The 144,179-nt window shown below is 39.1% G+C and overlaps 3 protein-coding genes and 1 long non-coding RNA gene across 19 annotated transcripts in view; 1 reads left to right on the top strand and 3 right to left on the bottom strand.

Annotated features, from left to right (window-relative positions):
* The window catches only part of ABI3BP (ABI family member 3 binding protein), a 126,883-nt gene extending 109,163 nt beyond the window's left edge, over window positions 1–17,720 (bottom strand). The window contains exons 1-2 of the mRNA XM_032094251.1: window positions 17,381–17,720; window positions 15,044–15,158 (exon numbers count right to left, since the gene is read on the bottom strand). Of these exons, the coding sequence (XP_031950142.1) occupies window positions 15,044–15,158; window positions 17,381–17,720 (455 nt within the window). The remainder of the gene's footprint in view (window positions 1–15,043; window positions 15,159–17,380) is intronic.
* A 5,764-nt stretch (window positions 17,721–23,484) lies between these two features.
* Window positions 23,485–37,242, top strand: LOC116439192. The gene is made up of 5 exons (XR_004238095.1): window positions 23,485–23,554; window positions 32,748–32,829; window positions 34,988–35,060; window positions 35,913–35,958; window positions 37,227–37,242. It is a non-coding gene; the product is annotated as an uncharacterized LOC116439192 (long non-coding RNA).
* Window positions 37,243–38,317: 1,075 nt separating this feature from the next.
* On the bottom strand, window positions 38,318–92,319 carry IMPG2 (interphotoreceptor matrix proteoglycan 2). Of its 7 annotated transcripts, XM_032098392.1 has the most exons (22): window positions 91,961–92,317; window positions 90,347–90,607; window positions 80,012–80,178; window positions 70,435–70,466; window positions 70,322–70,345; window positions 65,491–65,520; window positions 60,542–60,588; window positions 59,992–60,083; window positions 57,306–57,467; window positions 56,204–56,262; window positions 54,857–54,874; window positions 52,629–52,873; window positions 51,906–51,988; window positions 47,935–48,247; window positions 47,292–47,456; window positions 45,802–46,886; window positions 44,690–44,909; window positions 43,280–43,490; window positions 40,949–41,137; window positions 40,565–40,763; window positions 39,589–39,668; window positions 38,318–38,701 (listed from the first exon to the last, which is right to left on the bottom strand). In XM_032098392.1, exons 1-22 carry the CDS (start codon window positions 92,031–92,033, stop codon window positions 38,689–38,691), a joined length of 3,768 nt encoding a protein of 1,255 aa, XP_031954283.1. In that variant the 5' UTR covers window positions 92,034–92,317; the 3' UTR covers window positions 38,318–38,688. The 7 variants fall into 7 exon arrangements, 6 of the variants coding, with proteins under 6 accessions (XP_031954283.1, XP_031954279.1, XP_031954280.1 ...); XM_032098388.1 differs by having other exon boundaries at window positions 45,802–47,456; window positions 91,961–92,318; XM_032098389.1 differs by having other exon boundaries at window positions 45,802–47,456; window positions 90,347–90,604; window positions 91,961–92,318.
* A 3,960-nt stretch (window positions 92,320–96,279) lies between these two features.
* SENP7 (SUMO specific peptidase 7) lies at window positions 96,280–141,243 on the bottom strand. 10 transcript variants are annotated; one of them, XM_032098397.1, is made up of 25 exons: window positions 141,168–141,205; window positions 139,718–139,764; window positions 139,134–139,196; window positions 136,652–136,759; window positions 134,330–134,424; window positions 125,822–126,019; window positions 123,993–124,190; window positions 120,624–120,739; window positions 119,713–119,882; window positions 118,392–118,743; window positions 117,672–117,829; window positions 116,585–116,731; window positions 115,163–115,196; window positions 114,204–114,371; window positions 111,644–111,906; window positions 110,507–110,640; window positions 109,693–109,809; window positions 108,058–108,177; window positions 105,446–105,538; window positions 104,435–104,631; window positions 103,963–104,015; window positions 103,610–103,647; window positions 103,318–103,386; window positions 100,588–100,738; window positions 96,280–98,466 (listed from the first exon to the last, which is right to left on the bottom strand). In XM_032098397.1, exons 3-25 carry the CDS (start codon window positions 139,161–139,163, stop codon window positions 98,329–98,331), a joined length of 3,147 nt encoding a protein of 1,048 aa, XP_031954288.1. In that variant the 5' UTR covers window positions 139,164–139,196; window positions 139,718–139,764; window positions 141,168–141,205; the 3' UTR covers window positions 96,280–98,328. The 10 variants fall into 10 exon arrangements, with proteins under 10 accessions (XP_031954288.1, XP_031954286.1, XP_031954289.1 ...); XM_032098395.1 differs by lacking the exon at window positions 139,134–139,196 and having other exon boundaries at window positions 141,168–141,243; XM_032098398.1 differs by lacking the exon at window positions 139,134–139,196 and having other exon boundaries at window positions 118,422–118,743; window positions 141,168–141,243.
* Between the last annotated feature and the right edge of the window lie 2,936 nt (window positions 141,244–144,179).

The raw sequence follows: 144,179 nt of genomic DNA, 5'->3' as shown, positions 1-144,179 counted from the left end.
GGACTTAATTACACAGAAGCTGAATTAATTAGTATTAGCTTGCAAACTTACAGCAAAAGTCCTCTGCACTCTTATTTTATCTAGCCTGTATCATAGTCGTGATAGCATACTACTGTTCCCTCAAGAGTCCTGCCTCAGTCACTCTACTGGATGGCTTGCTCTCTGAAGGGAGCAAATAGAGATGGAACAGCAGGAAAACAGAACGTATGCCAATGAACACTGAAAACCCCGAGACACAGGAACTTCAAAAAGCAATAGGAAAACTAAGAAAAGTACTCAAAAAGAGCTCAGAAAATAATTATTTTTGATATGGTGGTGTAAACATTAGCAGATCTTAATGTTAATTTCGAAGAAATATTTGAGTAATATGGTGGGTTTGAAAAATGCAGGGAAGCTTTGACACATTCATACACTGAAATCTGCTCCCTGAAACAGTTGCCTTCACTTGCAGACAGAAACAAGCTGTGAATCCAGAGAAAGAAATCTCTCAGCTACATATCCTTTAGTTCTTTTCCTGCTTAGTCTAAGGAAGTACTCATGGTGAGGCTGTTAGAACAAGTTCATTCATCATCTTAAAAATATTATTTTATTAATACAAAATACAGTGGGTATGATTTTGAGACTGAAGAATACTTACCATATTTTTGGCTAAAGAACAAGAGATGAGTCAAAAGGAACTTCTTGGCAGTATCCTGCCCTAAGCAAACAATCTGCATGTTTTACAAACAAGCTCAAGAGGAAGATACTGCTTGCTCATAACTCCCTAGATAGTGTAGGACACCTGCAGAGTTTCCCCACTACTTCTATCAGAGCCTCTGGTGAACAATCAGAAGTTGATTCTCCCAGTTGCCAGTGGGAGAACCCATCTGGTTCAAACACTGTGCTAGGCACATTATGGCATGATGCCATTTCCCTGAGCCATGGTATTAAAGGTTATTAATGGTTAAGAATTAATTAAGGGTTAAGAATTCTCTGACTGATTTTTGGATACATTTTGCATTAGAAACTGTCATCAGTCCAGTAACAACACTCCCACTCTGTCTCTCTGGTGGGCTGAATGCCAAAAAGAAGAAAACAGATTAGATGGCTCTTACCATTTTAAGCCTTCCCCCACAGCCAGTCAAACAATCAAAAAACTCTATTTAAAATCTACCTTTTCTGTGAACTACACAATTGTCCTTTCCAGCTTGATCACTTCCTTCTCCTCTCATATACATTAAATATATGTATTTCCAATGAGACATCCATATTCTAATCAGCTTTAAATATGCTGCATTCAGAGAAATGAAGCTATGTTTTCCTAGGTTGGAACTACAGAAAGATCCTCTCCTCTTCTCACAGGATACAAGGATAGCAATCAGTCCTTCTGAATAAAAACAGCTTCAGTAAGCAGCATCACCAACACAAACTTCCTGTTATGCAATCACAAAGTAAAGTGATACCTGTCCAAGATGGTGAACATTTATTCAGTGTTATGTTATATTAACTGTATTTAAAAATAAAATTTATGTTTTCCTAAATTTATGGTGCAGGCTCAATTACCACAAGAGAATTATTTTGTCAGCCTACAAGGAAATACAAGTTGTCTTAGTTATGATCATTGACGATTAAGCCACAAGGATTTTTTTAGATGGCCACATGTGGTCTTTTTTCTTATCTTAGGCTAAATCAATTTGGCATTGCAACAGTAGAAGTCAGGAAATTTTAGCTTACTGGAAATTATTCTAGTAATTCTATTTTTTGTGGACATACTGAGGGCTAAACACCAGACATTTATCTGCTTGCACAATCCTGTAACCCATGGCTTACTCATGCACAGTGCCTATAGTATTTAGAATCACCATCATTAAGTGGCAAGAATTGTCAAAAGTAAGGGAATTTATTTGTGTATCTTGACTCAGGAATGACTAACAACTCCACTGCCTAAAAGTTGAGAATTGGAAAAAACCCTGTATATTGTGCTCAAATAGATTTTTTTTCCTAGCAGATGCATCTGACACTCCCTCCTTGTGCAAGTAAACCAAGCCAGAAGAAAAGCAAGGGAAGGACACTGTGTAACATTGTTCCTAATGAACCCTAAATAATCAACAGAAGTATCAGCATAGTTGGAAAGTCTGGCCATGCTGATTAGACTGAAAGCAGCAGGTGCTTCACTGATGCACTTTTCAAGTTCAAACACCAAAATTATCTTCATTAAACAGATTAAATAATACTGCTGAAGCTTGACTGCAAAGCAGAAGATGAAAAAAACAAAATTCACTTCGTTTTGCTGACATTGCTGAATGCTTATCTGGCTGCTCTGTCACCATATCTTGTTCAGTCTAACATGAAACTACTCTTCTTGCCAGTGAATAAAAACTCCTACTCAAGCATTTGACTCTGATACAATCTAAAAACAGTATTCACTATCAGATATAGAACTCAGAGAGAAAAGGTATATTTAATGTAGAAGAAATTAATGTCACAAAAGTTCACATCTGAGTAGCATTCAAATAGCTTCCCACAGATTAAAGGAAATTTTGGCTTGGTCAAGTCTACAAAAAGATGCAATCCTTAAAAAAAAATGTTCAAAATGAGCTGGTCTTTGACAAGGCCCCATATTCTCACTGCATTTGTGGACTGCAATTCTGATGAGCAACAAGACCTTAGCCTGTGCAAAGATTTGCACAGAGAATAACTAAAACCAATGGCAAAATATGTAAGATGAAGACCTTAAATAAAAGTTCAAACTGAGGCTAATGTTTCTGCCTTGGAAGCTTGGCCTCCTTTTGAGTAAGATATGAAAGAGATTTGCTTCTTTTGAAGTTTACTTTCAGGCTTGCTAACTACAAACGCTTACAAAATGCTTACAGAACCAAAGCCTTCAAATAATATAGAAAAAATGTTCATTTACTTTGTTTTAATAACCCTTCATGGCAAATTTGGGAAACCTGTGTTCCAACAGAATAATTTTAAAGTGAGTAAATTTATTTGATCTCTGACTAAAGCAGATTCATAGAAGATATTTTTTGTCTTCTTTTGTCCACCCAGTTTAGGGATATGTTGGTTTGTCTTTTACAATGATTGTTAAACTGCAAACCCCAGCAGTTCCTCATCTTTCATATTTTTAAAATCATACATATGACAGAAGCAAAACAGCTTATAATATTTTCACAATTATTCTCATCTATTTACATACTTTTTGTGTGAGAGAAAAAATACTTTGCTTTGGGGAAATTGTTAGTGTTGCTCCTGTGACAGAGAGGGCATGATATGATATTAGAAATACTGCATTAAAACTCCACAGCAGGTGAACTATATGCATCATTAATTCAAAACACTACAACTTCTGTTCTGCTTGTTGTAGACATAGTAGCAGTTCTGTAAATCAGTGCCATTCACATCCTAGAGAGTTCTGGATTCAGACAGTTTGGGGACGGGAGCTACATATCCAAACTGACCTAGAGAAAGTTTTCACACAAACATGTCTGAAAGAACACCCTAAACAACTAAAATTTATTGGGAAGCTCTTTGGTCCCAGTAATCTGTCAAAGTCAAAATGTTCAGGCAGAAGTTAAACCACAAAGCAGTCACATCTGCCAAAAAAATTTGGCCACTGCTTTAATATGTGTAGTTTACATGCTTATTCAGATAATTGCATTATTCTGGAAAGATACTATGTGCAAGAATAATGATCCATATTTAAAAATCCTAAATAAATATAACTATTTATCCAAGCATAATTATATGCGTAAAAAATAGGTAATATCCACTTTCCTAGGGAAAACATTTCCCTCCAGCTGTAAGCTTGCATCAATATGGCTTCCCTCCTTTTAGCTTGCCCCAGCTTTCAACAGTTTTGTCTTCAGTAGCCATGTGAGACAAACCACATATATATATAACAACCATTTGATAACAAGGGTATTGTTTGATTTCTTTCGCTTATTTAATTTGAATTATTAATGCTAATTGTATCTAGTTGCACATGATCATTCTCTCTTTAAATACAGGTAGCAGGATTCCAGTTCACTTTCCTTATCACCACTGCAGCTGCTAGCATGTCCTGCAAACCACAGTGGAGTGTGGAGAAAGTTTTTCACACCAGTGCTGTTAGCAGAAAGCTACAAATCTCCACCCACTAATATTTCCTGATAGTACCCACAGCTTCAGTCCTAAACTAAGAAGGGTCAATTGCTGGAATAATCCCTCAGTTCAGAGATTAAAACCCTGACAACGTAATTCCATTGCTATAGAACTTCCACATGGGGAAGGAGAGAACTTTTTGGCAGAGACAAAGCACTTTCCAGAGTAAAAATGTCATTGTTTACTTCTTCCCTTTCAACTCCAGGCAGAGTTACCAAGCCTGCTATGCTTGGACAATTGCCTGGTGGTTTGATCAGCCTGAGGCAAGCAGGAGGTGCTTGAAAGCTCATCCAGATCCATTTGTGGTACCACAGTTTATTTTCTACATAAAGAACAATTGACAGTTTCTTCAGTTGATTTTTTGAGGTTTTTGTATTTAGATAATCTTTAGCACTGTTTTCCTCCAGCAGTGCAACTAGAGGAGAAAATATGAAAGTTGTTCTTTCTGCTGTGGCAAAGGCTCAGATGCACAATATTTGGCCTAGCTATAGTTCCAAAATATCCTAATGTGGACATAGCTTTTACTGGCAGAAGAATTATAGTTAATGTCACAGTTTGCTGAATTAGGCTGAGCAGTTTTTCAATTATTTATACTTTTTCCATTTCTACAATGTTTCAGCAGTCCAACAATTTTCCTAACTCTAGTGTCCTCTAAACAAGTATGCTCCCCAGCAACAAGAAACAAATCTGAAGTCAGGCCCAGATCCAGGGTAAAATTTACACCATTTAAAGTCACTTCCTAAAGAGATGGCAGGACAGAGTGAGTACTTATTTAATAGAGTTCTCCCGTATCTCCACTTCTGCTTTCAAGCTTTATGTTAGAATCATTTTATTTGGGCAGGCATACAGTAATGATTTTCTCTTGTACAATAAGTATTTCCACATTAGAAGCATTCTACTTGTCACTCCTGAAATCTTTGTATTTCACTCCTGAATATTTTACGTGGATTTGTGTTGCCAAACTGCAAAACAAACAAGATGTTTCCCCAACTTTTCCAATTATGTTTTTCAAGACAAAACACAGGTGCAAGGATGATGATAGTCTTTTGACTTTAGATAAAATGTTAGTGAGTGCTGACAACATCCTGAATTCATATAAGCAGTTTGCATTTTTGTCTGGATTGGCACTGCCTAGAACTTGGACAGGTATGCTACAAGAATAAAACTTGTAACCTACCAAGTAAAAGGAATTTCATTTAAGGGTGTCTCTTTCTTGACGGGGGAAAAGAAAGGGGGGATGATCAGGATTTGTGTTGGTTTCTGTAATATAGAAAGGACTCTTTAGCCTTCCACTTACAGCTTCTAGGTATTCACTACATTTATTTACTTCTAAGTTGATAAGATGTTTGAGTGGTTTACAAGAAGGAAAAGCAACTGTCAGCTGTGCAAGTGGTTAATTTTTGGTAGAAAACAGTATCTTTAAGTTTTTTTAACTAGAGTGAAATCTTCCAGCCACGGAGCAGTGAAGTAGAACTGGCGCAATCTTGAGACAATGAAACAATCATAAACAATATAATTTCTCAGTTATGAATATTGATATGAATTAATTAATCTCTTCATTAGGTTAAGAGGATTATACAGGCAAAATATGAAATAGGCATCCTTCAGCATCTAGAACATTCAGGCTATTGCAAGAAGAAATTGCAATTCTAGGAACCAAAGGAGTAAACTGAAATTGTACCACAATTTACTGGTAGTGGAAGAATAGGCTTGGGAATGAAAAGCTCTGCCATTCATGGAGCAACTGAAGCTGTCTTGAAGTGAATCCATTTGAAATTATCGGACCAGACAACACCACATCTGTGGCAGAAATGGCTGGTTACTGAAAGTGTAGTAGAAGGCCTATTAATGACAACATAGAACTTACATTTAACTAAACACATTGTCCTCCTCAAGAGTGCTTTTGAATACCCTCTTCCTGTTCTTCTGTTGTGAAAAATAGTGTGGTGGTGATGAGGAATACAGATAGCAAATGATTTACTTATTCAAGCCATAACATTGTTTCCTTACTATTATGCCCTGACAATATGAATTACTAAATTTTTTATCGACCTGCAAACATGCGCTGCAAAGTTTATTTCATAAAAGAATCAGAAAGACGATCTAAATGATACCTCTCTAGGAGGGCAAGGAGATGGCATATCACCTAACACAACACTGAGCTGGACACACAGTATCAAAATCTTGGTACTAACTTGGGCTTCTTTGAATCTCCAGACCTCAACACAGTCATCCAGCCCTTCTAAAATAAATTTGAATGTATTTTGGAAAATGCCATTCACAATTTTTCCTTAAATCAGGTCACACAAACCAAGCTGAGAATAAGATCCCAATCATCTCTGCTGGTCAAGCCCTGCACTAGCTCTCCAGGCATTACTCATCAGCCAGCACCCCCTTGGTTCACAGCTGGTAGAAGGTGCAATTTAACAAAGAGCTATTACTACAAGTGGAAAACCCACAAATTCCCAGAGGCACGTGCAATGTGTGTCTCACAAACCACACCCCTACTGACAGAGTACACTGCGTTCAAAGGCTCACAACTTCCTCAAACACCATTTCCCCTCAGAGCATGCCAAAATAATAATCCCAGAAAAGCCAACACCCACATGAACTTTTAAACTGTCTTTTTAAAAAGAGCACATTCATTATGACATTTTTTTTGTCTTGCCTGTTTTTAATGACTGAAAAAATATTGAATTAAACCAGAATGAAAGAAACATGACAAACAGGAATTTCATGATTCAATTTAAGTACAAGAAGTAAAACTGAACACCATTGACACCAAATGCAAAGATTTAATACCTTGATATCTACTTTTATCTGCTTAGAGAGTATTATCTGTGAAAGTGTCCTTCAACTTGTGTTCCTCAAGATACATGTATAAGTTTAGAGAAAAAGAGACAAAATGTAATGCGACAAAATGTGCTGATGCCCTAGCTGCACAAATAGGCAAAAAAAGAGGGTCAAATGAACAAAAATCATTAGGAAAGAGACAACAAAGAATATCACTGTGCCTAAGCACTGTATAAAGCACAGAAGGTACAACAGATGCAGCTATCTCTGCCCCATGCCCCAAACTCAATAAAAAGGAGATGGGTGAACCGAAAAGATAAAGAAAAAAACAACAGCGGGCAAAATTTAGAAGTAGATTCCACATGAAGAAAAAATAAATTTCAAAATTAAAGAGTAAATAAACCAGCCAAAAGAAACCCACCCAAAGCTTCTTAACAAATGAAACAGCAGCTGAAGGGTCCTACACTAAAGATATGTAAATCAGTAGTGGAATAGTAAAGGTGAATGGGAAGCAATTGTTTCCTTTTTCCCTAAACGTGAGGCCAGAAAGCATTGAACTAAACTCAAGGGCAGAAATGAAATGTACCACTTGTTTCTTTTTTTCTCCTAAAACACTTATTTAAAAAAATAGTATGAGATTCAAAACGTAAGATGTATATAGCAATTTCTCTCTGTTACTTTCTCCCAGGATGTTTGCAGAATGTTAGTATTGCTGCAACATAAAGAACATTTAAGGACAACAATGTAAGCAAAATATATGCTCATAATAGCTTCATTTTCTTAGAAAATCACACCAAAAGAGGTAAATTGGTCCTCAGACAGATCCGGTAAACTGAGTGCTTCAAAATGGTTTTATTCCATGTGCTGTTCTTCCATGTTTCATCTGGTTTGAATTCAAGTGTACTGTGGGTGGTCATGGTCTTAAATGCACTAATATATTCTCATTATATATTCGTGTACTAAATAAAAAGATCCATATTGTAGGGAGGAAGATGAGTAGATTGAAGGAAATCTATTTTTACACAAATCTTGTAGCTGTTCTATGTTCACACTTTTAATGGCTTCTAAATAATTTCCCAGAGTAAGAAAGGGTCAGATAAAAAAATGCAGATAACATACAGAAAAAAGATACAATTATGAGACACAAAGCTGTGAGATTAGGGAATATGAACAAAGCCAGGAGGATTGTTTTCATACCCTGAAAAACTACACAAAATGGGTTTCTACTTTCTTCTTTTGGGGATGGGTAGTGGGATTCAATACAAAAAAAGCTATAAAAAAAGTCTTAGAGTGTATCATATACCTAAACTAGAAAAAAACCAAAACTGACCATTTGAAGCAACAGTAATACTGGTAATTTCAGCATAATTTTGCATTGTAAAACTAAAAAAAATTCACAGCTATTTTTGGAATATACATATTCATGGGTGTGACTTATTTCTTATTTTTTAAAAGTTAATTAATTAATATATATAATCCTTTTCCAAAAGTTTTAACAAATGCACATTCTTAAAAGAAAAAGAAATTTTCAAATATTCCTGAGAAAGTCTGGATTAAAGATAAGAGCACTTCATATCAAAGAAGGGATAGCAGAAAGTAGCTTTAATAAATGCAGTACTTTCCATGAGAGATTCACAGAAAAGCGGTGACAGAAGCTTAGATAGAATGCAGACCCTACACGTGAAATTTTTCAGGGAAGGGAAACACCAATGGAGGCAATTCTTTGATACCAAAATGGAAAAGCATAACCAGGGGAACAACTTGTACCAGCAATGAAAGATCACACTATACCCACTGCTGCTTATGAATACAACATGCTTGCTGTAAATGGCAGAGAATTTTTGGAAGACACCACAATTTGTTATTTATACAGAAAATGTTACTTGGGGCTAGTGACAAGAACACGTGCCAAAAGTGGATCCCAAATGGAAGTAATTTTGAATTAGACTGAGATTATGAGATGATCAAAAATATCTCACTTCATAATTGTACTTTAACTCATTCATGAATAATGAAGTTAGCATTTCAAAACTACTAATCTATGAAGCGATCAGATAAATAGAAGTGGAATAAAAACTCAAAGATGCCCACCACCATTTTACACACTAACTCCTGAACATAATTCTATATAAAAATCCTCTTAATTGTATAAAGGAAATTTGATTCTGTGGAATACAGAGCCAACCACTACAGACTTACTAACTGGATTTCACATACATAGTGCTAGTTGATCAAACAAGTCAATTCTGTATGCAAATTACTGCTAAATATCATATAGCATTTATACTTTACATTTTCTATTGACAATCTATTTCATGACAGCTACTCATTCTTGAAGCATATACTCACAGTTGCACCGTTGTAAATTGCATCCTCAAATTTTGAATTTTCTTATGTCTTGTGAACCTTCTGTCTCATTGAGCATCATAAATGTCAAGATGACTGATACTTCTAATTTCCTGCTACATTTATTCAGTTGAAACGTTTGCATTTTTACATCCCCCTAAGACTAAATTAGCCCTGTGAAGGGCCATGGCAGCGGTGTCTGGTATTGTTTACTGTGGAACCCTGGCTTTACAGAGTATCTGGAAGAAGCTACACAAGAAGAAACATTACAGCTTTCAGATTACTGGCAAAGTTCTCCACTCTGTACTGAAGAAGTTCTAGCTGTAAATTTCTCAGAAGCAATATGTTACATCATGACAAAGGGAATAGTAAAGATCTGCTCCTGGGAGACTGTGACAAAAGGAAGGAGATACATCCAGAACAGTAGTGATCCACCAAGGGGGATGTTTTTTGTATGCTCTGTCTGCCAAGTAAGTCATCCTAATTACCTCAAGGCCATATTGCTTCTAGTGTAAAAGGCAGCTGATACCCACAACAAAACGTAACCTGTGTCTCCTGATTCTTTAACAACTGGAAAAGAGATGCTAAACTCGGAGGTGATTGTGGACAAGAAACCATGCAAGTTATTTAACTCCGAGAGACATCTGTTTTATTGAAACGCCCTTTACTGAAGAGTCTGGAGACTGTTTCAGTCTGACACCAGGGACAAAGAGACGAAAGGAAAATTCTTGGGGGACACCAAAATTGTAAGATACAGTAAGATATGTCACAAAGAGTGAAAATAGCTGTGGTTTACATCCACAACATTTTTAAAGGATATGAATTATTGAAGACCTAGGCAATAAAATGAAAGAAAAATAAAAATATGTAACACTCAAATTGCAAAGCATATCTACTAGTACTACAAATAGCCATTGCATTTTTTTATACCTACAGGTGTACCAAAATATAATCAATCTGAGCAGATGAATCAATACCAGGTTTTATTTCAGAACACTTAATACAAAAAATAGCTTTGTCATTAACAAATAGTGTTTATAGTCATAATATATGGCCTTAGTAAAGTGGACAGCACTGTCCAAAAAAACCAGAAGTTAGAACTAACACATGAAATAACAGAAAAACAGAACAAAGAAGCAGCCTCACCCCAAAGAAAAATTATGCTTAAGAAAAAACATATTAATCTCAACAAAACCAGATACTGATAAAAATGAGAATCACAGAAGTTTCAGGCTGATAAGCAATGCAGACGTGAAACTCGACATCATATCAACATAATTATTGTTGTTTGAACCAATTAAAGACATCATATACTTCCATCTCTCTTTTATGAATTAAGATAAGAACTTTGCTTAGTCAAACAGCAAACCAACTCAGCAGAAATTCCCTGGGAAAAATTTAATTAGACTTTTCTTTTGCATTAGTGTCTGTTGTGCATCAATACAATGTCTGGTAAAACTAGGCACAAACAACAATCAGCTTAACCCAGTTTGGAATTGCAAACATATTATTGTTCTCATTATTATGTGGGTTTTGAACAACATGATCTGTAAGAAAGACTAAAACTAAGCAACCTAAATACATTATTTTAGATAATATTTTACAAAACTTTTATCTTTATAGGCCATGGTTATCAACTGACATTATAAGTGCATACAGAAATGACTCGCTGTTCTGGTCTAAGTACTAAAAACAATTGCTCCACATTATCCACATCTGTAACAGCTTGCTGGCACCCTCCTCAAAATCTGGGGTGGTGCAAGGGGAAAACAATACACAGTCTACTCAACTCGTGACTGAGGTTCATTTGTTCAGCAGCACTGTGACTACATAAGCCATCCTGATCAGTACAAAAATAAACAAAATATTTAGCAAAGAGGAGAAAAAAAGGCAGTCTGTGTCACCTGTCACTACAATCTCTCAATGCTAATAATTCAGTTCACTTCTAAATTTTAACTTATTTATTACACAAACTGATTATTTCACTTCCTACAGAGGAACTTACAAATGCTAGCTATATTTTTTTACTGAATGTAATTAACTAAGTCTGTAGGAAAAGTCAATATACTTTGTAGTATTATATTAAAGATTTCACTTACCATAGAATGAGAGATACCTCTCTTGGCTCATATCACCGTGAAGGAAAATAAGCAGAAATAAAGCATTTAAACATTCTATTTTTGGTCAGCAGTCCAGACTTAGTTAACCAAGCAAAACAAACTAAAAAAATCCCAAACACCAGAAAAACAACAAACCAAAATCAAAAAATGTCACTTTGCCAAACCAAAGACTTTCCAAATAATTTTTTTTTTTTTCACAATTTCCCGAAAAAAGAATCACAATTTCTACAATTTCCCTGAGCCAGGATTAAAATAATTCTCATAATACAAAAAATGTGGTGTTTGATCCACTTGGTGGCAGATATAAAACAGTATACAATACACTTTAAAAGCTAAACTACAGCTAGATCATGCACAGCCATGTTTCAGTGCTTGGCCACATGCTACGTTTAAAAGGTCTGTTGAAGTTTCATGATGCAGTATTCTCAGATTACTGGTGGAATCTGTCAGAGTACATGGATTAGCTTCTTTTTCCATTATATGTTTTGCTGAATATGATATTTGCAAGAAGATACATGTGTGTGAAGCTGCACATGACACGTGAGAAGGTACAGCAGAGAAGCTGATACAGGAAGAACACAGTGTTCTCTTACAGAGGATAAACTCTTCCAGAATGTCTAGTGACAGTACTACCTGTTTAATGCTAAGTTTAATGCCCAGCCAATTCAGCTATTGATTATCTAGCAAAAGCTGCCAACAAAGATATCAACACCACAAACAATAGTTACTTGGCAGTTTGGAGAGCTGCCCACTGGGAGTGGGACTGGTGCAAACAAGACACAACACAGACTATGAAACAAGCATTGGAAGGCAGTTTTATACAAATTTGTATTTGCATGAGGTTTCATGGATGTTAGTGCTATTACAAGGCTGAATGGGATTTCAACACTCCAAGGTGCAGTAAAGCAAAAGTTATAAGATTATGAAAGTTTACCAGATATAAGTCGCTAACTGAGGATATTGAATTAGTCCAGTCTTTAACTTACAGATGTTAATTCTATGCACACTTCCATATTCTCCAATTAATGTACTTTCCATATCTATTAATAACATCTCATTTGCTCTCATTAAAATAGATGTAGTTAGCAATGCAGGAACTAGTTGTTGATTAAGTGATTTTAACATTTTCTCAAAACACAGTCCACACAAACACAATACGCAATCCAACTTCTACATGCCAAAGGAAAACCAAAAAGGATTACTGCATAGCTTAGCCTGCAGAAAACTGCAAGTCTCTCAAAGGTTGAAAAGTCCTCGAGGTCTTAAAGATCCAAGAAGTTTTGACCACGGCTGGCGCCATATTAGACTGAGTCAGAGGAATTAACCAGGACAGTCCTATCTGGGAAGTAAAATACAGACAGCTTAGAAAGGAGCAACACATGAGAGAAGCAGAGGAAAAGTTTGCCATTAAATGGTGAGCCAGCAAGTCAGTGCTCAGACATTCCACTTTGGGCTGATCCCTTGTCTTTCTTATGGCCACAACTTATTCCTTAGGGACTTTTATCTATCAGTTCAGCATGTCAAGAGAACAAAGTTTAGAGCAGTAAGAACCAGCCATCAAGCCTTGGAACCTTGAGTCCTTCCCAAAAGAAACAAGACCTCTATGTTATTTTAGGATTGCTTTTACAAACAAATGGTTTTGCAATTTTAAACAAATCTCAAAGAGCATACCTTAAAATTTAAAGAGAAAGAAACATAGAAGGAATAACATCTTCATTAGTTCAATCAGTTCTCAAAGTTCTCAAAGGAAGTGACTATGGTAACAAAAATAGAAAAATATTATCTATGAGCATAAATCCCTCTGTCACCAATTCTTTCTCCTGTCACAGTATTTCCAAATCACTGTACATCACCACACCATAATTTCCCTGAAAATTGAGCTATTACCTAAAAGATAAAGGTTTTGAAATTATTTGAAAGCAAGTTGGGAAATAGAAAAATATGTCACCCCTTACTCCTTTTGGAGCAGCACATTAAGAACTGCAACCTACAAAGCATGACAAATGTTATCATTCGCATGTAGGGTTTTTTTTGGTATCAACATCCATAATTTTCTTTGCCATAGTATGGTCCCAATTCTATTATTCATATATTACAGCCAAAAATATTAAAGGACAGCCATGGTTCAATGCTAAAGGCTTCTTGAGGTGAAGTAAAGCATTCCAAAATTCACCCTTGAACAGACTGAAATAAGATACAGACTGTATAAAAGAACAGCTTTTCTATTAGGTCAACTTTACCACTTGCATCCAGCCAAAGGCACCAATTCTTAACAGAGCAAAAGCTATTTCTGCTCCTGCCACATTTTCCCCTTCATTTATTTTGTACTTCTAAACCCTGGACAGAAGTAATTAAAAAATGAACTTTCTTTAATTGCAGCTTTGTCAGCATCTTACTCGGGTGACACCAATATACTGCTTTTGAGAGTTTTTGGTTCAGTGAAAAGGGAATCCAAATGTAGGCATAGCTTACATTTGGGGTAAATTTAAGTAATGATTATTACATAAGGAAAAAACAGAGAACATTGAAGTCCTTTCTCACCACATTATATTTTACCACAAACATCATATACTATTTCTAGGTGAGAGTGTCATAAGTATTAATGCTTTGAAGTTTTTGATGTTCAAATCTCTTTTTGCAGAAGATAGAAGCTGGCAAATTCAGCTCACATGGATTAAAAACATGAAGATGCCAATATGCAGGTTATTCTCAGAAGCAACACAAAGATGAGCAGAAGCATCAAGGAGAATCTTAACATGACTTGGCTCTTCTACTATCTTCCCTATCAAACAGCTGGGACATACAAAAAATATGATATTAATTAATGTTACATTATTTGCCAACAGATAAACTGAAGTTTTTAGAAGCAAGCATAGAAGCAAGCATAGAAGCAAGCCCTTGGGTGTTCCCAACCTCTCCTGTTTAATAGCAGCTTAATGAAAAACCCCAACCAACAAGTTAGCTGGGCAAGACATTTGTTTTCTCAGCAACTCACAAGGATACTTCTACCATTTCGACAGAGGTTACAAAGTAAAATGTAAGTCTCAAGTCTAAATAATCGCTAGAACAACATGGTCTGATCCTCCCATCATCATGCACATATCCACATCAAAAACTCATCATGTCATAGGTATGCCACTATGTTGGATTTCTGTTGAAGTGATTCTTGCAGGCACCACTTATAATTTAAAGATTCTGGAAACATGCTGCAAACATAGAAAATGCATTCAAGATAGTCAGAGAGCCCTTGCTGTGCTCTGCCACTGTACCGTACTGTTGAAGCAAACATGTTACATCATCTTAATTGTAGCAACAGATGTATTTGCACAATTGTTTCTGTGTTGCTTCTGTTAATAAAGCAAGATGACAGAAGTAGAATCATGATCATCTTTTCAAAGATTTCCTTTAGTTGAATCACTACTGTTGGCTCTGACTCCCAGCAGAGAGCTGAATGTGGGAAGTGTCCTAGACCGCACTGAAAATATTTAATGCTGCCCCTACAAAAACTCCCTGCAAGCCGTGCTGGATCAATTCTTCCGTTTTGGAGCCATTTTGGAATGATTATAAACCACCTTCCGCTCTTTAAATGAATGCATTGTAGTGTTGTCTGAAGTATTATTTAAAGACGGCATTCTGGCAGTTGTGTTGTCACCGAAAATGACCGAAAGTCGGGTAAATCGAGCTCCTTAGCCCCAGCGCAGCATCGAGAAGCAGGCATCATTAACTGCGGGCCCGGATGCACGGGGGACAGCTCCGCCCAGCGTGCATTCCGATCCTCTGCAAGCACGTTGCTTACATACATTCATCACAGGCATGTGCACCACAATTCCCAGAAATTCATACATATTATAATTGATCTTTACCATAAACCCCTTCCCTGATTCTGCCCCTTTCATGGTCTTGTTTTGGCTGGGGCTGCCTTCCTGAGCCAGATATACTCCCCTCCAAGGTTCCATAATCTCCCTTCTGTCCTTGCTCAGTAAGCAGACCCTGCACACCCTGTTTCTCTGCTAAAAGTACACATACGCAGTAAAACTCCTTGTTCTTAGATTAACCCTTTGGTTTCAATTCCCCCCTTTGAAACTTCTCAAATTCCTTAAGGTCATTTGATATGTTCAACTCGAGTTTTATCTACAGTCACATATATTTCTGCAAGGTTAGGGTCAATCATTTTGCAAACATGACCAATAGCAATGCTGATAATTATTACGATTATGATCACAATTATAATGGTTTCCAGTACCCCAGCCAGCCGTCCTTTCAGGGACCACCCTCCAATTCCTTGAAGAATTTTGCTGAGCCAATTAGTTTCAGAGGCTGTTTGGATAATGTTGCTGTCAGCAACTTGTTCTATTTTGTTGTCTTTGGAGATCTTCTGTTACATTTGGGATGTACACAACAATGTTCTCTATCCAATTTTAAATACCCACAAACCCCTTGTTCTTTGGCAGTAATAGAGCCAAGGCCATTCTGTTCTCTAATGCCATTTTAGTATCTGTTTATAATTTGGAATCCCCTTTCTGTGGCTTTGGATAATCTCTTTACTTATCAAGTTCCTTTGTTATTACATTATTCATTATCATATTGATTATTATATTGAATCTCCATTGACAGATTTATAGGGATAATTCCCCAAGGAATAGGCTCCCTTGCTGAATTGGGGATAGGGAACCAGGCTGCAATGCTGGACAGATTACACATTTTACCAAACCCTTGGATTAAAGTCAATATTAAATTTTCTTCACCACTTTCACCTAAAGATAAAATGATTCCCATAGCTATAGTCTGTATATTTTGCTGTTCATTTACAAATGTCTTTGAAATTTTCAGCTGCAGGGGTCCAGTGATTTCCACTGTCCACTCTGAGTTGGGAGCCCTCTTAGTTTGGGTGCAATGTATCCAGGAGTTAATTCCTTTCACTTTCACAGCCATTCTTGTAGTCAACAGAACCAGACAAGGTCCTTCCCAGCACTCCTGACACGGCTCAGATTTCCAGGTCTTGATGGTACATGATCTCTGGGCTGAAATGAATGAACTCAGGTGTCTAGGGTAGGAGGCAAATATTTTCAGTTAATTCAGTAATTTCCCTAATGAAATTTTGTTCCTTTTCCTCATTCCCAATTTGTTCCTTGGACAGAACACACCCCAATTGCCTCAAAACCCTAAAAGACACTCAGCCATGCATCGACACTCTCTCAGCAAACCAGCCTTCCATCATGGGCATGCCCATGTCAATCCTACGTGCTGGCAAACTCAAATCAACACACAACTCACTCCCATACACACGCACTCTCAGAGCCCAAAAAGAACTCAGAGCATCTGAGCAAACTCCACCACAAACCACCCAACAGCAACAACCATGAGGAAGCTGTATTTGCTTTTACTTTCATACATAGCAGCCAAATACACCCCAGTGATAGTAGAGATGGGTGCTACAAACAATCCGATGGGTGAGGGTCTTTAAGGGAAATCGGTGTTAATGTCTTTGGAATGGATCCTAATATCTCTACCAACCTCAAGCCCCACAAGTTTGTTGCAGACAGTCTGACTACACTTTGAACTCCTGAATTTTAGGGTAATAGGACAAATGGGTCCCCTGCTAAGTCTATTGCAGAACCCAGACAGCCTGAACTTCTGAACTTTGGAGGAAAATGACGCGTTTGAGGGGGGAATATGTGCTAGGCCGTTTGGGAAGGCTGTACCTTTCTAGTACCTGAGCCAATGGGGCAAGGAAGAAGGCAACATGCAGCTGGGAGTTTAGGATAAAAGGAGGCTGTGTCCTCCGAAACCTTGAGAGAGAAGCTCCACGGGGTTATGCCCCAGTCGACTCACTCCCTTTATTCGAACAAAGGTGCAGGACTCTTTGGTCTCTTTTGCGAACAATGACTTTTCATAGCATGATTTTCTGCACCACAGTTCCATACGATTATGTGCAAAAGGCATTGCTAAAAGGCATTTTAGTATGCAGTTAGTGTGCAATTATTGCCAGTATTACCTACCTATGTAGGCACATAAGTGTAATGCTGTAGATGCAGTGCTTTTTGTGGTGCCCAGCGCTGCCCCTGTGCCTGAGCCTCTTCCTCCCTGTGGCAGCTGGAGCACCAGAGCCTGTGGGATGCGCTTGGATGAAGGATGTCGAGGCTGCTTGGCTCTGACTGCCAGCCCTCCATGGGGACTGTCCCTGACCCAGCGTGGCAGTGGGCTGAGACGGCTCAGACACCACGGTTTAGGTTCAGTGTTGGGCATTTCCAGGCACACTTGTGTGCAGGTCTCCAATTCGGAGGACACCACGCTGATGCCTCGGCTCTGTGTGCATAATGATTCTGTTCGAAACTTCATCGAACCAGCAGCAATGGGGTATGGACTTAAGCATCTCCAGCACGCAGTCCAGATTGAATGTTAGGAAAAGATTCGTCTGGGAGATGGAGGTCAGTCACTGGAATTGGGTCCCCAGGGAAGTGATCACAGCACCAAGCCTGTCAGAGTTCAACCAGTGTCTAGCCAACACTCTTAGTTACATGGTTTACTTTTAGGTAGTTCTGTGAGGAGGAGTGAGTTGGACCCAATCCTGATGCGTTCCTTCTAACTTAAGATATTCCATGATTCTACCGCTAGCTCAAATCAAAGGTGTTATTCCCCTCTTACAGAAGCAGAGAAAAAACACGATCACAACTCTTCCAGTTCCAGTGCTGGATGTGACTGGTGTCACCATAAATTAGTAGAGAGGACCAGATAAACTAGAGGGTAAATGTTTTTTTGCATGGCTGCCAGGTGTGCATTTGGTCTAGCAAACAAGTTTTTACGTGATAGTCTGTGTGCTGCTGCTCCATGGAGAACACGATGAGAAGGTGAGCAGTAATTGCAAAAGAAATGGTGCCAGAAGCAAACCTGTAGGCAGTGATACAATAGCAGGGCAACAATACATACATATAGTAATATCAAAATCCCCAGCTGCTTGTCACTCCAGGCCTTCTTGTTCTAATCTTAACTTAGGAGAGAAAATCCAAGTTTAAAAGACCTTGTCTTAAGTTCTCAGGCTAGAAAGAGATGCAGGGATTTCCTGCTCTAGATTTTCTAATGACGTCACTCACAGAAATGTCATGGCTGGGTGAGGGACTACTCCTGAGTAGTCAAAGTTCATTTAGGACTTTAGTAGGTCAAAAATGCTCAGCATGTTGCACTAGCACTACTCTGTCTGATGATACTGTGGTAAAGCAAGACTGTCCATCCTTTGACTTACATGAATGTTAGTGGCTGGCACCCCTGTGCTGCCTGAATCTCGTTTTTGAAATACATGGGATGCACAGCTGGCATTCATAAAGCAACATGAAAAATGTTTCTTGGTTCTGTGCTTGCAAGTTATCAAACACCCCTAAGTAGCTTGCAATTGAGATTTACTCACTGAGAATCTTCATTGAAATTAAAGCAGGGATTCCCTGAAGCTCCATTTGTTGGATTTAGATCTGTTGCGGGGTGTTGGGTGTGGAGTTTTTTTGGTAGTGGTGGCATTTGTTCTGGTTTGTGGTTTTTTGTTTGCTTCTATTTTTTTAATAGAGGAAAAGAAAGGTGATACCTGCAGTGTCTGTACCAACACACAGAGAATATTAACTTGAGTGTGGGCAAAGTGGGAGAATGTTAGGTGAGGCAGCTAATTTTAAGGGATAAAAACAGGAGATGGGAAATGCAAATGCTTTCTTTTATGGGGAGAACAGGTTTTTTTAACATGTCTGTTGGGCTAAGTACACTTCAAGAAGCTGTAGAAAGAAAAAATAATGCTTGATGAAGTATGTCTGAATATTTTTATTATTTTATTATTATTATTATTTTTGTTTTTTGACTACTATTGCAAAATTAAGATCAGTGAGAATGAAGGAAATGTTCTTCATTTATTCTGGGAGGTGTTAGAAATCTGAGCTTGCAGAAGACAGAAGTCGGATCAATAGAAACATGGAAAAGAATTTGAAGCAACTACTTTTACTTTTAAACTACTTAGTAGTCCTGGAAACAGAGAGAAGGTAGTGAGAGCAGTAGTGGTTTTGAGATTTACAACAGCATCCCTGCACAGAAGGGAGGGGAGTTAGCTGAAGAATGGAACTGCAGGGAGGAAAAAAGAGTCTTTGAGAGGTAGCACCTATGGGACTTCATCCCGTTCTTATGTGTGCTGTGAGACACGTATTTCTGAAGTCTTGGGCCCTGTGTGGAACTGGATACTGCCTGAAGAAATTTCCCAGTACTCCACCATCTTCAGGTGGAAAGAACCCAGTATTGGTTTGTCTATTCTTCACATGAGGTTTTAACTCACCAAAACAGATTGTTTGCTTTTGCTCTGGAAGCCTGTGGTTTTAATCCCTAATCCTGGGATTAAATTTAAACCTGAAATGTGAGGCTTCTGTTCTTTCCAGTGCTTTTTTCCCCACAAGCTTTTAGCTGTGGCTACAACAGATAATTAGGATTTATTGCTCTTTTAAGTGGGTTGTGACAGCAAGATTTCTTGGATGCTTGAATTTTTATGTTGGGGGTGTTTTTTGTGTGTTGTGTTGTGGGATTTTGGTTGTTATCATTATCTTTATCATTATCATTATCATTATCTTTATCATTATCATTATTATTTGTGTGTGTGGTGTGTGCCAGTGACATGAAAAGTTTGTCTTCCAGAATTTTCAAGGAAAACATCCTGACTGTTACCAGAATGAGGATGTGGAGCAGTGATTGCACTGCTATGCAGCGATGTAGGAACTAAATGCTACTTTGGTCGTTGTGTTGGCCCAGCATGGCCAACAGTCATGTACAACTTTTTAGAAAGTAAAGTAAACCTTCCAGCTGTCATGGGAAGCAGATCTATGGGTCAGCAGGGCCTTAGCTCAAGTAGTGCTTGCTTTGAGCACATCCTTTTGAAATAAGAGCAAGTTTACCAGTGGATGTATTTTTTTAAACTGAATTTAATTTGATCAGGGGTTTATACACTGCCGTACTGAACATGGTTACTGAATTTCAGTATCTTGCATGAAAATCTATAGCACTTCACAAAATGACCCTGGCTGACTGCAGGAAGAATTTCTTGCAATACAGCTTTTTGTCCAGCCATTGCTGGTCACTCTAACTGAGAGGAAAAAGGTTAGGGGCCAGTCAGGACTAGAAGCTCAGCTTTGCTTGAATAGGATAAAACTGTCTGGGTGGTTATTTCTTGTGTACACATTTTCCTCTGTGCTTTCAGCTGCCTCCCAAAGCATACTGATAAAAGCTTTCATAGCTGATAGAAAGTGCACACCCCAAAAAATAGGTACTGGAAAGCACACATCCCAAAACCAGGTGCTCAAAGAAAAAGAGAAAAATCGGCAATAGGATGTGCTCTGTTTGCTCATGCTGCTGGAAGCTGGGAACACGTTACAGTCAGCAGCTCACATTTCCTATTTTTTGCTCTAGGAGACAGGTATGACTCAAATTGCCATGCCAGGATTTGCATTGCAGTAAACCCTTGTCATTTACACCTGTGCAGGTTTGCTCACATCTCTTGTTCAGGTCCAGCATGCCAACTCTCATCTCTCCTCTCACACACTCACCCCCTACTATAATTAGCTAAGCAGCTACAGGGTTTTCTGATCCTAAATGTTCATTTGATCCCTGTCAGCACAAATGCAATAATTTAGACTGACTGCATGCAGCTCCACAACTGAAATGAATAGTCCTTCCTGCACTTATAAGGAAAAACAACACAGGGGGGAGCAGGAGGCCCCCAGCTAATGAAAAGTACATAATAATCCTAAACTGACCTTCCTTCTAACAGATTAGAGTATCATTTGGAGAAATGAGGAGCTCATGTTCTTGCTGCGATCTAGGCATCTTTTCTTTTTTAATTTATACATTTGTTCTTTACAAGCTTTCCAATTCTAAGTAGCAAAATTTGGGGGATTCCTTTTTTGATATCCAAATTTTACAAAGTTGAGACCAAGAACTAATCACCATATTTAAAAGGAAGTAAGTTTGAACTTTGCCTGTCTGCTCTGGGACCTAAGGACATATCTTCTGCAAGATCTGAAACATGTGCCATCCAGTAAAATTACATGGGGAGCAGGCGAAACAGGGAGACTTTATATTTAATGTTTGTATCAAACCAGTTGCTACCATTTCTTTGCAAAAAGATGTTATTTTTAGTTTTTAAAAAGAAGTCAAGCAAACAAAATTCCTGCATGGTGGCAAATGGATTGTGACCAGTTGCAAAGTAGTGGACAGCTTTCTTTGCCTTCTAATGGTATTCAAAGGATCAGTCAGTGATGGGCAATTTCCAGGCAGAATTTTTCTGCAGTGAAGTTTAGTAGAAAGGGTAATATTTTCCTAAACTGATTGGAGTTATGTCTTGGAGATGTGTTTCTCTCCTCAAAGACTTCGGTAGAGGACTGAGACACATATATTTTCCTCTATTATCAGCATTTTTCTGTGAAACTGTAAATACATGGTTGTTTTCTGGAGATGTGTTGAATTAATTACTCACCTAGTCTTGTAGAGCACCACGGAATGTCTTTAAGACAATAATAATAATAAAATCATGGGTGGGCAATAGCAACAATTAAGAACTTTCTTCTTTCCAATCTTCCCTTCAGTGTGGATAATTGTGATAAAAATGAATGAAATGAATAGTGGATCCTGCACTTTGTCTTAGAAACTGGCTTTTCCTCTCATATTTGACACAGCATTTATTTAAACTTTTCTTGAAAGTTATCACTGAAGTCTTCCATAGTAATTTGGGATAGCAGTAATTTGGGGTAAAAGTCTATTCTGTGCCCTGTCCTTAAGACAGTAGGTATTGACAGTTGATAAATTCCCCAACATTTCCTTCCCTCTTATCCCATACTGGTGCTTTCTCCTAATTAAAATAGTATGCTTATTCCTTGAAGTGCAGGTACCCTGCCTAATGCATTTCTAGGGAACAATGTTAATAATATTATAAGACTTTTAATTATAATTATCATTTGTATAGGTATAAAAGTAAATTGGAAAAGCATGAGTGAAAAAATTCTCAGTTAAGTACCAGCCTAGAAATTCCAGTAGAGTGTGCTGTAGGTTATCTGCTTAAAGACATTCGACAGTGAGGGAGTGGAAGCAGTGTTGGAAAGGCAGGTGAGTGCTTCCCTGTGGTCCAAAATGTGAAGTTCAGATAGTGAGGCAGAGCCTGCATACACGCCTCAAAAATTTCTCAGAGATTATTTTTAATTGCTAAATTTGGTGGTGCTAGAATCACGTTATTTATTTGAAGTTGTAACATTTTATTATTCAGTCTGAAGTAATAAAATAGATTGATGCCAGCAAGTCATTTACACTTAACTTCTTTATCCAAGGTTACCCTGTTCAGAAAACTAAATTGCTGAAATAGATACTGAGAGGAAGGAAGAGCCTCTTTCACTTCAGTTACTTTATTGAGTCTTTCTGGCTTGTGTTAGTGATTGATTTGAATGGAGTGAATTTAATTTATTTTAGATGGAAAAATTTTCTGTCATTAACATCAAAATACTCTTAATACAGTCAGAGTACCATGAAATACTTCACTTTCACAAAGATTGATCCATATTTGTCCACTGCCTTCCTAATAGCCAACAGTGGTCATTCTTGCATGCACTACATCAAACAGTCTTTATGCAGAAGTCTTTCAGGTCTTCTGAACTTTGTTTGGTTTTGGGTCTGTTATCTTTCCCTTTTGTCCCAAAGCACAAAAGGTGAAAAGAAAATAGCATGAGACTTTCTAGAGAGAACTCATGGGGAAGGCTCAAGTTAACAAACTTCCTTTAAAATCAGGAAGCTGTAGTACAACCCCAAAATACACACACACATCCTCACACCAAAGAAGAAAGCAAATGCCCACTTTATATATGTTCTTTTAAGTGCACTATTGAAAGAAGTCTCCTATGCTTTATGAGCAGCCAGAAGGTGCTGCTGAAAAGGCATCAGCTGATTAACTAGCATTCAGGTTGGTTGCATTCCAGCATGTCCTACAGTCTCTCAGTTGCTTAGTCAGATGGCAGTCTATTTTTACAGACTTGCTGATGGGTTGCCAAATGGGATAAAGGGACTCATCTGACTGACAGGAAAGCTTAAATTTTTCCAAGCCTGTCAGGAAAGCAGTCTTGTAATAAGGGGAAAGCTTGCAATATGCCATTTGCCAAAGACAGGACTGACAGGAGGTAAGACTATTAAATAAATGGATCAGCTTTCTTTACTCAGAAGCTGTGCAGGAATGATAGACCATCTGCTCTCTTGACTGTCCTTAAAGGTTAAATGAAAACTGAAGAGAAGTTTGGCCAGGTTTTCTCCTTTATTCTTGCTAATGAGGCCTTGTGCTGCTAGATCAGCATGCAGTTTTAATATAAGACAATGGTTACTACTTATGCCACTTGAGAGACCCTGACACTGTGGTTAGTGAGACATGAGGTGAACAGTGTAAATGCAGAGAATTTTCTGCATGTCATTTGGAGGAGAGGTAATATATGTTTAATAGATGGTATGATCTTTCGTGAATCTTTATTTGTCCTGCACTATTACTGCAAACCTAGGGTATATCACCGTGTCCCGCAGCTGTAGGGAGGAGGAGAGAAGATCCAGCAGGCAGGAGTTGTGCAGCAAGATTGATTGATTTAATTATTTTACAAACTCTTTTATAGACTTTTTTCTTCATAGTCTAATTGGACAAAGGATCAGCCACCCCTTGGGGGTGATTGGCTAAAATCCTAAAACATCCATTGTCAAAATATTTTTCTACTATACCATAAACAAGACTTTTCAGGGCTGCAGGTGTTTGGTTGTTTACATAACTCTGCTACCTCTTCTGTGAGAGAGAAAAGTCTTTCATGGGCTTAGAAAACAGCAAGAAAATCCTTGCTAGCAGCATTTTTGTATCCACACTGCACCATTAGGGTTTGAGGTGTCTCTCTGCTTTGCTCTTCTTTTTGCTGTTGGCCAGATTTAATGGCTTTTGCTGGGGTTTAGTTTTGCTCTTTTACTATGATTCATTTGTACAGCTTATGTGTGAACCTTCCTCAAGTGCTTGAGGACCTCTTCAGCACCCAAATGGGGCACTAACATTATCCTTGTCTAATTATTGGAAGAGAACAATTAATAGATTGGGGAAAGGTATACAGATCAGTATTGTTTGGCCTACCATTAATCTGAGCAAGTAGAGTGCTTCTCTTGGTTCTATTGAAGAGGAAGCAGGTGCTTCAGACTTCCAGATATTTAGCAACTTAGTAGCTTGCCTAGATTAACATAGATAGCCTGTGACAGCTATGAGTATGTCCCAGAGCAGAGAAAATTGACCATGATTCTGTAAACTAAATGTACAAGGCCGGACGTAATTTCAGAATATGAGTATGGTGAGTTTAGAGCTACATAAAAAATTAGAAATGGGATACTCTTCTCTGTGTTATCAAAAAGAAGTTAAATTTCCTTTCCTTAGTTTTCTAAGTTTGGATTAGAGGGATTTTTTAAATTAGCAGCACAAATTGGATACATCTGTTGGGTAGGTTTCCTGCTGGGAAAGCATGTCTGGGGGGTTGGGGTGGGAAATCACCCCAATCACCCCCAGTCATTAAAAGTGTTTCAAAAAGGAAGACAAGGAAATCTCCACAGACAGTTGTGGACAAGAATTTTCTATTGGAGATCGTACAGACAGTGGGACAACAAAGGGTAGTGGCACAAAATGGGATGGGATGGCAGTACAGTGAAGCAGTAAAGTGGAAGAGGAGGTGAGTATGTTTCTGGAGACAGAGGATGAGTCCTGGTAGAGCTCCCAAGGTTAGCAGGATGTCTGATCAGTGAAGGAAGTGTAACTGAAGCTACTAGTTAGGGTAACTGTCTAAATAGTACTACACTGAATAGCTCTGAGGAAATATAGTGAATATAGAAAGGCCAGTGGTGATGGGGCTGAGAGAAAAGAATACCAGACTGATGAGAGAGATCAGATTCTGTAGGAATTGCAAAGAAAGAAATAGCAGGTACGGGCTGGAGATGAGACACACAAAAAAATGCTGTGGTCAGTGTCACAAGTGTGATATCCCTACAGAAGAAGAATCCAAGATTATTTTTGACCTTGTTGTATTTAAAACCATTACAGAATGTCTGGGAAAAAAAGAATGTGAAAGTCAGGTCAGAATCCAGGAGCTGATAAAAGATGAATCAAAACCTATTTCCTTTGTGAAATTCACATTGGAGTTGTGTAAGTAGGCAGAGTTTTTGAGGGAAAAAGCCCCCTTAGGATCTAACAGAATTAGGAATGTGAGTCCTTGAGAAAATCTCCAGCAGAATGTCTGTGTGAGTGCATTAACTTTCAAGAGCTTTGTTCCCTTTGGTGCTGGTTTCCACCTTTGTTTCAGAGAACAGGACAGTGCTGCCTGGGATAGCTCTGTGTGTGTACAAAGTTATGCTTTTTTATGTGTATTACACAGATATCCTGATCTTTATGCTAAGTAAACCCAGTCTCACGTAAGTGTTTCTGTACCCTGAGACTCATCTATATCATGGTAGTCATGTATAGAATGTAAAGCAGGATTGCCAAAAGAGGATGAGGTGATGGCTGAAGCAGTATGTTAGTTTTGTGTGGTCAGCTCAATCGGGGGTGCAGATGAGGACAAGGATGAAGTCCACATACACACTCATGCCAAAAGGTATTGCTGTCAGATGCCTTCAAGAGTGGCCATCACATTTCTCTCTTGGAAGTTAAGCTAAGGTGTCCCATTTTAGAAAGCTGGGGGGAAGAGTATTTGGGTTTGAGAACTCCAAGTGGAAGTGAGTCCGGAATATGAGCAACCCCTCCAGAACCACTGTGTGCTTAAATGCCTGAGTACTTCTCATTTGTTGTCCAGTTCTTCTAAGCTCATTGTCAGGTCACAGGATCTTGTTAAATGTCTTTGTATGCAAGATGAAGATGCCTCCAGTTTCAGACAGCTTCTCTTACTATCTCTTCCAGGTCAATAGACACATAGACACAAGGCAGATACATTTTAGTCCTTCTTTTCAATTACTAGCTCATGATTTTGAATTTAGGGCATGGCAATATGATCAAGGAAAGGCAACTGGATATAAGGGGACACAATATATTGTTTAAAGTTGAGACACCTGAAATAGAACGTGAGAAAATCAGCTGCCATTCAGTGTACAATGCTCATTCAAGTACCACTTTATGACAGGAGAAAATGAAAGATTATACTCATACTATAAGAAATTCAGCTAAGAAGTGGGAGAAGTTGAGAAAATTAAAGGAGCAAAAAATCAGAAATTAAAAAAGATAGTGGGGTGGGGAAAATGACAAGAAATAGATAATATAGTCTCAGCACATACCCCTTTTTTCTCTGAGTGTATTCTGGTACATCTAATAGCATTGAAGTCTGCTGCAGTAGCTGTGTGTCATTTAATAAAAAATCTGCATTTGATATTTTATTTTACTTATTTATTTATTCCCCCTTCCCACTTGGAGACTGAGCTAAAAGAGTTAACAAGACATAGTAGGGTAGTTCCACAGGCTGAGTCTCGCTCTGACAGTGAGGAAGCTTGCTGATTACAAAGTTAGAGGTAGTTTTCCTTGTGTATTACTGCAAATGTAAATCCAGTGACTAGCACGTAGGCCTGAACTCTGGGTTTAAGTTTGTCCAAAAGAATGTTACTGCATCCAAGGTTATGATGATGTATGCTCCAGCATGGACCACACGGCTTCTTAAGAGTTTACAACGTTGCCTTTGCAACGTGCAGATGCACCAATGATGAATTCTCAGTGGATTTTCAGAGCATTTCTCTGGCTTTTGGAAGGCATGGTGCCAGAGGAGCTGGACATTGTGGGAAGACACAATTTGTAGCTTAGACTGCCTGTTTTGTGAATTGGACAGCTTACCAAACCTCTTGGGATCTTTGCCCTGGTTTTACTCAGCATGCAATAAGACACCTGACTTGCCTTGCAAGTGCCACAGCACGCTGGTTTGAGCTGCTTTTGTGGGGATGACAGCGAATCCCCGGTACATCCTGTCCTTCTGGTTTACCTCTTGTGCACAAGCTTGTGCTGATGTTCTGTGGTCCATTTCAAAGCAGACTTTGTCCCTTTATCTCTTTTCTAGGACTCCATCTAGTTTCAGCCAGCTTGTGATTGTATTTAAACATGTGTCAAATGGTTGCTTTTGTGGTTCTGGTTTTGTGGTTGTCTTGTTTTTCTCCTAGAAAACTTGCTAGAGCAGTGCACCAGCTGACAGAGAGCCTTAAAGAAGCTTTTTGTTTTGATGAGAGACAGGAAACTTCTCAGGACTATCTGAAAGCAAGGCTCAAATTAAGCACTCTTGCCTTCTGTCTGCACCACACATACACAGAAGAAGGACAAAGGCTGTTGATTGAAATCTTAAATGCATAAGTGCCAAGAAAATCCTAAACTGGGTTCTTTCTAGCAGGCCATGCAGATATGGCAGGCATCTGGGCCTGTGCCTTGAAATTCTTGAGTAACTCTTCATGCACTGCATTTCATTTTTAGAAGAAGCTTTGCACATTCATTTGCCCAGGAATTCCACTGTGGTTCAGCAGCTGTATAATTAATAGCATGCAAGAGCTGGAAGGGAGAAGTCATTACAAAGACCAAGGTGCACACTGTATTTGAACTATGGCCTGGAGCTTGGTCACTTTGAGGTAATGCAGAGTGTTCTCTGTTTTACAGGGCTACTTTTGGCTCCAAATATTTGGTGACATAGTAGTCACTGATGCTTTATTTTAATATGTGTGTATTTGGCAGAGTAAGGATAAAAGCTCAAAGATATCTGGAAAAGTTTAGCAGATGCATGGGGAGCCCTGCCAGACACTGTATCCGGACACAGGTGGTCAGGCCAGGGGGCTGCTGTGTAGGATGGTGTTTCTGGCAGATCTTAATCCCTCTTAGCTATTTCTAGCTTTGTCTTACTTGGCATGTGTTATTCATACTGATAAAGCAGGCAAAGGAGAAAGAATTGAAAGTCTCTAGTTTGCATTGTCATGACTTTGATCAATAGTGTTTAAAGTGTACATGGGGTAAAGAAACAAGAATATTTATTGGGTTGTTTTTTTTATTAAGAGGCTACAAAACAACAGGTGCAGATTTGCCAAGGAAACTTAAGAGATTTCTCTGATGCGATTTGTGTTCCTGGTCATTACATGATGTGAAAGTAGCTGCATTCAGCCTTAGCCAAAAAACCACTAATTGCTCCGGGATAAAAATAGAACTTTAAAGAGGGCAAGGAAATTATCTTCTGACTATCCCAGTTTCAAGCTATTCAGGGAAGCTCCAGTGTGCCACTAAAAAAGATTAAATATATTAAACAGCTAGTAACTTCTGTTCTATATAAAGTGATTTCCACATTTCCAAGTGATAAATTAAGAGGAAACTCCAAGGACATTTATGTACCTGTTGCTATTAATTTTAAAATTGATAGTAATTGCTTGCATGTTTCCTACAAAAATAATGATAATATTTTTTTAGAAAAAAATCTTTCTGACTCATGGGGAGAAATTGGAACACAGGAGGGCAAATTTATAAACAAACCAGGTAATTCAAACTTGGATGGTACTCTTGAATAAAAAAGCATAATGTTCAAAAGAACTCACTGAGGCATGGAAGCTGATTACTTCAGGCTTCCTTGTTATGGGTGATATGAGAGCTGCTAAATGTGAATTATTGTAAAGTAGCACTGTTATAGCAGCAATGATTTAAGAAGCTAGATAAAGCTTTTAGAAATATTGTTACACCTACTGCTTTGGGGGGTTGTGGGGTAGGAAAGCAGTAGATGGGATTTTGGTTTGAAAGCCATAAATCATCCTGTTCCCTAGTAAAAACTGGAAACATGGTGGATCATATTTTAATTTCTGGTATGGGGTGGTAGTAGTATTTGGCATTCAGCTGTCCTCACTTCTCAGGTAAATAGACTGGTTATACTGGGGGAGGGGAAGAGTGTTCTCCCCCTCTTTGATCTGTCTACTGAGAAAGCTAACAAGACTTCCAGTCATGGTGGTGTATTTTTTGTGTGTGAGATGTAAACATCTATTAATTTTCCATAAAGTAATAAGTCACCAGATGGTAAAGGTTTTTATCCATGCTGCTCTAGCTGGATTTGTACCAGTAAATTAGAGGTGAAAGGTACCATATGCTACTGTTAATCCCCAAAGCATTCATTACTCCTAAAATAACTTTCAACACTTTTTAGTGTTGACATCTCCCTTTCATTAATGTCCATACTTATTTATATGGGTAATGTTCAGATGAAATGTAATTTAAAGTATATGGAGTTTTATTTGAATGTTCCTGAGATTCAGTGCCAACTAGAAAACCAATTGTCCTCGAAAAATGATTTGGTGGCTTATGTGAAATTATTTGGTCATATCATTGCAGTCTCCAGTGGATATGGACTGTCACCACCAGCCTCAGCAGAGAGGCAAACTGCAGATAAGTGTGATAGCTTGGGAAGTTATATGTATTCTGGTGGAGAGTATCTAATTATTACTACCAAAAAATGTTTTACTGTGAGCAATGGCCAGTGCTTAGTGTCCCTGCTGGTAAGGATCTACCAGACTGGGACGAGACTGTTTTGAGATTCTGAGTGCAGAGCTTATTGAAGATACAGGGAGGACATTAAAGATTGGACCTTGGTGACTGTGTGGGTAGGTGGCAGTTTTGGAGGGAGGTGTGAAGGAAAGGATTAGTGTTGGAATTTATCCAGATCACAATTTTTCAAGACTGGGTCATGATCAGTTCTGGGACACACTTAGGGGTTCATTCAATGGCTGGATGCTCTTCAGGCTAGTAAGTGTCCAGGGTGATGTTCAGCCAGCTTTCTGCAAAAAGCACTCTGACTACAACAACACTGCCTCTAGAAACACCTTGCAGCAGATTTTTCATTAATGTGTTGATACCTGAGTTAACAGGTTCCTTTTTAAAAGTGATAGGCATAAGATTTCCAGCATGATTTAAAGAAATAATTTCAAAGCAAGTAAAATGTCAAAGCTTATGTTGACAGTTGGAATAGGACTGCATTTATTCAGTCTTCCTTTGAGAAGCAGACTGTACCTGTAGTTGATGTCTTCTGCAGAGCAGCCACTTTCCATAATAAGCTATGAGGAGAACTGTCCTCAGACCCTGAAACCAGAGAACACTTTTGTGTTTGTGGTTCTGTCTGCTCAGAAGGCACTGGAAGAGGGCTGTTTGGCAGCTGCAGTTTCAGCCATGCCACCCTTGGCAGTGAGCAGTGCCCAGCACCCTTCCAGCCTGCACCATTTGGAGAACCAGAGCAGCACTGCGTGCGCCAGAAGTGAGTACCCACCAAAGCCAGGGCACCCCTTCTTGGCCAAACTGAACAGCCCTGTCATCACTGGGGAGCAAGCTTGGCCTCCCTACCCACAGGAAGGTATGGATAGGGGTATCACTGAGAGGACACCTGCTGCCAGTGCAGGTGAAATGACCAGGGTGATGTGGGCTGCCCCATGGGATGATCCTTTCCAGGCCAGCAATTGCCTGCTGCAGCCAACCTGCTTTTCCAGAGCTCAGTTGTGGATCAAGGCAGCAGATCAGTACTGATCAAACCACCACTCGTGTGTTCTGTGAGGTCCCCTAGTCTGGAAGCAACCTGAGTGACCTCAGAGTCCATGTAGAATAGCTTACCCGAGAGGGCAAGCTAGCCTTCACTGAACTTCAGTCTGTGCTGCGCTGCACAGGATCTTTACCCCTAGATCATTGCCCTGACCCCAACCTAAGCTGGTAGTCTTCCCTCTTAGTACAATATCGACTGTTTGTGGTCTGCATATTACATGGCAACATTACTGAGCTGGCGCTTGGCAGGCTGTGGCTGCTTTGGTCTTTCTTGCTGATGCTTGGAAGAACCCTGTTTGTCCATATGGTATTTTGAAGGCAGCTGCAAATCAGATTTATTCAGTTGGAATCAACCAAAACCCTTGTAACTAGAGTAGGCTGATATCAGTTCTTTGTCCTGCCCTTGGTAAGACCCTAAAAAACTAGGTGGATGGGACTTCCTTCAGTTTCTGCGGTTTCACACAGACTTGTATCTGAGCTGTTGTTGCTGATTCACACTGTAGCCAAGCTTTGTCTTTCATCTGTTTTTCTCCCCATCTTTTGCTTCCTCCTCCTAGCCTCAAAAGCACTCAGAAGTGGGATCCAATCGACAGGGATGTAGAGCAGTTGGTATTACTATTGCTAGTGGGCTGGGCTGCTTCTTTAATTTGAGCCAAGTTTTGATTAGGGCTTTCCAAACTGAAGGTCTACGATACTAACTAGAGGAAAGAAAGCTCAGAGTGGCAGGATTTTGAGGCAAGCACACTGGAGATCAGCAGAAGTCCTGAAATGATCAAATAAGCAGATGTGTGAGACAGCTGGTCAGCTGGTAGTCTTAGAAAATCCAGCCAAAGACAGCGTAAGTAATTGTATTTTGCTATACCAGTTTGGTTTTTCAGCATTAATTGTATGTGGGATTTTGCATGATCTTTCATTTAAAGCTGGATAAATACTTTTGATTTTCAAATTTGGTCCCTGAATGTGTCCTCTGCTTGAGGACTAATCTTTGCTAGATTTGGGGTTTCCCATTTCCCAGAGCAGAATGAGGACAGGACACAACCACTGTATGTCACAAGGCTTAGTTAACTAGAGCTGGCTTAAAAACTGTTCATGAGAGGTTCACACGAGTGTTGGAGAATTTGCATCTTTGGTTTTCTATATTACAGGGCTGAACAGCTCTCCTGTTTTTTGTTGGGTTGTCTTGTGGGGTTTTTCCCCCCATGATCAAGTTTTTCATGTTATAAAATCACCTGCTTTTTACACACAAGTAATTAAACAGTGGGAAGTTTTGTTAAGTGTTTATGGAACCTACTAGTCATCACAGATAATCAGGTTTTAAATCATGACAAGGGGTGCTGCAGTGTTCCACCTGGAGAGGAGCAGTAAATGTTTTACAAGTTTGTTCACAGGCAGCTGAGAGTACTTGATACAAGACAGCTCTCAAATAGGTGCTGAGCAGTGAAGCTGCAGAACCTCTGCTCTACTGGGTCATGCACATCCCTCACTAGTATTTCAGAAGTAAAATTTTCCATTTAACCTCTACTGATAGATGCGCTCAGTGTACTTAATCCTTCCTCTCTGCTTATCTCTGGGTGTGGCAGCAGCAAGATGCAGAGGGCCAGACTGGGCAAAATGGTCAGAGTGCTGCCCTCCCTTTAGCAAAGCAATATTAAGGATAATTAGATAAAAGTATTGACTTGAAGGTTTATCAAATCAAAGTGGTTATGGGGTGTTTCTCCTCTTCCTTATATAGGAAAAACCCTTTAAAATATAACCTCTTTACTTTGTTTTTCCTGACATCACTTATTCCGTCTTTCCAGGCTAAATGATCCTTTTTAGAGACTGGTTTTGGCTGCCTACAAACTGTGGACAGGTTCTCTGCTTTGAACACCTTACCAGCAGGTGCTATTTCCTTTCTTTTCTTGGCAGATAAGTGAAAAGCTCTCATGTGCTTTGCTCTTTGAAAAATGTCCGTGGTGTCATTGATGTTCTTAGAGATAACCGCAAAGCACTTACCATCATTCTTACTCTTAAGTCACAAACCCACTGCTTCTGCTTTTGTTAGCTTGGTGTATTCGGTGTTGCATTAGACATGACGTGTCCCATCAGAAGCTATATGCATAATGCTAAAGGTTTAAGTCTCCTGAAAGGTCAGTTTCTGTGTTTATGAGGCTCCCAGTCACATTCCCTGCAAGCCATGGGAGGACATTCCAGTGTGGGATCGTTTTTGAAACCTGATGGTTTTTTTAACAGATATTCATGTGCTGACATTATAAATGCTGCTGTGGTGGAAAGAAGAGCAAAGTGAGAACTCCATATGGAAGACCTGTGTAGACCACACTGCCTTCCCAAAACGGCTGTGGGTTTGCATCCATGCCTAAGGGGAGCAGATAAAAAGCAAACACTAAAAATAAGCGTGGAAAGGCTTTGCTGATTTTTTTGTTGTTATTGTTTGTGGTTGTTTTGATTTAATTTTTTAATCAAAACTTTAAATAATAAAGGACAAAAAAAGGGGGAAAAAAGCTGTGCAGCAGTCTCTGGTTTACTGGAGAACTGTACAAAGCATTTTTTTGGATCAAAACATTCTGATCTTTCCACCTGAAAGTAGGGATGGGAAGAAGAGGCACTTCCTTACTGAGCAGATGACAGGAACTACAAACAGGTAACTACAGCCGGTTACCTGTAGGTTATGGTAGGAGACAAGCCCTGTGCTGCTGCTGGAAGTGTTTTGCATCCCCCTCCCTTTCCGAGACAAGAGATCATATAATCACTGTGTAATCCTCTTTAGGTGGAGCTGAGTGAATTTCCTCTTAGCTGTCTCCCATGAGTACGTAGAAATCTTTCACACTTGGAATTGCTTGTAAGCTCACCTTTGAAAATCTCCCTCTTCACTGGCTCTCTTTTATCCAGCCACATGCCCATGTTACTACATAAAGTTTCGATGTATAGGCATATCCTTTATTGTTTCCATTTTCATTTCTGTTCAAGCTATATCACCCTTTCCAGACAAGCATGGTTTCCCCATCTGGTAATCAGGTGTGGGGATGCAACTGCAAGTCTGATTAACACCAACTCTAACTTGTGTTTAATAGATTTTTGAACAAGACTTAAACCTCCAAAGATTCAAGACAGATAATCATATTTGGTTGGTTTAGTAGCATAAATGAGAGCTGGGGTAGTGTCCCCTTATAAAAGGTCAGGCTTTAAGTGCGGTTTACCACAAATTATATATTCAGTATAGAAACATAGTCCTTAGATGTGCTGATGGTATAACTGATTTTTAAAAAATATAAATTGGCATATGTCTCATAAAATTCTAGTATTGAGAGTATTTCTCATCCTGAAACAAGGAAGAGATTAAATCAGATTTTGTGTTTAATTGGAGACAAAGTAAAACTAAAAGCACAGGCTCCGAATAGCTGTAGCACCTTAGGCAAGATGACATTTTAGTCCTGGAACCTGCTGCCATCCCCCAAGCAGAGCTGCCTGTTGCGAGTGCTCAGTGTGCTGGGTGACTCAACAAGCAGGGTGAGGAGCAGCACAAACAAGAGTCCAAGAGGATGGGAACTCAACTAAAATTCCTGGGGGTCATGAATAATCTGGAATAGGAGAGCCAGTTAGTGGTAAATATGGCAAACCCAAAACTTTCCCACTTGATCTGACAAAAGAAAAACATTCCTGGCCCAGAAAGAGCTTTGGTATTTTTTTCCAGTTGAGAAACAAAAGCAAATGGATCAATATTATGTAAAACATGATATATCTGTTCCCAAACTGGATCAAGTAGTGAAGGATAAAACAGAAGTGTTGCTGGTGTTGTAGTACTCTTCAAATAAACCAAGTGCCACAAAAGTCCTGTGTGTTTTCAACTACTATTTAAAACAGTAACAACAACAAAGCCCTGACCCATTTCCTATCCTGTACAGAGTTGGTCTGTGTCTGTCCTATCATGCTTACAGATAGATAAATTTGTATTGGTGAATATTTTTGCTTTGAGTTTTATAGAATGAGATGACTGCTCCTATGCTGGAGCTCTAGCCCCTTTCTGTGCCTCTCTTCACAGAATCCACAGAGTCCTCTCACACTGCTGTAGCCCTTTGGAACAAGGACTGACTCCAGCAGGTCTGATGAGAAATGTGAGTGAAAGTCTTGATTATTAAAGGCTTTTTTCATTCTAACATTTAAGCTGTAACTTCTTAAAATCTAAAGTTTATTCATGCATGTCCTTGGTTTGGAGGAGGAGATAGGAGGAATTCATAGTTTCAGCTGTCTCTGAGAACATGAAAAAGTCTGTTTTCTGGAACTAAACTGGTACCCAGCAGTACATGAAGCTCACAGTCTGGAGCCTAGTGGAATACTCAGTTACTTGGTATCTTTCAGCAATTTGCTGGGCAAGGCTCTGTGCTTTGCAAAAAAGCAAATACAAGACAAGCACACAATTCCTGAAATGCTGGTAGTCTTGCAGCTCTGAACACTTGTTTTCTGTTTGCATTTCTGACCCTGATAGAATTCTAGCACTGTGGATTAGTGCCTTGAGGTTTAAAAGTCAGGCCTTGAGAGATCCAGCCTGGGCTGCTGGGTGTTTGACATCCTCTGTTAAAGGGGCAGCTGGTAGGGGCCTGCAGGACCTCATTTTCTTCTATCTTTCCAGCCTTGAGGGGAGACACAGCTGCTGATAGACCTGTCAGCATTTTGTAAACAATAAGTGCTTTTTTTCCATGCTCTTAAATGAAACCAAGTCATTCAAACCTGCACTTTTTACTTTTAATAAGTGAAAAAGTGCATGCTAACTGATAATAGACTGATAGATTTGTACACAGAGCTGGTTGGGGGGTGGTTTGCTTTTTTTTTTTTTTGTTGGTTTGGGGGTTTGGGGTTTTTTTTTTTGTTTATTTCATTTTTTAATTTAGAGTTCTTTATCTTCACCTTGGATTGGGAAAGTATCAAAGAAAATTAATCATTCATTAAATTCTTGTCTTTTTGATTAGGGATGAAACAACTTCAAAAGAGTTTAACTGAAAGCAAAGCACTCAGGTATGTGCTTTCCAGCATGAAATTTCAGACTATAACCTTGCAAGTGTTAATGAACTACATTTGGCACTTTTGTTAGCAAAGGAGTTTACCAGCTTAGCCAACTCTGTTAAGACAAAACAAAACAACACAACACAGCTTTCTGATCCTACACACACAAATGCTCATGGCTAAGACGTCTTCTCCATGTCAAACTCAGTCTCTACATGAATGTTATAGAAAAAATATTTTGGAAATAATTTTTTATTGTCGTGGAAAGATACCATCATGTTCATATGTATACACAAACACAAAGAAAATATTGCTGTATATTCACTGAAATACCTCACACTCAGTATAACCAAACCTCTTCTCAGCTTGTGCACAGCAGAATACCTTGAAAACATCTATGATCCCAGGTGCCATCCACTGCTGCACTCTGCAGGAGCGGCACCAGGTCTCCCAGGGCTGGCAGCTGAGCTGCACAGAAACCAGTCCCAGGCTGTTGCCCACCCTGAGCCCAGTAATTCTCTGCTATGATCACGGGCCCTGGTGTTATAGAGTGGCTCAGCTGTGCTGCTGTAGGGCCATGAAGAGTGGGCTGTGCCTCAGAAACTCTGGACCAGTTGCTCTGACAGCTCTCGGGCCAGCTAGTAGAGTGGGGCCTCTGTCTCATAACATCTGGTCACAATGTTCAGCAGCACCATATTATTTCCTGCTGTGTGGCATTATTTGGTTTTCAGTGGTTTATATAAGCATTTCTTTGACAGATGTGTGGCTCTGATACCCATCCCCTGCCACTCAAGGCAAGAAGGTTCTATACAAACGATCCAGTGAGGTTATCCAGGACATGTAGAAAAATTGCATTGAAATATTCTGTTGTTTAGCTAAGCTCCCTAAAGACAATCAAGTAATTCTCACTATCACTTAACTCTAGAAAGTATCAGGTGGCTGTTGGCACATGTGGGCCGAGAACTACATAAGCTGTAGAAATAAATCACTTGGCCTTTTTTGCTAGCACAAGCTAATGTGATTGTAATTGGTGCCCTAAACCTGACAGCTGTGTTAATGACTTAAACAAGAGACCCTGGGTGATTGAGCAGAGCCCCAACACAGCTTAAAGTATTCAGAACTCTCTTCATAACTTGAAGATAAAATTCTGTTTCTTTACTTGAAGTCCCCATCTCAATTCAGCTATTTAAAAATGCTTTAGACTGACTTCTTCTGCTTAAGTAATTCTATGCTGATTTCCACTAAACTAAGAATAATTTCACTTTTTCCTTTCCCTGCAGGAAAATGCTGACATCTGTTGCAGTGGGGATACTGCAACACGCATATATCAAACCAGGAGTCCCGTGGAAAGGAAATATATATGGACAGACAGATTCTTGCTAGCTGTTTCAGAGATGTTTATTTCTCCAGCCGCATGGCCGGGGCTCAGCGGAGGAACTGTTCCAGTCACGGGACCAAGGGTCCTTCTGCCCGCGCAGGGAACACAAACCAACCCATGGGAACGAGGCTGAGCAGGGACAGGGAAGCCCCGTGTCTGTGCCCTCAGGGCCCCTCTCCCAGGGCTACACGGCGGGGGAGGGACCCCAACAGACATCCACCAAATATGCATGGACTTAAGTACATGATTTTGAAAGGGAGCTCATGGCAGACTATTGCCCAGTTCAGTAATTTGAAATATTAGTTGGCTGAATTCAACACTGAGTAAACACTAAATATATTATAGATATAAAAGAATGGGCACAAATGCCAGTGTGGTATTTCATTATTAAAACTAGTCATCTTTCTATTCCAACTACTAAATGCATTATGAAAACAAGCTGGGAAGGAAACACACAACAAATAAATAATGCATATTAACTTACAAAATATGAAACAAAATGTCTACATACAAAAAAAAAAATCAATGTTAGTCACTTAAGCTTCACAAACATTTGTATGATAGAAGCCCTTCTGTGCCCCAGCTTGTGTGTCTGCCAGAATAAGCTGGAGAACCAACCATCCTGGCTTTAGAGACACTGCACTGTGCTGCAGAAGCACTGCCCTGCCTTTCCAAGGCTCCCTGTGGGTCACTGACAGGCGGCAGTGATGCTGATTTTCGGGGAGAGCCTTCAGGAGGCTGCAGGCTCGGTGCTGTCCTCTGCTTTGCTAATGCCAGGTGGCAAAATGTACATCAGGCTTCTGTACTGATGAAGAAGAAAAGCTTTTCCTGTGAGGTTTTGTTTGTGTCGATAACAGGAACGCTTTTAAATAATGCTAACAAAATTCTAGCACAATTGTTCTCCCCTACAACTCATTCCCTTGCAAATCAAATATTTCCTTCCACTGGTGTTTTATACCAATGAAATCACCACTGGAGCCTCCATTGAGGGGATAAAATGCCAAGCAGGGATTTTCAATGTGCATTTTATTTTGGTTGTGCATGTATCTTGTCTTATCCGAGGAGATTTTTTTTGCCTTTGTATACAAAATCTTTCAATGTCCATTTTGAAGTTAAAGAAAAATGAACTTTCATAACCTCTGCCCCTTCTGATCACCTCTTAAAAACGTCACTTTACATGGAAAAGCCAGAAGAAATTGAGATAAACAGGCATCTGTACATTTTAGCCATTCATTGAGAAAACATCTGTATCCATCCATGCAATGTTAAGACTATAAGTAACTTTGCAGTTACATCTGAGCCCATTGCTGTGGCAGCATGGTAGTGTTTATCGCCCACGTGTATTCTATCAATTTCTTTTTTTCTTAAAGCAGCTTCCTGAAACGAAAACCAGAAAAGCAGTGATTAATTTAATCTCTTTCAAACATTGGATTCAAGGCTTATACAAGGCAGCCCTTACTACTTTCCAGCTGTGGAAAATCTAGACACCAAGCCTTTTCAAGATGAAAAAATGAATGACTGACATGGAAAAATGTGAACTGCTGTTCTTTTCAATTAAAAAAAAATTATTGCTGAAGATCTGGGAACACAAGTTTTTTCTGCTACTGTAGATATTTTTAATAGGATGCCAAGGAATTGTACTACAGTACCTTTCAAAGTAACTCAGCAAGCTGTGGTTTGCTGCTTCCTACAGCAGGAGTACAGTTCATGTGAGTGTGTATGCTAACAATAAATTCCTTGAGGACCTTCTTTGTGCTTAGCTTCCATCAAAGCACACAGCTCAGATTGCTTAATTGCTTGGAATTGTAAAATTTCTGTTATAGTTGGTGCCCACCATACCAGACAGGACTGTGCCAGAGATCTGTCAGGTGTTGATCAGTTGCCAAGTCTTGAGAACTAAAGCTAAACTAGCATGCTTTTAAAATTTCTATTTTTAAACAAAGCACTGGGCAATGGGAACTACACTAGAAGAATGAAGAAGATTCTGTGCTTTCAAGAACCTAAATTGATATCAGAGCTCTGATACCCATTAACTCAGGGATTCCTCTTCACTGCTGCTTTTTTTTTTTTCTGGGACTATCTACCTTTATCACTGATTATTAAGTATTGTAAAAGGGTTGAACCTCTTCAAAAATAATGTGGAAATCTTAGCCTCTAGTGTCCTAGCATTTCTAGAACCTTTAAAAAATAATACATTAATGTACTAAAGGCCACAGGAGAAAACATCAAAAGAGTTAGTTATCCAGACAAGACATTTCACTCACATTTGATGCTGCCTAACAAACTCTGCAAACTGGCGGTCTTTAGCGTAGAGCTCTATAATTCGAATTCTGTCCTGAATTTCCTAGAATACAATAAACAGAATTGTAAGTACATAATAGGAATCAGAATGCTACTGAAATAACTGATTTCTGGGTTTTGGGAAATAAGCCTCCTATGCATTGCTATTTCAAAGAGTGGGGCTTGAAACTGGGCACTCCAATACTAAAATTCTTCTTTATTTTATTAGGATTCTTCTAATTTATTTTTTTTTAAGTGAAGCATTTCATTTGAATTCAGTAATGTTTCACTTTTAACTCAAAACCAGGGTTTGGACAGAGTGTAGCATTTCAACAGGCTTTAACAAAAGCATTTATCTCAGAGATACTTTGCCTACCAGTCCAACTACATACTGGATTCACACCTCTCACAGTTGCTTAAGGATCTGTGGTTAGTTCTGGGATGTAAATCCCTTCTCTTTAGCCTTCTAGAGTAAACCTTGGATACTGTGTATACAGGAAGAAAAAAGATATGATCTAACTTGCAGCTAATAGAAGGACTTTAACTTTAAAAACAGTCAGAAAATACCCAAAAACAAAAGGAGCCTGTGAAAAGGCCTGGATGTACCAGTTTTTCACTGTGTAACTACCCTTACATAAGATAGTTGGCTTTAAAAGGTAAATGTTGTGTCAAGTAATACATCAAACCTCCCCAACCCCTGTGAAGTTACTTACGGGGTCAGCTCCTCCATTATGTGAAATTCATTACAGCTCAGAACAAAACCATAACTTTCTCTAAAAGCAAGCAAGGAAAGCAAGCTTTTCTGTATTCTTTTAAATATTTGCAGCAGCTGCTGCAACCTGTTTATCTAGAGCATAGACACTGGGGAAAGATTGGGCCCACCTCTGAGGTTAGAAGTGTGGAATAAGCTTACTCTTTACATGATCTTTCCCATGCCACTATGAAAACAAGGTCATTTACCTCCTTAGTAAGCTCACTGTTTTCATAAATGTGCCTGATCTCTTCACTGCTGTAGTCTGTGGATGTCTCTGCACTGGTGGAACTGTAGGACGTTAGCTGCGGATATCTCCGGTAATAATGGCTGTAGCCAGTCGTATCACTTTCATACATGGGATTGTATTTAACTGCGTTCTCAATGGACGAGAGGCTGTCACCCTGCCTGGGGGAGCAATAAACAAACTGTGAGCTTCTCTGCAGCCTGGAGGGGCAGCAGATAGACTAAGGAAGCCTGGCATTTGGAGGTGCCTGTACATCCTGTTGCTTGTAAACTGTCTGATGTAAGACTTACGACAGAATTATCCTTATTGTAGCCGATGCTTTAAAATATTAGATGGTGTCACCTACCCCTGTGAGTCCCCAGTATCACTCTTTGTGTACTGGTCTCGAAGGGTCCTGGCCAAGAAGAAGATGACAGCAGATGCCACAAGAAGGAATCCTGCCACAGAAGCAATCGCAATACCCACAACCAGTGGCTCAGACACATATTCCTCACAGTGCTCCCCTCTGTACCACCAGTTCTCTCCCACACGGCACCTGCCACAAAGAAACACAGGGAAATTACACACCAGCAAAAGCTTTGGCTAATGTATTGAAGTTCCTGTTATGATGTGACCTCAGTTAAGTCACCCCAATAAATATCTTTTCATTGTCTGATCATCAATTTTCTTTATTATTTTTATTATTATTATGGATATACTTCCTGGTAGATAATCATGTACCAGTTTGGGTTGAAAGGGACCTTTAAAGGTCATCTAGTCCCCTGCAATGAGCAGGGACATCTTCAACTAGATCAGGTTGCTCAGAGCCCCATCCAGTTCAGGGGTGGGGCATCCACCATCTCTCTGGGTGACATGTTCCAGTGTCTCACCACCCCCACTGTAAAAATTTCTTCCTTATATCTAGTCTGAATCTACCTTCTTTTAGTTTAAAACCATTACGCCTTGTCCTATCACAACAGACCCTGCTAAAGAGTTCGTCCTCACCTTTCTTATAAGACGCCTTTAAGTATTGAAAGGCCACAAGAAATGTCTCCCAGAAACCTTCTCTTCTCCAGGATGAACTACCCCAACCACAAAATTGAATGAAGGTAGGTAAAATAGCAAAATGTTAATGCATTTATGGTGGGAAACACCTGTGCTTTATGCAATTTACAGCTTCCTATGATGTGTTAAAGTACCCTGTGATGTGTCAAAACTGGAAGGTGTTTAGACTGAGGAAAAACTCCTGCCTTGACTGAGCCTTGCACGTGGCATATCAATACTGCAAAGGTAGAAAGCAGTTGTCTTTATCATCCTGTAATGCAAATGCTAATGGAGATGCGTTAGCTGAGTAGAATGTTCCTAGTGTTGTGAGCTTCACAATGGCTAAACAGATACATAAAATAAATGACTTGATGGACGTGCATGTCTAAGAGTATATTTGTGGAATGGTTGCCGAAAACAGTACTCAGCATTTCTGCCTAAATGTTGTTTTGAACATGGGAACTATAATGTTCTTATTATTGACTTTAAGTATACCAGTAAAAATATATATTTGCATTATGGGTGTTTGGGAGTTTTTTCTATAAAAACCCAAGGTATTGTAATGTATTATGACCATGCACAGCAATGAACCTTACTAATAAGAAACGTCAGTAAATTAAGTCTTCTAACATAATGATCTGACACAGTTTCTGAAAGTAGTAAGCAATACTTCAAATTTTCAGAAAGTTTTTAATAAATACTGGCTGGAACAGGCTTGAGTTCAGATACTTACCTGCTTCTAATTAACACTATCACACAAATATGATTAAATTTTTAATGCATCTATGATAGTTCCCATTTTTAAAGTTGTAAAACCATTTTAATTCCTTCTGTTAACTGTTAGCACTCGAAGATTGACTTTAGAGATGTGCTAGGTAAACTTTAAAAAAAAAAATCACATGAAGTAACAAATAACTACTAGTAATAATACTCTTCTTTGCAATAGTTTTCTTAATTTTTGTTGATATATACATTTTATTTTTAAAAATAGACTATTACATCTCTTGGAAAGTAAAAAATAAAGTGCCGTGTCAGGGGCATCAACAATTTGCCTGTATTTTGCACAAAATCTTTTTGGTTACCTGCAAAATACAGCAATCCTGTTCAGATGCATCTGTATCTTTTTTTTAAGCAAAAATCTGGGGTCTGTTCCTTTGTCCATTTATGAACCCACATGATTTTTCCCACATGTACAATGATTTACTTTTATGCTTTTTCCAAACCAAAAGCATTATATTTAATTTATTGGTGCACTATCAATATGCCTTTGAGGTATGAATTTCTCTTTCAGAATTAACTCTCATAGGTGATATGACACTATCAGAAACTTTGCTACTTGAGAAAACCTCTGGAGATAAATTCTGTCCCCAAAGGTCAATAAAAGTGATTTGAACAACTGGCTGTGTTTCATTACAACCATTATTCCTAATTAGTTTTATTTTCTGATGTTTCTATTCTACTAATTTGTTACAGTCTCATTGATGATATACTGGGACTTGCACTGAGCAGCAGAACATGAATGATAATCACAGTCTACTCACTTGTTACACAATATTATACAGAAGTTTAGACAAATCTTATAGAATGCTACAACAGAGGAGGCAATAGGAGTTTTCATCCAGGAAGCACAACTTCCAACAGCAGGGTGACCTACCTACAGATGGCCCCTTGCCCAGGGCTTATGTCACACTTGCCATCGTTCAGGCAGAAGTTTGGTTGCAGATCACAAATGCTGTTGCATGGCAGCCCATCAATGCTGAGGTAGCCAGGGTTGCAGACACACTCAGCTTCCCCACTCCAGCGATTTACTAAGCACTCAGAGAACTCATTGCAGGCCTGGAACTTGCACGGATCTGCTTGCTCACCTGACAATACACAGAGCAAAAACTATTAATGAAAGAGGAGAGCCTTAACTGAGACAAGGTGCTGGCTGCCATCTTCTCTAATGTCTCTTGTTAATCCACAAAAATCCATTGTGCATCTTTCCTGAGAAACAAAAGGTTCTGCTAAGGTGAACAAGCACTAGCAAGTATTCCTCTGTCTGCACATGCCAGTGGCATGGCTAAGAACACCCAACAGGCAAAAAAGCAAGTATAAAGTGGTCTTTTTCATACTGGAACAGGCAGTACCTCATTTCCTCTGTCTGCTGAAACTCTATTTTACAAATGAGTAAACCACAGGTGATCTCCAGCATTTCTTACAGAAAATCTAGGCAGCATATGGGGATGGGCAGAGGATCATTGAGCACTCACCATCTGCTGTGAGGGGATTTGCCTTTTTGTCTGCAAGGAACACAAGCTTGTAGCATTCAAGACACCTCACTTGTATCAGGCTTAAGAGGCTGGCGTACAGCTAAACAACCAATTTCAGAACATTTTCCATGCTAATTAGACCATCTTTATAAGAGACCTATCCAAGAAGAACAGCTACCATATGCCAACAGGTCAGCACTCTTTATTTTTCTCTAACCTTAAAACAGAAAACTATGTCTGGGTTGCTTATATAGTTGCTTAAACTACTGGCTAACTTGGGCAGGGGAAAAAACTAAAACAACTTTCTCCCTGTATCAGAGGAATGAAGCAAGAAGGCCTGTCACTTTTTAGTGCAACCAAGACCTTACCCCAAGAATGAGGCAGCAACTGCTACCTATGCAGATGCCCACCAGGCAGGTAAACTGGCCACCACCTGTGGGGAAAAACCATGTGGAATAAGTTCAAACCATTAAAGTAAGTGCAGGAGAGATGGGCACCACTGTTCTCCCTGAGCCATCTGCTTCCTCACTTCCCAGGCCAAGTACAGGGGCATTATACACAGTATTCCATGAGTTAATTTGTCTCCATAAATCTATAAGGACCCCATACAGCTTTCTCTGTCTGGGTCGCACTTTGATTTTCATCTGTTTTGTCCCAGGGCAGATTTTCATTTGTTTTCACTCTATGAAATGCTGTCTAAAGCCCAGCCTGTGAAAAGCAGTAGGCAGCCTCTGAGCTGTTGGGATCCTTAGTACCTAATACAGAAATTTTGCTAGATCTCGTTTTAAGCTGCAATTCCCTGCTGTCCTTACCTGATTCCACATCCAGGGAGTATTTATCAATGGCCAGGTTCATGGTGTGATATGCAGTGTTGCAGAAATCTTCCAGGATCATGTACACAGCGTTGGTGACATTCCGAGGCACAGGTTTGGCAAATTTCATTCGACTGTTCACCACAATGCTGCCATTTCTGAAGTTCAGGATTTCCAGATTCTGGAATCCCGTCAGATTTGACTGAAGGTAGGGCACCAGCTGGAACACAGGGGATGTGACAGAAAAGCTGAATCTTTGAGTGTCTCTCTACTCGAGCCAGTTGCACTGCTACTACACCAGACAATGAGAGTCTGAATGATTTTATCCAAATCCTGCATCAAGGGCATTAATCCTTACCCAGCTGAGGTCTGTGCTGGCAGCCTGCCAGGAGCCTGAATACTTAAGAGTATATCAATTTGCAAGGACTTCTAAAAATCTACAATTCAGAAATACAGTTCTCAGGACATACGTCATGCTCGCCCTTGATCTAAGTACCATGAATACTTGGCATTTCACAGGATTTTTCTTTCAAGCATGTCCCCCTTCCCTCTCTCTGCTTTGCTCCCTTCATCTCTCACAACAGAATGTTTGTTTCAGTCAGAAGAGGGGAATTTCCCAGTTAAAATTTGGCAGTCGGTGCTGTGTAATTGTTGTGAGGCTTTCCTAGTCATCAGCCAGGTTAGGAGCAGCTTAATTCCCTGAGCTACCTCTTACTTAGGACAGGTGGAATGTGTTGTAGAAAAGCTACCTGCTCACAGCCCCAGATTTTTTTTGCATCTTTCTCCCTATAAACTAAATACAGAGCACTCTGGAAGCAAGTAGGGGGAGTGTGGTAGTGACTTCAGCTACACTGCTATATTTATTGGCACCAGCAGGGCAGCTGGTCCATGGTGCTAAGGAGTTCTGCCTTAGAGAGACTATTGACTGAATAAAAGATGAACAGCATGCCACCACCCATTTCCAGACAGAATTTTCCCCACAGAGGGACACAAATCTGATGTGTAAACACTAGTTTTGAATTGCCCTCTGTGAAAGAGAGATGACTAAATATAATTTACCAACAGTTTTTGTCTATCTGGTAGCAGACATTTAGCATAGAAGTGACTCTTACCAGTTCCAAGAATCGCTGCTCCAAGGCTTTGTATTCAGGGGAGTTTTTATTAAACAGGTCCTCTGAAAACATCATGTTGGTAACGCGAAGACTGAAGAACACAACTAGAGCTCGGGACGGGACTGTGCTACTATAGTGAGTTTCATGTGTGGCCCAAGCCACGCTGACCATCTCTGTGGACTGGACACGAGTTGTTAGCTCCATGTGACTTTCCGTCATTCTCCTTCCCTCCTCAGTCCTCCCAGGAGAAAAGTGGACAGTGCTAACACCATCCAGGTCTACTGAAACATCCAGGACTCTTGTTGTTTCATCTCCCAGCTTTGTTGAGGTAGCCACAGACAATGATGGCGAGGATGCCACAGGAGGGAGATGGGATGGAAGCTCAACGGTGCTTGTTGTTACACTCACTGTTTGATAATCCATAACAGTGCTGAAGCTCATGGAAACGTGCGTGTCATGGTCTGTACCATCCTGCACAGCAAAGCCCTCTAGGACAGTGGTGTGACCTGTTACAGAAGGAACTTCAGCTGAACCTTGAGTAACAGCTGGCATTGCTGGTTGCACTGTCTGATCTAAGGAGGTCTCAAGTGCCCTGTCAGTAGGCCAAAAATCAGCTGGTTCCTTCACTGCTGATCCAGGAGTGTCTTGGTCTGCCAGCGATGAATCTAGGGCTTGCTGCTCTTCTGTGGAAGCATCAGGCTTTACCATGGAAGGAACTGCAGTCAGAATAGTTCCTGAAGAGGTTGTGTCCAAGTGTCCTATCGTAGCAGCTTCCATTACATCTGGTTGCTTCACTGTGAATTGTTCTTCTGCCATTGCCCTGTCTTCACTTTGGTGTTCAACTACATCAGAGATTATGTTCTGACCTACACTAAACTCCTCAGGTTGCTCCATACTGACAGTCCCTGTGGATATAACGAGACTATCTTCCACAGACAGATCTGTATATGGTGGTGAGACAGGGGCCTCTCCAGCTGGCATGACAAAAGAAGAGTCATACATGCCCAGGGTTTCTGTCTGTGTAGATGGTTCCACAGACGATGGCTCTTCTGTCTGTAACAGAGGTACTTGCAGAGTTGTAGTCTCTGGAAAGACAAATATTTCAGATTCATCAAGGAAATCTTTTATATCGACTATCCCTTCATTCTCATCTTTGGAAAGATCATAATCTAATTTATTCCCAGAGTTAAGAATATAGTCTAAAATCATGCCTTCAGGAATATCCTCAGTTTTGATTAACAAAGAGTCATTGTCATCTTCAAGCCAGCTATCAGGACCAGGGTAGAAAACTGGTTCCAAGGTTGCTTCTTCCCAAGGCCAGATACTTGATTCCATTTCTTTTCCTGAACCATCAAAAGCTGAACCAGACCCATCATCATATATAACTCTATCTCCAAGAAATATATCAGTTTCGTCTTCCATAGGGGGCACTTCTAAGGGAAAAGGAATTTCTTCCACAGAGTCTGCACTGTCACTGCCCTCAGGACTACCTTGGATTACTTCTTCCTTCTCTTTAATATCAGTCTCTACAACTGATGAAGAGGCCACTGTTGGTGCAGAAAGCAGAGGAACTACATAGTCATCGGTAGATGGAGATTCTTCAGGCACAAGGTGAGAAGGACTTAAAGGCAAAAGTTCTTCAGATAATCCAGTATCTTCAAACATTAAAAATAAAAATAAATTTACAATTAGATCTTGGTGATGATAAAAAGGGTCAAATTTCATTAATTTTATTTTTTGTAGATCTGTATTCCACATTTTCCATAATATATCCTGGCCTTTGTATGCCAAAGGATTCCTTTGTATCATAAGGATCCCTGTTAACCTCTCCTACTTTCCATTCAGATATTTTATGGGCCAAGTCAAGACACACAAAATTACTTCTCTGCTATTTAACAAGTGCCACGTATGTATCATTTCCAGAAGAGATAAACAGGCATTATCAGCTATTACAAGCATTTTACCTTGGTATACAGTTCTTGGATACATGCACACACAAAAGGCAAAAACTGGCAGAGAAAGATACTCAATTTTTAGACCTTTCTAAAAACTCATTTTGGTGAACTATAATTTGGTGAGCATCAGGAAACACTGGTAGCCAAATTTAAGCTTCAGTCAGTGGCATTAACTTACCTTCTGAAGAACTGGGGGCTGAAAGCCATTCCTGAGAGTCCATAGAACCGTGCTCTAACACTGGTACAGTGACTAAACGAGAAGTCTCTAAATTCAGCCCATCAGGCAAAGCAGTGATGTCAGCCTCTGAGGAAAGTGGAGCTTCAGGTGCCAAACTGGCCTCATAGTCAATATTCTCTGGTCTTGGCTGGATTTCATTGTCACTATACTGCTCACTGTCTGAGGTGGAGTCTGGTTTGGTGTAATCAAAGGGCAAAGCATTGCTGACAGTTGATTCATCTGCAGAAGGACGTTCAGCTAAAAAGGTGCTGTCCTGGAACATGAAGCCACTATTAATATTTCCACTACTACAGGGGAAATACTGATCATCTGCATTGGGCTGAACACACAGAAGGGGTTAACAGCAGGCAGTGGCCAAGTCTTGGACTACTGCCTCTGAGGGAGAGATGTACAGCAGCAGGATGAGTGGCAAATATAGACCCTTACTAATCCTGTGCAATATACATGTAAAATGCACATCCTTCTGACAAATGTCGTACCCAGTCATGTCCATCAAAAAGGGAAGGGAGACATTCAGATTGATTGGAGTGCAGCATCCCTTATGGTATTGAGAGATTTACCATCCAACAATATCCAACCCCATCTCCTTTCCTATGCTGAAAAAATGAATCTGTCCATCTCTAATTAAATCAAAGATAAATGTCTGCTTTCCTGAAGCATGATGAGGTTTTAACAGCTACTATTCATCAGCCACACAACCAATACAGTAATTCTAATATTTCAGTTACTATGATACATGAAACAGTATAGAAAGTGAACTTTGATGTATGCAAGCCCGGTCATCATTTATTGATATTTTTTAGTTTATGGGTATGAAAACCCAGGAGGATAACAAAGACCAGAATGTAATGAGGAGCACTTAGAACTTGGAATAATTTAGTCTCAAAGCCAAGATACCTGTGCAGGAAAAAAAAAAAATCTATCAGCAGTAATGATGAACAGCAAAGCATATGCAGAATGAATTTGTGAATTATTTGAAATGTGAAAAAAATAATACTTTTTTTACATCTCCAATTTCCACACTGTTTACTTACTACTCCACATCCCAGTCATTAGTTGGTTTCCAGTTAAAGTAGTTAGCATATTTCATCTTTGAGTATTAATCTCCTACTGTCTGATGCAGTAGTTATATCGGAAAAAGTCAATAAAGATGTTAAGTTATTTGGTCAAGGCTACAAAAGCAAGCTGATAGCCTAAAACTCAGGAATTAGTGCTTTGCATGGATACCTGCCCGCATATAAATGCTGTGCAGTACTGGGATATGGACCCAAAAACTTGTGGGGCATGAAAAACTGCCAAGCAATTTCAAGAAGTAGCAATTTACTAAGGACTAACAAACCGCTAATGGCGATGTGTAAACTTACCTGTGCAGTGGACACAGGTTTCTGTAATATGTATTACAGTTCAAAACCACTCTAATCATTTCTGCAGCTCACCATTCCTGTCAAATCTCTTTCTATTGCTTGACCATCAGGAATAACAGGAAGAATCCAAATACTTTTCAATTTGAAATTTTTCTCCTGGTTAAAATGTGGGTGAATTAAATTTTCAGCTTAATTCCAACTGCATTTGAATGCTTTGGAAACAGGCCAGTTAAGGTATTTTCTTTTCTTCAATTACTTGTTTGCGTGTATTGATCACATTTAAAAATGCCAGTTGTTATGCCACCACAGTCTCATCAATTTTTTAAATTTATGTGGTAACAATGAGTTGAGAAGTATATATACCATAGAGACATGTACTCCAGCAATTTTATTTTTTGGCAAGACTAACCACTATAACTAAATCTGTAAAAAGAGTTACTGTAAAAATTAGAAATAAATTACACATATAAATTCCATAAAAAATTAATTAGGACCACCAGCAAACACTCCTCAATAAATTTATTTAATGTAAGCGTTTAGCTGCCAGGGATTGCACTTCATCATTTATTAGAATGTGGATAAATGTTCCTATGGCAACTAACATTATTGAAAGATTATTGTTACAGGGCAATATATTACATTAACAAGTTTAATATCATATTGGCAAGTTCGGGTTTTCACTGATGTGAAAGGCTTACAAATATGATAGATGGCTGTAAACACAGAACTCCTCTCCCTGATTTTCCATTTTTGGCTGCCAGAGAGGCATTGTATTCATCAAGCCAGAGCATTCTACCTGTTACAACTGAACATAAACAACAAGAAAATACAGATTTCAAAAACTAGACCTGATTTTTGGTTTTCTTTTAAAGAGAACTGCAGAACCCAAAGAAAATAATCAGTTGTACCATCTACTAGCAAATGGCTGGTGAAGACATGAGAGTCTCACATTATATCATGATCTTGGTATGCTAAGACAAATCCAGCTCATTCTCAAATCACCAAACTACAGCAAAATTCTTTTCCATAGGTAACAGTTCTACTTGAGAGTATCTACTTGAACCATAAAGGTTTGACATCTGTGGAAATAATTGATCAATTGTGTACTGTTTAAGCATATTTAGGATTTTCTTATATTTATGTGAAGCTACTTTCCAATTACAGCTACAATCTTATTCTTATATTTATGTGAAGCTACAATCCAAATTACCTGTGTATTGCAGATTGTACACAGATGGTTTGGGGATATTCTTGATACTTTTTACATAATCAGAGTTTTTGAGTGAAGGCATAGAAGCCTTTATTCATAGTCCATTATTAGAAAAATATAATTCCCACCACTTTTTCTCGTAACATTCCCAAAAACTGGTTTAAAATTTATTATTGCGAAGCTACCACTACTCTAAAATACCTTCGTGCCTGCACATCTGTCAGAGTATAGAACGGCAAAATTCTTTGTCTTACTAAAATAAACATCTACAACATTTTAGACAAGTTAGATGTCTCCAGTAAGATGTCTCCAGTAAAGAGAAAGCCCTTTTCTGAAAGTTAACTTAAATTCATGTTTATCTACACGTGGCAAATCCACATGAATTTGTATTTTAGACATCAATGAGTAGTTTTTAAAACTCAGGGAAAACTGGCATGAAATTAAGGACATTATACATACATCCATTCTAACAATATTTGAATTCTGTGAAAACAAATTTTGCTTACATAAAAATTTCAGAAGTTGGCTGAAATTAAATGTGTCTGTGTTCATAACATTGTCTCATAATGGACTGAGGGAGAACCTACCATCCAGCACAGGTGGCCCTGGATGTTATGGCATGGTCGGAGCTCATCTCTTTGTGAAAGTATAATCTGTGTTATGTAACAGAGTGGAGAGCAGAAACCAACTGCCCAGACAATGATTCAGTGCTCGGAAGATCTCATTGTTGGCAGAGCTGACTGACTTGATCTCAGCATCGCTGGCACCTAACTCAGTATCTCTGCTTGAAGTCCCTTTGCATTGTACAGACATGGTCAGGGACACCAAGTCTCCTGTCCAATACCCTGGATTATTCTGGAGGTATTCAGAGGAGACAATTACAATTTCAAGAGACAAGAAAAGAAACCAGTGCCTGTTATTTTCCCCTGCTGGTATTAGGAGGATGGACATCACTTTAAAACCAAATTGAGAACTTTCTGTGAAAGAAATACAGTAGCAAAAGGAGTTTATGAAACTTAGCATTTTATCTCTTCTAGCAGCCAGGTTTAGGGTTTACATCTAGTTCTTCTTTGCAAAGAAATGGAAGGAAGAATCACATCTTTAAAGCAGTTTACAATCAAAACAAGATGATCACAGAAGACTGTTGGGCAACAGACACCAAAATTGTCACGTGTGAGATTTCCCCAGTTTTTACTCCAATGTAAGGTACGCCTTCATTAGTACTTATTCTGCACGAACAACAGCATAGAGAAACTCTGGGTGTTGGTTACAATTCTATCTGGCTGGGTTAAGTTGTTCAAATGTGTCCAAAGGCCACTGCTCAGAACCATACTCACATCAAACTCCGGGCGCGCCAGCACAACTGGATTCTCAGTAATCCAGGACGGGACTTCTGATGTGGGATGCAGTATTTCTTTCACTGTGGAAATATAAACACTTGGGATCTAAAGGCTGCAGTAACAGTGTGAGGAAGTTGTGTTGGAAGACTGAGTGAAAAACCCTCTCTGATTTCAGTTTTGTGAGTAAAATGTTTTCAAAAAGTTTACCAGAGAGATTTTGTTTCTGGAAACGGCTCCAAGTCACTGCCAGGAAGTGGAGGGGAAAGATGAGAACAAAGGGGTGACAGCACTCTTTCGTCACCTCTAGTGGGATCATTGAATATTCAACAATAGCCTGGGTATTTCCTTTGTGCTGCCTAAGGTAAACACAGACCTACTAAGCTGAAGGTCACCCTGATGCAATATGCACCATGTGAACCACATTTCCTCCTTTAATTCCTATTAACTTTTGGAAGTATTACTGAAACTGCACACCACAAACCTCCTATCAAAACAAAAATTTAAAAAAAAAAGGTGTGGGGGGGGGTCTAGGCTAATGGTTCAAGAATGGGATGCTACTGCTAATGACTTGGCCTAGTTAAGATCAGAGCAAAACAGGCTATAACAGAGTTGATTTTGTTCTGTTTAATTTTTCAGAAGATAGCTGAATAGTTCACTCATCTGAGATTTATTTTAGAAGTCAGATGTGTGGCACACCAATGGATCATAATTAATACCCACCGTTAGTAAGCTGGAGAGATTTCGGGTCTAAAATCATGGAAGCATTTTCAAGCAGAGCATTCTTCTGGAGGATCTCAGCAATATAATCTTGGAAATCACTGATGGTGTACACAACTGTTGGATTATCCTCTATGCCCATAAAGGAGTTGTCCTCCACCTTGTTTGAATGAAGGTTAATGAGGTCCCAGGTGGCATTGCTCATAGCTTTTCCATCAAATGTGACAGCATAGTGAACTTCCACCCCACTTCAGTTGTACAAAGAGAAGGAACACAAATGAGAAATGCCAGGTTTTCCAAAGCAAGCAAACAATATTTTTTCACAAGAACCCATGTCAATACCCTTTTTAGTATAAAAATACAAAGAAAATAAAAAGGAGTCTAAATAAAAACTACTTCATTCTTTTCACAAAATTCTCAAGGGAAATGCTACCAAAAACTGACATCTGGTCTGGTCACAGTCCCGTATTTCTGCTAGTGAATGGCAGACAGACCACAAGCAGACCAAAACACTGGCTGTCTGCAAGCATTATTAGTGGGTCCACCAGCATGCAGTGGCAAGAGTGAGGATTTTAAGGTCATGCCAATAGTAGGAACAGCTCTGAGCTATGAAAATAGCCAGGAAAAACAGGCTGTATATAGTAGCAATCTATAGTAGCAAGTGAGAGTCCTAATCTCTGTCACTGTGCAGTGTTAGCCTGCTTGAAAGAATGTTTTTAATAACAATAAAATAGCATTTAATTCTGCTTATAATTGGGAACATTTATATAGACTCATTTGATCGTTTATTCTATAGCTCAATTTTGGATCTGTGTACAGTTTAGGAGTTTTTTCATATTAACTCTCCTCCATTTTCTTAATTTTCTTCTCTTGAATGCATCTAGATGTCCTTTTCCACATGACAGCTTAGGCAGCAATCAGATTTACCATACACTGGGCATAAGCACAAGGGAACTTCAGAAGATATAATGCATTTTGGCTGTACACAGAACACAGCAAGAAAATTAAGTAACCCATGAATTGTTAGAAAAATGTGCTCTGAATACAGGTTTTCCTCATTCCACAGAGCTGGGTTAGATTTCTGAAACAATGGCTCTATTCAGAGAAGTCTTTAAAGCCCCAGTGCCAGATACAACAGAGACAATCTGCAAACACACTGACTAAACCCAGGAGCATGAGGTTTTGCTGCTGGCTCTATCACTGACATGAGCCCACCATAGGCTCACCATGGGCACTGACTGGCAGCAGAGGAAATTAAAAAGGACAGCAGTAGTGAAAAGGTGCAGGAAAGGTAGAACAGAATATGCTCCTCAAACATAACATTTAGATTTAATACAACTGTGCTGTCATTCATAATTCCTAACAAATAACTACAACACCATCCTCTTTCTGGAAAGGGCTAAACATCTGGTGCCTGGAACATAGCTCTTGTGAACAGTGGCATGCATCTTAGCCTGCAGAAGTGCCCAGTAGTAGGGGATGCCTTTAAGTCACTATAGTTTGTGAAGAGATTTGTGTTATCTAACCTTTCTTAAAAAGTTAGAATTCTCATTCTTTTTAGACTTGTTCACAGAAACTGGCTATGCCTGTGCTGAGATACACACGAAACAAATTAATACATTCAGTGAGGTAAGGCTGCAGTTCTTTTTGTGTCTTGTGAAATTCTTAACACACTAAAGAAGGAAAATTCTGGATTCTTAACTTGCATATGTCTGATGAAAAACAAGTCCAGACTGATCCCATGTTCTGCTAAAGAACATTAAAGTTCTGCTAAGATCTGCAGCACCTCTGGCCTTGAAGCAAAGCCAACAGCCTTTGCTGGAGAACTGTGGGTTTCTTATCTACTTCAATTTCAGTAATGATAATAGTCCCGTATCTATTCAAGACTTTGCTGCAAAGTATGAAGACTTTGAGTCATTGTTAAGCAATTTTGTTTTCTTCACGAAAGAGACTCTTATACAAAAGTTACCCCAGTAGCTGACTTGTGTTTACGATGATTTTTCCTGAGGGTTTTTTTATTATTAGGACTTAAATAAACAAGTTATGTTTATCCTTAATGAAACCAGATCAGTTGCTTGCAGTTTCTGGTAGAACCCTCTCTCATAATATTTATGTTAGATAACTATCATGCTCTGAAGCCAAAACTACAAATCCCAGAAAACTATGTCCTCCAGCTAAACATGTTCTTCCTATCTGTATTATGACAATATCTATAAAAAAGTTGTCTTTACCTGTCTTCCTCTGAAGGGCTGAATACAAAAACAAAACAGAACAGCAAAACCTGTTAAATCAATATCATAGTTTCCTTTAAGTCTTAAAGCTTTAACAAGTTTTCTTTGGTGTTCTACAGGGCACACCCATTTGAAAACACATACAGCAAAATCCTTTTAAGTTGCATAGTTACTCATAGCTATTCTGCTACATAACAAATTGTTCTGCTTTTACTGAACTATTGCCTATTCATCCCAAGGAATCAGCAGAGCAGAGCCATCTCAGATTATTGTAAATAATGCAGTTAAGTTGCTGTCAGTACCAAGAAGATCAAGGCTCACTTATTTGACCTAAAGGTTTGACTTACAACCAATGGGTTTTGTCATGCACAGCAGAGCACAGAGCTCCAGTACTTTGCTAGAAATATCAGCCCTTTATTTTTCTTCTCAAATGAACCAAGTGCTTGCAAACATATTAGACTGCAGATACCAAGATGGAAGGTTTTGCTACCTTCCAGGCTGAAAGCTGGACATAGTCTAGGGCTCCAACCACAACACCTTTCTCACTATGGCTGCTTTGTTACTGTGTGTATTCTAGCTAAAATACCCCAGGCAATAAATACAGCTTACAGTCTCAAAGAAAACGCAATCTAGATTAATTTATGAACACACTCATTAGATTCTGAGAGTTATATCCGGTCCATTCAAGAAAAATCACAATTTGTGAGCCCTGTGCTGCAAAACTCAGACATCTTATGTTTGATGCATTAACTTAAATTAAATGCCACTCTGAAGCACAAATGGATTTGAGGAAATCAGGTATTTAAAATTTATTTATAGGAATACAGAGAGTTAAAACATTCCATATCATTTATCAAACTATTTCCCACCTTTGTTTTGATCCAAGAGAGAAACCTTATGTATCCTAAACACTAACCTTTAGAGTCATGCCAAATTAACATTAAGAATTTGAAAAAGAAATTTAAATACACCACACTTTTTCCAAAAAGGTTTCTGTGTCCTTCCTTGTTTAACACTTGGATATATTAGAAGAAGTATCAGATACAAATATATCTTTTTGTTTTAGTATAGAATCTTGAATAAGAATGCCTTGTCTTAAAATCACAGCAAACATTTCATGTGAGATCCTCTGGTAAATGCCAGAAGAAAAAAAAATTGCATTTACATATAGTTCTGTATTTCTATTTCAGCTGCATATATAGAGGTAGCAAATATGAAAGCACTTGGTTAATACATCCTAGGAACTCCCACACACATGCCTGACATTCTGCTAAGCATCGTGTCAGCTCATTGCACCACCATGCACGATCGTGTTCAATCACCACATATGCATCAGTATCTTTTTACCTGTAATCCAGGATATGGATGTTTTTGTATCCAGGTAGTCCTTCAAACACGCTTTTAATCTATTTTGAGGGAAAGCCAAAAAATTAACACAGATTCCATTCACTTCTTCTCATGTGGTGAAAAATCAGGAAGTGTTTTTAGCATTTTCCAAAAATATATCTGAGCTGCTATATCTAATAGGCAAAAAACAGTTAAATATTCTCTTTCTTTATGGAAGAGTAGTTTTGGTGGCATTGTTTCATTATTAGAAAAAGGGAAAATAAGAAGTCAGAAGAACATCCAGTGTTCCCCAAGAACTGTATAGACACATTCCAAGGGGAGAAATGGAAAGAGACTGCCAAGATAATTAACTGTGCTATAGGAGACAAAACCAAGAGAGAGAATACTTAAAGTACATGCTGGTTTAGAGGGTTTTTTAGCTCCCAAAGATCCTTGCCAGTTGGTGATTATTTTTTACTCTGTAAATTCTTGTTTCCCTCCGCCATCTCCTTATTTTTAAACTCTGGTGAGACTTTATCACAGTGCTGCCGACTTTTTTTTCCAAGAGCTTCTTTATTCAGAGAAAACCAGGCAAGGGATCAAAGGAGTGGAACCTCCATGTGCCAGGTGGACTTTGTCCCATCTTATATTTTTTATACACACACATACCATGGCATTGCTATTTGGCCACACAACTAGGAAAACTAAGATGTCTAGCCTACGCTAGCAACTTGTGACAGTTGTGGTGATGCTTTTTGGCTGCAGTGAAGAGTACATCTCTTTCCCATCTGGCCCAGGATCTGGCACGGGGTTAGCTCCAGTAAAAAGGATTCAGAGATCCCCAACTAAATGGGACTAAGAAGGAGGCAAAGCTAGAGAAAAGATAAGCCTCATGATAAGCAACCATATGACAACTTAGATGCCTCTCCAGAGAGAAAAGGAAGACACACACCCTGCCCCCAAAAGATGATGGTAATATAATTACCACCATTATAGAAAAAATAAAAAACACATATTGGAAACAATAGGGAGACAAAAATCAGCCCTGGCACAGATGCTTCTTGCTACTATTGCTTTGCAGAGCCAGCAAAAGGAAAAAAGAAAGTTAAGGGAAGGGAATCACCTGAGAAATGAATCGTTGAGACAGCAGTTGATACTCAGCAGCAGATGGATCCTTCAGCTCCTCACTGTACTGTTCACCAACAATCAAAATGTTGAACTCAATCATCTGCTCTGTTACGGGTCTGACTAGCTTTTCGTCCTGCTTCTTTATCTCATTATTGATCTGGAAAGGAAGGAAGAAGGGAGAGAAGAGATACACTTATGAATGACACTTGAACACTGCAGTCCAAAGCACAGCGTGTTCACTGGAGCCATCAGCACACCTGTTTGCCTTACACTATAATGGAGTGCTTGTGAAACCTCAGGGACAGAGGCAGCAACTAATAAGGCAATCTACTAAACAAGAACATTTCTTGAGAATTCTCATGTTGAAGATAATTCTGTTTTCTATTTGGACATCTTCAGTGTAAGTCCATCTAGTTGACCTCAGGTACAAACAGAAATACAGTTGTGTGGGATGTTCATGAAGCAATTTAAAGTGCAGCCATGGATACCCAAACATCTCACTTGAGCCCAGTCAACCAAGGTTGATTTACCCAAAATTCACACAATTTATCACATTACTCCTACTTACTATTCCAGCAGGAAGACAAGCTACCTTTGTCAAGTTCTACATTTGGAAGAACATCCTGCGTTGTTCAGCCTCAGGAGGTGAAGAATCCCCCCAGATACACAATGGGCATTGGGAAACTGCAAGGAGCTCTGCTGAGCTAAAGCAGTGGGCTTCAACTGTTGTGTCTACAGCTGCCCAAAAAGCCCCAGAGCAGTGGCTGTGCAGTGCATCGGGGATGCATGTAGCAATCATGCACACTGCCACAGGCAGCAGTGAATACCAAGTTTTAATCTAATTTGAATGTCTGCATGCTTTCTGCTTACTTCCCTAGCAGTTTTAAAACAGCATACAATTCCTTGTGGTACACTGAAAGACATCAGAGAAAAAAAAAAAACAGAGCTTTGTCTGGGAGAGAAGGGAAGGCTGGCTTGTTAACTTTAGCCAAATGTCTTTTGCTAGAGGTTTTCCCTTTGACTATTTACATACATAGTTGTTGCCTTTTTCCTGTTAAAAAGGAGAAAGAGCCAGCAAAACAGAACTTTTCATCAAAACTGCAGCCTAAGTTATGAATCATGCAGGAAATAGAAAAACTTTCTCCAGAAAGTTTACCTGCCATCAGTGAGCAATTTCTACATAGTTTAGGAACCCTCTAAAATTTGCTAGTTAAATTCTCTTTCTGGCCCCTCACATCTCTTTTTCGCTGGTTAACTGTGTCCAAAGACCATAAGGACTGGCACATCACTTAAGGTTAGTTAGCATTTGAGAGATACACACAGCAGGCATATATATATAGTGCTACCATATGGCTGTTTGCAACACTATGTAGTTTAAATCATTTATAAGCCCCCCAAAACCTGGCACAATCAACATATAAAGCGCAGAAGATGAGCTTTGCTCACTCTTGGCTTTGTAATCAGCAATGCCTTTTGGCTGCTGAGAACAGTGAGGTGGGATGTAACTGTGCAGAGTGAAAACGCTGTAGCAGCAGCAATCTAATTCTGGTTCCTTTCCAATTTACCAACTGGCCCTATTCTCTGCTCCAGCAGAAATATTCCAGGCAGTTCTGTTTCAAAAAAAGAATAATGCCGTTCTTGGGACCAAACCACAAGTGTTCTTGTTGCATAATATAAGGCCAGACCCTGCACTTGAGTCAGAAGCTGTCTGTTTCATATTCTGTATTTATTCCAGCATCAGAGCTCCAGTCAGCACTTAAAGCTCTAGGAGAAAGTACAGTTTGGATCAGCTTTGTTTCATGGCCACACTAGGTTCTTGAACAATAGGGCCCAGTTAAACCCAGTACAATAAATCAGCTGTTATATGCAGCATGCATATATGCAAATTTGTGAACTTCTCCATTACCCATTGAGAGTTTCATTTTTATAAGAAAAAAAAAGCCAGCTGATTTATACCACTGGCTTGCAAAATTTTCTTCAGTCGTGTTGGCCCATGAATACTGCAGTTGGACTCTAGAGTGTGGGATTTAAATTTATCCAGAGGACCTGTTTCCTAGAAGGAAATACTTCCCTGGAACCTATGTGGTGGTCAGCTCACTTCTATGGAGATATTTTAAGTATGGGGTCTAGATTTCCCAGTGTTGTGAGCTTTGGTTAAATATCACAGAAAGGGTGGCCTGTAAGATGATAAATAGAAGTTTGCCTATATCAACAGAGAAAAGGAGCAGAGAATCCGTCTTCAAGGCTGTCCAGGCCACCTCTCTGCTGTCCTACACAGTTGTACCACTCAGACCCCTGAAACACTACTACAGCAACCTAAGGTATAACGTGCTTCCATAGGAATAAGAGTGTTCCACATTCTTCTTGGAGCTTTCAGAACCACCAGGCATTCCCTTTCTCATCCTACGGCACTAGCAAAATCCTCATCTGATAGCTCAACTGATCTGTTATCTCCGACTGCTGGGGAAGAGACATTTCAAAGCCTCTCCAAATGAAAAAAATATCTCCTCAGGAAAATATTTTAAAACTAGAAATTCACGCCCTGATTTTATGAAATTCAAGTTTGTGTTAACACACTATGTTAATGACACCTTTAATTGCTAGAAATATGTAAGTGACCATAAATATCATCATGTAGGGAAGGCAACAGAATGCTGAACCAAATGAAAAAAACCACTCACAGTAGGGACTACATTGTCAAGCTCATGGATGGTATCACCTGCAGGAGTCTCAACGGAGATCTCATGAGGGGGAGGAACATTGGCAGCTGCATCTGAAAGAGAAAAGTATTATTTTGTTTGAGTTTTTTTTTCTATATACCCATGGTCATGTAGATACACACAGAAGCAGTTCAGCAAGCATAAACCAATAGTAAAATTTGATTCCTATTCCCATCATCACAACAGCAACAGCAGAGAAGACACCTTAAGAGCCTGAGGAAAAGTATCACATACATTAATCAATATAAAATTATAACATTCTGCCTAAGCAGATGTATTTTTGGAAACATGAACTTAAGTGCAATAAAAAGGGCACAGAACTAATTTTTCAAGTAGGATTTTCACGATTCATAAAATAACAAATTGTCAGCAGTTAACACGATCTCCAGATTACAAACAACATTACAGAGATGAAAAAATCCAGAGCTTTTTTCTGAAATCCAAACACATTCATTTCTCAATTTTCTGATAATTCAAAATCAGCCTTAACAGCAGTTAGATTAAAACTGACCTCTCAGTGTGGTGACATCAGCATCCAAAGGTGGAATAGGAGTCCCACTAGATAAAAATAAAATCAGAAATTGAAGCTGGATGTGGTAAGATAAATGCAGTCATTTTTGCTATTTCCTTGATTCTGATGCTACACCAAGAAGCACATGTGCAAAAGAAATTTTTCATGGTACTATTTTGCTCATAACTTCATAAAAATTAGGCTTTTTTCAGTTATATTTTGCAACTTAGATTTTGGGTCACTTGCTCCATACAGCACATCATGTGCCTCTCTGGGTTGCTAACCCTCTTATATCCCAAATGACACGGAGTCCCACACTAAAATACATTTTGCCTTCTAGCAGTTCCGTAAAGAAAGCAAATGCAGAGAAATAAAACACAAAGAAAACTGGTAATACCCTATAAACCACTCCGTTTTTTACAAGACCCAGTGCACTAAAACACTGTAAATGCACTGAAATCACTGCAAGAAGATGGGTTCTTTTCTGCATTAATTTTATTCTGCTTGTTTGGAAATCTTCAAAACACATCAGTTTCAAAATCCAGTTATGGGATTCACACGCATATATAAAACAACTCTGGGTCAAATGCGAAAAACATTTCAGAAAAACAATCAGATGAAGACCATCAGCCTGAAGAAAAACTAGCAGTTTTGACACAACTCTTAAAATAAACCCAAGAGGCTTGGAATCCATTCTGTAAGCCTGGAGCAACTGTCAAGTTACCAAGAGTGGGAGACATGCTCTGACAGAAACGAATCTTTCCTGAATGAAGGAAAAATTATTTTTCTAGTTTGTAAGACTGGAAGTTTAAGTGCTGGAGAGAAACTGAACTTGAAAATTACTGAAGTTCATTGTATTGAGATATTCCTCTCACTTCTAAAGGATCTCCTTTTTTTATTGGTGGTCATACTTGTGCCACTAAGCACTCATTACAGCAAGTCTTCACTCTAATATATGCAATGTCAGCCATGGTTCCTGGCCTTGAAAGGTTTGATTTTTGATTCACATACTCTATGTCTGGTTTTGCAGTCTATCCTCAAGTAAAACTCTACTCAAAGGTGATGGATATTTTGCCTCCCTCAGGGTGTATAGTCAGTCTTTGTATCACTCCAAAAAAGGCTTCCTGCACCAGGAGACTACCAGATTCACAGCTACATACTACAGATACCAGAGCATCAGCATACGATCAAAGAGACCATAGTTTCACTGAGTTAATGTCTGAAACACTTTCTCCCTCTGCCGCTCACAGACACAAGACTTATGTGCCAATAAACAGACCTGAAGGCAAACCTGCTGAACTTTCTATTTAAGTCAAGGATTTTTTTCACCCATCGTTTCCCAGGAGGCACAGTCTAATCCTCCATGTAACGATTAACTATACCAAAATGTAGTTCAGGGAATGTTAAACTGACAGGGTGAGATCTCCACAATAAATCTAAAATATAAACAAAAAATAAAAACCTCCACATGAACCAATCAGAAAGTACTTATTCAAGAGTTTAAACAGTATGTGGCAGGGCATATCACCCCTCTCGCACCACAGGTGGCCAGTGCAGATAGGAGAGATAACCCAGGCGGGCAAGGCCCAGCAGGTATCATCTCCTGGTGCCAAAAGGTCTGCCAGCTTAACAGATGTGGGAAGAGATAAAAAAACACAGGTGACCAAAAGGCCTGTTCTACACTATAAAAGTACTACAGATTGTCACAGAGGCAGAAGTCTCAGACTCCCTGGGAATGTGCGAGACTATTTCTTCCCGAAATTTGGATGCAACTTTGTGGTTACTTTTCTGGACATTGAGGGAAAGAATTTCGATGTGTGCTCCATCAGAAATTGGATGGTAAGAAACATTGGATCCTAAATTATATTATTTCTTTGCTAGCAGTAAAATTAATGGTACTTTTAACCCCACATGTATAATACTAGTTGTCCTCTTTTTGTCTTATTCCTGTGTAGTAATAGTCTGGTTTAAATCTTTAAATCTTGGTTAGTTTTGTGTCTATTAAATAAATAATTCATTCTATAATAGACTGAATCAACAATTATTAAAGAACTTGCAAATGAGAGTGGGTCTTGGGGTGTTGGCCACCTCAAAAAAGCTACTGCCTGCCACCAGAGGCCTGAGCAAAAGGCAGGGACTTATTTAAACCCACAATCCATTCAATCCATTCATAACACAGTATGTTCATGAACTTTCTTGCACAAATAAAATCAATGAGCTCCATGCAAGCTTTGAAATGCAGTTGTGTCTGCTTCCATCTCATGGACACCAGTACCTGTTTTCAGCCAGCACAGCGCAAGATAATGCTCTGCCAATTCTTTGACAAACTCAGTAAATCTTGGAACCATTTCCAAGACTGGAAAATTTTACTTAAGAGTATGATTTAGACAAGATAGCCTCTCTTAAGGATATTTTCTTAAGAATGCTGGTCATGTTTTAGAGGGATTTCGTTTCCTTACTTGTTTATCATCCTAGAACTGCAATAAAAACTATTGCTTAATTATTAATTGGTCTGATGAAATATTTTCCAATTAAGTTCACCTAACTTCAAGATGTGTCTTTTACCAGTTTCAATAGGAAGTAGATTACATCTATACCAGAGTGTGACCAAATCACAGCATTAGTAAATAAAGCATTTTAGCGCATCATGTCTAATGTTCAGAAGCAAGCATGACTCTACTTTTCAGGAGAGGTGAGTCAGTCTGGAATTTTATTTCTTAAAAACTGTTCAGTGTAAATAGGGTCAGAATAAAAACCTCAACAAAAGCAAAGCAATCAACAGTAAAAACTGTGCTACAGGATTTTTAATGTCCTGTTCAGTTCAAACCTATTTATAGCCATTAGCTGACTCTCGTATCAACCCCCTTTTCTATCAAAGGGGACAATAAGAAACATGATTTGCAGTGGTAAGCTCTGATTCCAACCTGGGACTCACACGACTCCATCCAGCTGCCCACAGGTTGGTGCCCAGAATACTTTGAGGGGCCTCCAGGCACTCCTGACCTCCAGCTACTGCCCCGCAAGGCACAGGTCACCCACGGATCCCACATCGTCCCTGCCAGCCTTCTACACACACGTGCTGCAACTGAGGGCATCTCAAAAGGACTAAAATTACTATCTGACCGACTGAGCACCCAGTTCTGAGCTGGGTTAGCCATGGCCAAGGGCCAAACACCCACCCAGCCACTCTCATTCCCTCTGTCTCCATGAGACAGGGGAGAAAATAAGACGAAAAGCTTCTGGGTTGAAATAAATCCAGGAAGATCTCTCTCCCCAATTACCTCCATGGGCAAATCAAACTTAGCTTAGGGAAAACTAATTTATTGCATATTTTAGTATGTTTGGGTAGTGAGAAGCAGACAAACATTAAAACACCGCTTACCCTTCACCTTTTCCCAGGCCCAGCTTCATTCCTGACTCCTCTACCCAGGGCACACTCTGCAGGGGCAGCAGCTCCTTCAGGAAAGGTCTGCCTGCTCCAGTCTGAGCCCTCCCTTGGCTGCAGGGAATACACGCTTTGCCACGGGGCGGTGCCTTTGGCCTTGGCATTCCCCATGCCACTGTTTCTCATGCTTTTTGTTCCCTCCTCCTCTCCCTGTGCCGTGTTTTTGCCCTTTCTCACACAGGCTTTCCCTGGGCTGCCACTGCCACGAGTGTAGGGCTCAGCCCTGCCCGTCAAAGCCATCTGGAGGCACCTCAGGGCAGACCCAGCCCCAGCACCACAGGGAGCCCCTGCTGCCACCACCTTGGGCACCCACCCAAGGACAGCTGTGTTTACCATTGTGTCCATGAGATCAGCTTTAACTAAGTTGCTTGAGTTTTTAAAGGAAAAATCCTCAAAGAAGACAAGAAAACCCAAACAAAATGCTGTGTTATAAATCACACTTTCAAAAGAGGAGTAGCTTGCAAATGGAAAGGCCTAATATCTTTCTCAGGTTCTACTTCTAGATCAGATAACTGGTTATAGACACATCAAAGTGAGGTTCTTCAAGTTGCAAAAGTCCCAGAGGACTTTCTGTGTCACTGAGTCCAAGAAATGACAGTTCTCCAACAGGGCACTTCTGTCACAAACGTCACCTTAGGCACCGGTTTAGCCACACAGTGACAACCACAGCCCAAGCCAGGCCTTGGGGCAGCTGTGACAGTGCTGAAAGGTGAGGTGAGAGTAAGGCCAGTGTCAAGGTGAGAGTTAAGGTTGTGGAGCAAACCCATCTCCTTAAGCAGCAACTGACCCCACTCTTTGCCAAGGCCAGGTAATATATTCTTACTGGCACTGAGGGGATTTTAAACAAAAGCCCTCAGGAGCTAACCAATTTTCTGACAGAATTCCAGTGCACAACTGGCTGAAAATTAAAAACCAAGTGCTTAAACACCACCTACTAAAACCCTAATCAATCTAACCAAACAAGACCAGTCAAGCACAAAATTTGGCCAAACGATCAGCTATCACTTTTTTCCAAGAGGATAAAAATTTTGTTTTAAGAATGCTATGCTCTAACCAAAGTCACCTTATGTGCAACACTGGTTTTTCATTACTTTACCAGAGTGGTGAGGTTTGCTTTCTTTTTGCACGTGTTTCTTTTAGCCTTCTACTTCCCCATAACATTTTAGTGTTTCAAATGCCCACTTTATTGATCACCTAAAAAAGCAGCAATTGTACTGGACACCTCTAAGGAAGTTACTCAAAATGCACATGGCAATGCATATACTGAATTATCTGAACACATCACTTTTCAATGTAAACACAGATTCAAATTCCTGTTTACTTGCATCACTTAAAATACACGGGATTTTTTATGGTTTTGCCCCAGGATTAATCCAGGACCTACACTTGATTTTTAACTCTACCTGCACAAGCACACCACTTGAGGTGGAGGGACTGTATTCCAACAAGATTTTAGTGTGAATTTGAGACACAGACATATGAAATGTAATTTCTAATGTCCTACCTGCATGAGTGATTCCCTGGATCATCTTGGCTGAGCAGTAAGCAAAACATAAAAACATACACATATGTATGGAAAGGCAGGAAGGAATACAGACAAGCAGATGTCTAAGCACCAGAACGAACAACACTGCACTTGTGTTTCCTTGGCAGAAACAACCAGTTTCAGATCACACAGCTCTGTTAGACACCAGGATCTAGGCAGGTGTAAGACAAGATCCATAAGGGCCTAGGAAGCTGATCTGAAGCAAACAGTGCTTATGGACAGCCTATACATATTAGTACAGCAATCGCAGCTCACAAATACAGCCCATATTCCCCTTTTTTTCAAGGCCCATGGTACGTACTTCTGTGTGACATCTGTCATGTCAGGAGAAGGCTTGACAGGTTCCAGTCCACCAAAGCATAAAGAGAGTTCCACTGACTCATAGGCCCAAACTGGTTCTTTATGTGCAGCCATACTGTGTTATTAAGGAGAAGCAACAGCCTGGACCTGTCAAATGGGCCATCACAGTAATACCATTTCACAGCTCCCCATGAAATTCTATGAAGGTGTTAGTTAGATTTTTCTCTACATTTCTCCTCAAGGTTTAAGACAAACCCAACTACGTGGTTGAAGAAAGTAACATCTTCAGATTTGTACATGTTCGGAACATCCACCAGTTTATCTAATATTTATAAGATTATTGGTCAGTTTGAATGTTCTAAAGTCTAACTGGCTATGTCAAGCATGTCTTTTTCTTGAATAATATTACTTCAATTCTCATATTGCACAAAGGAGAGAAAATTTTATCATCTGATTTTATAATTTTTAAATATTTTAATCACACAGCCTTGAACTAACTAAGCACACAATTTAAGAAGCATTTTTATGCAATTTCAGAATGCAAGGCAAAGCTTCGTATTCAGATTCTCTTCCTTTTAAATTTTACATGCATTTATCTTAATTTTCATTTAGGCAGTTCTTGAATTTTCATCTCTTTTGCTTCTAGTTAGAGCAGGACAACCCTTTCATATTTGCTACCAGACAGTAGGGAGCACAAAAGAAAATATACAACTGAAAAAGGAGCAGTGTGGAACTCCTCACATTTGGTAAAGCTGTGCAGATGATAAAAAAATTTCCGAAATGAGCAATATCACTGCCAAGTCCACAAGCAAACTATAAAGAATCTAAGGCACATTTCTATGTCACTGCAGACAGAACTGCTGAGCTGGTGAAATGAGCCCAGTGCAGAAGACAAACTCTTATTCTTTCATGAAGCACATTTAGATCAATAGTACAAAACCTGAATTGATACACGAACCATTGCTGCCACTGCTGATAAAGTATGGATTCTAGATTTGCCCATGTATTTCAAGGCAGAGAACATGGACAGAACACAGGAGGTCTGGACATGATTTACTACAATTAATTTCGGTGAGTACAGAATCAGCAAGTACCATCAGAAAGGACACATGCCTCTACATATTTCATTTTACATTAATAAATGCTTCTGAAGAAATGAAGAAGTAGTGTGTTATACTCATCCTTTTCAACTATCCTCCTGTCCTCTTTCTTTTCCTCAGTATGCTATTGTGCATACAGCATTCAAGCAAGGCTATGACCTAATAGCTCTGTTTTTCTGCTTCAACAATTTTGTGCTCCTCCTTTGCTCTCAGCTGATTCTCAAGATCTGGCTTTTGACCCCCCAGGAATTAGACAAAGGACTGTCCTGTTGTAAAGAGACAGATTCCAATATTAAGAGACAGAACATTTTTATGTGAAGTGCCAGTGGCCTACTGAATAAAGCAATCAGTAAAAGTCTTTAGCTGATGTAGTGCTCTGACACTTCCAACTGGGGCAAAAACTCTACAATTTCCACTGCGCTGCTCTGTACACAACTGGATTGTGTCCCATATATTGCTTTTCCTTTTGAGGTTTTCTCCTTGGTGGTACTTAGTTTAATCCCTCAGTTCCTTAAAAGGCCAGGGTAGCACTTAGCCTACGTGAATGCACGCTCTAAACCTTACGGGAACAAACTCTCATCCTGCTGTTACATCACTGCCAGTAATGCCGGATTGGGAGTTATTCCCGGAACTGAACTACAGGAGTACAAGGCACCTTTCAATAGGCTACATTAAAGCTATCCCAGCATTTAACTAGATGAAATCAGCTTTTTCCAGCTAGAGAGAGACACCATATTGGCATCTAGGCAGGATTACATGAGTTGTATTAAACTATTCAAGTCACAGCTTCAATTCTATAGTGGTTTATAGCTTTCAGCACAATTTTGGTTTGATTTAGAAAGTTATAATGATGAACAGATATCAAGGGATTGTCTTCCGTTCCAGATCAACCTCAAATTAAGAGCTCATTTCATAGAAATTTTTTTTTTCACAGAAGAAAGAGATTTGTCAAAGCTTATGGGAGAGTTTCTTGTGTGGGGGCTGTGCTCTAGAACCTATGGCAAAATTTCTTATTCTTATCAGTGGGAAAACAGACCAAGAAATATGCCCAGTGCCAGGCCTCCAAAGTGAAATGGCTGGTTCTGCACCGTCATCAGAGGCATTGGATCTCACCACAGGACAAGTCAGAGACTCCTGCTAGATCCTCACTTCAAGGCACCGCCTGGAGAAGCCTGTCCTTCCCTGGCAGAGTCAGAATCTCACCTGAACATCTCATCTAGATACCCTGGATATCTAGATATTTAGGACAGTCCTGCCATCCCTCAAGACCAGAACAGCTGTTCGTTCTGACACAGATGGCACAGCTGGGTGACAAGTCAGCTGCGTTCAGATCCCAGCATTGCCCTGCACTGGACCAGCCTCTCTCTGCACATGTGGGTCAGCAGGTGAGGGCAGCAATGCCCAGGAGATGGTAGAACTGCACTCACTTCTCCTTTCTGCAGGAAGGACTTGACACTGGATTTACCACCCTGTGCCTTAGAGCTGATGGTGGTCCTGGGTTGGGTACATATGCTGACTTCTTACAGAATATTTTTAGAAGAACATTTATTCTAATCTTTACTGGGAGGTCTGGTTATTTTTTCAGGGAATAACACTGGCTGTTGGCAGTATTGAGATGGCTGACTTGCTCCTCTTGGGGGAAGACATCTGGAGTTAGATGAGACATCTTCTACCCATGACAGAAAATCACAGCTTTGCTTTTTGTAGGACTCTGGCTTACAAACTTCACATCTTAAACCATGAATGCTCTAAGATGTCCAGAAGGCTCTTAGAGTAAGTTTGGATTTTATAATAATGGCAAAATTATTTCTACTCATTTCTTCCTGATGTTCTATTACCCAGAATAAGTCTACCTGTTTCTGTCACTGCTTCAGTCCTGTATCACTCTCTTTATTATAAAACACTGCCATTTCCAAGCACAAGACAAACAACAAATTATAGAGGAAAAGATACAGTAAACCTAAAGTTTAAACTGATGGCAATAACAAAGATCCCACCCTAAAGCTATAAACAGTCTGAAGCAATAAATACTGAAATAAAAGCAGTGTATTTTTGAGACAGATGCAGCACAGCCCCACAGTGAACTGAATTTGGTAAAGTTTCCCAATAGTCTACTGCAACCCCTTTAATATTGCCACAAAACACTTCATAAGATGGTTTTTTGACAAGTACAACATTAATCACTCTGATCCAGCTTTCGAGCAACAGTTGGGCTTTTTGCACTGTTCCTTTGCTCAGCCCAGTGCATGCAGACTCTAGGTTCATTAGCGTTGACTCCAATGCCTCTCATGCATTTCTACATTTACTAGATTTCCTGAATGATCACACAGAGGGATGCAGTAGGTTTCCAAACAAACTTCTTCAGAACACATGTACACTGTCTAGCTGACTTGGAAGCTTCAGGGAGTGCTCTTGTCAAAGGAGCACTCAGCTCCACAGGACAGAGAGGCAGCAACATTTTAGGAATCATTTTTGCCATTATCAGTTCACATTATTACTTTTAATAAATGCTGTGGTTATGACATCACTATGAGGATACCTAATTTGGGACATTGGGGGCTTTCCTAAGAAGTCTGTTAAATGATTACTCTTCCCAGAATTTTAATTACTCGTATTTATCATAGCTTTATGTGGCCTTTAAAGCAGGGAATTGAACCTGTCAGTTTTTCACAGGAGTTCAGCATCAGATTATTTGCGTTTGAATTACCCTAAAAATAACAGTTTAGAGGAAGTTCTGAGTAGCAATAATAATAATAATAATGATTTGAACTTGTTTTTCAGTTCAATAAAAGACACGAAGATAACAGGTCAAGTTCAGGTTTGCTTTGGTACAAAGAAGCCACAAACCAGACTAGTTTTCAGTTTTATTGCCTTGTTAAAAGTATGAGGAGCCCAAGCAACCAATTCCCTTGTAACTGTGTTTCTCTTGAAATTCTTTAAAAACAGCATTTCAAAATATTCCATTTCCTTATTGTTTTAGTGATGATAACCAGGACTACCTGAAAGCTTTTGGGAAAGGTGTTCAAGACAACCAGAACACTAACACAAGTAACTATGGACACATCTCTTTCCCAAAACAGATTTCCCTCATAAAACCTCTTCAGGTAAATAGCCTGTGTCTGTGCCTGGCAGCCTGACAGCCAAGAAGGTGATGACACACTTAAGCAGAAGTACAAGCCTCAGACTGGCTGAGATATTTTGAGCATGCCAACCATGCCAGGACAGAGGTTCACATGCAAGAACCACCGGATTTCTCCACCAAACTTTTCTGTATGTCCTTTTGAACAAAGATGAATCTTGTTCATCTTCAGTGCACAAATCAATGCCAGCAGCAGCAAGAACCAGAGAATCTACCTATCAGAAGCCTTTTGAAAGGGAAAATTACTTACCCACATGACCAATCAGTGCAGGAACTGACAAGAAAAAGAGAGAAAAGGTTACAAAATGTCTTGGCCTGTTATCTCCAGAGAGAATAAAACACAAGGAGAATACAGATACTCACCTCCCCATTGCCTCCTTTGTATAGGACAGTTTCTGGAAAGCAAACAAACAAATCCAAAATATATTTGAGTAATATAAGGTGAAAGAAATTGAAATGCAGTTTATATCACTTTATTTCCTTCTGTATGCTGAAATAATTCTATTCTCTGTACTGTCATTTGTTAAGTTCAAAATTTATTAACAAAGTCCCTGCTGAAGAGGAAATACATTTGACATTGTCAAAATACAACTGAAACTCAACGTCAGACAGTGTAAAGAGCATTAGGTTTGTTAGAGTTGCTCTATATTTCTGCATTTCCTGTAGTGTTCTGCAGGTACAACAATCTCCCACCTTAGAGGAGGCCAACAAGAAAAACCTTTTAAGGAAGCAGTCTTCAGAAATTCAGTACTACTTCTGCTACTTGTCTATATATTTAAAACCACTGTTTGAAAGTAAAGTTACAGCTTAAAGTACCATAGCATGATTAATCTGATGGCTTTGTTTATGGTTATACAAGTGGCAGGGATGATGTTTTTTCATGTGCAATTCTTTTTCAAAAAGACTAAGAAGGGCCACACAGTTCACATTTTTTCCTCAAAGTTCTCATGGTACTAGTGCCATTAGTTCTTGAGGAGAGTCAGAGAAGGCTCTGTGAGGAATACTACAAGAAGTGGAGGAGGTCCTGAGCAGTTTGCAGCATGACAGCTGCTGAGAAATAATGCTGTATCCTGCTGCTGTACCAATGTAAAGACAGTATCAAATACTTACAGAAAATTATTGTCCATCCACAAAATTTCTGCTTCTCTGCTTTAGAGGGGCAAAAAGGGATGGTTTGGTGGACTGCTTATTGGGCTGGCTTTCTTTATGTAATCAATGCAGGTATATTTTTCAGTAAAAACAACACAAAGTGGATCAACTCAGGTATCACCTTTGAAATTAAATTACAATTAGCTTTAAACATACTATTTCCACTTTGCAAGCTCCTCTGAAGAACAGCCATTTATATTCAGTGACCTAAGGATGGTCACTCTAAGCTATCCTGATGCTTCTTGTGAAAGAGGGTTGAAAAGGCAAAAGAGACTTTTTGAGCAGGTTGGCCTGCTCATTCTCTTCACCTGTGTTTCTAGGAAAGTGTAGAAACTCAGCTGTTATTGATTTGGGCCATGTCAGTGACTACCCTTCTCTTCTTTGTAGGACACATGGACATTACGGTCACAGCTAGAATGGCAGACAGCTTGGATATCAGCCTGAGCAGGGCTTGCCAAAATACTAATTTCAGTCAGTTTACTTTTCAGCATGTTCTTTGACCAGCATTTCTTGTACAACTCCATTTAATGAAGCATTTGGAGATCCTTTAGTATGAAAAACTAAGACACAGCAAGACTAGTTTTAAGTGACAAAGAAACCAGGTAGTCTACAGTGAAAACTAACTTGAGGCCACTAAGGCTGTGTTGGACTTTGGGTAGTTTTTTTAAGGTGTCATTATGCTGGTCTGTACAGTGCCTGTATATTCAGCTCTGACCACTTCCTAGAGCAAAGGAATAGGGGCGCCCCAGTGGGGGTTGCCTGGGCCAAAACTCTATTGCAGGGCAGTCTGAGGAGCTGGTGGCTCCCAAGTTCCCTGAGTCTGGGTCCCTGGAATTAACCAATATGCCTTGCTTTTTCCAAGTCATCTATTCAACAAATTATAATGAGAACTTATAAGAACCAAACCTGAAATGTCAAATTATTATTTAATGGCCAAAGCCTAGAATAAGAAACCCTACACAATCTCCACACCCACATTTTTAATAAGGCATCAAATTACTAAGTTCTCATCCAATTTCATAGTAAACTAGCACCCCCTATTGCTAAACTAGCATGGTCTGCAATAGTTTGTAGTGTGACTGTCTTCCTCTCTCTCAAATGTTTAATTTGCTTTCCAGCCTGGGGTGGGCAAGCGATGATATATTTGAACTCCATGGCAAACATCAACTTTCCCCCCTAATTAGAAGCCAAGGGCTCTAGAGTTCTAATAGTGGCTTCTTTAATCACTTAGGACAGAATAGCCTTTGCCAAAACACCTCACCTCTCTGACTCAGTTCCTTTATTCAGATGGAGATAGAAATTTACCTACTGCACATGGACCTGCAAAGATTGTTTAACGTCTTTAGCTTTTGAATACTTGAACCAAGACCTTCCCTGACATCATTGTTGTACCAATTCTTCTAGTGCTGGGAGCTGAGTTTTGTGTTAGTTGCTGTAGTGCTCCCCTTTCTCAACAGTTACTTTTACATAATGCAAAGTTATTGTGCATTACTACAAATGTGTTAAACACAGGCTACCGCAATACCACAAATCACATATGCTACCAACCAGAGGAGCTTCTGTCAACTCATGAGCTTGCAGAAAAGCAATTATAGGACATTCTTGCCTGATCCTAAGAGACTATCATTATGCATAGAAGACAAAGCATCCTGAGGGTAATCCCAGGCAGGAAAAAAAGACAGAGGAGATGCCAAGGAGATCTGAAATAATCCCATATTAATTTAATCCCATCTGTGTAGTACTGTACCAAGCATATTTGATTTAACCCACCTATACACATCATTTACAACAGGAAAGTGATACAACTGGAAATGGTTCTCTATCTGCCTATACTGATTCCCCACCATGGTGCGTGGCAGAGCTCCCTTGAAGACAAGGCCACAGCACTGGGCACAATTCAAGGAAATGGATGGCAATGTCCAGAATTGAAGCCATAGAGAAAGGCCAGAATAGGAAGCAGTGCTTTGAGGCACATCCCTGGCAGGTAAGGTAAAAATACAGTCTACAGTGAGTAAGAGGAGAGATAGCAGGAGCAGCTTAGTGGAACAGATATTGTTTCAACTAGGTGCAACTTGAAATGAAGGCTAGAGATATCTATATCTATATCTAGATATATATAGATATAGATATATATGGCAAAGGTGGAGGGGTTTTCTTTTTAAGCTAGAGGAGGCTAAAACTTGTAATGCAAAGAATGAAAGTCAATAGGAGAACAGCAAGTGCGTGGATAAGAAAAAGGGTGAAGGAAATCTGACATGGCTCAAAGGAGGGCAATTGAAAAATGTTTTTTTGCATCCATACGAGGGGATGGGGGATGTGAAAGAGCAGATGTGATCTGGATTTTTCCAGATTGAGAAGAAACAAAAGGAGGTGTTCTGTGCAAAGAAAAAAACGTAAAGTGTGGTTAGGACATTTAAGTAAACAGAGAAAGGCAATGGTTAGCAAGGAAGGTCACAGAAAAGGGGAAGAGGAGAGACAGCAGAAGAGGACTTCCACAGGAACCTGAGGAAGACAAAATAATCTGCTTCTGTGAGGTATTCAAACTACAGCACTGGGAGTAAGTGGTTCCAAGTAATTCATATCATTGGGATGCTACATCCCACTTTCAAACAGAGCTTTTAGAATTCAGGCAGAATCATTTATTGTACATTGCTAAGTACCCATTTCAGCGTACTAAGAAGGTGTTTTGTTACACTACCCATTCAGACATCCTCGGGCAGGTTTGCCTTCTGCCCTTTTACACTGATCTCTCACTGAGCAGTTCGTGCTGCAAACACACTGAAGCAAATAGAGCTGCTCAGGGGCTGGAAAGTCAATACTTTATAAAAGTACTGCGGAGTCAACACCATTGAAGGGTTTGTATCTTGTCCCAGGAACTTTTCAAGTTGCCTTTCGATAGGTTAGCACCTCCCATCACAGTCTTGGGGATTCCTGGGGAAATTGTCTGCCTTTTGATTCTCAGGCAAAGCTCTGCTACAGATTCCTTTCCACGCTAAGTCTCAGCTTAACTCTTGGCTCTCAGACCCACCAGAGTGGGCAGGGCACAAATTTCCCTCTCACCAGCAACCAAAAAAAATCCCACAGACCTGCTTCCTTTGGAAAGGATTCATAACCTAATTCCTGTTGTCCCATCCCATCTGCCCAACACTCTCAGATATGCTTAGTAATGGACATGGGATTGTATGGGAGCCCTCAGCAGGTATGGCTGAGTATCTGCTCAGCAGATTAAGTTACATGGGTTCTTTTAATGCTTCATTTCTCATAACAGCTTTTCCCAACGTCTTGGCATTGTAGATTGTCATCAGACCTGTAAGGAACAACGTCTCCTTAAAACTTTATTTTCTGAAATTTGATTGAAATCTGGAGAAATAGAAATTGTGACATGCATTACATGCCCACACTGGAAATGCAGGATGCAGACAAAACTTTACACTGAAAGCCCTGAAGTATCAGGCTTTAAGCTGCTTTTTGCTATGGACTTGGGAAGGAGATACAGCCTAGAAAGATGAGGGTCTACCTACCTTCAAATTCAAATTAGAGACTCTTGGCCAAACCTAAATTTCCTGAATTCTCCAGGATTGGTAAAACATCAAGTTTCAGGATTTTTATGAATTAAAAATGGCCCCAATATAACTGACCAAAAGAACAATGCCAAAGTCATGCAAGTCAGAAGGCATCTTTGCTTGTTTTAACTGCTTTGATGAACAGAAAGGTCACAACAATTATCTCAGCCTACCATGACTTAACAAGACGTGTGGCAATTACACAGGGAAGTAGGACCATCAGGAGTTTAGGTTCTCTCTACCCATCAAGGAATAGTATCAGACCTCTTCCAAGATATCCACCAAACTGATAATTCACACAGTCTAGATCCTGCAGGCCTTCCCAGTGGCAGGTACTGCTGAGCTGTACTTCATCCTCACACGGGAAGCAGCAGACAGAAACCAGGGTTAAGCAGCGGGCATGGCACTGACTCATGTCTCCTGCTCCAGAAGGAAGCTTCCTCCTCAGAATGATCTACATTTCCCCTGTTTACTAAGGTCTTTTCTCCCATTTGGAAATAAGGGGTCTGAGACTGCCACAAATAACAAATGGCTGAAGAATCACGGAGTTCAGAGATCCTCGTGTGCCAGCAGGAACTTGACAACTGCACAGAAATACCAAATATATTCTACATTTTGACTGTCACTTTTTTGTTCTGCAGTCATTCTACTTGCTTTGCTAAATAAAATATATTCTGTTTGATAAGGGTATTAAACAAGAGGCTGTAAAATTGCTCTTAGTAATCACCCAAGAAAACCACTGACATGTTTCTTTCCCCACAGCCAAAGGCCACCTGCAAAATGTCAGCCTGTGTGACAGCGACATTCTATAATAAAGTTTCCATTACAAACCAGCAGAAGTTCAACATGCACTTCTGTTCTATTTACTTGTTTTCTGTTGTACTATGTCAGGCTAAAGAAAAAAATTCAAAGTAAAAAAATTTGAAACATGACTTAGTAACAGGGTTTCTTTTTAATATATTCCATAGGAAGGAATTGTATTTTTTCCCTCCTCTTCTAATTGCGATACATTTATGGATTCTATTCATAACAAGATCTGATACTGGGTTTAATTATGTGAGCATTTATACTTCTAGTCAATTTGAATTCACCTGAGTTTCCATTAAAGAATGGAAGCAATCAAGGTATTGGCAAGGTGGCTACAGGGTGAAAGACACTCACCAGTATCTTTCAACAGAAGCTCAGTGATTGCAGTATATTCTGCAAGTTGTGGGTTTATGGCTCTGGGTTTTTTAAAGTACCACAGACTGCACAAAGATGTGCTTGACTGTAGATCTCCTTTTTTTAAACCTCTTGAAGATATCTTTATTCTTACTACCACTCCATATTTTTCACACCCGTGGTTCTTTTAGCTTTATTCCTCCACACTTAAATGTTCAGTGCGGCATCTTCTGATGCAACTTGTGCAAAAGGCTACTTGCAGGACAACAGTGTCAAAACAGTTCAACCAACTGCTCCAAAACTGCTGCATTATTTCAGTAATTTATAAAGCCAAAAAGTGTGCCCAGCAGCTATGTGGGTATCTAACAAAGTATACCATATGCCAGCTGTAAATTCTCCTATGAACAAACAGGTTGTGGTGCTTTGGCAGCAGTGCTTCAATCTCATGGCAAGTTACCCCTTGTTCTTGGGAAACCAGTATTAAATTTGCTTGCATTTCTCCTCACTTGGATTTTCCAAAAATTGCCTAGCACAAGTGGGAACATGGCCAAAATCACAGGGCAGAGTCAGGGCAAATTTGGCAATACTGGAATTCCAAACATACTTGTCTCAAATTGCAGAATGGGATGAATGAGGACATTCTATGGAGCATGGTTTTACTCCCCACTGAAATACAGCTACACAGTAAGGAACACAAACCAAATTAATTTGTAGGAAGGAAGGTTTACATGAAGATTTATACTGAAAAAACCCCACCCTATGGACTGGAATTACCTTCTCCATTTGCATTTCCATCAGGAATTGAAAAGAGAGGTTAACAATCTCACACTTTGTAAATCTACTTAATATCCAAAGACATTAGTTCGGATAGTGTTCTTCCTATGTAAAGTACTGTCAGTTAACATAAATTAAAATGGAAAATTCAAGGGGGAAAAAAAAAGGATATTTAAAACCATTTTTATGCTTGGCACGAGTATGTCCACCTGCTCCTCCTGAAAATCTGGCAGGTGACCTGCTATAAGAAACTCAGGTAATTTAGTATATACCTTCTGTATTAGCACATGCACATACATGTATATACAGATATTACAGGGAAACCCACAGAGACACACCTCACATCTCCAACACAAAAAAAAAGAAGCATGAAAGCTGAGATCAGCTGGTCTAAGCTCCAGCTGATATCCAGTAAGAAAGTATGTTAAAAGTAAGAGAAAGAGAATTTTTATCTGCATGAACTAAGTTAGGTTGGAGCAGACATTGCAGCATCTGTGGATGTGTGACAGTGATTACTGGGGTTTAGAGGAAAGGTTAAGAAAAAAACAAGGAGGAAGGCTAATAAGATTGCATTTAATTACACTGCTCATAACAGACCTTCCTCCCCACTACTACATAAACAGCATGAAAGCAATCAGTTTGCTGAATTATTGTTTATTGAAAGCAAACCCCACAGATTTAGTTTGCCTAATTTTCAGATACCCTGGACTTCTTTTGAGAGAGAAGGGGAAAATTCAGGACATGCAGCATTTCTAAAAATTAAATTTCATGTTGCAATCTACCAAAAAGCAATACAAAAATACACTTTGAAATAAGACTGCCAGAAACTGCCAACATGCCCATACAAAAGAGGCAGCAGAGCAATGCTATGGCAGTAACAGCCAATATATACCAAAAGAAAAACAGAATTACTTTTATCACTGAAGGCTCTAAACTAAACTCTTGAAATTAACCACAGATGATTTGTAGACATTGGAGAGCAGAGGAATATTAGAAACAAGTGGTATTTAATGAGGAGTGTAATGGTCAAACAAAAAAAACCACTGGAAAAGTGAATCTTCCTTTTAAGCAAGAGAGTGTGGCCTATTAGATGTATCACACCTGGCCACTATAGAGTGCTGTGCACGCAGTGAAACGACAGCAGCCCTTTGGTGAGAAGTGCTCAGTGCTTTAGAGGTCAAACCTAAGGAATGGGGAAAAAAATAGCAACAGCTGACAGCGACCAAATGAATGAACATGGCGTAATGAGAGGGAAACAAAATCCCACAAGTAATGGAAAGGCTTGACCATGCAACTTGGTCCTCTTAGCTGGTGAGAGTGGAAAGAACAAGAGGGTAGGACACAGGGCTTTAGAAGGGTGTTTGGTCCCACAGGCTAAACCCCAGTTCTTACCACCACATTAGACTGGGGCAAGCAACCAGCAGCAAGAAGGATGTTCCTAAAAGCAGAGATGTATCCACTACATCTGTTTGGACTTAACATTCTCACTGCTGCTTTAAAAAGGTTTCACACTCTGACAAGAATTTTGTGCACAAGAACATATGAGAAAGGTGAGTCAGTACTAGAGCTAGCAATTAAATCCACTCTCTGACCTATTCATTTAAAAATAGGTCATTGGATCTTTTGACAGTGACTGATTGGGGGATAGAATAGAGTGCTCTTGCCTTCAGTCTTTGGTTCAAAGTTAAACCGAGTTCAGCTTTTTATTTAAAAAAAAGTCACCTGACAGATTTGTGACATTTTGTGGAGTACAGAGGTGACAGCATTCAGTCCCTCTTACCACAGACTAATCTATTATCAAATCAGCCCAAGAACCATCACCTTTTACCAATTGTGCTGAAAGAAAATAGAAGAATGAAAAGTGCTTTTTCCAGAATATTGCAGTGCTGAAGGGAATATATCCATCTACAGGAGAAAGGAAACCTAAATTATATATAAACTTTCTGAAAAGGCCAAACACAGAGCACTTTAGCTGACTCCACCGTAATGCTGCAGAGCCATACCCAAAACAGGAGAGCAGCAGTGTGAAGTTAGATGCATCAACCCGTTTCCAAGAGTCATTTTGATTTCTTTTAATAAATTCCCACTATAGATCATCTCATTGCCAAAATTTTACATAAAACAGTTGCATGCGCTGTGTGCATTAAAAAAAAAAAAAATCACATTAATTTTATTTCTCTCCATCCTTTTGCAAAGTCTTCTAGGGGCAACAGCATCATCAGACTTCACAGAAGCAAACTTTGGCTAGCATCACCTGGGAAGACTAACATGCAGGCTCAGGAAAAAAAACTTGTCTCCATGATCCACAACAGTCTCCATATTCACGTTCCTTAGTGCACATTCCTAGCATAGAAGTGCAATAAAAGAGGAGGAGAGGAAAAAGTCAGCGCATCCACACTGACTGAACATTACTGATTCTATGGGGTTACACATTTAAGACTTACCATTCATTAGCTTGCAAAAGTAATCATAAAGAAGATCCATAAGCCACCATACATTTTAAGAAGGTTTTTATCCAGAGAAATTAAGATATCTACTGTATCTTAGATGAATACAAAGTTAAGCACTTAATTTTAAAGTTCACAAACTCCTGAAAACACGTTTGTATTTCATTTGAGACAGGCTTTTTTAGTTTGACATGTTTCTTTTGTTTTCTTTAAGCTAAAATAAACTTGAATCAACAGAAAAGATACTAAGATATTCAGCATTTTTTTATTGACTTGTTTTACACTTGTACACTGATTTTAACCTGCAGCTTCCCATGGTGAGTTACCTAATGTCATTTATTGCCTTCATAGGACACCAAAGTTTTTTTATTTATAACTACACTCATTTCAGTCAGGCAGCAATGCACAGACATCACAAACCTGTAGAACATTAAACAGGCAATTATGCCACAGGGCTTGGTAGCATCAGAACTACAGCTTGGAACTTCCTGCTCCTGAGTGCCATTTGGGCTGAAGGCACCTCAGTGTGCAGCTCAGAGCAGGAAGGCTGCTAAATGCACCACAACCTGACTCACATCATGGATCTGGACACCATCTACCTGTCAGGAGCACATCTACTGAAGACAACATTCTCTTCATCACTGCTGCTTTTCCCTCCATTGGATCACCCACAGCATTGTTTTGGAACTGATCTCAGAACTACGGATCCTCGAGCTGGAATACCCATGCCTGTCTCTTTTAAGGGCTCTGTCCATTACTGCCAAATGTGATATGCCAAAGTTGCATGTTGCAGTAGGACATGATGCCCTTGCCCATGAGGACACTCCAAGCAGGTGCTGCACCCACCTTCATGATCAGGCTCCGGTGCTCCTCAGACTGACTGAAGTTGGTGCCCATTTCAAAGATGCTCATTATTCCTTCCTCACACAGGCTCATCCAGGCATTATACTCTTCACGCTCCGGCAGTCTGTCCCAGAATGTCTTGAAGACCTCCCATACTGTTTCCTGGCACACTGAAGGCACAAGAAAAGTCTGGTGTTAGTACAACAGGAGTGCTTCTGTGGCACGAGTGGCCAGGATATTATTGTCCCAGTGTTGCAAGCTTATCAGCACATTAACACATAGAACACAGCGACCTGACATCTACATGGAAATATGGAAAGCATTGAAGGGACTGAAATGAAGACATAATGGATCTTCCACACTCATACTACCTCTCCCCCTGACTTTTTAAACAGAAATAATTAAAGAAAATTTAAGATAAAAATAAGAGAACATGAGAAAGCACTTGTCTCTTAACAATCATCAAGAACAGTATTTCCAGTGAGTGAAACTGCCCTTTGATCAATGAATCAAATTTTTAGAAAACCTAGAAAACCAAAATAGTATGGCAAATGTCCTCACAGGAAGTAGAGGTGGAGCTTAAGTTGTAAGAAAGATATTGGCACTGATCAAAGTTTAGTAGGCTCAGTCAGTTACAATTCCTTTGGACTCACCTTTACACAGAATTTAAAATGTGTTTCAGAAACTACAATTGCACTCATAATTCAAAAAACAGGGCAGAATGATGACACAAAATAATACAGTAAGAAAGAAGTCAAGCTCTAACTGTACTGTAGGTGTTCACTGAGAAAGAACTGGACAGCTCTGAACAGTCAGCCTGAGAATTAAGGTTTAATATCATACACTACACTGTCTTCTTTAACCTCCCAACCTTGCACAAACTCTTTTTGCCAGTCAGAGCAGTTGGTCACATGATGCTCAAGCAAGGACAACTCTGTGACCCAGCATAACTCAAAGAGAGAAAGATTTATAGGATCTCCCTTGTGTCCTGGAAGAGAGCAACATTAAAAGGCAAACTCTCAAAATAATTTACACCAAATGCCATCCTGAAGTAGTAGTGGACAAACCTGCTTTTTGACCTTAATCTGATTTCACTACTTATGCAGACAGTTCAGCAGAGGAATGCTTTGCATTCCAGGAAAGTCCTGACATCACAAGCAAGCCCTTACAGGAGACTAAATCTATCTTCAGGAAGTCATTTTCTTCAATCAGCTTTAAAATTAGCTCTGGGCTGCCAAACCCAGTACCTTGCTGTTATTTCTTCTCGATATTTTTTTTTCCAAATTCCAAAGTTGTTTAAATGTACATATGTAAAAAACACATAGATCACATATGGAAATATTTTCATTCAACCAAGACATGGACATTTTTCTTAAATGCAAAGGCTTTACAAATAACAGCCTTAAGGAACTGTTTCCTATGCAGCAGCACCCTTAAAGCTTAGCTGACTCTGGCACACTGGATGGCACCATGCAGAAGAAGTTTTTTTTTCCACCCTGCATTTCAGTTCATCAGAGCAGTTGAGACCATTTCTCTGTTGTGGAACTCTGCAAATACAAAGACATTTCTCATGTCCATGCCACGCTCCCAACAGCTTTATGACATGGAGATTAGCATTGTAGCTCATCCGGTATGTGTGACCAGAGAAAAATAAAGTCCCCAAACTCTTCATTATTAACTGTCAGTAGGATGTTACTGTTCTAGCACCCCTCCAGCATCTAGGCAGTTAACTTTATCTGTAAGACACAGTCATTTGGAAAGTATTGTCCACGTTTCCAATCAGTTTCACTTACGCATCTCTATTAAACAGAAACAGACAAATTGACAAACATCCATGCACCATCTCACATCCCCCCCTCGAGCTACACTTGCAAACCCTTTGAGGCAGGGACCACATTTCCATCTGACTTCTGCACAGACCTCAGGCAATGAAGCCATAATCCTGCTCCAGGATTTCTGGTTCCTGCTGGAGTACTAATAAGCTTCCTGAAGCAAAATAATATCTGTAGTATTCTCTCTACCATCCCACTTGTAAGAGCTAGGCACCCAGTAAAAAACTGAAGTCTAGTTTCAAATCCAGAAGCCTACACTAAGGAATATCCCTTGCTCACATTTCTTTTGGTGGTACTTATATCCTACATTCTGGTTCTTTCACTCCAGGTGCTGCGTTGTACAGCAATGATCCCGCTATGAGATTACTTCCTGTGGCTGGGGTAAGTCCTCAGCAGACTCTCAGTAACGACTGAAGCTATAGCAATAGCTTGCAAATACATTCCAGGGACACTGCCTAATCCTTTGGTTTTCAAATGCCAACAGGCAAAGGACTGGCTTCCCAGTTGCAAGTAATTGAATACAGTTTTCCTTAATGCTCTTAAACAAGTTTAAAATAAATGTGATGAGACAGTGTCTTGCCTGAATACAAGCTGCTACCATACAAACAGTTGTTCCAATCGGCTCCCAATAGATTAAGGATTTTCTGTGTGTCCTTTCATTTGGAATTAGACACCCCACTGAATTCCAGCCCCAAAGGCTTTGTGACATCTGTGGGCTCCAAGCCCATTAATTAGATCTAAGCTGTCACCACAGCCATGTATTCTGCAAAAGGAAGAAATGAGATATGGATAAGCAGTCACATTTTGTCCTCTCTAGCCTCTCCTATCTAGCTGTTTCCACTGAGGTGAGCAACAAGTTGGACAAATTCCTTCTGTATTCTCTTCCCTCCACAGAGTCTGAGAGTGTGTTAGTTCTGACACACGAGGACAGATAAAAAACTCCAAGCACACATCTGCCACAACTGCCATTTGAACACTTCTGTTAGCCCTGTCCAGGAAACCATACCCTCAGCCATGGTGAGCAGCTTGCCAACACAATCACCCTGCAACCTTGTTGACACACAGTCTGTCTTGTCACTGTCTTGCTTATTCCAGCTGGCCAGTTCATAAAGCAGGGGATTGCTCTGCAGGATAAAAAATCCAGGCTGTAAGTGTTCATCACAAGAACCAGCCTCAGATGTGCTTACTTATAGGGTGCTCAAGAGTAAATGCAAAGAAAGAGTGAAACAAAATTGTTCTTTTTCTTTCTTTCTTTCTCATAAATATTTTCATTGTTTCACAGTTAGAAGAGAGTTGCCATTCCGAGCATAGAGACAGAACAATACAATTTATTCAGTGTGGTTCAAATCACAGACATATAAAGAAAGAGACAAGCACAATTTATCTTCCACCTCTCCTTCTGCAAAGTCGAAAAGGGAGCCAATTCTTACCTTGACTTGATGTGGCCACCCAGGGAACTGAAAAGACACCACCCTCACAGTGCATTCAAGTTGGCTAGTAAGTGTGATCACCCTTCTTTTAACTTGAAGGTAAGCACACCCTGTGATGGGTTTTCAGCTATCTGTAGGTGAGGGAGGTTTTTCAGAGTTTCTTACAACAAATTCTTGATAACTCCCATAAAGAAAAACATGTTTTTCATTAACTAGATTTTAAGCATTCTGAGACTCTGTAGACAAAAGTTGGAGGCACAAAACCGAAGTTAAACAGGACTTAACTGGAAGATTCAGGAAATAACTATAACTTACTTTTTAAAATAATTTACAATCTTTCCTTTCTGTCCTTCCAGAAACTTGCCAGTGTCTGTGTCAAATACATTATATAGATATGCTGACAATAAATTAAGCAAATTTGACTAAGATTTAAAATAGCAACTCCTTGAAACCTAAACAGAAATTGAAACAAAATGAGAGTCAGGAGGGACCAAACAGTTGACCACTGAACTTTTCAAGCAGAAATGCAACTCTGACTTTTAAATATACAACATTTAAAGGAGATAGAGAATGGAAAAAAACCTGCTGCATAAGAGCTTATAATAAATTGCCAGGAGCCCAATAATTCAGAATTATGATTGAAGCTGCTGCATTTTGCATTATGATCTTTCCAGGATTTAGTTTTCTAAGACTAGCTACAAAATTCTTAAAAAACCGACCAAGCAGACAGGCCTGCCAGCATGAGGAAGAACTGCTGAGCAGACCCAGCAGCACTGCCACTGCCACCTGAAGAGCATCTCTGCCCTTGGGCCATATGCAAAGAGCTGCTCTTCATGTCTGGATCTCACACCAAACTTTCACTAGCCAGCTACAGCGCACAGATATGTGGAACAGCATTAGCAACACCAGGCCCTGGAGGAGAGGGGATTTGTGATGAGGCCTCTAATCCCCAGCAAACAATACTGATTAAAAGCATCATAAAATCGAGATCAATCTTTTAAGGCAGTGAGCTAAGAGTCTTGAAGCTACATGTGAGTGGGAAGGTAAGCTCCTCTGGAAAATTGCTTCCTTCATCCCATGGCTGCAGTAATAACTAACTTGTATTTTAATGTTAGTTGATCCCTCGGCTACATTGCAATTTTCCACCAAAGAATTCAAGTGTTTAAAAAAAAAAAAAAAAAAAAAAGAAGGTTTATGAGATAAAGAGAAGCTCCCTGCTACAAGAGATATGATCAGGTCCAGCTGACTACAGGAAAAAGAACAGGTATGCTGAAGAAATGTAACCGACTGGCACAATAAACCAGAATTCAAACCAAGAATGCAAATCACATGGCTTGTTCTGCATTTTGTCTCCAAAGTATATTTTGCATGCATATACTACATTTTCCATGTACTCCCCATCCTGAAAAGCTTCACAAATTAGAAGTCACTTAACTCATCACTGAAATAATCATCTTCAGGTGAAAGAGGAGGTAGGAAAAAATTAAAAGATCAGCACATTTGGTCCACGCCCTTGTGCAAGCTTCTACTTGAGCCAGGTGTCACAGGCACTTGAAGTAAGCAATGTTTTAACCTTTAAAGGCCAAGATGGGTTTCAAAGGCTGCTTCAGAAAGCCAGACATGTCATAAGACAATTCCAATGGGAATTGTCTGTCAGCATATCTGCTTCAAAAGCAGAAACACCCAGCCCTTGGGAGCTTATCTACGTCAAATGCAGTGTCTATGCTCAAGCAATACTCAAAAATAATAGACAATATCCTGAAAAGCTTAAGATAATTGTGTTTCAACCCAAAAAATTCCTCATAGGCAGACACAAGCTCTTTTCAGTCCTACTAATCTGCAGGAAGGAGTGAAAAAAAATTGATTTGAAGCATCTTTTCCTAAAGACATCGTCACTGTTTTCAAAACCTCCAGCTAAGATCTGTGATGTAATTAAATGACTTTTCTCTTGCTCTGAAATTCTCCAGCCTGGGTACCCCTCACACACGTGGAGCATCCTTGATACAGAATCCTTGTGGCTCAAGCTGTACCACTGGGGATACATTGATCTCTCAAACGGGAGACAATTAGCCTATTACACTCAGTGTGTGCTCAGGGATTTCTGAGGTTAACAGAAGAGGCACCACATGACAGCACTGAGCACCCTGTAGGGGGTAGGGTGGCTTTCTGGCCATTTGTGTAAGTGGGCAGTGCTGGAGTTTAATCCCAATTAAATCTCATTAGTGCTTCTTAAGAGTTGAACCGTGTATGGTGACTAGGAGCACTGAATCAGGCTGAATATTCTATTTTGAGGCAACATGAGACCAACTCCTCCGCCTCTCTAATAATTTCTGCACAACTGAACAGCTTAATGGCAGAGGGTTTGATGAAGACTACAGTCACACTGACAGATACCTCCTATGAGGTCTTTGCTGCAAAGGCTTTGTTAAATTAATACACACATGCAAAGAAATCACTCATCTATTGCTGCAATGCTACTGTCTATGGCCTATAACACCCTTAAAGCAACCCTTAAAAGATACATAAAAGAAACAAAGGGTTTAAACGAAAAAGGCTTGAATGTGAATTAGCTAATTCACATGAAAGATTTTTGATTTGAACATTACCATACTAAAATCTAGCAAATAAATTATTCTCACCAATAATATTTCAGTGCAAACAAGTGTCCTTCATGGAAAAAGTCAAGTTTCTCAGAAGCATATGCTGGCATCTAAAAATTCAAACATAGAGGGAGACAGACCTTCTACAAATAAACTTCAGAAACTAATTGCTGAGTATGAGCTATAAGTAATATGTGCCAGGGATGGGGCAGAAACAGGGAAAAAAGGCTCACCCAGCTAGATTCATTATTTAATGTATTCTATTTAGCCAGGTAGTTTTTATGACTTTTGGCTCTTTGCCTTCGTCATTAGCAAGATCTGAATAACTTGTAACATTTATGATTTCTGTATCAAATTGAAACTTTACTCTTAACTATGTTCACAGGCAGAAAATAACATCATTATTTCTAATGTTTCAGTAAACAGATTTGAAGGGACTGAAGAAAGGGGAAAATGAGCAAGCATAGTGCTATGCCCAGTCTAAGGACTACAGTCATGCATAGAATTTAATTCCTGAGAAACAGGAATTCTTTCCAAAGTTCAGAAATGCCCATGTGTCTCATCAGGTACAGCCCACTGCAATACCATCTGTTTCGTTGTTTGGTCAGTATCTGTAAAAGCTGTCCTTAGATGTTCAGCTTATCTGAAGCTCTGGCTGACAAGAACAGTTCTGGCAGAGAGACTATCTGATCTACTCATGTGAAAAGAGGATCAGTGCTCACAAAACCAAAAAGTACTCATGAGCATACACTGAATAGTTTAAGAAAGAGGGTCACAGTAGGAAAAATTGCAAAGAGAACTAGGAAAGGTAGCCACCAGAGTAATTACACCTCAGAGGTGGCAAAGAAGCATATTACCCTGAGCCATGGTGACAAAATCCAGCAGCATTTGTTTTACCCAATTAACAGGCATGAGACAGGTGAACAGTACAAGCCATGCTATCTTGTAATCCTTATATTGTTTCTGTTTTACATGCTAATTCAAATTCTAAATCTACTACAATCCTCTACCAACAATTTTCACAACAGAGAATGGAGAGCTTCACTGAATTGTCTGCATAGAGTGACTGGTCACAACAGATTTGGTCTGAGTGGGCATGGCTATTTTTCACATAATAAATTCAGTTTACCTGTGGCTTGGGCTACCATTTCCCTGTCAGCAGCAAAGAACATCATAACAGACATTATCATGTCTAGACCACTCACTGTCTGAAATCCCACTATTAGATTTCCACAACATTTTTTTGTGGAATCTCCAGCTGCCCATTGGACACACTTTGTGACAGCAGTCTAGCCATGAACCACCATTACACTTACAAGACTCTTCCATCAGCAACCATAACACTACACCATTTAAAAGGACATCAGTTAAAAACACCCTAAGACCCAACCCATAGGCCTACAGTACCGAATCTGTAAACATCTATGACTGATTTCCATCCCCATATTGAAAAAAATGAAATAGAAGATCAGACAACAGTAACCTCCAAATACAGCTACAAGAGATACAGAGACTGGGCAGTACAGAGACAATCATAATCCAGGATTTGTCTCAAAAGAGTGAAAATAGTATCATCTGCTACTGCAAAACTCTGTTCTGCATGTGATTGACTGTAAGAATAAAGCAGCACTTCAGAAATTTTTCTTTTAGATTTCAGGTGTAGAAAAACAAGTACAGCTCCACCCCTGTTCTAGGCTGGTGCTTCTGAATACCACAATAATAAAACCACCAGTGAATAATCATACCATTAATTGGACTTCCATATGTTGAAGGGTGATACTGCTGTTTTAGAAAACACTGATTTTTCTCCAGATCCCCACATTTTGTTCCACTTTGATTTTTTAATGGCTTATATTTATCGTATTCTTCATCTTGTATCTTTTTAAGGCTCAAACAATCCAGATGTTGTAGTCAGAAAACAAAAAGCTGTACACTGTTAAGCCTACAGCAATATGACATAAGCACTTCCTTAAAGCCTATGACAGGAATGTTCATCTGTCATTCTTAACACTTAGAGAGGCTTTTGCAAGCTAGCAAAAGTAAACAAAGCTAGGAGCTACAGACAGGTAATTACATTCCCACCTGTTCGCTTCTGAGGTTGACACAGATGGAACAAACAGCCTGGATAAGCAGCACATTCAAACCTTTTCTGATTTTCTAACAAGCTTTTAGATCAAAATTGCAATCAACCTTTCCTTCCAAGGTAGTGGCATTGCACTGCTGGCAGTAAGGCAAAACCAAGGAAAGAATAGACTGTATTAAAACCATCCTTTCCAGAGAAAGTATATATTGATATTGAAGTAATTTCTTACTTCAACATATAAAGAATTAAAAAAATATTCTAAAAAATACACACTGAGGTTGAAAAATCAGCAGATTCTGTGTACATTTATATTTATTCCTTTCTGGGGTCAGTTGTTTTTCTAGTCACTCATAGTGGCTTGGTCTCTGAGTGTTAAACAGTGACCCCACTTTTTCCTAGGATTATTTTGTTGACAGAGGACTGTGGCAATTTGGATGGCTACTAGAAGCTTTGCATGTAACTCAGTAACACTGAATTCAGATACCAAGTACCCACCAACCCTGCTCTATCACTCCTCTTCAGCTGGACAAAGGAGAGAAAATGTAACAAAAGGCTCTTGGGTTGAGGCAAGGACAGAGAGAGATCACACACCAAATTCTGTCAAGACAGGCTCAACTTGGGGATATTCCTTGAATTTATTACCAATCAAATCTGAGCAGGACAACGAGAAATAAAACCAAATCATGAAACACCTTCCCCTCACCTCCCTTCTTCCCAGGCTTAACTTCACTCCTGGTTTCCTCTAACTCCTCACCTGCAGTGGTGCAGGGGGATGGGGGATTGGGCCTGTTTCTGCCACTACTTCCCCCTCAGGGGGAGGACTCCTCACACTCTTCCCCTGCTCCAGTGTGAGGTCTCTCCCATGGGAAACAGTTCTTCGCTAACTTACATCACCTCAGGTGCCTACTCGAGACATCATTAGACACCACCCAACACTCCTGGAACAGCAGTTTCTGCTGACAGAATGAAGATGACAAATTGCTTGAACCAGACCTTGCATGCCTTGCTGTTAATTAAAGTCACCTCTTCTCCTTTCAGAGATCTTTTTCAAAAGTTTTAACTTAAAAGCACTAAGGGTAGTCACAGCCTCTCTGCTCAAGGAAACCTTGTGGATTGTGGAAGCTGTTAAGTCCAGTAAGGAAACAGATGGACTAGGTGGATTTTTGGTTCAGCCTAGGATTATTAAGACCTAAATATACTTTTGCAACCTAATTTACAGATTTCTTTCTTCTTTATTATCACTCACACTTTTGCTTAGTTGGTGTTGCCCTAATCTACCCCTACCACAGGTAAGTGAGGGGTGACTGAAGTTAAAGCCCATGGTATATGTGGATTCATTTGGAGCAAACAGAGAACAGTTGAGTCCTATTGGGTGGAAATAAGAAACTGGCAAAGCCTGTCAAACCATCAGCATCATCGTCAGTGTCAACATCCCTTGCAAGCTGGGCCCAATTAATATTTGAATGATGCTCTAAAACCCCATATAATTCCACTTTCTTCTCCAAATACATTGTTTATGTTTACTTTTATGTAAACACTAAGCAACTCCTGGTTGCTATTGTTTTTCACTTGTCTAAGTAAATAAACTGTCACCAGTGAGAGTTTCTCTATAGGTAATCAAATCTCATCAAACATGAGTCTCTGAACACCCTTCCTTCTCCTCTGACAGCAGCTCTTTGTCATTTTGCCAGTTTTGTACAAACATGTTAAGATAATGACAGATTGTTTGAATGCTGCAGTACAGACACACAGAGCAGAAAGTGCTGTGTGACTGTGATGCCCCATTCCAATGCTGTCAGACAGAAGGGTCTGAAATACATCATGTTACTGTAATATTTCATCTGGTGAAAGATGTCAGTGGGAATACTGCAGCTCTTCAGAGAAAGCTCTGTCACACCAACTTCCACACTTTAAAAGAAAGGCTTCCTGTCTATTATACTACAGCCCAACACACAGAGATTGGCTTCCTACACAAAACACACTGCATTTCACACAACCAGCCAGAGCCAAAAGTCACGTGGCTGAGGTGACTTGACTCTTCTGACTGATGCCTCAATGAATTCTACTGGCACTCTAAGAACACTAAATAAACCCAACAGACTCTGCTATTTAGTTACTCTGTACATAGCACCTGTTTTTCTCAGCATTCAAACTGTTCTGAGAAAGGATTATTTTAGTAAACAATGTGGTTTCAGGGACCAAGAGTTCTTATATGAGTGTAGACAGACAGTGGGTTTTAGCCCAGACCAGCTCTCATAAGCAAGATTATCACAGAAAAGTTTCTTCCAGTAATAATGTATTTCCTACAGCCTGATATTTACTATGTTTAAAAGTTTAATTAAACTTTTTTATAAATGAATGTTCCTTATCAATTACCCACGAGATGTACTTACCTCTGAGCCTGAAATACTTCAGATGGTTGGCAATAGCCTGCTCAACAGATTCATCAGGGCAGATCTTAACTCCACTGGGGAACAGAATGGACCGCTTCCTTCGTAACTGCAAATGCCTGTGGAACTGCTCAGCATCCATGATGCTGTTAGGCTTTTTCAACCCAGGAGGCAGAGAAGGGTTTGCCAGCTGCCAGTCACTGAGCTGAGGGGCTGGTGAAACTTCTTCAGCCTGTCCTCCTTCTGCAGCTGAATAAGCTTCTGCTGTGAAATTAAAACCACACAAATTTCTCTGATGAGATAATGATGCAATCATTAGTATCTTCATTCCACTTCTGTAGTCTCTGAAGGACATTGCTGTGCTTTTTTCTGTTAACAGAACCTGTCTCTGACTGCGATGTTATCAACAACCTTAAGCTCTTTACAGTATCCCATCAAATGGTAACATAGTGTAAGGCTCTAACCCTTTGAATTCTACTGCTTTGTGTTTAACTTCCCTTCTGTCATTAGGCTGAGGTCAATGGGACTATATTTGTAAATATATATGTATTTAGAAGCTTTCAGGGCCAGAAGTAAAACAGAGAAATAATCCTACTCCATACTTTCTTTCCCCAAGAACCATCTCTATAGCTTGCAAAAAGAAAGCTGCTTGAAAGGACAGTTAACCTTTCATCCCTGAGGCAGGTCCCTACTCTTCTAGAGCAGGGGAAAAAAAAAGAGGAATAAAAAGGCTCATCAGCTTTATGTTGGGGTTTTTTTGTTGTTGTATCTGTTTTTTTGTTGTTTTGCGGGGCTTTTTTGGTTTTGTTTTTTTGTAATTTCCTCTTATATTAGTTGTTCCACATCATTCCAGAAGAAACTTGAGGAAACAGCTGAGGTAAGAACATGTATATTGAGATTTAGTCTGACAGTCTAATTTTCTATCCTTCACAGTTAGCTGATCTGAAATTATTTAGCTCAACTTCTTTCACTTTTTCCCCCTTTTCCTTGGAAAACGTGCCTGAAAAACAATCACAACCAACCATTTATTAGAGAAAGAATAGTAATAACTCTATGGCATTTCTCATCCCACAGATTATGAGTTTATTCTGCAACTTCAAAGTCAGTAGACCTTTGACTTTTATGAAAGATGAAAGGCATGGCTATTTGATAGTATATTAATAATGAGCACTGTTGCACAAAATCACCAGACGGTCTATCAGAGGCAGAAAAGAACATCTAAAAATGTCACTAAGGTAAACCCCCAATCTCTACCCAAACTGACACATGTTCAGTGCCCAAAAGCAGAAGATGGAACCTTACTTTTTAAGATTTAATACAAAACTAATAAAGAAAATAAAAATTGAAAAAAATTACCAGTATTTAACATCTCAAAGTTGAAAAAAAATTGCCTCCTATAGCTACTTCTATACTCAAAACAAGACAATTGTGCAGTTATACCACCTGGCAATCACTCAAAGTATTCCATATTTACACTGCTATTACAGCACAGATTTGACCAAACATTTCTCTGTATTAACCCCCTTTGTTACAATTAAATCAGAGAGATATTTTTAATTCTACACACTGCTATAGTTAAATTTGTAAACGAGAACGTAAGAAAGATGTCTGCATTACCTGCAACTATTTGAAGATCTGTGTTAATCATTCCCGGAAGGCAAAGAAAGATTTTCCAAATGAAGCCAAACATACTTATTTGTGTAATAAAAAAAAAATTATAAAAGCAAAAAACCCCAATCCCTTTTAGCAAGAGAGCTGTTGTCTTTACAGTAGCCTTGAACCAACCAAGAGCATTGCCCTTCTTGGAAATGTCTTGACGTCACACATTATCTTTGGAGAAAGCATTAGGTAAAAAAAGTCAACCAAGACATCCTGGCACTGTTCTTTTCAAAGACAGTATTCTGCTTTAGTGAAGAAACAAGAAAAGATGATCGAAGTAGACTGCTTGGAACTAGCAGATGGACTGACACAATTTTTTAATTTTAATCTGGCCAGCTAAGCTCTTTACCAGGGCTTTCATACCATTAACAGACAGTCCAAACAAGGACAGCACCTTCCACGTTTAATTAACAACACTTTTCATTGGCCTTTCAATTTCTGCTCTTTTTAAAAATCCTACTGACCACAGAACATCAGGGGGAGCACACTAATCTCCAGTAAAAAGTCTCAGTGTGTTTTGTCTTCTGCCTGTAAAAATATACACACATATATAAATGTATGACTGGCTTAAACACAGTGGCATACATAAACACTGAAGCAACCTCTCTGTGGGACTGATTCTTCTGGTTACAAGGCTGCTGCCGAGTCTGTGCTGAAGGAGGAAGTCTTGTGCTGTTACACCACTATCCCCTGCATCCCAAAAGCAGTGCTTCCTCCAAAGATAAAGCCAGGGCAAGTAGTGATTCTTTCCTCTGTGTTCAGGTATTACCTGACATGAGCAGCAGCAGGACATTACCTGAAGATACCTGAAGAGATGATCAGCTAAGGAAATGGCAGAAAGGGCAGAGTAGAGGAAAGCAGCAGCACTCTCAGTTCCCATCCTGTCCAGGGTCAGCTCACTGTGGAATTGTGTATGGAAGCTGTCCTGCAATGGCAGACTGCATTCAGACCACTAGGAAATCTCCTTCAGGGCTGTCTTCTGCATGGTGTTACTCAGGACTTGCTGGTTACTGTGTTCAGGTCATTCTAAACAAACCACTGGTTTGGCTGAAGTGACTATTTTTGGTAGTGGTTTTGTGTAAGTATTTCAAAGCTGGATTCCCAGGTGTCTGTCTGCAGAGCTTTTACACAGAGCTCCTTAGGCAGTGCAGTGCTCACTTCTCTCTCCTAGCTGTCAGCAATTCACATATCAGGAATTATCAGCAGTACTACACATACAACACTCACAGGAATCAAATAAGATGACCTTTGTTTCTATGCTCTGTCTTCTGACATCTAACAGACTCCAGCTGATATTTTTCAAAACAGCAACATATTTTCTTTGGTTCTCCCTTCTCCACCCTAAAATTACTAAATTACACCTAAAGTTTAACCACTGAGCTGCTTGAACACCCCCAGTTTTCTTACAATCAGACATTTTGGATCTATCAAACCATCACTGCTGACCTAGTCAGGCTCTGCCAAGATAACCATGATGCTGGCAGCACCGCGCTGGAGCTATACACGGAACAGCACAGGGACAGGACTGCACTGGTGCCCAGAAATTGTTTCAAAGTCCTATTTAGCAGCTCTGGGTAGAGAGAACAACTTCTGAGATAGCTTGGGAACCTTTACTATGATCCTGGACTCAACACAGAACAGCCTTTATTCTGTGATCCTCTGCAGAGACTCATATTTTCAATGTTATGAATGCTTTTGCTTGCATTGTCCTGCAAAAATGCAATTGGATCAAGATTAGAAACACTACACATGCTTATAAAGGCAAAAGCTAGAACACACATACTTCAGTAAAAGTATGAAACCAAGTTAAAAGTTTTCCTGGACAGTTTTTTAGATTTACAGTATTGTTTCTTTCTCCAGTGAAGTACTCAAAGGCACTCAGAATGGGAATAGTATTAAAATCATCTCTGTCAAAATTCGTTTTCTATGGTATGGCTATGTCATCTTCTGTATGATAAAATATTTTAAAAGTGTAAATTCAGTTTTATTCGTGTTAGTTTGCTGTCAATTTCATATTCAATGATTTCAGCACTGAAATGTAGACTTGTAACAGCTGAAAATCTCCTACATTTATAATAGCAAGGCATAACTAAAAGCACATCATTTAAAGTTTCTTAAAACAAGCAAAACAACTCTTGCAATAGATTTTCAAAATAATTGTGGAAAATTAACTCTTTCCTTGATTTGATGAAAGCCTTTAAAGTAACACTTTGTATCAGAAAATGTGTAATACTTCATTTTGAGCAGCCGAGTTGTATCTGTTCAAAACTACTAATGAAAAACATTCTTGCTTAATGAGAAAACAAGGAAAGTGTAATTCTAGTGACACAACACACCAAGGTCACCCCAGTACCTCCAAAAATAAAGACAGTTTTCTGACAGTTTGCATTTCTGAGAAGAAATTACATGTATTTTCATATAGCAAATGGGATTATCTGAATTACAGCTCTTTAGAGGGTAACACTCCCTGAAATACTGCTGCAGCATACATGTCATTCTAAATAATGTCCCTGTTTTTCAAATGCAGTTTATTCAAAAAGCTGAATCCAGGTGTAACTAAAAGAATGCCAAATAAAGGAATACTTTAATGAACATGCCTCTAGTAAAGAGCCACATCATGGCAGATACCCACTATCTCCAAGCTCACATGGTTTAATATCCAGAATCTAATCTAACTTGTCTCCCGTGACGACACAGAAGCCAATTTTATGGCATTTGACAGGATTCACCAACAAAATTCCCAATCAGTTTAGCAGAGACAATTAGGTTAGACAAAGCCTTTTCCCTTGTTCAGTTTCTGTGGTTGCTGTTGCCAAGCATTCACTGTCATGCGACAAGTGCCAAGCACTTCTTGCTTGTGCTCCTGAAGAGCTCTCTGGTGAACACCTCCCAAAAATAAACAAGTTCTGAGGCTGTTTAAACTTCCAGCTGACCAAATTCAGCCGACCATAGCCTGTTGTACTGCCACCTCTTCCATCATAAAGTATTGTAAGGTATTTTGAGCAGAAAAATTAGGAAGTTAGGTCAACCAAATTAATCTCACACTCAACTCTGTCCATGTAATGTAAACTTACTCCCAGCATTCCTCCTTTTTTGAACTATTGACCAGAAATCTCTTACCTTGTTCAACAGTCAAAGATGATCCCAGTGTCTGTGCTTCTATTTGAACTTCAAACTCCAACTTCAATTTAACTGGGCAGAATTATTACTATTAGTATTGGTTTTATTCAACACATTTTCAATCCTGGCACTTTTCAAGTCTCATTCTACAATTCCTGCTTTTCCATCTGGAAAACAGTTACCTTTTTTTTTTGTTTGTTTGGGTTTCTTTTCTGGGGGGGTGGAAGGATAGGTGCCAGAAGCAATACCCTGCTTCTCGGTCCTAACCAAGGTAAAAGTGCTACTACTGTGGCTTTCCAGTTTTTATTATTTTCTAAGGTGTAGTACTTACTGAGCGCTGCAAGCTCATCTCAGGGTCAAGTTCCAGGAGGCGAGTACCACAAAAGCCCTGATGGACTGCAATTAATCTATGCCTGCTATTCCATTGCTAAAACACACCAGTCCCCTTTTACTTATAAAAAAATGAACAAAAGAACCAAAAATCACACTTGCAGATTCACTTCTCCAGCTCTTGATGAGAACTAGGTGACTTTTTTTAGATTTTTTCCTGGCAGATTTACTTCCTACATGTTACTTCTCTTATGCCTTGCTTCTTGTGTTGTGCTTGCCAGCAGCACCTCAAACAGATCTCCGTGACTCAATGTCCCACACAGACAGAATGCAGCAGTTTCTTTTAAAGAAACTGACAGGCACATTTAACACCTCGGGTACAACTGTTTGCCTTGAAACAAAAATGACACAGCTTAGGGTAAAGAGCCTTACAGAGATTGGTTTGCTTTGAAATATCACGTCACTCCACTATTTCAGTTAGACAGGGCTTAATACAGGAAAGGGAAATGCAGGAGCTGTGCAAAAAGGTCCATGAGTCAGTCTGGTTAAAAAGTTAACTTTAGGGAGTTCTAGCAAATAAGAAGGAAACAGGAAGATACCTGGAATGTAGCTTCTTCCACAGACACTTCCTAGCACTTACCACATACCTGATAAATGCAAATAGCTGGAATGGGGTGGGTTGTGGCTGATGGTCCCATAATCACTGGGTGAGACGTAGGTGAAGAGACACACGCTGTGTATATACCCTAAAAGCAGTAAGATGGCCTGTCTTAAACTGAACTCGTGGGTTACTTGTAGCAGCTGGGAAAAGAATGGTAACAACCACATTCAGCAGCTTCTGGAGATAATTTTAATATCAAATGCATTGGCATTCTCATAACACATACGTAAGAAATCTAAAAAGGCAATCCTTTTGTGTTATAAAATCAATTTAGAAAATTGCATACATTATTTTGCTTTTTAAGTATCTAAAAAAGAACAAATCACTTGGTGATAAAACCTAACTCTACACCATAAGAAAAAGCCCAAACTGTTTTTCATAAGGGAACATTGAAAATATTATTCAATTAAGAAAGGTGTAGAGAAAGGGAACATATTTCTGCATTTTATCTTTTGTTTTACAATAAATACACAGATTATTCTTGTAAGTAATGCTGGTGTTGTGATTTAGGTGCTGAAAGACACAAACTCTGGGATGAGAGGGAAAGATGCTGGGGGGCAGGGGAAGAAGGGATAGTGACAAACTACAGAATTAAAGTAGAAACAAAACCAAAAAACATACAGTCATTGCACAAGGCTGCTCACAGCTATACAGAAGGTAACTGTGCTCAGCAAATTGTTTTAGAATTGTCTCTCTCCCCCAGAAAGAATGCTTCCCAGTTTGAGAAACAATAAGAGAGGGGGATGGAGGAGTGTTGGATGACTGTACAGACCTGAAATAATAACTGGATTTTCCAAATGCCAGGTTTCAGAGTAGCCTTGAGGGAAGGGGCCCTGAGAATTCTGCAATGACATAAAAATGTTCATATCTTTGGGTTGCCCTCAATTTTTATTTTAACTCTCTATTGTACTTCCAGCTTTGAGAGCTCTGGTTTTGTAGACTGTTTTATGACACATGTGGTTTTGGTGGTTATCTGACACAGTCCTTCTGAAGGGTGACATGACACTTAAGTAACAGGGAACAGGACAAAGCATCCTTTTAAAACAGTCACCTTCTATCGTGCAGTGAGTACAGAAAAAAGTGCGCACATCAAAATGTGATCACTGTTCAAGGAAAAACTGCATAAATACAAATTAAGACAATGATAAACTTGTGCTAGTTTATCAAAGCAAGTCTGAGTTCAAACACTCAGTATTCAGGCATCTTTACTCAATTCTCCTATGCAAGGTACAAATCCTGTTTGCCTTATATGTAAATCATATATCTTAATGACCTTATTTTTCAGTAGAACACCTCAGACTTTTGAGATCGTTAAGCAACAGCCTGCTTGCCTTGCTAATGCAGTGATGCCTTAAGATTTGTAGGAATTATTCCCCAAAATCAGGTGAACAGCGTTAAAAATCTACTGCCTACCCATACTGTATTGGTATGTACTTTGAGAGCAAGTTTGCTTCTCAAATCTGATAAGAAAAAAAAAAAAAAACCTTAAAAAAATACACTCCAGACTTTAAAGTACATCAGCAGTCACTCTCGAGCAAATATCTTCCACTCATGGAAATACACTTTTATGAAAATGCTAGGAAAGGGGAAAATAATTTAGAAAAAAATAATCAAAACTCATCAGGCTCAAATCTTGGCAGAATTTTCTGACACATGCAGATTACTTCTGTATATAATCAGAAACAAAACAAAAAATACATCTCTGAAGAGAGTCAATATTAAATCCTTAAAGTAAAACAATACATAGTATTCATTCTATCTGTATCAGCTGCAAAATCAAGAGACAATACAGGATCCAAATCCTGTCTTCAGGCCTGACTCCTACATGATGATCCATGTTTATACGGAATTATAGAGAACAGGCTCCAAAAGATGAAAGTATTTTTACATCCTTGTGGCATATACCTGTAAGCAGCTTTCATATTCCAAGTAAAGAATCAACTAGCAATCCATATGGCATTAGCTTTAACTTACATATTTACACTCTTATCTACAACCTCCTCCCTTCCCCATCCCAGCATCATTAGACCACACAACACCAGTGAAAAAAAAAATCTTTAAATAAATACATGCTGAACAAAAAGTACTCCTTGTGCCTTTTTTTTTTTTTGTCTTCCTTGCAAGGCAGGAAGAGACCAAACACCACTAAGCAGAGTTCCAGTTAGTTATTTTATACAGCAGTGTCCTTTGCCACGACTGCCATTTATTGGATTCATTAGCTGCTGCTGCCACTCTGCTGTTGGAAGTGCAGTTGCAAGATCAGGTCTCGAATTTCTTCTCTTTTGCTTCTGATCAGCTGACGAGGGAACCAATTCTCCAGATGCAGCGGTTGTTCAAAATTAACGATGGGATTCTGGTAAGAGAAAAAGGAATATTTATGGCATGAATTTTCTAACACAACTTTCAGAAAGAATTTCAAACCCTTCCACTGCTGCTGAGATCAAGGAGGTACAAACAAGTTTCCATACAAGAATGACAGCCTTTGAAGTCAAATTCCAGTTCCTTTGTCACAATGACATATATGTGCCCTTACCAAAAGGTACCCATGGTAAACACCAAACAGGTTATCATCACTTCTCTTAAAGATACATCAGTATTAACCCATATTAAAGGCAGACTTCATGTATTTTGACAAAGTAGACATACTTTTGATATCTAAAATGCATCTGTCCCTTGTTAGTCACAAAACACATAATTACAATCACACTATAGCAAAGAATCAAGCATACAGTAGTTAAGGCATGCTGAGATTTAGTTGTCTCAGGCATGTGGTTTTTCTGTTGTGAGCTAGTCTCTCTGAAAGAAGACAACAAAAAGTAAGAATACTGATAACACTTTCAGGACATGAGAAGGGGAAAATTTGGAATGAAAGAGGATAGCAAAACGAAACAGTTGAGAGGTGCTGGCAACTTTGGCAGTTAAGATCACAACAACACATCTGATTTGCCAAAACCAATTTTGTTTCTTTTTTCCCTCCTCATTCTTTTGCCATGCTTATATTTCATCTTCTCCTTCCTTTGAATAAAGTAATATACGATAAATTGAAACAGTAAAGCAAAGAACACATCATGATTTGCAGTCTATGAGTGCAGGCATGCTCACGACAAGTTACAACCACTTTGTCCCAAGCTTTGCTTTTTCAAGAGGAGCAAGTCCTCATTGTTAGAGAATGGGCAGTTCAAAAGCTTTGGTAAGTAATTTAATTTTCCACCTACACAAGAGCTCAACCCATCTATTACAGAACCACAGAATGGCTGGGGATTTAAGGAACTTCTGGAGTTTTATGCCCCCAACCAGACCTTCCTGGCTTCCAGCACAGCACCTCTCCTCACGGGGTCACCTGTCACTCAGGTCAGGAACTCTCCAGGAAGTTGTCAAGTTAAAGTCACCCAAAGGGTCCAGGGTCTGTGAATGTGAGGCTGCTTTTACCTGTCCAAAGAGGGCCTCGTGCACTTGTTCCTCTTGATCAGGTGGCTGACAGCAGATGCCCACGGCTACCCATGGTACTCTGCTCTTTAGTCACTACCCATAACCTCTCAGATGGCTCCTCACCCAACCCTAGGCATAGATCCATGCTTTCCAGCTGACTCACATCAAGGACAGCTCTACCTCCTCAGTTCTGTGCCTGTACTTTCCAAAGAGCCTGTATCTATCCACTGTAGCCTCCTGCCAGATACATGATGTATCCCACAACATCCCCATGACCGCGAAAAGATCACAGCCCTGAAAATGCACACAGATCTCCAATCTACCCCCACACTGGGTGTACTTGTGTACAGGTGCTTTGGAATGGCAAACTGTTCTACAGCAGAAAAACCTGTTCACTGCCCAAGGCCTCACACAAGGCTTTGCATGCACAGGAATCTCAGAGAATTCAAGCCACACACGCAAGCATCAAACTAGGAGAGCCATTCACACGACAGAGCAAAGGGCAGTGTGCTGATCAGAGGCAGGAAGACTTGGGGACACCCTAGAAGACAGCGCCTGAAGCCCAGGATCTGCAGATATTTAAAGGTATGTGCTGAAAAAGAGGCTCCCTTAGCTCTTCACATTCCCTTTTAAAAATTCCCCCTCTCCCTCTCTCTGCAGAAGCTGCTGCCTGCAGACCCACTCAAAGACCAATGACAAAGTTTTAGATACTGCAAGAAGAGATGCAAAGATACTTTTGTAACATCTGTAGGGCAGGAGTGCAGACACTAAATAGGCCGCAAATACACCCAAATAGTCAGCATGTGTCAATGTCAAAACAACATTAAACTATGAGGTCAGAAATATTTGAGGATAGACACACATGAGAAACCAGACAGAAGGATCCCTGCCATTACTTAAGGATGGGTTTCATCTCTTTCTCAAATGGCTTTGACACTTTTGACACTGCATCACAGCCTTTTTGCATCTGGCTATTTTGCTCAGAAATAGGGTTTGTGGTTTAAGGTAATTTTGGGGGAAAGGAGAAGGTAGTTCGCATTTGTACCTGGAAAAAGCTTTCCACATACTGCAGCAAATAGACCCCACAATCACTGCTGTTATCTTGTTTAGGCACTCTGGGACACAGGTCAATCATTGTGGATTTACTGAATTCCCGGTGTGTTTTTCGTTTAGCTTCCCATTCCACTTCAAGGTACCTACAGAAGAAAGCAAACAGCTGAAATACTTGAGAAATAACTCCTAAGCTCAATGCCTTTTGGGACACTAGTCAATATTGTTCCAAGTTGGCTAAAAAGCTAAAATAGCTTTAGCCAAATTATTTCACAGAATTTGTCAAAGAAACTCATATACTATTTCCACTCTCCAATATTCTGTTGCACTCAGAGGCGTTTCTACCACACAACAAGCAACATACAAAACAAATATACATGTCATTTAAAATCAGCTACTTGTGCAGAGTTTCTACAAGCTATTAGGACACCAATATATTTTTATACCTTAACTAAAGGAATAATTTTCTTGGCCATCACATATTTCTCCTGGCTTCATTCTAAGAGGCCAGCAGCGTTTTCTCAACCTAAGCAAACCATTAAACCCCCCTTAAAACTCACCTTACAAAAAACTTCAGTTACAATTGCACCAATATAACCCTTGCAATCTAATAGTGCCCAAGGTATTTAAAGACTTGTTGAAAACCTTAACAAAGCTCTTATATAGTGATTAGGATTTATTTGTTATTAGGCTTTTCTACTGTTCTTGTGCTTCAGTAGCAACTCTGACCCCACGTTCAGGGCTGGCTGCTGATTTCAGAAATGGGATTGAAAACCTAAGGGTTTCCTTTTCAAAGGCAATAGTTGCCTATATTTTTCTCCTGGCTTTAGCCAGACTTGCAAAGGCTCAGGGCTTCTGCGAATCAAACATAAGGTCTGACTTAAGAGAATAAAATATATATGCATTAAGTCAGACCTTGTGGTTGGTTTCTAAAAGCCCCAAGTCCTTACAGGCATGAGAATAAAAATACATATAGAACACTTAAAACAGCTTTTGGGGGAAATGGCAACTATGGAAAGGCATCAAACATGAAACAATTCAAAGATTAAGACATTTCAGTGAAGCACACTTCCTAGGAACTGCAAGAACCTGTCACTGTTTTACCGAGGACCGGCGAGAAATGACACAATCCAAATTCAAGGAGAAAAGGGAATTATTTTATTATTTACATGCTAGGTTATATATCTTGGTACGTGAGAGAGCATGATATGGATTGGTCCCTTGACCAGCCACCCCCTAGAGGGATTGGCTGAGGTTCTCTAACGCCCATTCAAAATATTTTTTCCAGAGTACCGAAACAAGGCTGGAAAACAAACCCAGGTACAAGAAACAGAATTAGTTTACAAAACCATCTTTCACTGTTTCTCAGCTGAAGCATAAGAAAGAAAAACTTCACAAAGTGCTTCAGCAGCTGGTTTTCTCAGCTAGCTGTATGAGAAAGAAACTTCATAAAATGCAAAGGCAGCTGGAAAATTCCTCTGCTCCTGCTTTTGAGCATCCACAATAACCTATGACTGTAGACTTTGTAATTCATTTGTTTGAGCCTGACCACTGCCCAAAACACAGCAAAAATCAACTCAAGGAAAAGAAAATGTCACAGAATCCCTGCACCAGTTTCCTTAAACTTCTGCTTTCAGGGTGTAACTGGAAATTGAAGGAATAAGAGGTTTGCTTCCCAAACTCCCCTTATCTCACAACTCCATAGCTCTCCACTGGTTTTCTGACTTTTTGTGACATCTCTCTAAACTCCATGAAACCACACTCTGGAATTTCAACCTCGGGAATAGCTCAAGGCACAGTGCACAAAAATAATACATCCCATAGAGATTTTAATAAATAAATAAATAAATAGAAGTTGCTATTTCATTCTTCCTCACAAGACATACATGGCAGGGAGGAATCTCTATTAAGGGAAAAGATGGTTTCAGAAAAATTTCTGAATCTCATATAACCCTTACATAGCATTTTGAAGAATTTACTTTTACAAGAAGGTGGTGGTATTTGGATTGCAGATCTGTGTTCCTTTCAGTGAAATGAATACCACAGAGAAAGAAAAATTGCATTTAGCTTCAGATATTTAACAATTTTTTTAAAAGTTGTTGATAGATATTAAAGTCATTAGGAGTGTGTAAAAGTACTGAAAGTTTTTAGGACGTTCTTCCAATACTTATATACTTATCACATACAAAATTGAATATGTTTTTACGCTCATTTTTCAAAATAAATACCATTCCACTACAACTCTACTGACACATCAAGCTTTTAGACAGCTTCAGTCAAGTTTCTACATTTTTGCACATAAGAGTGGATTTAATGCTAATTCTGTAAGCACCATCAAAAAAATGAACATCAGCCCCTTAGAAAACTATCATTCAAATTTCAAAATATTCATTTAAAGTGTTTTTCTACCCTTAAAAATACCTTAAGTTACTAGACTGGATGGGATAAATCCTCTCCCCACAAAAACAATACCAGAAAAAACCGCTCTATTTTTCTTTTTTCTCCACTCTCCACTTTAGTGTTTTTGCATCATATGTGGGTTGCAGAACACAGATAGGCTTTTCATGGAAGCCTCTGCATTATAATTGCAATTTCATTAGTCATGACTCTTCATGGATTTTCCTTTACCATTAGAAATATACACCTTTACAGAGAAAAGTATTTTGAATATGGAAATATGACCAGCAGCACCTACTGCTAAAAGGTAGAAACTGTAGTTACTTACTCTCTCAAAACCTGAGCTGTTTTCTGCACAGAACATGCTTTCAAGGAATCCAAGATGAGTATACAAGGCCTGTATACAACAAAAACAAGAACAAGTTATTGCAGTCTTTCATTACCAACACTAGTGAAGGAAGTATTTTGTTTGCATACAGCCCACCCAAGAGTACCAATATCTTAAAAAAATGTGGTAAAAATAGACAAGTACCTACAGCTGTGGTTTTATGACAATAACTGAATTACTACAGAATTTCATAATTTAATGTTACGATATCAGAAAGAAAACAGAAACATACCTTTTACAAATCTGCTTTTTGGAATTACTTAGGGAAATCTGAGACAAAAGAAAAAATAAAAATAAATCTTAAAAAACAACAATTATAAACTCAAAGATCTTCATAAATTTAAAGGTAGTTAGAGAAGCTCTCATTTCAGAAATGTAGACTGATAAATTGATTTAAACACAGGTGAAATCATAGCAGAGAAAATAGGAGGACAATCCTAATTCAAAATGCCTTGCACATGCCGCAGGCCATGCAGGGATCAATAACTACGGCAAAAAAAGATGATGCAAAATCACTTGGTCAAGTCTCGCAGCCTTCAGAAATTGAGTAACATGTTTTCACTGTCAATATAAAAAGGCACTTACTTTAGAAATAGCTGAATATAGAACTGAAGCAGAAGCAGCAATTTCATTGCCATCTAGTACAAAAGAACAAATTTTAAAATGTTAAGAAAATAATTCCTAAGCGAAGTATTTTTATTTTCAACTTCATGATTATTAGTATTCAAGATATGAAAGTGAAGAAGTAACTTATAAACCAGTTTTTAACCTTCCCTTCTGAATGTTGAAATAGCAGTTACCAAAGGTCTTTCCTCCTGATAAAATTCTTATTGAAACCAAATAACTTTCCAATCATCACTGATTTTACATGTCTCTTCCAGTATTTTCCAGAATTCCAAACAACTTGCAGTCCTTGCTATGCATGATAATATAAGAACATACTAAATCAGTCTTGAAGTCTTAGAAATTATCTTTCACATAATTTCCCTCCTTCAAGGATTAAGATACTGTTAGAATTGTTCATGGCTTGACATAATTTTCTCCTAAGATTACGTACCTTTAGAAAATGAACTTCTGTTACCATCCATCTCTTCTTCATCCTTGAGGAACAGTGAACCAGTTCTAGTGTTCTCACTCTCTGGCTCAAGTGGAGACTGCTGAGGCCAGTGAGATAATGAATTCTGATGGGGACACTCCTCATACACAGCTTTTTCTAACCACGGAAAACAGATAACTGCAATGTACCAATGAGACCTGCCCAGCAGTGGGGAGAGGGAGAAAAACACATCAAAACTCTAACATTGAGTTCTGAAAAGGCTATGAAAAGCTTTTATAATATTAAGAGCTCATGGACAACTGTTCTGTGACACACAGCCATCGTTGCATATTCTTTCATGGCATCTCATACTAATCCTCTCACTCACTTTTTACTTTGCATTGTGGCACAATAGCAAAAATAAGTATCAATTCCTTTAAAAACCCCAAGAAACCCGCCACAGCAATTTATCAGTGTTTGAGCACCCATTCCACATTCCAACTAAAATCTAAAATAAAAAAAATACTAATATCTGCGATGGTGATCCCAGTTTTGAATATAGCTGAAGGTGTGGCACCTTTCCACAGCTGTTTTACATTACGTACCTTTCGGTGACTATTCAGTTTTACAGGAATTTCCACGTACAGGTCAGTTATTCAACCAGGCCAAGGCACAGATTGTGGAAGTTCTACTTTTGTCTATTGACACTATGAGTTGCTGTGATTTCTCTATAGAAACATTACTGAAGTGCACAGGAATCATCATAACGACACACAAATTATTCTGAAAATTACCTAACAGCAATTTTCAGTAAAAGAAAAACCAAAGGTACAAAGTTGACAGATGACAACTGAATAACCATTTTATCTTTTGAACAGACTCCAAAATTACTCATTCCACATATGTTACTACTTCAAAATCTAATCTATCATGTGCAATGATCCACCCTTACAGGCATAAATTTTTACCACCTTAATGTTCAAATATTAGAATCTTTAAATATCAGAAAAGGTGTTGAAAACACAGACTTACTCCTCATTCACAGGCACAAAGATATAATCTTTATTGAAGATATTTATATGGCGAGTCCATGTTCTTACTCTTCTGTGTCTTCTCTGTGCCGCTCTGAAAAAAACAAGCGACAATTGTTTGGTTTTGTTCCTTTTAGTTATAAAAAGGCATAGGGATTAGTACTCCTACATCTCCCCAGCGCTTCAATGAGTTTTTCATTTACTCTAGACAGATTAAAAATAAATCAGCACCATTGAGCCCAAGTAACTAATGAGCCATTTCTGAACTACCTTAAGCTCTTCTCAAAAAAACCCCACAATCATTCATAGATTTGAATGGATTTTTTGCAATTATTGTTTACTACACTAAATGCAAACCATCTAAACACTAATCAGTGTAAATACAAGTCTATAATAATTTAAAAACATCCATGAATTAAGCTTCACAATACCACTTTTGAAGACCTATCTGAACAACCTTATCTTTTGAAGGGAAAAAGCTAAATGCTTTGCACAGGGTCTTGTGCAAACATATGCCCTCCAGTCCTGAGATTTAAATGCTGGACCACGTTTCATTTACAGCTCTACAGACAAAGCATGAGGACACAATACTACGAGAACAAGAAAAATCTGAGAAGATATTTAAGTTTAGAGTTTCAGCTTAGTCTGCACAAGTTGAAATAGAAACCAACATTTCACAGAACTTTGGTCCAATATGATCTGAAAGCAAAATTCACTCTACTCAGCAGACATCCCTATTACCATTGTGATCCCATCCTCATCTCTGATTACGAAACAAAACTTCATTGTAGTAGGAACTGGAAAAAATGAGTGAGGAGTGGAAAACCAGGCGGGTATAGGACTCTGCATGGGCCACCACTAAGTGAAGACTTGCTGCAAACTTCCTCTGCTACATGACTGTAGAAGCACTGGGAACTTCAAAGGGGAAGGCCTGTTTACAATCTGGGAAAGCACCTAAAAAAGCAACTTTCTCAATCCAGTGCCCGAGCTGTGTGAACGAAGTAAAGCAAAGAGTCTTCAAGTAGCTACATCTGTTGACATTAATTTCATTTACAACAGTACAGAGCCAGGTTTTTCACTAGCCATTTATCCAAAAAACCCCACTGAAACAAACAACCCAAACCATCTGTAGTCACCAGGTGAGTATCTAGGCCCAAACACAAAACTAGAATTTCCAAAACTATCTCCTAATCCAGAAAAGCTACAGTCCTTGAAGCATGGTAAATTGAGGGTGTCATTCTTGTTCCTCAAGAAGATTATGGACAGTCCAGCCTTGTAAAAGGAATTGGTTCAAAGCATAACAGCATTCTTATCACGAATAATTTTGTCTTCACTGCAGAACATTCCAAGTCAGAAGACAGTAAAATCAAGGAAGACGTTCTTTCAAACACAGTTACGTGAATTTTCAAGACATCTTTGAGAATATTACAGAAAACTCATTTTTCTTCCCTTCAACACAGCTCTTACCCAGCAGTGACTGTCACCTAAAAAGGATGGAAGACACACACCTCTCTGTGCAGGTGGCCTCATTTGCCAGTAGAATGAAAAATCTGGGGATTTCATGGATAACAGAAGAAAAAAAAAAATCACTTCAGAGAGAAACAAAAAAGTCTTCAATAAGCTGAATGATGATGCTCATTGAGGATAAGCTTACTTCTCTCTGTAACAACCTGAAAGGTGTTAGTGAGGAGGGTGTTGGTCTCTTCTCCCACGTAACAAGCGACAGGACAAGAGGCAGTAGCCTCAAGTTGTGCCAGGGGAGGTTTAGATTGGCTATTATGAAAATTCCTTCACCAGAAGGTTTTCCAAGCACCGGGACAGGCCACCCATGGAAGTGTTTGAGTCACCAGGCCTGGGGATATCTTAAAGATGTGTAGATGTGGCACTTGGGGTCATGGTTTAGTGATGGACTTGGTAGTGCTGGGTAGTAATGGTTGGACTTGATGATCTTAGAGGTCTTTTCCAACCTAACAGATTCTATGACTCTTTGAAAACAGAATGAATGTTGGTGGCTTTGCTCTCAAACATTGGTGTTGAGAAGAAACTGAAAGTGAGCTAAGAATGCTTCTACCCTTTAGCCAGTTAGCAGGAAACACAATGTGATACAGGATTCCTGGGCTGCTAATGATGTCTTTTTGGGAAACTCTCCAATTCAGTGAGCGCATGTGTTACAAACCAAATGCATAAGCTTGGTGTACAACTAAATTTTCTTACTAAAACTTTGGTCAATAATTTATTACCAATATGTAAAATGAAATATGCAGTAAATATAAAAATATTATTGGTAGCATAACCTCTTAAAATTATGCATATCTTGCAAAACCGTGCATTTATGATAAAAATATCAAATAAATAATTGTCTGAAGTAAATAGCCAGGTAAAGTTGGAAAAAGGTGGTAACATTTTCATTCTTATTCAGTATGAATCACATTGATTTTAAGGAAAAACACCAGTATGTTTAAATTGTGAGTAACAACATTTAATCACTAACCCTTTGGAAAACACCAAAAACTATTTTACATGCTGATTAGTAGATGATCTCCAGAACTTCCAAGTGGCATCAATAGATAGATAGATAGTTTCTGGTCATAATGGCATCTAAAATGAACTTACGAAACTTTGACATCCCCCTCAGGGTTTTTTTCTGTCCTTGTCAGGCACTTGTAGAAGAAACTGCTAAAAATGTGCGTACGGTCAGCAACATGTTTTGGTGCCTTCTCCAATAATAGATACCTACCAAAGAAAAAACCAAGAAAATTATTAAATTCTTGTTCTAGAAAGTACCATTACTGCTAAAAAAAAAGGCAGTTATTTTAATGACTTATCATATTTGGGTTATGCTTAGTATCAGTTGCTTTCACAGACACTAATCACGCCAAAATTTTCTCTCTATTTTAACTATTCACATGGGTGCACATCATCAGAGCATGTAACAGCCAAGCAGCTACTAAGAACGCAGTTATTTTTTGTCCCTGATTTGTTCTCCAGTATTCAAGCTTCTGAATCTATTTTGAAAGTTAGGTACCTACAATTACCCTTACAATTAAGAGAGACTTGAAAACTTAACCAAGTATAAACCTATGGAATGCTATACTTGTGCATAATCAAAAAGCATGGAACAGGTCAGTTAAACTGACCATTTCACTTTTACAGGTTATCCATGTGAGAGCTAAGTACTTATTATTTCACTGCTGATAATTTTATTATAAACATCAGCTTCAGTATTTATGCTGTCATTCTAGAAGGCCAAAGCACTCACAATTGCAGTTATCCTACACAACATGCCTCTAGCTTCACCTGATGACTTGGGTAACACAGTCACACATGATACAGCTTGCAACAGAATGAAAACTGAGAATGTGGGAAGTCTAACAAACTTTAAAAGCAGAAGGATTTCTACCACAACTGCATTAAATTCTTTTATTTAAATCTTCCTTCTCTGTTGAGAAGCTACAGCTCTTCAGGGGACCATGATGCATTATTTAGTTCTAGTTTAGAGCAAAATACAAGAGGCTTCGCTGGAAAAACCCATTGAAGCACTGTTACACGTTTCCTTTTCCAATCTTCTAGACAAGCCTTCCTATTGCTCACAGTTCCTGCATCCATCCAGATGCCAAATAAAATGCAATTCCTGCTGACAAGCTTCAAAAGAACTAGAATTCTTCTTATGTCTAAGTCAGCAGAGTGAAAAAAAACCACAACTTTAGGGACTGGTGGCCACAAAGCCAGTTCTTGAAAAATTGCTTTCACAAGCAACTTTAGCAGGATGGCTTGGAGTAGCTAAGCCAAGCACAACCTCCTCAAGATGTTATCAACTGTGCTCCTTTCTGCAGATCTCCATCAGAAGAATACCTGAAATTGCACAGAACAGCAGAGGATGCTCCACTTCAGGCAAACTTAGTAAATAAAATACTACTACAGATCCTCTACTTTTTTCAACTGCCTACTTAACACTTTCTGTTCTGTAAGGTCACCAAGAAGCTTTTTTCCTCCAGTCATTCTGTCTAGATTTTATCACAGCCCTTTTAGAGGGACAAAACCAATGAAACTAAAACAAATGAAACTGCTAAAAAAACTTTTTAAAAACATGAAACTTTTAAAAAAGCCTTTAAGAAAAAGTCCAATGCATCCCATTGTTACTTCTAAAATTGTTGTACTGTATTTAGTGATTAACATTTCCAGTAACATTCAAGTCCACATCACGCCCCAGAGAGTGTGAAGGGTACAAGAAGGGCTGAGATTACTTACTTAAGATAGAAATCAATGATGACATCATTGAGAAACTCTCCATATTCCAAGCACTCTAGGTCTTCTCTTGTGACTCCCAGTCCTCCTTTTGCAGGTGGGGGTGGATAAACAATTAAACTAGAAAACAGAAATCATGTCATAACAGTGACAAACTGTTTTACATGACATTGTTCTGAGTATGGCTGTTTTATATGTAGAAGATTTTCTAGAAAACCTGTGAAAAGCTATAGTTCTCAAAACTTTACCATTTCCTCCTCCAACAGTTAGGTGTTAGACCCCAATGCACGTTGAAACTTTGATAAAAACTTTTGAAAAGCAGATTATTTTTTACCTTCATCTTGTTTTTCTATTTTTGGTCAAAGTATTTGACAAATGGCTATATAAAATGTGCAGAAATACGAGACGACAAATGGTTATAAAAAGATTGAGTGTGACAGAACAGTAAAAGAAAACATTATTCAGATTTTATAAAAAATCAGCTTAAGTTAGTAAGTTTTGCTAAGATAGACTTAAATGGATACTCACAGAACCCAAGAGATCCCCACCCTCCCCATTGATGCACCCATGATATGACCTTGTAGTCACAGATCAGATGTGCTCTAATTTCTGTGAGACTGTCATTCTATAACACATCCATTTTGTCTTTTAACAGGTAGCTACACTGATATTTGCTGATGTTTTAGATTTGAAGAGTGACTTTCATACAACACTTTCAAATCAACTAGAGAATGGCAGTTAAGTGAGGGCTTTTATTCCAGTAATTCATTTATTCAATTTCTTATATCTTCCCTTTCTCTACATGAAATACACTTACTTCTTAACTGCTCCTGTTTCTCTTACTTCTTTCCATTCTTCATTCAGTGCAGAGGACAAAGATATAGAATAGCAACCACTATTCTGCTTATTTGCAAGGGCATAACTGGGCCTGATCACTTTTAGCTTTGACTCCTACCAGAGAAAAACACAAACAATAGTAAAAAGCATTATACAGCTTGATAGGGAAAACACAACACACAAAACCCATGCCTAAAGCCCACAGGAGTACCCTGCATCACTAAAGAGGATTCTTGCTGAAGATCCAAAGTAGAAACTTTGGTATTTGGGCAAACGTGTCATTGCTCAGACAACTAAAAAGTTACGGATCTTTAAAAAAATGATGACAGATCATGATCTCTCTCTAAAACTGTTCAAACATTATTTAGCCAAGTGTCTTAGAAATGGTTTTGGAGAAGAAACATGACCTGAAAGGCTGGAGACAAGTATCAGACTGTCTTACCAGGAGCTGTATATGCTTGGAAGCTTTGAAAATCTAGTCCTTTGCCTAAAAACAATACAGATTAGAGCTGGCTGGCTTCCTTTTAAAGTCCCCACTTTCATGGGCCTGATTGATCTGCTGTCTCTTGGCTTTTTACTGGTGGGAACAAAGATGCAATTTCTGAAGTGACAACGATGTGGGGTTGGGTTTAGACATTTACTCAAGAGATTAAACCAAGACAACACATTAACTTGCGCAGACTCATCTCCCCAGCAGTCTGAGGAATAATTCAGCATTCTCAAGCTGTGGAGACCCCACAAGTACACGGTGGTGCAAGAGGTGTCCGGAGGGCCACCTACACAGCTCCTCCTCTGCTGCACTTCCAGCTCTATCCAAAAGATGGTGCCGTTGCTCATTACTTGATGAACTTCCTGCTTGCTGCCCTAGAGACACCACAAGGGCAGAACACTCCTGTGGTTCTAAGTTTACACAACCATGAATTTATCTAAAGCATTGATACTTGTCACTTACTGATGAGGTCTACAAACTATCCCTCTCTGGACATAATCTAGCTGACTGCAAATTTTTGACTGATAATTTTGAGGTATGAGTTAAGAAAGAAGGTTGACCTAAAATTTACTAGAATGTGTGAATGCTAACCAGTGGTGATGAATGAAGCAACAGCTACGCACTGACCTGAATTACAGGCTTATAGGCATCTGAGGTATTCTCTTTTGGCATGTATTGTTTTAGTAGATCCTTATTGTAAGTTATGAAAGAGCTTTCTTCAGGAGAAAGATCCTTAAATAATGGTAATGCTTGTTTCAAAGACAAAAACTCAGCAAGATCTGGTGCTCTGTTCCTCTTGCTCACACCTGTAATCAATTCAGTCAGTCTGTCTTCTTCCCATTCTGTGAGTGGTTGAGATAGTTCAAAAAATACAAATTCACTGGATTTGGCTGGAAAAAGGAAAGAATGGATAATAGTAACTATTAGATTATGTGATAGAAACTTGTCTGAACACCCAAAAAGGAACTTAGAGAGACAGTGGCATGAAGGGAAGCCCAAACAATGTCTGGCCAGGTTCATCACTGGGGCCATCAGCCCACAAAAGTCCCACTTTCACAGACCCAGAGGAGCACAGCAAAATGGCAAGTAGGAGCCCAAATTAAGGGCTGAGGAAGAGACACACAATCTGGGCCCTTCCCAGGGCTGTCCCAAGAGAGTCTCAGCCCAAGGGTCCAGACCCAAAACCCAGCAAGATGAGCCTTACTTGAGGTGTACAGCACACATGATGGGATGCAGGGGAAGAGTATTTTGGGATTACACAGGAATTAATAGAGGTTGTTTAAGGAAAAGACCTAAGGGCAGCAAAGAGAGGCATTCAGATAATTCAGGGAAGAAGTAGTGTGGGAAAAAGAGAGGGCTAAGGGCATAAGAAGGACCAGTCACATCTAAGTACTTTGCTGGTCAATGCACTTATCTGGCCATGCCATGAGCATGTACAAGCACAGCCTATCCTGTCTTCTTATTGAAGTCCTTTCTAACTCTCCCCACTGAGGAACTCCTCTGACCCCTCTCAGGCTGTCAGATCCATCATTACATATTTTCTTCTAATATTAACACACCAAGGCAGCAGAGCAGAATCATAGTAACCATTTCCACAATCTGCAAAACCATCACTGATTTTTTCAATGTCTCTAAAAACATGTCAAAACATTTACATTACTAGGTAAAATTAGAAGGTGTAGAACAGTCAAAGATAGAAATTTAATAAAAACTCCTAAAGGTTTCTCCAACGAGAATGTAACCAAGGCAAATAAACCTAAGATTAAAAGAGTCCTTGCATCTTCATACTCATTCCACTCGTTTCACTGGGAACTATGTCTACAGAAGGTACCAGTAACCAGAACTATGTCTACAGAAGGTACCTACAGAAGGTACCAGTAACCAGTAACCAATAACTTGCATCAACTAAAGGCAGCTCTCTGCTAAAATTTCATTCAGTATTTTGCTTCAAACTACTTGTACTCCTTATGTAAAGGTACCATTACTTATAATTTTTCTTCATACAGGTGGAGACTGTACAGGGAATAGATACTATTAAACATCACACAGACAATGCTGACAATCACCTTTTTAGTAGATGCTACTTGCAACAATTTTGCTTATGTAAAAACCTTGTATGATTGTGCCACTCTGAATATATGAGCCAAAATTATGCTCTGTTTTACAGAGCTTCGTGCTAGAAAATCAAATACAGTGAGTCCATAATACCCTAAGACTAAATAGCCCATTTGGCCTTTAGTGGAAATTTTCTTCAATAATAACGCAGTGGCCCACTGCAGTCTTGTCAAAGGTCAACTCAATCTTTACTTGCCAAGCATATACCATGCTCAAGAGTAAGGATATTTACAACATCCATATATGTTAAAGGGAAAGATGCTTTGTACACAAGTCTAGTTTCAGAAGGCCTTCTGACAGAGACTACAATTAAATTGTGTTTTGAGGGTTTTTTATCAAATAGCAGTGGTTTTGAATCACACCATATTAGGTTTCTTTCTTCCAAATATAAGTACAGTGAGGCATTTTAGAAATGCAAAAGTAACCAACTTATCTACACTGGTATAGCCCCACCTTGAGTATACGTGTGCAATTTTGGGCACCACAATATAAAAAAGACATTAAGCTATTAGAGAGCATCCAGAGGAGGACCACAAAGATGGTGAAGGGCCTTGAGGGGAAGTCATACAAGAAGCAGCTGAGGTCACTTGGCTTGTTTCATCTGGAGAAGAGGAAACTGAGGGGAGAACTCATTGCAGTCTACAACTTCCTCATGAGGGGAAGCAGAGGGGCAGGCATTGGTCTTTCCTCTGTCATGACCAGTGGCAGGACCTGAGGGAATGGCCTGAAGCTGAGCCAGGGGAGATTTAGGTTGGATATTAGGAAAAGGTTCTTCCCCCAGAGGGTGGTTGGGCACTGGAACAGGCTCCCCAGGAAGTGGTCACAGCACCAAGCCTGGAAGAGTTCAAGGAGCATTTGGACAATGCTGTCAGGCATATGGTGTGATTCTTGGGGTGGTGCTGTGCAGGGCTGGGAGTTGGACTTGATGATCCTTCGAACTCAGCTTATTTTCTGATTCTGTGATCTTTAAAATGCTATAGGCTTTCCTCTGCACTCAAAAAACACAGCCATAAAACAACCACTTTACTGACATGCCATATATTAGATCTTTTCATTGCACTCAATTACTCACATGGCTTGCTGATAACTAATTTTCCCAACTGGGTTTCAATCTTTTCTACATAATCCTCAGACAACCAAAGAAAAATAATCGTTGAAGAACAGCCACCATCAGTTTTCCACCAGCCAAATCTTCTCAGATCTAGGGTATTCACTGTCAGCTGAATGTTCTTAAGCGACACTATAGAAAACAGAATTCAAAAGAACCATACTCTTAACAGCCATAGATAAAGTCATACATGTTACAGTAATTACATGCTGAGAGGTATGACAGAGTGTGTTAACATAGTACTTATAGATTTTATTCCTTGCATTGCATAAAATACTGAGAATTCAATATTAAAGTCAGTTACATCAAACTGTGTAAAACAAAGTCACCAAATTGTAACACAAAAATCTAAACACCTGCATGCAGGATTCCTCCTGAAAAAAGTTGCGTTTTTTCCTCAAAATAACCACAGTTAGTACCTACAAATATGGAAAAAAGAATACTACAAATCATTAATTCCTATTTGCTTTCAGTCAACTCAACTCAGAACTGCTCAAACCCTTTCCTACCACACATCATCTCTGGGAATCAACTGAATGCAAATCTATAGTTATATTCCTCTTAGCTTTAGTCTACTCATACATTTTTGTAAACCTAAGGATCTAAAACCCTAATCTGAAAAGCTGAATATTTCACCTCAAAAACATGCATAGTCATATCTACTACAGTTCAACACCATGGGAGGCAAGCCATTAAAATGACAATTCATGTTAAAAGTACAAGAAGCTGCTAAGTTATTAATGCTTACACTATAGACACTAGAACTTTTATTTATTGAAAAACATAAATAATTAAAAACTATCTAATGTCTTTGTGAAAGTAAGATTATAAATTATTCATAACAGAAATACATACTTAGCATTCTAATGCCATACTTTACAGATACAGTTAAGAGAAGGCTAAAGAAAAGAAAATTCTCTTACCCTGAAATGGGATCACAATATTCTTCATTGTAAACTGAAATAAGATTAAAAAATATATACATTAGTTTGCATTTTACAAATTGAGTAAAACAATATATGGATTTTTAAATATCTGCACATCTTTCCTTATAGTGAAATAAACTGAAAATAACATAGTAGAATCATTCAGGTTGGAGAACACCATTAAGCTCAAGTCAAATATGCTTAGCTTGAGACTTCATATTGCCTATTTCACCTAAAACAACATTCCTAAAGACATTGCAGAACCTAAAGGACAGCAAGTAACTTTCAGAGATGCAATGTACTGAGAAATAAGCACAAAGCTGCAGAACTGCCTACAGGCTCCTTAAAAAGGAGAGAAAAGATGAGCACTCAGGACAGAAGGAGCTAAAGCAACCTCTGAGAAGCCATCAGATGCACTGCATGAAGTCAGGACATGATAGAAATGGTTCAACACTGGGGTGCTACTTTACATCAACCTTCGAATTAAAAGCCTTTCAAGATTCCACTTGCACTGCTGCTATGTTAAAGAGATTTTGCTAAACAAAGAGAGCTTTATTGTCACTTTGACAAAAGGTTATATACATTAACACAGGAGGTTTCCCCTGTGTTACCACTAAGGAAAATTTCTACTTTACACCTAAGAGCATTGATCCTAAAATTATTTCAACTCATCTTTCAAATTATTTTTGCCTATTAATTTAGGAAATTTCCATGAAATGTTCTTGGAACTGCTGTTTTGTGAGAAGCTGAAATTGTTATTACAATCCAAGACTTCAAAATGTCGTGCTGAAGGCAAAAGAAGATAGGTTCAAACATTTCTTTTTCAGTTGCAATATATAGAGAATGAACCTGGTCAAAAACCTGTTGAAACTCCTGGGAGCTGGTGCTCCATTTAAAGCACATCTTCACTTATGTTTCTACACCCTGTGAGCACATTGTCTATACACTAATGCTTTTAGTATTGTTTTTATGCTCTTTGAAGCCACAAAGTAAGCAATTTTCTGTTTAAAGGCAAGAGCATGGTATATATCTTAACTCTGGTCATTATGGACTACTTTATTAGAACATGGTTACTATTTCTGAGAAAAGTAATTAGTCTTTAAGTGAAATTAATTGGCCACTAACATGGCCATTTTTTTCTGTTAGAATTCAATAAAAACGTTCTCAGTATGACTTGTGTTACAGTACAGCATTTATGCAGAACCTTTACACATGAAAACTGAGGCCACAGCAAATCACAGTTAGCTTTTCTACTGACAGCAATCCAAATGTACAAGGCAATGGACCACACACTCCATTGTTTAGCCAAAGGAATTCAATGCAACAATAATAAAAACTGTGCTTCCACACTAAGTACCACTGACTTTGTTTAACTAGAATTTTTAAATATTCACAAAATATCATAATAGAACAACTTACCCTAGCAGGACCTGTTGATAAACACTTAAATTTCCCAATGTGTAGTCTATCAAATTCAACATCCAGTGCCAGGTTCATCTGCTTTCTAGGTGTGCTTCCCGAAGGTAAGCTGAGAGGACATTTATCTTCAACTGACTCTGTTAAAAACTGGAAAAAAAGTGTATTTGCTACAGGACTAGTTAGATACACCCCTCCTGTAACCTCAGGAATATTTTTCTTCATGCTTGTAAGAACTGACTCCCAAAGCCAGCTTCCACATAAAGAATGCATATGGAAAAGCTCTAAGTGTTATTACATCCATTACTGACAATTTCTTTAAGGGTCTAACAGTACCTTGCTACACCTCCATTACCAAGACATGATCTGTGCTCTTGACTTGGTTCTAAATTAGTAAAAACTCAAACAACAGAGCAACGAAATAATACCCTTCTTTTCATATCAAAGCTTCAGGATCCAATTCAATGCTTATGATTGAATTAATTCACCTATGAAAAGAGGCAGCAATGGCTCTTCTGACTTGTTTCAGGATTACAGAGATAACCCAGATCCAGGTCAAAGCAAGCAGCCAAAATCTAATCAAATCCAAAATGGGGCAACAACCTTTATGGCTACTTTTAGATTCAAGTTCTATAGCTAGCCAGACAGGAAAGGGAGCTTTACCCTATCTCTGTCTGCAGTCAACAAAGATCCTTGAACGTCTATATGCACTGAATTACAACAGAGGATTGGATGACAAAAAAACCTATGATCAACGTAAAACATGGTGTGAAAACAAATTTTTCCACAGATGTATCTTCATCATGTCTGTTTCTAGCTCACATTACTATTTGATCCTTCCTGTTTTCTGATATTAAACACTTCCAAAAGTTTATTTTTAAAATAGGAAATACACTGTGTGTTGCAAAAACACCCAAGCTTCACAACCACAGATATTCTCTGAAGACGTCCAGAATTCTATCTCTGAAATAAATTACTGCAACTTCTGCTTGTGGCTGGGACCATAATAAACAATCATTTTCTATAACACACATTACAGAAGTAAATTAAAGGCTTGGCATAACAATACATAGGCCAAAAACTGGAGTACCTGCTCTGTGTGACTTTTCATCTTGTCTTCTAATTGCTTGCCTGAGAAACAGAAGTCAGACTGCTGGCCTGTTTCTTTATTTTCAGTGATATTATCCTGCATCAGCTCTGTGCATTGTGGTTCAGGAGGTCCATCTTCATCATCACTGGAAAGGACGACTAAAAAGGAAAAAACAAGGAGACATATACTACAAATTAAAGACAGGAGAGTATTTCATTCCCTGTGGATTTCAGACAAATAAAGAATTCTCTCTTGCAGTATGTGATATTAAAGTACACTGCTCAAAACAGCCAAGATCTGCGTCCATGGAATTGTATGCAACAAGCACTGCTTTGCATCTTTATGAACACCTTTTATCCCAGATCCTCAAAATTATTTGGCTACTAAATGAAACAGGACACAGCACAGCTGCTTGAAAGAAGAGAATAATTTTTCTCAGTTTTAGCATCATTAAAAAGTAAAAGCTCAGTTTTTCCATAGCCACAAAATCAGCTGAAAAAAGAGGATTGAAATTTGAGAATCTTGCTGTCTATCCTGTTTCCCAGGTACAAGACCCTGACAGCAGCCACTGTTCTCTAACCTGTACAATGCATTAGAAGCAACATGATGCCAGTCTTCAATCTTTTGTTGCATTTGTCTCAACTAGCCAGTTACACTCGAGTTCTCCTAGTGCCTAAGTGTACCACCAGTAATTGTCATCAGCACAGACATAGTACATACTTGGGTCAATGGAAACAAGTTGCTGATTACCCCTGCAGATTCTGTTCCGCAGCTTGCTCAGGTACTCAGATTTGTCCATCTTTAATTTCCTGATCGTACTAATTTGTGCTGAAATCACATCCTCACTGGTGGCAGAAAGCTGCTTCTTTGACGAATTTCTCAGAGGAGACTCAGAGCCAGATTCCTCTGTGCAGCTGTGAGCAGCCCTTAAGTGGTTGTGGGTGGAAGTATCTTTAGAGTCTCTCTCTGCTGGACAATCTGGCATCAGAATAGTATTAGATCTGTGATCTTGTCCATCCTCACAGGGTATTCTGCTGCCAGGAGACTGAGTTGAACCCAAACTTTGTTCTTCCTAGAAACAGGAATCAGAGACAGGATATAAGTTTATTTCTTGACATTTCCAGATGGTTCAGATCAGTGATCACTGATATCTAGGTGCGTGCTAGAAAAAATAATTATAGCTTAACACAGTGACATTTAATGCTCAATTCAGGATAATTTCTCCCTCCTCATATTCCAAACATTATTATTACATAAAGGCACGAGGGACAACCTTTAAAAGGCTAGAATGACCCCCATTCAAATTGAATAAGGAACTATTTCTGATTTTTAGCAGCTCTGTCAGTGTCAGACATGGAGAGACCAGTAATCAGTGTTCTCTTCTTTACTTTACAGAAGTGTGGCTTGGTCAGCTAAGTTTAGCAGGTTCAGTAACTGCCTGTCTCTGTAGGGTTTAAATCAGAAGGTTACAGAGATGCCTTTACTGTATTCAAATGCTTGAATATAAATCACACTTTGTACTTGACTGATTCCCTCAGTCTTTTATGTGTTGGGGTTTTTTTCAAATACTAATGATGGATAAGAAGAAAACTTTAGGGAAAAGTACAATAGACTAAGGAGGAATGAAAAAGATGACATCTGCAAGATTTCAATAATCTCAGGTATACTTTGCAGTTTTGCTATTAAAGTCCCTAATTCTAGAACATCTGTGAAAGAAGCTTCACTTACGTAGCTAAATGCCTTATTTTCAAAGTTGTTTTAATCCATGCTCCTGTCTGAAGGAAACACTGTCATTCATCTTTCACAACCTTTCTGCTACAATAAGCATATTGTGATGATGGAGACAGAAGCATATTTACTCACTTTTTGTGGTGCATCACTGAACTACTCTCCCTCAACAGGCAATACCTGCTAATATACCTGTATAATAAACCCTGTTTATTAGCATAATCCTTTTATTTGGGATGTTGCTACTGCTGCTACTGAAGTGTGTGTGAAGGTGTGCACACAAACACATACTTTAAAATTAAGTGCAACTTACAGACAGTACAAGTGACTTTTCTGGAATGTGTGCATTACAATCATCAGAAATATGGCCACTATATCTTCTTTTCCTTTTCTCAGAATCAAAAGAGCCTGATTCCTTCTGACTCAGAGTAGTGCTATTCATGTGTCTGCTCCTCTTCTCCAGTTCACCACAGTGCTTGTTTTCTGTGTAAAGAAAAAAAAAAAAGTAATGTGTTGTCCTTAAAAACCTATACATTTCTTCATATCATTTACGTCTTATATAAAATGCATGGAAGCAAGTATCCTCCACAGTAAGTTCTTTCCTTTTTTAATTGTATGTGGCTGCCAAAACATATTCCCTAAAATTACTATTATTTTTGCATAATTAGTTAAGGGTATAACCAAATTCATAGCTCCCTTCCAAGCAAGAATTAGCACTTTATACTCCACAGTCTTTCTTCAATCTTCTGCCAAATGCAATATTCTCAATTTCCTGTTCTAATCTGCAAATATTAGTAACCAGTATAAAAAGACAGCACATTATGCCTGAAGACTGAGCGTAGGGGTCATAATTCTTCAGCAGTGAAATCAAATATTGTCTAGCATGAACATTTTAGCAGAGTTCACAAACCATTTGAGCATTCTTAACAGATTACATCCTTTATTATAAGACTTTTTAGAAAAATCAAGATTATAACAGTGCAGTGAGGCTGCACTCAGTTTCATTTTTCTTCCACAGATTTGGTTCACCATAGCTTTATCCCTGTCTAAAACCAGGCATTTGATATATTATTACTGTACCTGTAAAAACCTGCATTTTGAAGAAACACATACGCTGTGAGCAACAACCTAATTTATTTCTGTGCTCTTCTCATAATAGTAGAGTATAAAAGGAAAATGTCCCAACACTCTCCAAAAACTGCCAGATGACTGCTCACTACAAACCTTTCCTCTGCAGTTCTCGTCTTCTAAAAGTGACAGCATTAGTTTTTTCTGGTTCTTTAGAAGTCTTGGTCAATTTACACAGTTCATCATCTGTCTTTCTCAGGCAACGTTCAGACCTGTAAATAATATTAACTATGACTTATCTTTAATTTTGTAAAAATACTGAATAAAAATCCCAACAGAAACAAGAGTCGGTCAGACTACAAACTTCTGCCTCTCCCATAAACATGTGGACCTTGGCAAATGAAACACAAATTAATTCAGTCCCGTTGTGGAACTACACAGAGACTCCAATATTATTAATTAAACAGACACTTCTAAAAAGCACAGTATGAGAATCTGACATGCTTGAGATCAGACACTGAAACATTACTTTGCTGTAAAAAAGCAACAAGAACACATTAAAAAAAAAAAAGAACAGTCAGTTAACTATCCTTGCCTTTGTAATGAATATGGTGGGAATGTAGTATATTTTTAATTTAGATTCAGAACTGCTAGTAGAATCCATTGAGTAAGATCCTGCAATGCGAAATTATTTGAAATAGAAATTCCTGCTCAAAAGGGCCTGAAACAGTAACTTTAAAGGAGGTGGAGAGGGATGGGACATAGAAAGAAAGAAAGAAAAAAAGAAACAGAAAAGGATTACAGTACTTAATCCAAATAGATTTTGTGTTCATAGTTTTATAATGTGGTTAACTCAGAATGTTTCAGTCTCAAATTTTCAAAGAGCTAAGTGATCATCACAGTGTCTGACATCACTGACAGCCAAGCTTCAACTCATAAAAGTCATCACCCGCCACATCAAAAAAACATTCTTGACATCTCTAACTAGACCAAAACTGTGGGACACTTTCTGAACAGATGCCTGATCTTTAGTGATGTATCTGTAGATTGCAGTATCAGTGCTCTTTGGGAATTCTGTAAAGACAAAGATTTCCAGAGGGCTCTGATACTACAGTGATGAATGCTGTGAAAAAATTACTGATTATCTTTCCATTCACAAAGAATAATGAATTTTACCACATATAGTAGTAGTTTTCAGTAAGTGCTATTGCTAATTCTGTATATGGAACAAGAGTCTTCCATACACTGGGCAGCTGACTACAGAAAACTTTATTTTGGAACCCACACCTCTCTCAACTTTCGGGCATTTTAACAATAGAAAGCACCTGAATAAGGTTGTTTCAGCCAATAGATTTTCCTAAACATATTTGCTTTGTACATAAATTCTGCACATTTTATTTTCAATTCATTCCAGCTTTGCTGATAATTCAGTTTTAAATGCACCCATTAACCAATATATGCATCACCCATGAAGGTATAGCAATGTATTTTGTAAAGTGTTCTTAACAACCATGAGAAACAAGTACTTTAAAGACTTTAAAACCCACCTCAAATTCATTAGTTATACCGACAGGCCAGTGCTCAGTTAAATAAATGCATTTCACACTGGGTTGCAGAAAAGCAACAAAAATCCACCAATTCTGTAATACCAAGAGCAAGAATGGAGAGGGAGCTGGCAGTAAGATCTAGCTGGTAGAGATAAGTTGACTTATTACCACCCTGTTCTGAGGACACACAATTCTGACTTGATCTGAAATTTCCACAGTACAAAAGTAGCACAATTTTCAGCAATACAAAGCATGCATTCTAGCTACTCTGATGGTACAAAAGACTCTCTGTATGACCGTGTGCATATAGATGCATAACACTTACAAGGGGGGAGCTTTTATTAGTCTGCTCCAAAGAAGAGACCCCAAAAAAATCAGTGCCAAGTGTGTGTAATGCAGTGACTTACAGTGAGGTGACCTGGATCAAGCCATGACTTTGTTGAAATCATTCCTAAATTCTCCATTTCCCATATGGTATCTATTACAAATTGCACTAAAGTGCTGGTCACTAGGGAAGGGTGAAAAATCATCCTAATGTTGGTTCCTGATAACACGCCTTTTACACAATGCGTTAGAAAACCATGAAACAGGAACAGAATATTAATCACTCCAGCAATGAACCACTCCAAATCTAAAGCAAGTTGAGTTCACAACTACTAAAAAAAATTACTAGCTCAAACCATTCTTGTGCTTAATATATGATACTGTGCTCCAGATATGAGCTGGAAACAATACACAAGATGCACTCTCAGATTTAGAGAGCTAAATACAAGAAATCATGCTTTCCTCTCTATAAATCCACTACCCCCATCATCCAAAACTTTACAAAGTGAAAAAATCAGATACTAGAAAATCGATCTTAAAGATTTTGCAATAAAACAAAAACAAAACCAAAAAACCACCAAAACCCCTAAACTCACAACAATCCAAACAAACACCCCAAACTTTAGTATGCCTTAAGTTACAGAAAACAATTAGCAACATATATGATGCTTTAAAATGAGACAGCCTATTAAACTGTTCTCTCTAAATATCTCATTTAAATTGCAACTTTGTCAGGTTAATTTAAGCAGCAATGGGTAACCCAATAGGAAAAAAAAAAAAAAAAAGAGGAATTGCTATTAATTTCAGTTCTCTAAGCTGCTGATGTATCAGAATAAGGAATATGACTGACTTTTCTCAACTTTAACCTGGGAATTGTTAATTACTCCTGCCTTAAAAAAACCCCCACATCATTCTTCTCTTCTTCATCTTTCCATTGTCTTCCTCAGAATTTCCTGCTATTTTCTCCTGTGGAAAATTTGCTGTTGAGCAAAGATGTAGCCATGACAGACAAAAGGAGACAGCTTACTTCGAATGCAACTTCCATCTTAGACCAAAACAGATGTTATTTAATTTTAATATCTGATTTCTGCTAGTTTTATATGCCAAATATTACTGTGATGCTCAGTCAACCTAAATATAGGAAGAAAAGATGAAAAGTAGATATTAAGTGGTAAGAGGACACACATAGCCCTTAACCAAAGCCACCCTGTTAGGAATACTGAGACCACCAGTGGGTTAATGTGAAAAGAAATTTATTATCACAGAGAGGAATTTGAAGATACTTTGCAAAAGTAGTTATTTGAAATCATGCTAGAACATACTAACACCCACAGAAAAGCAAGATTTTGGTTCTGGACACAGAACCAACTTAGATGTGTTTGAATTACTTGTGCATCTTCCCAAATCAAAACAGTGATCTATTGCAAACAGAAATTCCTTCTAAGAAAGGAAAGTAGCCCTTTAACACCAGGTCCAGCAAACCAGAACAAATGTAATGTTAAAATGGCCCATTGGAGAAGCATGTTAGTTTGCACTCAGGAAACTGACCCCTTGATTCAAGGAAAGAGTAGAACAAAAGCTGTTTCAGGGAAATTCTTTTCCATTGTGAAGTTATGTCATTTCAGGAAGACTGGCAAAATCAGCAGTAACATACCTTTCAGAAGGAAAAGAACTTTCATGAGGAGAACTTAATATTTGACATGCCTGCAGGCTGGCAACAGCTGATGAGGGTAGTTGGCCCGATTGCAATTTGTCAGCAGCTGGTAAATTTGCATCAATTATTACGTGGCTGTCTATGTACTTTCTTCCAATTTTCGTACTCAGGACGTTCGTCAAGATAACTTTGGGTTGCCTGCCATACATATAACAGTAAATCATAAGTACTGCACTGAACTCTAGAGGAACAAACTTCTTGTTAAATTCATGTATCCTAGGGTCTTGATAATCGAACATCAGTATTTTTAGTCCCCTATAGCCAAAAAAAAAAAAACAAAACCAAAATCTCATTAAGAAACTTAAAATACAGGGAAAGCAGATAAACACAAAAGAAGACCAGGGTAAGAAAAACTAGCCACGTGATTTTACCTTAGCCAGATACAACGTACACTGCATTGCCTCTAACGTATCATGTAGTATTTTTTAAAAACTGGTAAATATTTATCTCTAAAAAGCTTTCACGCAGTATCTGTACACATTTCTCAGAACTCTGGAACAAACAATCTTGATTTTCCTGTGAACAAGAAGCCTCCAGTAAAACAGAGTGAATTTTCTAAAGCATTTAGTGAACAGGTAGAAAAGTAGCACGTACACAAAAGGTAGCATTAGATTTTATTTCACTTCTCAACTATGAGGTGGCACTCTACAGTATAGCAAGGCTCAGAAAAATACTCCTGGGTGTTAAAACAGACAAGCATCAAAAATAAGCCAAGCAGAAATATGAAGATGCAATTCCCACTTGAACACATACGATGCGTAAGAGCAATGCAACTTGCTTCAAACAATGCCACTGCAGCCAGCCTGTTGTATAGACCATGATTTATCCACTTCCTTTCTCACACTGGGATTTTAATTTTACCACTTCCATCGCAATTTATTTTGGATTAGGTTGTAAGGCTATGGCCTTTTAAAATCTGTTTTGAACAACACTGCCTTTTAGGTATTGACTGCATAATTCTCCTGTTGTCTGTATTCATCCACAGAGCACACTCCAGCATAGACTACATGATGCCTGGAGAGCACTCAGACCTCCTCTTGCACCAAGATGTAAATAAATTTGCTTTTAATCAGGAGACCACCTTCCAGGTAAGATTGTAGAGATCCACAGGGGACAATCAATCAAAGAGATACAACTTAAAGAGGAAAAGTTTAATACTGAAAAACATGTAGACTGGATGTAACCTCCAATAAAGGAAACCTGTCAGTCATCAGAAGCTCAGAGAGAAAACCCAGAGAATAGAGCATTCACTCTAGCCATACTTTTCCCTCAATATCTACAATTCACCATTGCTTGCAGGGGTGCAAAGAAGACACTAGACTTGATATGCTTTTATTCTGACCATTTATGCCAGTTTTCCCATTTTCATCAGTAGTCTAAAGCACTAACAGTGAAAATACACCTCAATATCTTCTCTGAGAAAACGGATGCAGTTAAATTCAAGTGTATTCTTTTCATTAAAATAAAAAAAAAAAACAAAACAAAACAAAAACCAAAAACATTTTGAGAAACCAATGGCTAAATTAGAATTAATTGGTCTTGACAGTACAGGACCATCTAGAAGCCACTTGGTCAGAAAAAAACACTACTGCATGCCTGGCAGCATCTCTCTCAATGATTATCTAAAGGAACCAGGTACAAGTGAACTCAGTGAAGTGAGATAAAATACAGTTCATTAACAGGGTGGTACAATAAAGAACACTTTCTCATGAAGAAATAACTGCAAGGAAAATTACTTTGTTTAGTGACATGAGGCAAAGACAACATACCTTTTAGACAGAAAAAGACTTTGGAGAGTAGGGTTTAAAATCTGCCATATCTTTACGCTGGCAGCAGATGATGAGGGTGCTTGATCTGACTGCAGCTTGCCAGCATCAGAAAAATTAACACCAGTTTTAGGTTGCGCCTGCGAATATTTTCTTCCTATTTTCGTCCTCAGGACATTCGTCAAGATAACTTTGGGTTGCCTGCCATACATATAACAATACATTAATAATAGGGTGCTGAGAACTTTTTAAGTCACATGAATTCAATAAAGATATTCCATGAGTTCACTGTCTCTGCATCATATCTTCTAGAATTAAGGTCACTGCCCTGACAATTTACTAAGTAGTTCTCTTTGGAGAAGAGCAACCACAAACTCATCTTTTCATCAGGACAACCTTTCAAGGTTTCTTCTTCTGGCATGAATGACTAACATATCAATATGCAATTCTGAAAAGGTAAACTTTCAGTGCAAAAAGCACTGAAATGGAAATTTTGGTGCATCTTGTTATCACAAAATGTTGGAAGTGGTGTTACTATGGCCTTACAAGCTATTCTGAAAGTGTACACTTGACCATTTGCAGGATATGAAAACAAGTACTCATTTAATGGCACCTTATTTCAAAACCATGAATATTATGTGTTCCCATATAGCAGATTAATCATGATCTTGCTGGGGGGAAAAAGGTCAAGAAGTTAGTACAAATCTCCCAGTTCTGAAGCTCCAACTATTTCTATTCATTTTCACTAAAACAGATTACTTAGAATTATGAATTACAAAGTCAGTAAAAATTTCCTACTAAAGTTCTTTAAAGAAGTATCTATATTTTGGTAATTCTGCTAGATTGGTACTGAGTCTTCACATGAAGAATTAATTCTGCAATATGGCCAGAAATTTAAACAGTTTTCTTACAGAAATGTAAGGGTTGGAAAAGATCTCCGAGATCAACAAGTCCTCAACTGAATACCACCATGCCACTAAATGATATTGCAAACTGCCATGTCTACTTGTTTTTGAACACTTTCAGGGATGGTAACTCCACCACCTCCCTGGGCAGGTTATTCCATTGCTTAACCACTCTTTCAGTGAATAAATTTTTCCTAATATCCAACCTGAACCTCCCCCAGCACAACTCAAGTACGTGTCCCCTTGTCCTGTCACTGGTTGTCTGAGAGAAGAGACCAGCTCCTACCTTGCCACAACCTCTTTTCAGGTAGTTTTAGAGCGTGATAAGGTCTTCCTTCAGCCTTCTTTTCTCCAGACTGAACAAGACCAGCTACTCCTCACAGGAATTATGCTCAAGATCTTTCACCAGCTCCATTGCCTTCTCCAGACTCGCTCCAACACTTCAAAGGCTTCTTATAATGAGAGGCCCAGAACTGGACACAGCACTTGAGGTGTGGCTTCACCAGTGCTGAGTACAGGGGGACAATCACTGCCCTGATCCTGCTGGCCACACTACTGCTGACACAGGCCAGGTGCCACTGGGTACACTTTGGCTCATGTTCACCTGCTGTTGACCAGCACAACCAAGGCCTTTTCCACCAGGCATCTTTCCAGCCACTCTTTCCCTAGCCTGTAGTGCTGCATAAGGTGGTTGTGACCCAATGGCAGGACCCAACTTCAGCTTATTGAATTTATAAGCTGATAAGCATTATAAATCATAGATAATTTGTCAGGATTTACTTTATTTTCAAACCTCTGAGAACTGGACTTGTTTTCCAAGGGCTGGTCCTACAAAGACACTGCAGTTCAGGCTAGTATGTTGGTTTTAAAAGATTACCGAGGTGAGAATTGGTTTTTTTTTCTACTGCATGTCTTGAATAACAACAAAAAAAATTGTTCTCGCTGTAGAGCAAGTATCCTTTTAATAGCTAGGAAAAAAAACTTACTAGCTGTTACACACATGCTACAGTAACATTTCTTAAGCAAAGGGCTGCCATTCCTCAGTGGGTTTACAACTCTGCCAGCAATTGTAATTGTCCCACTGACATGCTGCATTCAGCTCAGCAGCCTGGTTACATAGCACCGAGTGGCAAATCAACACAGGTAGGGCATGAAAACTTTTGTGGCTGAAGGACAGACATGCTTGAACCTAAAAAAAGATCTGGAACTGCCATGCTAGTGAAACACAACAAACTTGGGGCAGATGTTTTATATAAGCCTTTTATTTTGCTCTTTCAATCGTTACTTCACTTTGAGACTTCTCTCCCTAGTTACTTACCATATTGACAAGATACATAACCCCTCACTGAACCTGAAAAGACAAATGTTCCTACACACAGCTTGGACAAGCTGCCTATAGGCTGGGAATGGCAGTCAGCCTGATGAGATCTCTGCACCCCTGAACGCCATAATGTGTATGCCATGAGCCGCTTTCTCCTAGAGCTCTGCTACGCCTTTCCCAGACCAGCGGTCTCCAAAATGTTTTAATCACACAGCCCTATCAGCAGTAAGTAGTTTGAGCATGTACCTTCTACAAAGTTGATTTAATTAAAATCTACAGAGATGTATTAGTGACAGGTTGATCTTAAAGGTCTTTTCCAACCTCAATTCTATGACTATAAAACACACAAATAGTAAGTTTAAAAGGAATACAAGAAAGACAATATAAATATTTAGTAATTATACAACAAGACTTCCTTCCTGTACTCCAGTGAACTGTCTTGTACACACCACACTTTGTGCTGTGTACACTTTGTGGTTGTCTGTCTAGACAATGCACAATAAATCTAAATGGCTCCCTTTCAAAACTAAGTAACTTAAGCTCAAGTGAAGGCAGTTTCCTTCACTCTCTGAACTTCTCTTAGAAGTTTCCCAGAGGAAAACTGGTCGTAAAGAGCTAAAGTTTCATCTCAAAAGACAAAAAAAAGGGCACCAATAAAAAAGAACCCCAAAACCCACTTAAGGCACTCTGATGCCAAGGACACGGACCCAAGACAAAGCGTTATGTAACAGATTGGTTCTAATTAGCTACTGGGAAAACAATCCAGGGTTTCTCAATTGAGACACTGGCTCTGTGGAGGGAATAAAAAGTCACATGAGCAAAGACAGTCTCATTTGAAGACCAACCTAAAGCACAGTAGCGCTCCAGAATGTTTTATGCAGTCTGGAAAAGGCAGGTGGACATTTGTTCTTTCACTAGTTCTGTATATAGCCTATGCATGTTAATGCAAAAAAGTGTTCCAAGTATGTGCCTCAAATATTGTAGATGTAATAGAGGCTTCTGCAACACTCTGAGGATCCAGAGATTGGAATTCATCTCAAGATATGCTTTAATTACTGAAAAGCTTAGAAAGTGAACACAGGTCCTGAGAGTCAGTCTATTAACATTAATGTCTTAAATAGTGGAGCTCAACTGTAGCAGCTTAAGTGAGCACATCCCAAGCCTGGCAAGTTCTTGATTCAGTACAGGAAGCAAGAGACTTATTTTCCTATAGAAGTCCCCACTGAATCGGAAGTTCTGGCTTTCCTCTGGACTTCTCATACACTGAGCTCACATGTGAGCCACAGTTTAATACATCTGTAAGATCACCATTAAGAAGAGCTTATAGCAACCAGACTTCTACATCATTTATTGTTTGTCCACTGTAATGTATATTAGAAATAAGAAATAAATAAGCAATACCTAAGGAAATAGAGAATACATATATTTAAGAAATGTGACCAATTAAAAATTCAGCTTCACAAGAATCTATTGGACTGTTAAGAAAATTCACAACTACTGAAGCAGTTAAAGAAAATTTCAAGGCAAAAGTCATCAAGTAAATTTGGACAAGTTATCTTATAAAACTGGAAATTCACTCTTGCACTTTAAATTTCCTCCTTAAGAGACAAGAAACACCCAAACTACTTTTGATGGCCAGTTACTGAAGACTAAAGAACTGAAGTCACTTCAGCTCTTGGGATGCCAGAAGAGATGATGTAATGAAAGATTAATCCAGATTAAGCCAGATATTTCCCCTCCTCCTCTTCTAACAGGACTAAAAATTAAAAATCAAATCTTGAAGTAACTAAATGGTGTTTTTTCCTCCAAATAGAAAAAAGTTGTAGAAGTAGGCCCTAGCACTACGGATGTGATCCAGAAAATTGCTGCTTCTTAAAAACAAATGCTTTAAAATCATTATTGCAGGGGATCATGAGACAACATAAATATGCTGTTCTCCATGGAACACTTCAGCTGTCCTGACTAAAAACAAGCCAAGCCTATCAATTTCCCAGATCTCAATTCTTTCAGTCTTCATTGTTCCACCTCACAGAAATGCCAGATATTTTTCTTTTTATTTCTCAAACACATGCTATCATAATGAAATTTTACTAAATTTAGGCTCAAACAGCAAGGTAATTAGTCCAGTGGGAATACACAATTAAAATAAAGACTCTGTGACCATGTATGATCAAGACTTGTAAATGTAACAGAAAATATTCCAACACTGAGTGTTTAAACAACATAATGACAAAAAAGTCCACAGCAGGAGGTAATTTCACTACCTATATTTTGTTGGCCACCTTGAAAATTCAGGTCTGACATCCTTTGCTCACACTCACATCAGGCTAGACCTTAACAGGCTCCAGGCTCCTCTGTAATTTGGTTTACTGATTGTTATTTGGCACTGAATTTGTAATGTTTTGCATTCCCTTAATTTAAATGGGGTTTACAGATTTCAGGCAAGTACTTTTGCAAAAATGATCTTATAATTTCAAGCGCACACACATACCCTGAAGCAAGTTTGGCTCTGGAAATCTATGCAAAGGAGAGGAACCTTCAACAAACAAGGAAGTCAATAGTATACATTGATCAGTGCCAGGCCAAGGCACCACTTCTTATCTGGCGCCAGGTTTGGACTGAAGTTCTTGAACTGGTTATGACCTAACCTTCAGAGCAGAAGAGTAGCATAAGAGCTTTCAATGGCTTCCCTTTCTGAAAGGGGAATGGCCTCTGGCAGTGTTTCTTGAAAATCGTGTCATTAAGACTGGAAGTATAAAGATTCAGGGAAACACCTAAACTTAAGCCAGCCTGTACATCTGTAAACAATGGTTGGGACACAGATCCCTAAATTATCTGTTGAAATTGTCCCCAGAATAAAGTGAGCAACTCAAGCAAAAGACACTTCAAAAGACTAAAGTAAGTGCCAAGCAGAAAAAAGCAAAGTATACACTAAAAGCAAGTCCCACCAGCAGACCCAGCAAGTAATTTGTACAACAGTAAAACTGGAGGCATCTTGGTGAAAGAAAACCAAAGGCAATTATTTCTGTTTCTACAAGTACCTACCATAGTCTCTCATTTACCTCCCCAAAACTGAAAAAAATACAAAAGCAAAGGTAATGAAAACATACTTATGCATGTAATGATGGAATAAGCAAAAAACATATTATGAAAAATGCTGTTAGCTGCTCCCAGCAAGTCTCATATTGCTTTTCACAGGCAAAAAAGGAATTATCCTACCTTATAAACCACAGGAACAAAAGCTATTAGTTGTTTATATCTCTTTGGGGAAAATGTCTGACCTCTATTTCACACAATAGTCACAGCTGCTTGATATGGTTCCTTACTCAATGATCATATTGCGTACACACATATACTCACCAGTGCTGTACCTGCTGTCTCCAATTCATTCAAATTTGTATTAGAAAGTGATCAAAATAAGACCAGGAGGCTACTGACTCATTTGGGACTAAATTACTATTAACTGTATACACCACCATCTTCATGCCTATATTCTTTTACTAGTAAACCCAAGTTTTGGGAAATAAATATTTTGGCAGTGGGATGTCACATACCATTTGAGGGTTGTTCCCTCAGCTCTCACACAAGCTGAGGATCTGTCCTGTGTTTACAGAATAAAGCCACTGATAGACTTGATGTGTATTCAGCTATCTGAGCTTCTGCAGCAGATGCACAGCCCAGGAGCTCCTTGACCTTTCAGAGCCCAAAAGAACAATGTGATACACTATCATTAATGGGAAACTCTGATTGATACATTTACTGGCTACACCCGGTTGTGAGGAAAGCTTCTGATTGTCCCAGATTCAAGGTCCTGACCTTCCAGCAGCTGATGAGAAGTCAGTGACCAACAAACAGCAAGCATCAACATCCCTATGAACCTCCTTGCTTTGCTGGACTAGGTGGTTATTACTGACCAAATGCACTTGTCAGAGCAAGGGGGACCAGTATGTAAATGATTGCCTGACTGCTATATAAACAAAAACCTGACTGCTATGGGGCCAGTACTTGATTCAGCTGTGACATGTATTTCACTGAACATTTAAATTGCTGACCTGAAAGAATTGCACACATCTTATTTAAGTACTCCTTCCACCCTCCCCCCTAACTAGGGAACTAACCTGCCCCAGGAGCCGTCTCTGGGATCACAGACAAATCCCCTGACAGTCACCTTTCACAAGCCCAGGAGCAGACCTGTACAAGTGAGAGCAGCTGCAGTTGCTGCTACAAACCCCCCTGGTCTCACATCACAGCACAACTACCAAATTTTGGAATCCAGAATTTAAGTTAAAAAACCCCCACCCATGCGAAGGTAGATTTGTGCTAATATATCTACTTTGTCCTTTCTGACTAAAATTAAGTGGCAATAACAATCCTGAAGCAACACTTTAGATGAAACATGCCTCCCTAAACATCTGCGATTGGCTCCTATCAATAAAGTAGACTGTTTTTAAAACACTAGAAGCTAATAGGAGTTTGTCATTAAGACTTATTTCCTGCTTTGCAATGCAAATAAAAAAAATCCTCACTAGGAATAAAAACTATTGCATCAGAAAGACTTGCAGCACACAACCTCACTGTTTCCTCTTCTGAATTTTGTCAGTTCTCAGACTCTTGCTCAACAAAAACCACCCCTTTAGAACATGTGTGCTCTTTCCACTTATGCAATGAGGTCACCATGTTGATTTTGACTTTCTGAGAAGCACTGAGTATCCAAATGGAACACTTAGTACAACCTCCGTTGCAGATAGGAGAGTAAATTTATTTTACAGAGAGCCTCCAGCTACTCTCTAGACGCACATCTTTTTTCAAGGAACTGAAAAATGCACATGTTTAATATCTGAATATTTGCTGTCTTTGTAGTCTAAATAATTTCTCACTATCATGAGAAAATTGGGCTGATAACAATTTGGGTAAAAATTATGGAACACCTATAAATGCTATTCACATATTGAAAAAAACATATATAACAGAAAATTAATACACACCAGATCTAAAGTTAGCTTTAAAGAAACCAAACTCCTCAATGTCAAAAATCAGTTCAAAGTTTACTGAAAGACCTTTAGAGATTGATATCAGATATCAACTATGTCACAACACAAATAAAATTCAGAAAACTGCAATTAAATTCTGTAAGGCTGACCCTGTGAGCTGCTTCCTCAGTTAAAAGTTACTGACAGAAGCTTTTTGAGCTAAGTACATGTAAACTGACAGCTATGCCTCTGAGGAGGTATGAAAAATAAAGTCAGCATCTTTTATAATTTCAGCTCTTCCCTGCAACACTTTGAAGCATTCTGAATATACAGATCAGGCTAAACAATGACTATTCATATATCTCAAACCCACAGAACTCAGCAGTGTCAAAATCACTTTCATTTTCATTACCTGTGCACTTTATTTTTAACAGCCTCTCCTGATAAGAAACCACTTATGGGCAAGTTTCGTTGCAGTCAGAAAATAGGGCAGAGAATGCTTTTTCATTTATTTAGAATTAAGTGATTTGGGAAATAACAACTGTTTCATTAAGACAAACATATTCATTTTGTCACAAAGCCATTATGTTTCCTAGCTGCTGCTAATAAATCTAGTTCTACATTTTTGTTTCCATTTGTCAACTACAGGAATTACAGCTTCAAAATTTTCTTGGATAAAACAATTACCTAGCTGACAACTCTGCAGAAGATGATTTTATCATATAAAATAATGTGCCATAATCTCAAAGAAACCAATGTATTTGCTCTTGGCAACAGAAAATAAACAAGTGGCACATCAGCAGTCTTAATTACTTAAGTGCCTTGACAAACACAGAGGTGAAAAAGGTCTCATTTTTTTACTTCCTTCCACTACTAATCACCATATTGCTTAAGGGTTTTTTTAACTGTTTGTAAGAGTTGATAAAGCTTAGGTTAATGAGTGTGGACTACAGAACAAAAAGGGATAAGAAAAAGAATTCTGGGAAGCTTCTTAAATATCTAAAAATACCTAGGACTAGAAGGACAATTTACACTTAGAAAGTAATGAACACCTTTTAGGACTCCAAGCAGGTTAACAAGCAGTAATTCCTCTAGTAAGTGCTGCACTCTCATTCTAATGTCTTGTGTTGGGATTACCCAAAGGAAGGGTTACAGTTGCCATTAGACCACTGAAGCATGATTCTCTCAAGGTGAGCTTGAAAACCATCTCTGCATGACACAAATAATTAGCTAGAGACCAGAGACACCCATCCTCAAGAAAGACTGTGAAACTCTGAATATACAGAGATAAACTAATTTTGAGATGACTTCTTACCCAATTGATTCTTCATCATTAGAGCTGTGTCTGTTGCACTCCTTTTGCCGTTTTCCTTTTGTTGAAGGCTTTCTGCTGTTGGCACTTAACCTCCACTGAAACAAAACAAATCAAATTGGCAGATTTCAACAGACATGAATATGTCATAATGGATAATGCACTGGAAAAATGAGACAATGCCAGACACTGAAACAATGCAACTGACCAATTATATCAAAGCCATGCAGAGCATATACAGCAATTTTGCAAAGAATTAATTTGCGTGGTTTAAAGTGGCCACATACCACCTGATCTTTGAATAGAATGTTTTTCTCCTGAAGAAATATGTAAATACAGGACAATTCCATTGTTTCCCTATTTCAAGGGGGACTATACCAAACACGGACTTAAATATTAGGCCTGCTCCACATAACCACAAATACACAGGATGCAGGATGCAGAAAGTAGAGGCTAACTCCATGCATTTAGGCAAACTATGCAGGTTACAATATGGATATAAAAGAGATAAAATCCTGAGAAGGAAACGCAATTTGAAGGTTTGGCACTTAGGTGGGAAACTCCAAAACAGCAAGACTTCATTTTTTCCAAATTCTCTTACCAGAAAGTATTTATATTTTCAAATTAAATAAATGAAGCCCTACCAAAACACAGTTATTCCTGCAATTCCAGAAACCTCCTGCCCTCTGCCATTACCTCCTCCTAATCCTCATTTCTTAAAATTCAAAATATAATAAACACAAGAGATGCTTGAAAATTATGCCACTCAGGCTGAAAGCAGACAAACTTATCTTCATTTCTAAGTGTGGTTTGAAAAGGCATTTGAAAAGTTCACGCCCACATGTATTTTACAAGCTTTAGTGAAGTCTGAAAGGGCATTCCCAAATCAAACTTTTCCCTACCATGGGGACTAACTCCAATGGAAAATACCCCCATTATTAAAGTTAGCAGCAAGAAATTGCCTTGAAGGTGCTCTCCCCTCTTGCTGCCTTCAAACACCACCCAGTTCACCTTGTACCACTGGTGTTCAAGCACAGGAAAGACCTATACATCCAAATCACTAAAAACTGCACAGAGTTTCTCAAACAACATGGTGCAAGCTCTGACAACTCACAGGCAAGTTTTTTTTTTAAGTGGAACATAAAAACTAGTCAGTGTTTAAAGCATATGAAATCCCCCACTACATGGAAAAGTTCAAAATATATAGACATAGGTAGGAAAAATAAGAAATGGAAAATTAGACAACATCCAGGAAATAACAAGGAAATAAAGTATTTACAATTCACCCAGTCTAATCATGATTTTTATAGAGGCAGAGAGAAATACAGGAAGAACTCCATTCAAGTGCTGTCTGGATCTGCCTGAGAGGTTGCTGCTTGTAGCCATAGGAGACATTACCTCCCATTTCAAAACCGGACTGCAACTGGATGCTCTGCTCACTGAAAGCATTACCAGTATAGAACACAACCCCACAGTGAGCCTCTGCTGCAGCATTCTCAAATGACCTGGCCTACCAAGAGACCTGGGTCACATTACCACCACTACTGTAAGTCAAAAAAAACTCCTACTTTCCCTCACTACATCTTTAAACCTCCTCTGAGGGGGAGCCTGTTTGTCCAGGCCCATGATTCTGAAAGCGCTAAAGCCAGCAACAAACTCTGGATGCTGAGCTGAAGGAAACAAGCATAGCAAAACATGTTTCCAACACTTGACATTTGAAATGCTTACTAAATTTGAAACAGATTTATAGAGGCAAATATTTGCCTCTATATGTGACTGAGATGATCCAGACACTCACTCACAATAGATGCCGTAAGACTCTTATAGTCTTTTGGTCTTAATACAGTTATTTCTGTATGAGCACCTAAAATTCTGTCAAGAGTCATACAGTACTTCATATATTCTCTTAAAAGTTTAAGCTCTTGGATAACTGAAAACTCAATGTAAAAGTTATGTCCATATCATAACAAGAAGTTTGGTAAGTGATTCAAATACAACCTAAAAGTTCAGGAGTCAGAAGACAATCAACTAAAAAAATAGTATAATATTTACCTTGAAATTAATGATTTTCAAGATAGTTTCAAACTACACCTGAGGACAAACTCTTATTTTCAATGACTTAGGCTGGAAGCATGGCACTAAGACTCCCAATTCTGTAAATGTATGCTTGCAAGCAGATTTCAGACCTACACACTTGTCTCTCTCAAGACAACCTGGATTAGTTCTTATCACAAGGCAGCACTTGGTGTTGAAAAAACCCAGCCTCCAAAACAAAGCCTCATGTAACATTCTCCTACACACTTTACACTCTGAAGAACTCTTTACCTCTTTTAAAGGGTAGTCACAATGGTGGGAACCTGGGAGCCTTGCCAAAGGGGACTGAACTTGGACATCCTCTGACTTGGCATTTGTTTTCTTCTTTGGTATATGAAACTGAAAATAGATGATGTTACACATGGTAAAACTAAATTACCCACTGTTGCTACGAGCTGACATACGGCCATGTACAAAGTTTTTTTAACTGGACAAAATAAAGTTGTAAGGGAAGCCCTGACCTGTGCCTTTACTTTAAATGCATTCCTCATTAATGCGTGATCCCAAATCATGTGTCATACCATATGATGAGCTAGTTTTAACACATGAACCATCTAAAAAGCTCTATTTCATTAACTTTACATCTTCAGACGTGACAAAAAGGTGACAGCCAATCTACTGGCACAGTTTTCTTATTTCAATCCGATTTGTTTACACTCTGTCTCAGCTTAGAGAATGACAAAGAGAAAACAAAATAGCTGAATGTCATGGACCAGGTTTGCTTTCTCAAAAGAAAAAATTCAGGATGAAGAACAATTACATCTTATAATAGTACAAGTATTTTGGTATGATAACTTAGCATCAAACAGATTTTCATGGACTCAAAATGGTATCAGCTATTGTCCTTGCCAACTCTCACAGAAATGGAACCAGCATTTTGAAAGTAATTATTGAAAGAGAAAGCAGTAATTCACAGAAATTCACCAATTCAGAAAAAAATATATAGGAAAAAAGGTTTGTTCATTGAAAATCAAACCAAAAATGATCAAACTAAATTTGTACTAGTTCATCAAGACAAGGAAACAGGATCATACTTCCTATCAGTTAATTAAACCAGTTAAAATATTATCAGCTGAAAGAATAAAAGTGCAAGCATTGCTATTGCTCCAGGCATCCTGAGAAGCAAAACCTGACATTGCAGATACAACCAGATGAGAATGTATCAGAGAGGCAATGCAACATTTACATCTTTCAGACGAACTGAATCTAGATCAGCCAGGAAAAAGCTGAAGTCACTCCATATGATTGAGGTGGCTACCTGAAAACAGAGGCTACACAAGATTAAGAGAATAAAAGCAGGTATTTATTTGAAGGGCCTTCAAAGGTACACCTTGGGCAGTCAAGAGGCTACACCCAAGATGGACCCTGGGTCACACTTTTTTCACACTTTTATAAGTTTGGTCCATTTGCATATCAGGGTTAATTCTCCAATTACAATCTCAGGCAATGAAGTAATTACCCCAAGTTTGCTCCCCCCTGTTCAGAGGCTTTAGTTTACATATTTTGGGGCCTGGGACAACAAGGTGTCCTTGAGATGCAAGGACAAGAGATGGTTTGTTATGCCCAACCAGTATGAGGGAACAGTAGCTAACAGGCTATATGAAGTGTCAGAGTTACATACATACCCTGTATGTTACATACATACAGAGTTACATACAGGATCTGAAAAATACAACAGTTAAAACCTAAGGCATCAATGGACACTGTAAAGTATCCTATGAACTTGATTTGCAAGCCACCAGATGCCTTGCATTGTAACATGAAATTACAAGCAGAGATTCCAGAACAGTGACGCTAACAACTTAATTACTAACACCACAACTGCATTAATTAGCTCAGCAGGTAGTCCTTCAGACAGACCACAACGAAGCATGCTGCACCATAAGGAGATAATATTTCAATCCCTCAGTCTGAATCATGAGTGCTCTAACTCCTTCTCTACACTTCTGTGAAAGTAAGATTAAAGTTTTTTGTAATTAGACCTGAATTTCTATACAGCACCTCAAGTTGCTTTTGCTGGTAAAACATTGTAACACATATGCTTTTAATAACAGATTTCTCAAAGTCTAAAGGAAGCAAATGTTACACAGAGGCAACAACTTCCCATACAAGTACCTCCCTTCTTTTTCAATCAACATGTAAGGATTGAAACAAGATATTTTCTTATTCGGGAACTTCTACAAGTAGGTTGTTCCAAATTTGTTTGGTTTTGTATTAGAGGTGGCCTATAAACACGTTTATCAGTCAGAATGCATGTTTAATGATCTGCACTGTAATGGCTAGGAACAGATTTCTTACTTCAGACCTCCACCTGCTGCCAGACTAGCAGCTTCTGCTATGAGATTCCTAAGAACACATAGTTATCTAGAATTTTAACATACATTTAAAATTAAAGAGATTCTGGTAACCTCTGTAATGACATAACAGACAACATTAAAGTACACATAAAGTCAGACACAGTAAACAAGAAGAGACAACTGACAGAAAGGGATAAAAAGCACAAGATACATTAACCAGCAACACTTCCAGCTCACCATACAGCATCTTCCCAATGCTTGCACTCATTAAGAAGATGTTGGTTTACAGTGTCCACTATTAACTTAGAGAACAAGCACAAAGTCAAGAGGAAAGACAGGTCTGAATCTATGCTAAACACAAGGTATGCAGCTGTCTCAGCTTTTCCCAAACAAAAAGTGACTAACTCTACACATACATGTGCATACGCACTCAGCAGACTCCTCATCTAAACCAGCAATACTTTCCTGAAGGTTTCCACCTGTAGGAGGAAGGGCCAGAGAAAGTGCATAAACACAGTGCTGGGAACAGCTTATTTCTAAACCACTAGACCTCCTAGACCTTACCCAATCACACCAGTGATTGCCGTGTCTACCATTTGTTCTCACCAGTACTCCCACTGCTAGAAACTACTGCTAATAGGGATATTTCAGGAAAAAATATACACAGCATAAGAAGCCTCTGAGTACATCTCTGCAGATACCAAGTTTTACACAGTTTTGCAGCTGTTCTACTTACTTCAACTTACTCTAAAATTTTAGAGGTTAGTCTAGGTCTTAAAATAACTTGGAAAACACCCTGTTTATGTGTAATCAAATGCTATCATGTATCAATAGATGTTCAATAATAGACATTAGTATTGACTGCTACCATAATAAACAGTTTCCCAAGAAAGCAAAAGTTAGATCAGTGAAGAATGAATTTGGTTGTACAAACACATCAGAACAGCCTAGGACACCCACAGCCTCAAAGGAAATTGTTGGAAATTTTGGGAACACTTACACTGACATGACTTGAAGATGATGTTCTTCCTGACATGGTTTTCTCTACTGGAAAAAAACAACAACAAAAAAAGAAACAAACTTAACAATTTCTGGTTTATTGATTAAGAGGGAAGCAGGACCACAGTAGCAGGTACTACGAAAGAAGAAGATAATTTTTGAGCAAACTAGAACAAAGAAAACACATTCATAAAATGGCTTGGGTTGGATACGGATTTTAAAAGATCTTATATTCCAGCCCTCCTGCCATGGGCAGGGACACCTTTCACTTGATCAGGTTGCTCAAAGCCTATTCGGCCTGACCTTGAACGCTCCCAGGGATGGGGCATCCACTGCTTCTCTGTGCAATCTGTTCCAGTCTCACCATCCTTATTGTAAAAAATATTTCTTCCTCATGTCCAATCTACACTGACCCTCTTTCAATTTATGGCCATTTTCTCTTGTCCTGTCACTATAGGCCTTGGTAAAAAGCAATTGACAGCCGCACACTCGTGAAAGGCTCTAGATTGTCAGCATAGACAGAACTGTTAATGAAACTGTCCTAGAATTTATCCTCAGCTAAGACATTTACTGATTAACTCCTCACTGCAATCACACAACTAATGAGCAGTTCACACTTGGACTATAGAGGGAAAAGGAGTTACAAAGGACCACTGCAAGGGCTCCAAGAATAAATAATATTCAAAGATTCCTGTTAAATCCATAAACTTCATCACTGGAAGAACACAGCCTCAGAGCTTCCAGCATTTATAGGTGTTCTCTTTATACATATTCTATATGATTCTGGCATAAGACCTTCAAAGTTTACAGCTGGTTTGGAGTCTCTCAAGAAGCCAAGTTCGGGGACTTTTACTTATCTCGGCGCTTTTTTAACGTAGAGCCATAGTCCCCCGGTGTGGGCAACAGCAACAGCTACAGACCGATAAAGAAAAGCCAAAATACTGCCAGTTCCGACGCCTGTGACGAGGAAAAGCCGACAAACGGGGCCGCCTGACAGCTCGGGGAGAACAGGCACCACCCCGGGGCGGCAGCGCCCGAGCTGTCACCGCATGAGCCCGGCCCTGACACAGGGCTGCCCGAGCCCCGCAGCCCCGGCCCCGCAGCCCCGGCCCCGGCTTCTCCCGCTAGAAGGAGAACAGTTTCCCTCTGACAAACGCGCAGATCCGGCGGCCTGAGCCAGCAATTCCACCTTTTCACACTCTCCCCTCAGCCTTCTCCCAGCGGAGCAGCAACGCCGCCACCAGCCCTGCCTCGGTGCCCTCCGTTCAACCGCCCTGACGGCTTCGCTCGTTCGCGACAGACACCGCGGCCGCCCCGTGGGGACAGCGGCCGCACAGGCCCCCCTGAGACGCTACGGGCCGGCTGCAGCTCTGCCTTCCTGCCCCCTCCCCCGCCGAAGGGCCGGGAGCGGGGGGGAGCGAGCGGCCCCGGCGGCAGCACACAGCACTCACCGACACAGCCGGAGCTGTTTACCCGGCCCCGCCGCCGCCGCCGCCCGCGCAGCTTCCCCGGGTACTTCCGGGCCGGGCACGGCACCGCCCCGCCGGAGCCAGCGCCCGCCCGCGGCGCTGCCCCTCAGGCCTTCCCTGCTTTAACTTGCTCGGCGAGAGCTCCGTACTGACCCGTTTGGGGAAAGAATTGAGGAAACCGCACTGCTTCTGAAGAAGCAATAGTGAACCCAACCCGACCCAGGTTTAAGTTGCACCTTGCTAATGGCGTTTCCCTCAGCTGACAGCCAGACTCCGCCAGGTTATTCCCCTGACAGGGGGATGCACAGCCGGGCAGCGCCCTCATAACCCAGGCTGCCTGTGTTTTGCAGCTGATGCCCTTAGAAATCCTTCTACAGCCGGGGGGAGACGAAGATTTGTTGGCTGGGGTTCTTTTGCTTTGTGTATTTTTTCAGGGCGGCTTCAGAATTGTAAGTTTTGTATGGAGCTTTCTGTTTTACTTTTTTCTTGTTAGTGGGAATTAAAACTGGTGTGGACAAATGCTTAGTTTCATACTCGAGGTTTAGCTTAAACCTACTGTGAGATGTAAGTTAAAAACATGAGAGGTTAGTTTGTAACTTGGAACTATCTGGAGCACTTTAGATGGCCGCAACTATCAGCTACTGATAGGTTTTATAAATATACACCCCAGTACGTAAAGTAATGAAAACTGAAACCATGGTTGGGTTTATTTTTTTCATGCAGAGGACTTGTCTACACTCCCAGAGTGAAAAAGATTTCCGTCTATGATGATTACAGATTTTACAGGAGAGCATACGGTAATATTGGGCTTTACTAAAATAAGGTGGTTTTAAATGGAAAACAAAGTAATCTTTATGGATCTTATATAGTACTTATACTGCAGTAGTGTTTAGAATATGCCAAATGCTGTAAAAAGCACCAGCCGAAGTTACACCTGAAACATTTTAGAATCCGAACAGAAAAGTGGGAAGAAGGGAAAGAGGGATTATTTTGCCCCAAAGGCGATTTTTTAAAATTAAGGTAGCAATTGTAAAGGCTGCTAGCATATACTACCTTAAACATTGCATACAGACAATGAAGTACAAACAGCAATCAACACTGATTTAGAATGCAGACTTACCACAAAAAAATACATGCGTTATGCAGCTATATCTAGAACAATCTAGAATTGCTACTTTTTAATTCTATAATTGATTGTGTTACAACAATAAAATCAGTCCTCTGGACTAATAAGTATATAATTCTAAGCTGCTATTTAAGTGAACTCTTAAGTGATAACCTATTACAAATTGCCTCAAAACTTTTCATTTCGCATCTTGAAGGCAATTTTAGGAAGGAAAGTCATACGTGCACCCCGTGTAAAACTGTGTTTGTTTGTTTGTTTCTGCCTCCTGAAATCTTCAGAAACCTTTCACAATGCTTTGTAAAGTAGGTGTTCAGGGTTTAATTTGGAATCGCATATCCGTGTTTTGGAACTGAAGAAGCAACGTTGCTGTTAGTAGCTGAAGTAAGAGAATGGTAACTTCCGATTCAGAGTATGTTGGGAAATTAGTCTCTCCAGTCTTTTAGGGGTGAGGAGAGAAAAGGACTGAGAGGTGCTCCACAGCATACCACTCTGAGGAAACTGCATCTACCTATTCCTAATTCTTACAGAAAGCTGCACCTTTCTTCATACACATCTTTCCTTAAAATATGTCCATTTTTCTCCCACTTCATCTCATGGGAACAATGACAGGAATATGGGTAGCTTCTTTCCTACTAAATATTATCTCTTTTGCATTAATTGCCCGTATTTCAGTAGTATAACAGACTCTTCTCCCATATCCTTTGTGTCTTTTGTGCCTTCCTGCAGAATGAAAAAATCGTAGATGAATGGGTGCCCTTGCAGTTTCTTTGTGCTGTTTCCATTTCAAGAAACTGGCAAGACAGTAAATGGATTATATATCATAGCATATGATTTTTCCCCTTTTCTATGTGTACTGATTATATGAGATAAAAAAAGGAGAAAGTAACATTTTCTAGCCTGCTCTCTATTAATCAGAAGACAGGAATGACTCTGAAGAGAGGACTTAATAACACTAGCCCAGTGGAGATTACTCAAAAGGAAAATACATGTGGTGTTGCTGTGCTGAAAAGCAAAAATGTGTTTGTTTGGGTTTTGAGGTTTTTTAATTTGGGAGTGTAAGAAATAATTTTTAATCTGCTGAGCACCTTACCTCAAGGAAACTTGCATTCCTTGAAGGAGTTGGGTTCCAGCTCAAGTTGCTTACATGAAAATATTCAGATCACTTTTTGTCCTAGTAATTGGCTTTATCAGATGGTATAGTGACTTTTAACATAGAATGTGATTTACTGTGTTTTGAAAAACTTATTTTAGTTCAGCAAGAAAAACTTAAAGGTATATAGTATAACTTGCCAAATATAACTTGATTCAGACCATTTACAGAAAAAAAATAAGGACTGTGTTAGGACTAAATTCCTGTAAAGATAGGATTCTGACCACGCCAAAGGTTATATCCTGTTTGCCATTCTACGGCCAGTAACAGTCAGTAGTAGATTGAAGAGTTACTAGGAAAATAGAAGGTTCTGCTAAGCTTAATTTTTCAGCTGCACAAAAATCTCTTCCTGGTATAATTCATATCAGTCATTAGAGATAATCTGAAACTGGAGACCTCAATCCAACCTCATGATAGTTTGCTGCATGGACTTTCTTTTCTCCTGCTCCTGGATCACAGTGGCTAGTTTATTCTGTCATCCATTCCTATATTTCCATGTGGCAAGTGCTTTCAAGGATGAATGACTAACTGGAGTGATTAGTAGAAAGCAAACACATACATGTATTATCTGTTCTAGTGCAGTTGAAGGTAGAACATGGAGAGTATGCTGGTACACAAGCTACGGGAAGGTTGAAGTCCTTAGTAAGTGCAGCTTGATTTTCTTTAAAAACTCAGGATCCAGTATAACACATGGACTATTTCCAGCTGCCAAAGCCTG

Source organism: Corvus moneduloides, chromosome 2, assembly GCF_009650955.1.
Source record: "Corvus moneduloides isolate bCorMon1 chromosome 2, bCorMon1.pri, whole genome shotgun sequence".
NCBI lineage: Eukaryota > Metazoa > Chordata > Aves > Passeriformes > Corvidae > Corvus > Corvus moneduloides.
Note: the sequence above shows the minus strand (reverse complement) of the source record. Positions and strands in the feature narration are given on the sequence as shown.

Excerpts from the sequence above, each read along its gene's own strand:
- IMPG2 (XM_032098388.1), bottom strand. The coding sequence starts at position 92,033 with ATGTTTGGCTTCATTTGGAAAATCTTTCTTTGCCTTCCGGGAATGATT. Across the intron at positions 47,457-47,934 it reads AGCCCCCAGTTCTTCAGAAG|ATACTGGATTATCTGAAGAA; the intron begins GTAAGTTAATGC and ends TAATGTTTGAAG. Across the intron at positions 41,138-43,279 it reads GGGCAAGGGGCCATCTGTAG|GTGCCGTGTGGGAGAGAACT; the intron begins GTAGGTCACCCT and ends TCTTTGTGGCAG.
- SENP7 (XM_032098395.1), bottom strand. The coding sequence starts at position 139,753 with ATGTCAGGAAGAACATCATCTTCAAGTCATGTCAGT. Across the intron at positions 104,632-105,445 it reads TTTGTGCCTGTGAATGAGGA|GTCTCATTGGTACATTGCAG; the intron begins GTAAGTCTGTGT and ends ACTGCTGGGCAG. Across the intron at positions 103,387-103,609 it reads AAAAAGCAGATTTGTAAAAG|GCCTTGTATACTCATCTTGG; the intron begins GTATGTTTCTGT and ends TGTTGTATACAG.